Raw genomic sequence first — 103583 nt, 5'->3', positions numbered from 1 at the left:
TTTGAAACATGAGAGACTGGTTTAGAAAGATTTGGAGAGCCTGGATTGACGTCTGATCCCTCTTAGTCCCAAGAGCGAACAACCCCCAAAACAAAGAGTACAAACAGAGACTTCTCTCCACCAAGATCTGAAAGTATCTTGTCCCCTTATTGGTCCTCTGGTCAGGTGTCAGCCAGGTTTACTGAACTTCTTAACCCTTTACAGGTAAAAGAGACATTAACCCTTAACTATTTTGTGGAGAAGTTCTAGCAACCCTTTGTTTTAGAGCAAGGGCTTGAAATTTGGCAGGGAGAGTTGCTCTGGTGTCCTGGATATGCCTTTTCCCATCTCTATAAACATTCACTCAAACTCACCCAAGTTATAAGCCTCTGGAAAAGCACAGTTTGTGCATGCTCGGATGGGTTTGTTAGGGTTTGGGAGCTAAATTCTCTGAAGATTCCATCTACACTGAACATGCTCCAGCGCCAGGCTGCAGGGGCTGAGCAGGACTTTCCCTGCAATTACTTCTCCCAGCTGCTGGGAGCCACCGTAGCAATGGGTTCTGGCACCGAGAGGAGGGACACACTCTCTCTTGTGCTCTGAGGCTTGTACGTTGGCCAAATTTGGGCAAATTTTCATGGATACAGCTAAAGGCACATCCTTGATGTCACAGCAGCCCCTGCTGCCAAATTCCAAGGCTCTGCTCCAAAGCATGGAGTTGCCAGAGTTTCTCAATGAAACAGTTGTAAGAATTTTTAACGTGGGCAAAACTGTATTTTTCCCATTTCAGACTGATGTCCTGTGAAAACAGTAGCATGGGCTCATGTGATTAAAGACTGTATCATAATGTACACGCCCAAGAGGGGCAAATTAAGGTTGCACAGGCAACCTTAATACTGGCATTTCTTGTCTTTTGAGTGCTTGCCTTTTCAACCGTCATATTCTTTTAACATCTTTTTTGGGGGGGAATGTAATTATAATATATAATCAACCTGAGACTTGAACCCAGACCTCAAATCTGTGGAATTTCAGAGGGATAAGAACCAAGCCCTTTGATCCAAAACACGTTTCTGGGGTTTTGGTTCTGTGATCCACCTACTGCTTGACCTCTATAGTGAACCTGCAGATGTGGTCCCAGCAATGCTGATTAAAAAGTTCTCTGGACACCCGTCCATTAGGAGCAAGGTTGAAACCACGCAGCTCTGTCCAGCTGGCTGTGAGCTTTGGTTACTCCAGTTGTAAGTGAAAGTTTTCATTTCTTCCATGAACGTTTCCCCAGTTGCATGTCTGATATGCAGAGGCATTAACCTCTCATGCTGAGATACTCCATCTTTGCATGGCAAAGACACAGGTAGCATTAAAGTCGTCTGGGCTCTTGTAAAGCAAAGGTCACCACCTGAGTTGGGGAAAGACACAGAGAGGCAAGAGGTGAGGGCTGGGTGCTACATGTTTTCCTCTAGTCCCCTTTTAACTGAGTTGGAAGATTATGATGACACCCCATCCCACACACCCCCAGACACCCCTCCACCCTGTGGGCCCAAGCGTTTCTCCTCCTAATCTTCCTTGTCTCCACTGAATAATTGTTTAGATCTTCTTCACAGCAAAATGACAGAAAATGCAGCAGTTGTCCTGCTCTGGGCATGACCCAGAGCCTCTGGAAGCCTGTGGGAATCTTTCCTTTTGTGTCACTGGGCTTTGGGCCAGACCTGTGTTTCCTTCTTCTCCCACACGCTCGTTTTGCATTTCCATTTCCCACAACAGCTCCTCTGCCGACAGCCACCTGATCCCCTGGTCTCTTAGTCCCTGAGCCCCCTTGGCCTTCTTCGTTCAGTTCTGAGGGAACAGCCACAGCAGAGCCGGGCCACCTGGCCCTTGGTTGCTAGTCCGTGCTGCGTGGCAGCTACCAGCTGATTGAACTGTGCCCATGAATGCTTTACTGACCTGAGACCGGGTCTGTCTTTCATTGAGTTTCTTGCTCTCCATCCATTTTCTCCTGTGAATTTGACTAAGATTCAGTTCAAGGTCAAGTTGCTTGGCCTAGTTTCCAGGAAGAATCTTGGGTGCCCTCTTGATTCCCCACCTAGTCTTTCGTCATTAGACCCTTTGCTTCTAGGTGGTACCGAGATGTACATGTTGTCACAGCTCACTGCTATGGGCAGATACTCTTCAGCAAATAGCCCTGGGCATAGCCTGCGGTATCCAAGCTGACAGAAGTGTTTAATTTACCAAGTTCTCGCCATTCGGTTACAGGCATTGTCAGAAACACTGATACCATGCAGTGTCATCTTGCCCTTCTGCCAAGTAGGTGTATGCTACTGTTTCAACTGGGCGTTTGGCCACCGCATAGATTATAAGCCCAGGAGGGCCCACTGTGATCACTTAGTCTGTCCTCCTGTGTAACACAGGTGATAGGACTTCTCTGAAATCACGGGCAGATAAGGCCTTAATTCTCCAGTGTCCTTAACCATGATGCCCATCTACCATAGCTTTGGCTGCTGGAACCAAACCTATCAAACCTTTGGGAGTCCTGTGTGTCCCTAGCTAGAAGAATTGTAACTAACCAAGGTGAGGCAGGAGAAGTGTCCCTGCACCAAATCCCCGAGGCTTCTGCTGGGGATGGGATGGGAGGCACTGGGGCTTCCTCCAGCCGGTGGCTTCTGCCAGGGACAGGGTCAAGGCCCACTCAGGGGGATGGGCTCCCCTCGTCTTGTGGTTTCTGCTGGGAACAGGGACAGAGTTGGGGAGTATGGGTTCTTCACCCACCAGCGCTGCTGCCCGGGAGCAGGGTTGGAGGGCAGGGGCTTCTCCCGTCCCACTCGCCTGGTGGCTTCAGCCGATTTTTTCCGGGGCCCCTGGGCACAGGCCCTGTTGGCACCATGGCTAATCCACTGCTGCGTGTGACCACGGCCACCACCGTTGGGAAATCTGCCTGAAGAGATGAGCCTAGAACTCTGATCCTTTAGTTTCAATCACACCTGAGCTGAAGAAGATCTTCACTTAGCAGGCAGCAATCATAGGTCTGTGATCTCCTCTGCTCCTAGTCATTAGCGGCTAATATTAAAGATATACACACCAGGCAAAAACATTCAAACGTCACACCTCATGGTTGGGTTAAAAAATGTCTAAGTGCCACATGCATCCAGTTCCTCTTATTTGAGTCTCTTGGATTCAGGCCGCTGATTTGCCCTGGGAAGATCTGATGTTTCCTATCTACTCAGGGGCTGATTTTTTTTTTTTTAATGCCTCACAATAGTCCTAATAAGGACTGACGAAGTGGGTATTCACCCACGAAATCTCATGCTCCAAAATGTCTGTTAGTCTATAAGGTGCCACAGGACTCTCTGCTGCTTTTACAGATCCAGACTAACATGGCTCCCCCTCTGATACTTGAGTCCTAATAAGTACATTCATGCTTGAACTTCCTGAGGTGAATGGCACCAAAAGGGCTGTCAGTCACGGGGAGATCTTGCTTGTGACTGGGTGCTCAATATTGTACCCAAGCGGAAAGGCATGTTTTAGTCATGGGTATTTCTAGTAAAAGCCATGGACAGGTCACAGGCAATAATCAAAAATTCACGGGCCGGTGACCTGTCCATGACTTTTCCTGTATAGCCCTGACTACATCTTGGGTGTTCTAGGGATGCAGCTGGTGCTTGAGGGGGGCGCCCAAGGGCTCGGGGGAGTGGGAGGGATCCACCAGGGCACCTCCTGGTGCCCGGGGTGGGGGGCTCCGGTGCGCCTGCTGGTGCTCGGGGAGGGGGGTCCTAGAAGTGCCACTGCTGGCAGGAGCCACCAGAGACACCGCCACTGTCAGGAGGCAGCCTGGCACTGGTGCCGCTGGTCACTGCCAGCCCCAGGGCCGCCGGAGCCACTGGCAGGGGACATCCCCGTGATCACTGCTGTTGCTGGGGGGCGGGAAGAGGGGCTGGCCCTGGGGTCAAGCACACCTGCAGTCTGCAGAAGTCCCGGAAAGTCCCATAATCCTTGACCAACTCGCAGCCTTACCAGTCAGCAATGGTACTGTGCTAGTGGTAAGCTGGTTCATTGGCTAAAGCACCAGAGTTGATTCCTATCCAGCGCCCTGTGGGGAAGAAGAGGAATAAAACGAACTAGCTCAGAATCAACCGCAGAGGCAATTGTCTCCAGTTTGGAGGCTGAGATCTTGCGGGGGAAAACCAGATCAACCAAAAACAGAATGAATTCGAGCTTGTCTACATTGTCACTTTACAGCACTGCAACTTTCTCACTTGGGGGTGTGAAATAAAGAAAGAAAGAAAACCCAACAGTGACGCCAAAGGAAAAGAAAATTGCAGTTTTTCAGAAGGAAAACATGTGATGTCCTTAATGACCAAACAAAAGGGTTTTGATGTGAACATCCAGTTCCAGCTGTGAATAGAACTTTGCTTTCAGATCTTCCACACAGCTTGGGTTGGGCTGGCTCAGCTGTGCTGAAGCCAGGTCTGGCAGCAGCAGCTCCTCCCCTAGCCAAGGGCAGATGGAGCAGCCATGGTGTGGGGAGCTCCCGGCTCAGTTCTCCCCCCGGCATTCCGATTTTATTCTAGTAACCCAGAGCCATGGCCTCCCTCCTTCCTTCCTCAGTATCTCTTTCCTGCCCAGAAAAGGTGCAGCTTTGCAGCAAGGGATGTCTAGGGTGGTGTGTTTCTTTCCCTGGTCTGTAACGAGGGACTCTCGGTGATCAGTTCAACTGGGGGAGGGGTCTGAAATGCATGTGTAGCCTACCACCACAGCTGATGCATGCAAATAGAAAGCCAGCTGCATGGGGGCTGCAAAACAGGGCACTACCTTCCGTGGAAACTTACGAGGTAACACATTGCACCCTATCGTTACCTCCCCTGAAATAGAAACCGCTATAGGTGCATTCATCTTTGAGCAGCCTAGAATATTGTAATCTGTGTTCTAGGTAGAAATACGGGAATTTTATACTGGAGCAGACTCCAGTCTGGTATCCTGGCTCTGCAGTAGCTGGTAACATACTTTGGATGAAAATTATGTCATGCCCCCCCCCCCCACATAATGCACCGAGCTAATTGTGCAACACCAAACATGATGGAGGGGTGCTTCCTTCCTGACCCCAGTGGTGATTGGCTGATGCCCTGAAGTATGAGGTTAGATAACACTTCTCTTTGCTCTTGTAGCTACAAAGATTATTAATCACTATAAAATGATCCAGCCAAGTATTTGACTTGGTGACATTCAGTGGCAGTGAATCCTGCAGGTTGGCTGTATGCTGAGGGGCGGGGGGAATATTTTTTTTTATTCTTAGGAGGAAGACGTAAATGCCACATAACGATGCTAACTGTGCAACTCTATCCCACCCGGATGGGGAAGGATTTCTTCCTGATCCCACATGGCAATCAGCTTATCCCCCCCGGCAGCATGAGGATTGTGTTTCGGTCAATCACTTTTGTTCATATGTTTTCACTGAGTTTTGAAATATGTTTGTTCTAATTATTACTGTACTGGTGCCCGTGGAGGGTGCTGGGTTGCTAACCCTGGAGAACGAAGGCCTCCGTACAGCCCCATCAAAGGCAGCAGCAGTGCAAGCTGTCCCTCCACCACCCTGGCATTGTGCCTTGGGGGGAGGGCAGTTTGGTCTCCATGGCCCTGCCAGTCCTTGACCTCCCTGAGCAGACTGCTGAGAAAGAGGCCAGTGGGTGCCAATTGAACCGTGGATTTGTGTGACGTGGAACCCTTGGCCGCTTGGACTGAGGCCACCAAACTATATCCCGCCAGCTGCTGGAGGAGCTTTTGGTCTCCACCAGCCTAGGCTGATTCCAAACCATAAACCTGAGGAGAACATATAAGCTGCATGGCTCAGGGTCTAGATAAGGCAGGAACCGTTCAAGTCCAGAATACACCAAATACACAGTCTATGAAGCTCCAGCAAAATTACAACCACTGACACAAACTCTCCCAGCTGACATTTTTCTCATCTTGCTCTGACATATGATTTTCAAGGAATATAATTTCCAAGGTGTAAACTCCCCTCCTCTGATTGAATTTACCTGCTGGCTGTCAGCTAACAAGAGCGGCATTTGACAGGACTGATATTGCTGTTTGTATCATCAGATGATTACAAGTCTGTCTACGATTCATAATTTGACTAACAACTCAAGAAAATTATTATTACTGTTATTATTTCTCCCTGGCAAACAAATCCCATGGCTACTTTCTCCTGGCATCCGCTCCAATTTTCTCTGGAAAGCCAAATATCTTTTTTTCAACATTTCAGCCATACTCCCCCACATCTTGCTAACTTTACAGTCCCCCATGGCATCTGTGTGCAGTGAACTGAGCTGTTGAGACTAAATGTAATTTGCAATCAAGCTTCTGTTAACATACAAATGTACCGGCTGGTCTCTTGCAATATGGATTCTCATTCTGTCTAGCATATGGTAGCATTAAATCCAGTCCATGCGATGTCTCTTCTTACCATGTTGTCAGTCCTGATGGAGTGGAGAATCCTAAAACAAACACATGAGAAACATATTTTGGGATTCGGCTCCCCTGACAGAGCTTGACGGGAGCTGTCCAAAGAGATACCTTGTGCCTTGAAAGTAACTAGCTCTGTCAGCCGTCTAAAGCAGGGTCATGAAACCGATTCAAACACTGATGCAAAAGCTGTGTACTTCCTGAGCCAGGTACCACATAGGGAGAAGGGGCGAGGAGGGCTAGATGCAAGTGAGTTCATTATTGACAAGTTAAAAAGCTGGAAGCTGCTTCCCCTTCTGCCAGGCTTGATTCAGGAGTTCCTGGCCTAGTCTGGGACACAAAACCAATATTTACATAAAGACTTGCAATAAATGTAGGTGAAACAGGGAGAAATACATCTGATGAGGCAAAAAAGGCTTTTATCCACTAAGCAGATGATATGAATATCATTCCAGTTCTGACTTTTTGTAGGATGCTTACAAAAATCCCTTCTTTCCCATTGCCTTGTGAGCTGTTTTATATTTTATTTTGCATCATAGCGTTGTTAATAATTCAGCGTGTTTTCTCACTCTCTGCTCTGGTGGGCATTCTCCTCCATTCACTCTCTCTGGAGCTCGGAGGGGTTTTGCCTTAGCCAAAGAGATGTGAGCTGGAGCCTGTGAGATGAGCCCAAACTACGTGCTCCCCTTCTGTCCCATCCCAACCCCGCTCTGAAATGTGGGGAACATTGGCATCTGAAGCTGAACTTTGCAGTTCAGCCCCGGTCCTCAATGCTGCATGAAAAATCTTGGCTCCATTAATCTGTACTCCTGTTACGGAACTACAAGTTCTTCTTTGGCGACCTGAATCTTCCCCTTTGGAAAGCCTTGCAGTTAAAATCTTGGCCCAAGTGACAGTGAGATGTTTGTGTCTAGCGGCCTCCAAGTCAGGACAGCATCCTTTAGCATCAGCTTCAGTCTCAATGACATCAACAGGCTTTAAACATGAGCGTAAAGTTATGCATGTGTTTCATGAGTATATTGGCTGAACCATGTGCTTCAGTAATTTCCTCACTCGGAGCCTTAGCACACTTAATTGTGAACCACTGTAGCCTGTGGGTGGGTTTCTCCTTGCTCATAGGGGGTCACTTTGGGCTGTGTAGCATGAGGCTAGTCCTTGTTGGTCAGATTGAGGCTGGGTGATGTGACTGCAGAATGCAGTTCTTAGCCGTACAAATGTCTATGACACGCCCTTCTTTTTTGAGAGGTACTAAGTGATTTGCCTCAATAGCATTCAGACAGGCTCTGTCCCAGTTATTTGTTTCTCTGGTAATCATCCACATATTTATGTAAGAAGAAAAATGCATCAGAATAACTGTGGTTTTGCAAAGGAAATAACTGAAGAGAGAGCATCTGAAGAGGGAAGAGAAGGATTTTTTAAAAAGGCATTTTTTTTGTTATGAATCTCTATCTGCAGGTTGCGTGGTCTGAGATCTATATCTTTGCAGGACCCTGGCCCCCTGCCTCAGTTGGGTAGGATGGACAAAAGCAGCACCCCTGAGGTGCTTGCCATGGAAAATATCGGCCGGCCTCAGCCCCCACATGTTTGCTTGCTCTGCCTGGCACAGTCCAGTGTCGATGCCTTGGATTTCTGCCCAGACTACCCTCCCAGCCCTAAAAAGCCAGTGGCCTGTTTTTCAGAGGTGCTGAGTACTTGTAGTTCCCATGGACGTTGACTGCTGTCCTAACAGTTCTGCCCAGCTGTGGGTGCTTAGCATCTCAGGTTGCTTGTGTGCCTGTCCCCTGTGGCACTCATCTGAAAGAGCCCCTGGTTATGTCGTACCCTTGTTATTATAAGTGGGCACCTCTCAGAGTGGAGGTTCTAGGGCAGAGCTGCCGGTACATGGCCTGGTACTTCAACCTTGTGACGCTGGTTTTGGCTGGCCAGAGTCTGAACGGCCCAACAGAACCACTTTCCCTGATGAATTCTGGGTCCTGCCTCTGTTCTGGCCTCAGTGACCCACCATTGCCTGCTTCCAATTCAGCTGAGCACGCTCTGATTGAAACAGGAGGCTGGGCTGATCCGAACCCCGTCCATGGAAAGCCAAGCCCCCAGCCTTTCCTACGGCACAATGGGGTGTGTTCACTTATCATCTGTGCATGTCAGGACCAATCTTGGGCTAATCCCACAAGGTTTGGAGACTGAGATTGGATGAGCAGCCTGAGGTCCCTGATCCCTCTTCAAACGCTGAGCTGATGGCTTTTGAGTGTCCTGGGAAACATTTGCACGTGTCTGCCCAGTCCCTAGTGGACACTCAAATTCACCACTGGAGCTGCTACTAATTGGAACCTTTTAGTCTGCAGTCTCAGCAGGGAGGCCGAAAGGTGACTGAGATAGGACAAATAAACTCTCGTCTCACTTCTAGGAATGGTTGCTGCACGACAGCTACTTTGGTGGAACATTTCCACTGCTGCATTCCATGCTGTACCAGTCCTCTTGGGCAGAAAAGTTCATCGGTTTTTGGACTGCCAGTCCAGCTTTTTTCACTAGCACTAATTGCACTGAAAACCTCATAGAAAGAGAAGCACTGTGTAGACAATAGCAGAGGGGTAGCCTTGTTAGTCTGGATCTGTAAAAGCAGCAAAGAGTCCTGTGGCACCTTGTAGACTACCAGAAGTTTTGGAGCATGAGCTTTCATGGGTGAATACCCACTTCGTCAGATGCATATTTCTATGTAGACAATAGAAAGGGATTAAAATGCTGACATTCACCTGCTTGCATTAAAGCATGATGCAATGAAAAATGAAGACGCCTGTATAGAGGAAGTGGATTATGGGCCAGGAATTCCAGGAGTTTAAACTCAGGACTTTCTAAAGAGCCAGTGAATTTGGAAAGGGGAAGTTAGATGCAGACTCCTGGAGAAAGGGGAATCAGATAATAGATAATAACATTGCTAAGGAAGAACAGTATTGTTTATAGCAAAGGGCTGGTGCTTCTTCCCTATGTGATATCATCAAGGAAAACCACTTACGGTCCTGGTCCAAAGCCCACTGGAGTCGGTGAAAAGACCTCCACTAACATCAGTGGGCTTTGGTTCAGACCATAGGAGACTGTAGGATTACATCACCAATTCTCCCCATCCAACATGTATCAAAGCAATATATAATAATGCCTCAAAAACATGTTGGAGGGCACGTGGAGGAAGAGAATATGTACTTTCATGTCTGGTAGGACTCCCCTAAGGTGCAGTTATTCTTGAAATAAATATTTAAGATCACAGGAACTAAACAGCCAGTGGATACATTCATTCTCTTATGGGGACTTACAGGGTAAGTGCCTGTAAATGCCACTTTGACCTCCTATCTTTTGTGTCCACCAGATGCTCTACGGCTGGATTTTGGAAGAAGAAATCCCTTCACCCAGAAGTTTCTTCCTAGCTCTGTAGACTCCGAGGCACTAGGGATGGAGAATTATTGGACAGCCAAAGATCAAGATCTTCTGACTTATATACAACCTAGTGTCTGTTTGCAGAAGATGAAGGAAAGGACATCTCCACAGTAACCTGCAAAGCAGGCAAGGCTATATCTTCCATTGTGAGCTGATCTTCAATACACTGATATATCAATTAAAAAAAAAAAGTATTGTCTGGGTCTGTAACTTCTATTACAAACCTTAGGAAAGACATACAGACCTATGCTCTTAAGAGCTGGCTTGACTGAGAAAGAGAGGATTCCCTCTTTCTTCCCTTCATTCATTTTTCATGTTTGGAAAAGTGGTGAAAATCAGAAGCTAAAATGAAATCTGAACAGGCCTCAGTTGCCATCACCTCTAACTATCTGCATACATTTTAGTCTGCTTGTCCATTGTTTTATTAGGGCAGCAGAAGGGTAGAGTAGGTACCTGGAGGTGCTGGCTATGCTATGAGATTGTGTTCACTGCCTCAGTGAGCTTGAGTGACTCTGCCAGAGCTTGGCTGGCTGGAGTGAGAGTGGCCATGCTGGGAAATCATGCTCAAGCTACACGGTGTTTGGATTAGCAGAGTGATTGAATTAGCATCTGGTGAGTAATGCTAACTTGGGTTTGTAGTCTGCAGCTGCATCCCCCTTGCATTTCTCGTTTTAGCATTAGTAGAATTTGAGCTTCAACCCCCCCCCCCCCGCCCACCACCCCAAACGATCAGTTAGCTCAAATGTAGACCCCAGTTAATATGCTCTAGAGATTTTTGTGTATGGACAGGAATTGGCATAGAGGTGCCACTTCAGTTATACCTCGAGCTACCACCAGTGGCGTAGCCAGGTTTTCAGTGTAGGGGGACCAAACATAAAAAAGGCGCCCTCCCTTGGTTCCTCCTCTGGCCATGCCCCCCTTGGCTCCTCCCATCCCCCCCCCCCGATTAGCCCTGGGACCGACTCAGAACTCCTGCAGGCTTCCCGGGGGTGTGGATACCCCCCATCCCTCCGCGGTCCCGGGAGAGTCTCTCCTGCCCAGCACGCTCTGCAGGTATCCCCCGCTGCACTGTGTCGCCCGGACCCACCCACGGGGTCCCAGCCCCCCACTCCAGGCTCCTGCGCCGCACCAGAGCCCCCCCTGTCCACACAGCACAGTCTGCGCCCCTGGTCTGTGGGCCCAGCCCTAGAGAGCCCCTCACCCGGACCCCCCAGTGCAAGGCACTGAACCCCCACCCCCGGCTCACCTTCCATCCTGCGCTGCCGCCTGTCCCCAGCCTGCTCCCAGCGCTCGGCACGCTCCATGGGGGGCTCGCCAGCCAGGCGGCCTTAAAGGCGCAGGGGCCCTTTTGCCTCCCCCAGCCCACCGCATTAGCAAGGGGCGGGGGGAGGAGCAGGGAGTGCTTGGCTGCCAAGCCCTGAGCCGAGGAGCCGGCCCCCTCGTCCTCCAGCCGCTTCTGCTGCCCCCACATGGCGCCTCCGGCTGTGCTGATGGCAGCGCCGGCTGGCAGGAGCCGCTTCTGCGCCTGCCGCCCCACGGCTCCTCTGGCCACGCTGCTGGCAACGGTGGTCCGGCAGGCTCTGCTTCCACGCCTGCCACCCTGAGGGGAAGCGGCAACTTCCTTTTAACCCCGCTAGCTACGCTACTGGCTACCACTGCAAAGTATGCTGTTTTATATAGTGATATCCCAGTAGTACATGGCAGATGCATAGAATCATGGAAATTTAGGGCTGGAAGGGATCTCAAGAGGTCATCTAGTCCATCCCGCTGGCTGACACAGGGTTAAGCATCCCTGGGTATAGCTTGGAATATCACCAATGGGAATAACTGGACATTAAGTCAGATGATTGAGCTAAGTGACTGGGGTGCCAAGATAGAAGGGGCATTTGCATTCCTTCCGTATGAGAATCAAGTTTTGCTTAAAGCATTATGAGCAAACTAAACAGCAGTTTATTCTCAAGACACCATGCTTAGTACTTTGAACTTCAAAGGAGTTGGGATTTGTGCTGGGCAAACTTCAGCAGCTCTGGAGATGCAGTTCATACAAATACCCTAAAGTTCAGCTGCTTATTGGGATCTCTGCAAACCTGGGCTTGGAAATCTAGAGAGAGCACGTTTTCCTCACCAGATTTCTGGGGCTCTGCTCCTGGTTGGGTTGGAAACAGCCTAGTGCTTCTCCTTTGGCGCTTGACAACCTGGCAGATGGAGATGGAAATGAAAAATAACGTGGGAAATAAATTCAACTTTTTTTTTAAATATCAGAAAAAGTTTAACTCCAGCTTGGGCTGAGTTGAGGGGACAAGATTTGTGGGACATGTTAACCAAAAAGATTCCTTAATGCCAAGTTTTATTTTCACGTGTTTAGAAGGAGTGGAGAACCAAAGGAGAATTCGGTAATGTCTCTCAATCCATCCTTCTTTATGCATTTCCCACTCTGCGCCTGTTTTGCTGCATTCCCTCTTCCACTTGGAACAGCTGCATCAGTCTTTGCTCTCCCTTTGCCAGCAGTAATCCTGCAATAATCAATAATCCTCAAACTGCTGTCATCTGCTTTCTGGAGCAGGGCTGATTTTTAAACATCCAAACTCCTGTCAGAAAGGAGTGTGTCAGGATGCAGTGTGTGCAATGGAATGGTATGCTGGTGATGAAGCAATCAGACCTAGGTGTCCTGGAGTAGGTAAATGGGAATGTGATTAGGAAACACCTAATAATATCCCTGCCTGTTTGTCTTTAAAAAAAAAAAAAAAAAAGCACATTTCCTCAGGAGTATCAATCAGCTTTGTCTCTGGAACAAAATGTACTTCCGTTTTGACACGCACAGCATGGTGCTATCAGCTGCCATTTGCTGCCACCGGATGGCCAAATGAGTTATGGCAGCAAGAGGGTGCAGACGTTTACCTTCGCCTTGAATCCCACCTTGTGGAAGGAACAGAGATCATGCATATTTGGCAGCATCCATCTGATAGGTTGGAGAGCTCCAGATCACTTCCTGGTGGTTGCAGGGAGGGCAGAGGGTCTCTTTGGGTCTCCCACCTGCTGTGTATGCAATCCTGAGCTGGTGCTGTGAGCTCTCCTGCCAGTATTTTCCACAGTGACCTGTGTGCCTCGTTCCCTTCAATGTTGAGTGCTGTTTTCAGCTGCTTCGCCATCCTCACCACTCACCCAGGAGGCACAGAGCAGCGCAAGCAGCCCCACAGAGCCCTGCATTCTTGCTGCAGATGCTGCACTGGTAGCTCTCCCTGTAACTTGCCCCTTGATCTCCACTCCCAGCGCTGGCAGCAGGACTGGAGTGCGGGGCTCCGGGGCTCAAAGTGTAAGAACTACGCACTCCAGTGAGCTGTTCCTAGGGCCTGGTGACTGTGCCCTGCCTGGGGGCGGTGCCCCTGCTCCCTGTGCTGGCAGACCAGTGGCATCTCCTGCATGCCACTTGACTGCGTTTTGTTCTTCTATTTTGATCCCAGCATCCCGTTTCAGCTGCCCCCGAGTGGGCCTAAGGAACAATACATAGGGCCGGTCCCTATCTGGAGTCTGCTGTCATTAGAGTAGCACTTATAACCAATCTCACTTCCTCCCGTTTGTCCTTCATTCTCAACTGCAGCTTCCGTGCCATCCCTGCTGGGTAGAAAGTCAAGTTCAATGAAAGGCAAGGGGAGGCTGAGTGCCAGGGAAAGCCTCCTCTACAACAGCATCCAATCTAAAAATACACGAGAGAGGGTGCGTGAACAGGGAGTTAGCAGTGCCTTGCTTTGCTGGGCGAGTGATGTTCTAGTCCTCCTCCATCTGTGATGATTTGTTATTTCCACTGGGGCAGAGGCTAGGAACCTCATCCCAGGACCAGGTCCTGCTGTCTTGGGTACTGTACAGACATGTAATGAAGACATCAGTCCCTGTCCCAAAGAGCTCAGAATCTACATATCAGACAGGACGCGAGAAATGGATAAAACGGACAGAGGGGAGGCGGTTGGGTTAGGAGGAGATAACCATAAAGTGAACGGAGTTAAGCAGAAGTTGATCCTTCTTGCCTCTCCTGAGTCAGCCTTTGTTCCACTGCAGCGATGATCTTTCTTTGCCAGCTGCTCTGATGATCTGATTCCTCTCTCGCTGATGCCACCCTGCCTGCTGTAACTCACTCATACTCCTGTCCTTGTCCCTCAAGGCTCCTCACAAGGACTAGAGTATGAGTGAGTTACAGCAGGCAGGGCTCCTCCTCGGCCTATCTCTTGTATCTCATTATGCAATGTCTTCCTCTCCCTTCCCAATACCAGCAGCAATTCCAGTTGCAGTTCTACCCTCGTTCCCTTCTTCATGCTCCACCTTGTTGTCCCCCGCACCTGGGATGATCTGTTGGTGCCGATGTGCCACACCCTTTCAGATCCCTCCTAGGGACTCACCTCCTCTTCAGTGCCCACAAACACTGACCTGTTATAATTATTATTGCGTAATTATGGTGGTGCTCCCCAGGTGCTTTCCAAACACGTAAAGCGGGAAGGTCTCTGCATCTGTGCCTCTGCTCTTCACTGGATGGAATCGTGTGGACCTACCTACATTCATAGACTTTTAAGACTAGAAGAGACCATTATGATCATCTAGTCTGACTTCCTGCGTAACACAAACCATGTGACTTCCCTGTATTAATTCCTGCTTTCAGTTCAATTACTCTGTTTAAACTAGAGAAGCCTTTTAGCAAAACATCAAGGCTTGATTTCAAAATTGCCCATAATGGAAAAACACTACAGCGCTTGGTAAGTTGTTCCTGTAATTAATTACTCTTGCTATTAAAAATGTGCACCTTTTTTTCCAGGCTGAATGCGTCTAGCTTTAGCTTCCAGCCTTCTGATATTGTTAGACCTTGGTATAGGTGGAGCTGGATGAAATACAGGATGAATCTTTCATAAAAATGTTTGTGAAATGTCACTTGTTTTTAACTGAAATGCGCAATTTTGATAAGAAATTTTGAAACTTCAGAGTTTTCAACCAACCACAGAGCTGGTTTTTAAAAAAAATGAAATTTTGGTGAAAGTTTTGTGACAATTTTGACCTGTATTTTTTTTCATCAATATTTCTAAATGTTTCAACCAGCTCCACTCATCTGCCCATTCTCTCTCCCAGTGGAGCACCTGGCTGTCCGCAATCCCACCTTGTACCATCCTCCTCCCAGACCTGGGACCAGCTAAGTAGGCCTGGCATTTGAAGGTGGATGTGCAGACAGGGCTGCTTTATCGATGCATTTGTGACAGTTGACGCAACTGAGCCGGGGAGCAGAATTCTGCTTGGATAAAATTTCAGGACCTTTCCAGGTGTTTTGCTTTGTATGTTGTCCCCTCTCCATTCTGTATTTCCAAGGAAGAGCTTTGGGGCCTGGTAGGAAACACAGCCCTCTGGCTGAATTCCAAATCCTCTTACACTTTGGGGGTGTTTGGATCCAGGGTTTCCTTTCAGGCCTGTGCCTGTTCGAAATGCACCGTAAAATACCACAGCGGAAAATGCGCGAGGAAGGGTAACGTGTGTAGAAGTGACTAAATGAGCCTAGGGCCCATTTTCAGAAGGGACTTAGGCACTTTTTGAAATTGTTACCCCCTGAGCCCCATTGACTTTCAATGAGAGTTAGGTGCCCATGTGCCTAAAGCCACTGTGGAAATGGCACTTAAGTGCTGTGGCAAATGTTACCTGGGGAGTTTGCGATGGCTGCCGATCTCAGGAAGTGTGCTGTCCCTGTCCTGTCTGCTGTAATGTCAGCCTCTAGAACTAAAACCATGAGTCTCTCTCTGCTGCGTGGACTAAAGAGCCAGGCTGGGTAGCTGGGGCTGTAACAAACTCTTACCTTCTGTGGCTTGAGCACAGGGCAGGGTGACTAGCATATACTGACTCTAAGCCATGGGACACATGTCCTGTAGTCCCAGTATCTCCTCTGCTATGGGCTGGGTGTGTGCAGCAGTCACAAAGCGGCCACTCCTTCTAAGGCAAACAGAGGGAAATCAGCTGCACCCAAGTCCTACCCTGTCCATTTAGAAAACGTTTTCCCTTAGCAGCTGCGCAAGCAGACAAATCTCCAGAGCCCTAAAGGCAGAGTGAGAGAAGGACAAACACCCCTCACTGGCTTTGGGGTGTCTAATAGCACCGACCTGGTTCCTCTTAGTCAGCAGCAGCTGAACTTCCTGGTCAGTCTACCTGAAATCTGATCTGAATCCTTCCCTGACTGGCTGGCAGAGAGAGAGCGAGATTCCTGCAACAGCTCACCTGAGACAGGTAAGCCCCCACTGTGGAGTTCTCTGTGCTGCGAGCTTCCAGCAGCAGAGGTCAAGAGGTAGGAGAAGTGGGAGCAGGGTGTATATGACAGCTGGAAACCCAGGAAGTCTTTGCCTTTGATGCCACAGCTGCTATGTGACTGAGAAAGCCATCTTTATTGTTGCAGGGCCTTTCTGGTTAATCTTTCCTCTGCTGCACCTTACAGGGACAGTCACTTTATTTTTGAAAAACCCACGACACCATTCTAGCCTTAGTCTTGTTTTAAACTAGACAAACCACTTTGTCAGACTCGGTGAGATTCACAAGCAAGGCCTGTAGGCAGCATTTCAGTTAAGGAGGAAGAACTCAGTTCCTCAAATGCCAAGGAGACAAGGTATTTGAAGGGACTTAACTAAAGAAATCAGGTGAGGGAAAGAACAGGGGCTAAGGGGCTGGGGGGAGAGAGGGAACTTCCTCCTTTAGAACCTTCTGCAGACACTTTTTCATCTTTTTTTTTTCTGCCACAAATGCTTGTTTGTGCTGCTTGCCTGACCTTTTGCTCTTCTGAGAGTCTGTGCTGCCATCAAAGCCTTTCTCAGGCTATTCAGCAGAGAGAGGCTGGTAGTGATCTGCGTGGAGTTCTTTCTTTAGACACGAGCTTTTGTTTGAAAAATCTCCTTTTCTTGAGGAGTGCTTGGATTTACAAACACTATCCCCCTTCTATCTAGGGACATATCTGCCCTCTCCATCATTAATACGTTTATCCTCCCAACACCCTGTGAGGTAAGGAAACACGACTGGAGAAATGAGGCACAGAGAGGGGAAATGGTGTACCCAAGGTTACATGGGGAGTTTGCGGCAGAGCCAGAAGTTGAATTCAGGTCCTCCAGGCTACTGCTTTAATATCAGCCTTCTGAACACCACTGCAGTCCACATTGCCATTCTCAGGCCCAGGAAAGCCTGATTTAAAAGCAGATGGCATGTCCGTGGCTCGTGTGAAATGAGGTGTTGTGGTTTCAGACTAGTTCTTCATCATACTGATCTTTGTGCTGAAGGCCCCTGACTTAGTACAATATGCTGGGACAGTTGCCATGAGATTCTTTCACCACAAATCCCATCCAACTGGCAGGTTTCCAGGCTTGTGCTGAGTTTCAGAGACGCCTCAAAAGTCGACTGCCTGATTCCATGCCTCAGACAGGGGAGCAGAGCTGGATTTGGTAGCTGTGTCTAAGTCCTGCTGCCTCTGGAAGACCTTCTGTATTTTGGGGACGTTCCAAGTAAAATGATCCCCCGGGGAACTGAAACTGATGAACCTTGTCCCATGTATTTCTGTAACCCAAAACCTCCTTCGTTCACACTCTCATATGGAGAAGGTTGGGTGTGTGAAGTTACTATGTGACGATGATAAAATACTGGGTCATTATTCCCTGCTGGGTAAATTGTTTTGACAGGTTATTTTATCATCTTCATTCTACTGAAATGAACTGGCTAGTGTGTATTTGTATCACCACATTCTACTGGATAGTAGCAGAACTCTTTAATTGTGCATCCTAGGCCCTATACCAGACACTGCCTCTGACGATTCTCTTTTCGCTCAGGTGGCGAGGGCCTTGTGCTTTTAGAGCAGGAGAATTTGAGTTCTATCTCATCTGCTGCCATGAACTTCCAAGCAATCATGCTATGCAGCAAAGAGAGAAGCAGGTAGTCCTGTGGGATTGTCACCCTCTGTCGTACTCCCTAGAACCCTGGGGATAAGTTGTGCCTGGGTGAACAGCTGACCTGAACCTTCCCTTCTCAGCACACGCATTCAGGACTGAGAATGCACCTCATTCCCAAGTGCTCTCTGCCTGACAATTCATGTTCTCATTGACGTGCCCAGCATTGAGGTCTGGATCTTGACTCGCTTGAATGGACAATGTCCTCCTCCCCTGATGTGTATGGGCCACTAGTTGAAGCCATGTCAGATGGAGTCTCTGAGCGGCAGGAGGAGGGTTGTCTGTGGGTTTAACTGTAAATTAGTGGTGCTGAGCTAATCTGTGGCACATGCAAATGATGCAGTTCCAGGGCATGTTTGCATGCATACATGCTGCCTCCCCTACTCCCCCATTTCAACTTTCTGAATGCAAAATGAATTGCAAATCTGCAATGGCCAACAACAGCCACTAGGTGGAAATTTGTGTTGTATATCCCAGTGCTTCTCCAGTTCTGTCAGTCTGCGCCTGGTGTTGCCAATCTTGGTAATTTTTCTCCAGTAGTTTTGCTTTTGAAAAGCCTTGGTGACAAAAATTCTTGGTGACTTTTTGGGCTACCAATTACTTTCTTGTGGCCAAATCTGGGAGATTTTTATGTCGCTCTCTGCTGCTCCCCAGTCCCTGTCTATGCGCTGCTATCTGGTGGCTGTTCAAATGAGCAGCTGCTGAGATGCAAGTGCTGCTGGACCAACTCCACATCTCCCAGCCAGCAGAAGCCACATGGTAAATGCGCCCTAGGAACAGAGCCCTGCTGGCTGCAGGGAAGTGGAGCTTCCTGTTGGCCACAGGAGGTATCCAGTCAGATGAGGAGGCAGCCAAAGTGGAACCATCTTCATATCTGGGTTCACTCTGCAGACTTCCAGGCAGGGCTGCACAGATCACTGATAGTCCAAAGAACGTGGCTGGAGAACCACTGAGCTGGTGTATCTGCTCGAATGTCAGCCAGTAAATGTATGCCTCAGTTGCAAGACCACTTTTGTAGCAGACCTGTGATTCCCCCCCAGGCTGGTCATGCCTTGTTGGGCTCCCAGCATCAAGTACTGAACAACAACTGGACTTCCTTGGCGGTGCTGCAGGTTTTCAGTAGCCCTCTGGGCCTTTTATTCATAAAAAAAAGATAGTTTAGAGATGGGTCACTGGGCTTTAAGGACTTAATTGAAATAAGCAGGGGCTGCTTATGTATGAGGTTGGCTTATAGGCAGTGCCAGCTTCAATATGACTTTATAGGGCACATTGTGGGTGCAGTTTGATGCCCATGCTGGATGGGCATTGTCAGGCAGCAGCACCTCTGAGCTCTTAACTGCTTCGGGGAGTTTACGCAGAGTTGATTCCCATCTTGCTGGTGAAGTAATTGACAAAGGAGCTGGGAGACCTGAATGGTGCATCTGGTCTTTGCAATCGGGCACATTCTGCTCTCCAGAGCACGGTTCTTATTTTAGTGCCGCCTCTTCTTGGGATAAGATAACTGGGGCTATGGAGATGATGGCTGTGCTTGTCTGCAGACATTTGCACTGGGACTGACAGAGGTATTTCGGACTGTCTCCATCACCTTGAAGCATTAGAAGATATTGGTGAGGATGTGAGCGTCCCTGCTGCGGGTCAGATATAATAACCCATAGCACTGTGCTGGGATGATTAAATCCAGCCAGTTCTGCACACAAGTGGAATGTTGTTCTCTTGTATACACTTTCTCTTCCCATGTGAGGTTTCATGCTAATACTACCATCCTCCTGGGCCAAGCTTTCTTTAGAAAACTTTTGTTGAAAACAAACAAAAGGAAGTATTTTTTTCATATAACACACAGTCAACCCATGGAACTCCTTGCTAGAGGACGTTGTGAAGGCCAAGACTATAACAGGGTTAAAAAAAGAACTAGATAAGTTCATGGAGGATAGGTCCATCAATGGCTGTTAGCCAGGACAGGCAGGGATGGTGTCCCTAGCCTCTGTTTGCCAGAAGCTGGGAGATGGGGATGGATCACTTGGTGATTCCCTCTTCTGTTCATTCCCTCTGGGACACCTGGCATTGGCCACTGTCAGCAGGCAGGACACTGGGTTAGATGGACTTTTGGTCTGACCCAGTACGAGTGCTCTTATCTAAAGCTCTGTTAGGGCTCCAGCTTTAAGAGCCCTGAGGCTAATACTCTCTCCTCTTTGCCCCACCCACCAACTCCACAGCTGAGCAGGACCATCCTGGTGGTGCTACTGGCTCAGAAGGAATTGATGGTCTAAGTCCAGGAATCACACTCCATTAGTCCGCTGCTTGTAACTGCCAGCTGCTAAGTGCCCTGTTCTGAGCTGCTGGGAAGCACAGGATTCCTGGTTGTCGAGCACGCATGCTCTCTCCACCCAGGACTCATCAACTGCAGCGATCCTGCTCTCTATCATGCATCTTCTTGACAGTGGCTCAGCGCCTCAGCAGTCTGTGACTTCACTTGATTGTGTTTGCCCAGCTCCTCCTAGTCTGTGTCTCAGGCGGACCTTTTATTCATTGGCTTCTCCAAGTCTTCCCAGGGTATGGAAGATTCATCGCTTTTGAAGAACAGAAGAACCATTCTGATCAATCTCGCCTGACTTACTCCTGCATCAGGCCCAACAGCTTGGGACTGAACTGGAGCATGTCTAGACAGAATGCTGAATACCACAGTCCATTATGAAGTAATAGCATTCTATTCAAAAGTGGCCAAAACCCACTCCTGTTTTACGTGCTATTCCACTCTGTATCCCCACAGTGATCACCCTCATGAACCCCGTCTTTCAAGGAGGTGATGCTAGATTGCCACACTCTGGAACATCCGGTACCTTTTTGCATTAGCTAATGGGGGTGACATTCTTTTCCACTCTTAGGATCCTGAAGTGCCCCCCTTTGGGAGCTGGAGTCCTTCCCAGCATGCGGAGGCAGCCACAGGCAGAAGAGGTGAGCCTGACATTGTGGCAAACCCTCCCTGCAGTCAGCCACGCCAACGCTGGCTCCCTTTGTGAGGCTTGTTTATTGAAGGTGAACTCCTTGAGCATACAGAGGGGAGGGGGGCACGAAGGGAGGAAGGTGCTGCAGGAAGAAACATTGCAGGGCAAAACCAGGGTGTGTGCTGCAGGATGCTACGGGGCTGGGGCTGGAACCTCAAAGCTGTGCTAAGAACAAAACGTGGCCTCTGATGTCAGGGTTGGGGAAGGGGAGTGAGGTCTACAATAGAACAATCAATATGGTGGCTTTAGTCTCGTCACATAATGATACTTGCCTGCCGTGCTGTTGTAAAGCTGTATATGAGGGCATTGGCCCCTGCAAGGGCCAGGGGCAAAGGGGAACAGCCAGCCCGTTTCTGGTCTGGTGAAGATTCCCAGGTAGGGATGGTGAAGAAGAGCCCCAGCTCCACGAGGGAGCCTGGGACCAGGAGAGGACTGGGTGTGCACTATCCCCTGGCTGCAGCAGAAGCACACCCCGGGCTGAGGAAGCTCGAGCCATTCAGCCGGAGAGGCCCACCATCAAGCTTGGGAACAGGGTTATTTCTTTGCTGTTGTTACACATTACCCCCTTTTTTTTTATTTGCACTGAAGAATAAACAGGGCCCTGCAGGCAGGGCTATAGACTGAACTGGGTGTGGCCAATTGCCCCAGGCCGGTGATCAGGTCCACTAGCACTTTGAGAAAAGCACAGTAGACCAGTGAGGTGTCATTGTTACTTCCTGTGACACCTTCCATCTGAGGATCCCAAAGCACTAGGCACACGTTGATCTATCAGGCCATGCAGTGAGTTACTGGCAGAACCAATAGAACCCAGCTGTCCAGATCTCAAGTCTCTTTCACTGTTTACTCCAGATCTCTACATTCCTCTGAGCAGGCGGCAACTTCCCTCCTCTTCAACCAGTGATTTGGCTCAGTGGCCTCCGGGTAGGATTGTTGTCTGGGGTTTAGGGCAAAGGCCTGGATTTCTCTTCCTGGCTCTGTCACTTGACTTGGGTGAGCCAAAGCTGTGCTCTGCCTCAGTTCCCCAACTGCAAAATGGGGGATCATAATAGCTTGCCTGCCTCACAGGGGCATTTCAATTCTTTATGAGTATACAAAAAGGGCTCTGGAGTCACTTGATGAAAAGCATCATGGGAGTGCTAGTGAAGAGGACAAAGTCTCTATATTTGTGTACACTGTCCTCCCTCTGACTGCACTGAACTATGGTGCTTTACACCTGAAAGCTGTGAACTAATGCAGGGGTTGGTCTTTTGACCTGTCTCCCTGGAACAAAAGCCATAGGTAGGTCATGGTGTGAATGCATTGCTGCCAGCACACTAGGCCATTCCCAGTTCCTGGGATTCCAGGCGCCATTGCCCACGTGTTAAATTGTCAAACAAGCACCTTTGTCCTTTCCCCTGTGCTGCCCCTCATAACTGGGAGGTGCTCCCTGTAAACATCCCCGAAGCTCCCTCCTGAAAACTCACCTTTGCTGTGATGCCTACAAAAACACTTGGCAGCAGGGTGTTTGTGTGCTTAGATCACTGCTCATCGGTTGACCAATACCATCTCATTGTTTCCTGGTGCTCCCCCATCGGTCTGGCTGTCTCAATCTGCTGTCTTACACAGCAGTGCTGGAACAAGGGATGCTGGAGGGGCTGCCGCACCCCCTGTCTTGAAGTGGTTTCCATCATAGACAGGGTTTTCAGTTTGGTTCAGTGGCTCTCAGCACCTCCACTGTACAAATTGTTTCAGCACCGCTGGTCTTACGCTCCTTGGGTCAAAGACTGTCTCTTTGTTCTGTGTTTATACCAGACCAGGCACAATGGACTCTTTGGCACTACAGTAATCCAAGTAATAATACGAAATATCAGCACGGCGTGCTGCCGCTGTAACGTGCACTAGGAGACGGTGGGTCTCTCTCCCGCTCTAGTGGCGGGTCCGCAGACGTGATCAGTGAGTTTGTGACAGGTGACACTGTTACTCCGGGTTCTTTCAACCCAAAGTTCTCGGTAACTTTTACTCTGTGTGAGGTGGTGTCAGGAAATAAATCAGGGGAGACATGGCTGGCCGACCCATAGAGGGCTGGCACAAACAGGACAACACAAGAGTGCTTTCACTTAAAGCTAAACTTTACTTAGTCTCAAGTGCTCACACACGTCCGCAACAGGTTAGTAAAACACCCCCAACCCTTGATAAGTACTGAAGCTGAGTTCTCAAATGGCACAGCCGCAGCTCGTCTGCCAGTGGGGAACACAAGATGCATCCAGAGGGAGAATCCCCCATCCTGAAGAGTCCCACTACCTCAAACTTTTCCCCCTTATTTATACATTAGTAATAGAATGGCATGTCCCTTAAAGAAAACTTGTTAAGCAAGCAGTTCCAATGGTCAAGCAAGAGGCTTCCTTCTGATTATTGATTAACCAGGTGCAGGAGCGGCGCCAGGGTTTTTGGCGCCCTAGGCGGGGTCCTTCCATGCTCCCGGTTGTTGGCGGCAATTCTGCGGCAGGGGGGTCCTACAGCGCTCCTGGTCTTCGGGGCACTTCGGCGGCGGGTCCCAAAGCGAGTGAAGGACCCGCAGCAGAATTGCTGCCGACGACCCAGAGCGCGGAAGGACCCCTGCCGCCGAATTGCCGCTGAGGGTGGCAAAATGCCGCCCTCCCAAATCCTGGTGCCCTAGGTGACCGCCTAGGTCGCCTAAATGGAAGCACCGGCCCTGACCAGGTGTGGGGTTTTCCCAGAGTTTGCAGTCTTGAGACCCTGTTAGACTCATTCCTGAGGGCACATCCTGCTCTTCTAAGATGCATCTATCAGCAACTTCAACACCGTTCTTATCAGGAAGGACAAGGGGTCAAGCTGCTCTTTCTGTGGCACCCAAAACACCGTCCCTCCTGCCTTGGTGAAGCTGAGTTTGCTATATGGCCACTTTACGGCCTGCTGACTTGGCTGCTTTTAGGAATAATAACTCAGCCACTGGACTTGCTGGTGCCAGCCTGAGCTCGGTGTAGCTGGCTGTGTTAGCCTGGGGTAGCACCTTCTCTATCCCAGCCCTTGCGTGAATTCCAACCTCCGCCACCGGGGTTAGGCTCCCATTCTGGGCTCAGGCTCGTGGCTAACTCCGTGTGGATCAGAGCTGACCCACGCAGCGCTGGGGTGGCTTCCTGTGCCCACGGCCCGTTACAGGTTGCCATGGCAGTGGTGGCTTTCCTTGGGATTATTCCCATCATGCGGCTGAGTGAGAGCAGAATGTAGCTGGTGGCTCTCAGACCAATTTTAGCTCACGCACGTTGCACGGAGGTAGCTGTCACATGCTCTGAGAAACCTGTCACGTCGTCAGCTCTTTCATGTCTTCGTTTGATTCATGCTATGTGGTAGGTCTTCCCTGAGCCATACGCCTCCTTTACACAATTCAGCAATGCTGGGTGGGAATGACCTTACCAGTAAGGGAGTCCATAATTTAAATGCAAAGAGCTGTCTTGGAAAGATGTTGCTTAGATCTTTCACAATGCAAAAGGCCAGGCAACTGAAATATGCCGAAGAAGTCAATTTGTTCACATACCCAGAAATGCTGAAAGGAAGTGATTAATGTCAACCTCAGGTTAAATAGCAAACGTTCAAAGGACTTTAACTTAATTTCAAGGGTAGAAGTTCCCTGAAGTTGTGTGTAAAGAGAGGACAATGGCTGAGCTTCCTTTGAAATGAACCAAAGCAAACTATGTAGATTGCAAAGGAGTTATTGGAGAAGATGTAACCACCTCATGGGTCACTATATAGCGCAGCAGGAAAGCAGGGGTAATAATATAGTGTCTTTGCCCTAACTTCAGAGGAAGTCTCTTGTGGCTTGAGCTGATGCATATATCCCTAGTGCAGGTTCAAAACACACAACTTTTGCAAATTCTGATACTTTCCTATAGGCTGGGGGCCTAGAGCTGAGGGCTTCCACTGGGCACACGCCATCTTTCTGGAAGGCATCACATCCCAGATGTACTGTGGCTCTGCTGGTCTATTAGCAAATCCAACAGACACTACACTTCCTGGTAAATGCTGCGATGTTCTGTAAGGAAAGCCCAGGTTCTCAGATGCACCCGTGTGCTGGCTGGGGCTTCCTTTTCCGGATCTTTTGTCTAGCTTTCTGCTTAAACTGTCAGCTGTTCAAGGCCAGGAGTGTCTTACAGTGTGAAGGGGAGGTGGCGTCGCACCCAGAAGAATAGGGTTCTGATCTCAGCTGGGGCCTCTTGGCCCTACCTCGTACTGGAATAAAAATGAGATATCTGGGAGGGGGAACTCTGCAAACGAGCTTCCCAGTCCTACGGCCAGCAGAGACAGCTCAACCGTCAGCGGAATGTAGAACAGTTTGAGGTGGGAATGGCAGCTGGGGATTCGGATGGTGCTCCGGACATGCTCCTTTCCCCCTGGCCATGGCCCCACACCCAGTGCCACTAAGAGAGTGGTGCAGCAGCTGGCTTCATTAGCTTTCCCTCACCGAGGGATTCCACCAAACCAGGATAACCCTAGTTGGGTAGATCCATTGGCTTTATAGCTGTCTTCCAACACCAGCGCAGTAGGACTGCGTCCCAGTAAAGAATCAGGTTGAGGACTGCTTGAGGGCAGTTTTTAGCATCAGTTATGATGCACTGAAAAGGTAGCTTGTTTTCCGCGTTTCCTCTTGGTAATGTAAAAAGCCAGCGAGCCCTTCGTTTGCCTGGGGTCTGCACTGCAGCCTGATCGATAGCTCGGAGATGGCCAGTTGCTGAGAGTGCACATCGTCCCTGGGCGCAGCTGAGCACAAGCTAATTGCAAATGCAATGCCAAGGATCAGCCAAGTTCAGAATCTGGGGTGTAAGCTTAGCGTCTGCATCCAGGCTGCACAGAGAGTTGCAGAGGTTAAGCTCAGAGGGACCATCAGATCTTCTACTCTAACCTCCCACCCGATTTACCCCAGAACTTGGGGTCACGAATCTGTCAATTGTAGAGCACCCCCTCTAGGAGCCACATGTGGAGCTCATCCATGAGTCCAATTATTCCCCATCCTGGCAGGTGTTATGGGGCATCTTTCTAGTGGGCTGGCGCTCAACCTTCTGGCTGAGGCCTCTAGAGCCATGTCCCCTCTCGGGGTCCCAGGCAAAACCAAAAAGCTGCCCGCAGTTAGCAAATGGAGCTCAACCAAAAAGGAAAAGAAAAACATGTCAGCAGCTTCCTCCAGGATATGGGCCCATCTGATTCCAGAGTGCCCTGGGAGTGTCACTGTCTATGTTAGAATCCACTGGGGGACTCAACAGTCTGGTCCCTCCCCAGGGTTGCCCAGGTCTCCTAATAACGCTTTCTCCAGATTTGCAAGTGCAGAGAGGCAGGGCCATCCTGGCCCCATGCTGCTCCTTAACCCTTCCATGCTGGTGCGGAGGTGATGTATACCGCACACTTGGGTTCGACTAAAGCATCTCTTCCAGCAAGGCCGGCCAGGCTTGAGTTGAAGCCATCAATAGATGGAGAATCCACCACATCTCTTAGATATTTGTTCCAGTGGCTAACCACCCTCACTGTTACAAATGCCTAGCCTCAATTCTAGATTGCATTTGTCTGGTGTCAGCATCCAGCCACCGGTTGGTGTTCTGCCTTTCTCTGTTAGATTGAAGAGCCCGTTAGTACTTGCTATTCTCTCCCCAGGATGGTACTTAGACACCGTAATGCAGTCACCGCCCCAATCAGCTTTTTGCAGTTGAACCACATTCAGGACCCCTTGCTAACCCCTGTTGTCAGCACTGGGTGACTTTTACAGTGTAGTCCAGGAGTAAACTTCACAGGCAGAGATGCCATGAGCCACCACCCATAGTTACCAGCCTTCTATCCAGCAATAAACTAACCACACACAGAAGTTTTATTTAGGGTCCTACCCCTATCAGCTCTATTACTTTATTTGCTCCTGCCCTCATCCTTTAACTCTTTCTATCTGTGTCTCATTCAGCCTGCAAGCTCCCCCAGGGGACAGAGCTGTGTCAGTTCTGTGTTTTGCAAAGCACAATACAGTACTCGATCGAGACTTGGCCAATTTGTTTTGCCTAATTTTGAACAGGCTGAAACATGGCTTTGAACTCAAATGCTGACAGGGAGGGTTGGTGGGAAATAGTTTTTCTGTCTCAGGAAAAATTGTTGAGGTTTTCTGGACATTTTTCCCATTCTGCATGAGGCCAGTCGAAGCTTTTTAACAAACACCAGAGAGAGAAATCACACCCACCCCAAGAAAATCAGACTCAGTAGGCACTTGAGCCCAGATGTCCCACCTCTGAGGGGAGTGCTCAGGTGTGGAGGTGTACTCTCACTCTCTCTCTCTCTTGTTTTGAAGAATCAGCATTTTCCAACAAAAACACCATTTTGTTGAACGCCCTCCCAACTATCTCTGCTGTTAGATTTGTGTTCCGCTGGGGGAGATAGAAAAACAGGAGTTGGATGGCTGAGATCAGCATGCAAAGTGGATGAATAAGTGAGCAGAATAAAAAATGATAACAGTGAAATGCAGGGAAAAAAACAGAGAAAAGAGATGATGCTAATGGAAAAAATTAACATACTCTCTAAGCGTAGACCGGGCACCCATTCTTGCTCATCTAGCCTTCCTGTGTGGTGTTCTGTCCTTAATACTTGTCTGAGTCCTCCCTGTAGCAAGAAAGATTTTTCTTCTTAAATTGACTCGCCTTTGGGAGGAGCATTTGGTTTAGAGGCCGGAAAAACAAGTTTGCAAACTTCACTTTGTTTGGCAACCCAACCCTAAAAGGTCCCACAAGGGTCTCCTGTTCCTAGTCACACACCTGCTAAGTGAAATGAACACAGAACAGGTTTGGCATTGCCCAGAGCAAGATGCAGTGACTGCATTCTGATCCTCTGATCAGAGGAAGGTGCAGAGGAGCCCAAGACCCTGGGTTATAGGTCTGACAAGTGCTTGAAACGATGCCCCTTCAGTAAATCATTGGGGTAAACAAGTGTCCATGCTAAGGACTGCAGGAGATATCACAGAAATAAATGGGAACGAAATCTGAGTGCTCGTCCTGTGATTTTCCACGTATTGTGTGTTAATTGCTACCAACTGGTGCAAATTGCTGCTTGCCTTTTCTATGCCTGAGGTTGGCTTTCATGCAGCTATGCCATTTGCTGGACACTGACTGCTGAATGTAGCCTGCGTTCCTCATTTATTCCCTTGCAAATGCTGCCCCCTGGAACATACTCTCTAGAAAGGAAGACGATTGGGAAGTCCTGTATGTAGTCATCAAAAAAGGACCTAAGTAAATAAATAGATACAGCATAACACTGATTTTTGTGTGGTGGGAGAAACCGGTGATTTTGTTTTTGCAGAACTTCTCATATGGGCTTCGGGTTCATCAGGCTAACTGAGCTTCTGTTCTCAGCTTTTCCACAACGCTCCTGGGTGTCCTACGTCATCTTTCTGTGTTTGAAATAGAGATAACTTGTACTCTCCTCAAAGGGAGAGTTATGAGACCTGCCTCATATTTACAGAGCACTTTGAGATCTTTGGATGAATTCTGCTACAAATAAGTAAGGTGATATTATCATGTTAATGCCATTTACTAATGCAACAGAATGATATTTTGAAGGCCATAGATATGGAAAAGCATGAAGGGTTTAAGCATTCATTTGGTTTTGCCCAGTTGGCGTGCGCTTGAATTTCATTGAGCAGTAATACAAAGGATTTGATCAGATGTTCTGGTTGTTCTGTCTTGCTTGATTTTTAGGCAGCTGAAATGTCTAACAGAGAGCACAACCAAGAGTTCCAGATGGTGGAGCAAATGGAAGAGATGGGTGAAAGAAAAGCTGGCGATAGAAAAGCTCCAGAGTCCAACCCAAGTGGAGGCAAGGAGTCCCCATCTATGACTTCTGAGTTTACTCCTTCCGCAAATTCTTACGCCAACCAGCATGCCATGAGGAAATTCTTTGTTACAAGGGTAAGCAAACCCCATCCCCGTTTGTGTCCCGTAGTTAGTGGACTTCCCATGCAATGGCTTGGCTCCTGGGTTCTCCTCCTGGATATTCAGTCCCCAAATTGCCAAGAAGATCTGGAGTGATCTACCTTTATGTGGCTAGGTGTCGAGTCAGACCCCCTATGATTTAGGTTCATTGGGAAAAGACCTGCATGTGAGTCTAGTCTCCTCTGGGCATGCGTGATTTCCACCTGGAACTCCCAGACACCATAAGCTGTGCTCACTATCTTCCCTGCACATGGGCTTGGGGTATAGCTCGCACCAGAACTTCCTCAATGTTTGGAGAGTATAGTCTGGAACAGGGCCGACGAGAGTCGGGGGGAAGCTGGTACAAATTACCAGGGCTTGGTAGTCCGGAATGGGGCTTGGTGCCCGGCTTCCCTGGCTTTGTCAGCCCTGTTAGCCAGTCCACCCTTGCTGGGGGGCCCGAAAAAATTTTTTCACTTGGGCCCGAGCCCGCTCTCGGCAGCCCTGGTCTGGAATGCAATTTGATATAACCAACCATGTGACATCCCCAGGATAACTGAGAAGTAATAGCTTGTGAGAGGGCTTTATCCTCTATTCAAAGTCCTTGTCTAATGTGGGACTTTGCCTCAGTTCTATCAGTCAGCGGCTAGAACTGCTTACAGACAAACCCACAATTTGTACCAAGGTAGCTAGTCCCGTGTCTGAACCCTGAGTAACCGACATCAGTGCAAATTATGGCTTTGCTTTGCTATACGTGAGATTTGCATTGGTGAAGCTAGCCACCGATGGGCTGGAAAGGGAGTAAATTCTCAAAGGAGAGAAGGCCTCCATCGAATTTATTGTATTTATGGAGGGCCCATCACCCTTCAGTCTAGGAACCCACTAGGGCTCAGCGGAAATGTCGGAAAATAATCAATCACTGATGCAGGTGGCACCAACTAAAGCAACTGACGAGCCCTTTCCTTAACGTTAGTTGACACAAAGTCTGAGTGCGCATACACTCTGTGGAATATATTTCCTTGGCCATCTCTGACCCACTGTTTAGCGCATTTGCCTAAGCAGCTCCTGGAAGTGCTGAGTGCTTTAAGCTCCCACTGGGCTTAATTGAGCTCTTAATTCTTATACCTATTTAATACAGAGTCTTCCTGGATGGAAAAGTAGCACTCAGGGCTAATAACTTGAGGCATGCTGTGAGCAGAACCATTGTTTCGGCGGCGAAGACCGCTGATCCAAAGCAATGTCTTACAAAAGGAACAATACTTCATCTCCACTGACTATGTATTTATAAGCTCCCTTCAGATTGCTATCCATGAGCTATCGTACCCGAAAACTGGAAGGGGAGGGGAGAAATCCTCTCTAAATTTAAACTTGAGAATGTAAATTATAAGCAGATGAAAGGAGTTAAAACCATTTGATCATTTGCTATTTAATTAATGATTTCCTGTTGCCTTTTTATAACTTGCAGTCTATTGTAGGCAGCAGAATTCTAATGAGCAGGCTCTGGGCACCTCATTGTGTTCTGAGACGCAGTTGCCTGTATGACACTGGTTTGGCTCGTATCGACACTGAGCTTCCCTGCATGCTATCAACCCCCTCCCCTCCCCTCCCCTTATTGTTCTGAAGCAGGCACGGTGCTCTCTGTGGGAATGTCTCCCTGGTCAGAAATCAAGGTGGCTCATAGAGCGGGTTGGCTTTTCATGCTGCCATCTTGAGCCGGCCTTTATTTCAGAATGATTCTGATGCTCTAAGCCTCCCTAGGATGCAGATAGTCTAAGCCTCCCCGGTACTAAGGTCAGTGCTTAATATGTGCCAGAGCTTGGCAGGGCTGAGCCCCGGCACCTCTGGGGCTGGCGGTTCAGAGCCCCGGCACCTCTGGGCCTGGCAGTTCTGGGCCTGGCGGTTCAGAGCCCTGGCACCTTTGGGCCTGGCGGTTCAGAGCCCTGGCACCTCTGGGCCTGGCGTTCAGAGCCCTGGCATACTCAGTTGCATCAGACCCATAGATGCCGTCTTTATTAGTTGCCAGGGGCATGCTCAACCGCTGCTGGATCCCAGGCCCTTCTACCACTCCGCCCCCAGCCCCTGGAAGGCAGACAGAGGGCAGATGACTGAGTCATTTCCAAATAAAGACCATGTTCCAAATAGATCCCATAGTTCTGAGGCTTGAGATGTGATACTTTTCTTTGAAGGAGACACCTGTATGCACTTAGCGTTGCTCCAGTGACTTGGATTAGAATAAGAGGAGCGTGTGTGTTTGAGTTGTAATTTCTTTCCGTCATGTTTATCTTACTATTCTTTTCTGATGTTCTCCCTTTCTAGCCAGGAGCATTTGACCAAGCCATAGAAGATCTAAAAATCCATGTGATCAAGAATTCGGGGGAAACTGCTCAGAGCTTCTGGCTTTTGTCTGAGTGAGTAGTCATGATGTATGGGGCACTGGCTGAGGCGGTGGCTTTGTTACAGGGTGTCAGAAATAAAGCAACAATGGGAGAGAAGGGGTGTCTCGCAGTAACACTTGGTTAAACTCTCTGGGTTCTGCATAGATACATCAGCTAGTGGCATGACTTCCTGTTGAAAGGGAAACTGTAGGGAGAGGAATTCGAGGCACAGAACAAAGTGGACCCATGCCTCCAGTGTAGTGCTACAAAGAGCTGTGTAGAGTCTCTGAATATCGATGATCCCTTTGTTAGTGTTTTGTAAATCATATTGACGGTAAGTGCTGTGTAAGTGTTATTTTTTATATTGGCAAGAGTGTATAGAGCACTGGACTGGGACTCAAGAGACCTGCATTCAGTTCCTGGCACGGTCATGGGCTTGCTGGGTGACGTTGGGCACCTGGGACCTGTTCTGTGCCTCCGTTTCCCCATCTGTGAAGTGGGTCAAGTGCTTTGAGATCTGCTGATGAAAAGTGCTAGATAAGAGGTAGGTGGTGGTGGTGTCATTGTCATCACCATCAGACCAAAGAATAAACAGTGTAAATGTAACTGTTAATTCTGGGGTCATCTGCATCTCTATTGTCATTTTCTAAAAGCTAGTGCAAGGACTGGGAAACCAAATCATCACCAATCTTGCTTCGAAGGTCTCTGTGAGCAGTTTCTTTTAAGGAAAAGGAAAAGGTTGATGCCAGAGCACTTCTCTTTGCTGAAACTTGGAAATTGCCTCCTCTGCTGTGTTTATTTCTAGTTAAAAGGATCCCAGCAGTGGGCAAATGGCAACTCCTCAGTCTCACAGAGGACATGTTGTCATAAACAGATAGCTAAGGGTTAATGTTTCTTTCACCTGTAAAGGGAACAAAGGGAACCAAACACCTGACCAGAGGACCAATCAGGAAACCGGATTTTTTCAAAGTCAGGGAGGGAATTTTTGGCTCTAGTCTTTTGTCTGTCTCTACAGCTATGAAGCTTCTATTCTATCTTTCTCATCTTCTTGTTTCCAAATTTGTAAGTACAGGTAGAAAAAACAATATAGGGCTGTTATGTTGTTTTGGTTGTTTTAAATGTGTGTAGCTTGCTGGAATGTTTTCAAATTGGATATCTTTTTGAATCAGACTGTTTATTCATTTTTTCTTATAAGCAATAGCCCTGTATTTTCATCTTGATACAGAGGATATTTGATGTCTTTTTTCTTTCTTTCTTTTTATATAAAGTTTGTCTTTTAGACTTGTTTGGTTTTTCTCTCTGGGTAGGCTAAGGAGAAGGGAGGAATTCTCTTTGTGTTGATCTACGAGGGGTGAAACTCTGCAGCCAGGAATTGGTGGGAGGGAGGAGAGATAGAATCTTTTTCTGTGTTCCTTGTATGGGGTTTGTCTCTTTGTGGAATAGAGGAGACATGCTTCTTGGTATTGTGATGTAAAGAGATTGCATCAGGACTCCCAGGTTAGCCCAGAGAGGAAAGTCTGGGTGGGAGAGAGCGGGGGAAGGGAAGTGGGTTATTTCCCTTTGTTGTGAGACTCAGAGTCTCTGAGTCTTGGGGTCCCTCCAGGGAAAGTTTGGGGGACCAGAGCGAGGCAGGTGGTGTAATTCCTGTCTGGTGGCAGCGAGATAAGATCCAAGCTGGTAATTAAGCTTGGAGGTTCATGCTAGGCACCCACATTTTGGACGCTAAGGTCCAGATTTGGGAGTTAGGCTTATGATACATGTCATTCAAGCCCGGGAGTGGATATGTTCTGCAGTTAAGGATCTTTGCGGGTGCCACCCTGGGTTTAGCCGAGACGAGAACAGCATTTAATGTGGCTCCTGACATAGTTGAGCCATGTCGAAAGTACAGAGAAAGAGGCTGGTAAGGCCAGGATTACACAGCTGGATTTGACAGTGGGCTCCAGAACAGCACCAGACATCACAGCCTCTCCTGCTGAGACACAAACTATTTCCCAAGACTGGTGGTGTCGCCTCCTGGTGCTTTCTAGAAGTCCACTAGGACTGCCACTGGGAAAGGAGCAGAAAAGACATCATGCCAGACCCTCAGTGGGTGTGAATGGATTCAACTCCAGGGAACTCAGGTGAGTCACGTCCACAGACACCAGCCAGAGACCAGCTTGGCATCTCCCTGAGGGACATTGGAGTGGTTGACGCCCTTGACAGGTTGTGGACCGTAGGACAATTTATTCACTGTCTCCCACCTGCTGCACGATGTGTAACGTCCTTGAAACACCACTTCAGTGCGGGAGAGGAGTGGCATGAGGATTATTGTAATGCACCTGCTGTCAGGACTGGAAACAAGGCTGAGCTCCGCCGCTCCACTAGGCAGAAGTGAGTTTCACTCCCCGCTGGCTTGAGCTGGATTGGAACCAGCAACCTGGAGTGGTCCCTTTAGAACAGTGTCACGGCAGCTGGATAGGACAGTGGGGCGGATGGAGGGAAAGAGCAGCTGTTGGGGCTGTACTGGTCTGCCGCTAGATGGCGCCAGTCTCCCAGTTGTCAGCACCGTTCACTTGCCCCAAATGCCTGGAGAACGTTGACAAAAGCTCTCTCACCCTCCTGCCACCCGTCTCCTTCCCCCCATTAGTTCCCAGGTGAATGTGATGGTCGTCTATTATTTTTAGTAGGGCAAAACCTAGGGGCCCCAAACCAGGATCAGAGCCCTGTTGTGCTGGGTGCTCCACAGACACACAGTATGTGTTGGTCTCTTCCAGCCTAAATAGACATGACAAAGAGTGGCTGAAAAGGAGCAGTATTTATCCCCATTTTACAGACCAGGAACTGAGACGCAGGGCAGGTTGCATAGGGCGGTTACATGGGAATTCTGGGTCGGAGCCAGGACTTGCATTCCTGAGTCCCTTCAGCACAGGACCATCCTCCCTCTTCTCTCCTGTCCCTCCCTCCCTCCTCACACTCTGGGCAAAAAAAAAAAGGTTATAGGACAAAATGAACCAGCCCAAGAATCTGCATCTCAATAGCGGAAACGGACTGGTAGGTAGCAGCCCTGGGGCAATGTTCCATACTCTAAAACCTCTCGTGTATTGGCAACGATGGTGAAATGGCCTTTTAATGACGGGGTAAATATTGCTGTGGCAGAACATATACATGGCAAATGCAGCAGATTGCTTGGCAATCAGTGGTTAAGGGCATGCTTACTTGCACTAATGATGCCATGCTGTGGTCCTGTGACCTGATTGGCAAGTAGCTAGTCAAGTCTGCCTGTGCTCAGCTGTCGGGAGTTAGGGAACCCATTTAGCAGGGCTGCTGTTTGCTTTGGCCTCTCCAAGAGCTTGTGTATATTTGCTATGTTTTTAAAAGCTCCAGCCCTCCGTGGGAGGGTTCGCATAGACCAGCTGTGATGCGAGTTGTTCTTCTCTGTGTGAAGCCGGGCTCGGTCAGGGAGGATGTCAGAAGACAGGCTGACTCATCCTGTATGATGAGGCCTCTGGGAGGGGCAGCTGCTGTAGTCCAGGTACAGCATCTTTGTTGCTGATTGTGAAGATGTGTCAGGAAGTTTCTTTTAAGCTACTTCAGCAGTTCTGGGGCTGGCGGGTGTGCGAGATTTAAAGGCACCTCACACCATTCCTTCTAAAGACAGGCCAAAATATCCCAGCCCTCGGTGTCTCAATTTTTGCATGCTGGCACTGAAAGCTGCCTACTGCAAATGGATTCCCAGCATGCATTAAAGTGAGTGGCAACCGGGTACCACTAGAACAATTTCCCAAAGGTCGTGGTGGATCCTCCATCACTGGCAATGTTTAAATCAAGAGTGGATGTTTTTCTAAAGGATCTGCAGTAGGAATATTTTGGGGATGTCCTGTGTTACACATGAGGTCTGACTGGATGGTCCCTTCTGGATCTTTTAGGTGGCTGTGGAAATTCCATCCCTAGTTTTATGTTTAATCACCTGAATTTCTACAGGGCAGTTTATCCTGATGGGTCAAAGGCACTTTACAAGCATGGGACCTGATCTTGCATAAGGGTTTGCAGGGTTGGGGCCTTAGCACATTCAAAACCAAGCAATATGTTCTTTCTAGATTTTGTTTCCAGCTGTCCAAGATGAGACTCTGGGTAAAAATTTCAAGAGTCCAAGGAACAATCAGTTGCACACTTACACAACGGGAAATGACTGCCTAGGGAGGAGCACTGCGGAAAGGGATCTGGGGTCATAGTAGACCAAAAGCTAAATATGAGTGAACAGTGTAACACTGTTGCAAAAAAAGCAAACATCATTCTGGGATGTATTAGCAGATGTGTTGTAAGCAAGGCATGTGAAGTAATTCTTCTGCTCTTCTGTTTAGGCCTCAGCTGGAATATTGTGTCCAGTTCTGGGTACCACATTTCAGGAAAGATGTGGACAAATTGCAGAAAGTCCTGAGAAGAGCAACAAAAATGATTCAAAGTCTAGAAATATGACCTATGAGGGAAGGAGAAGAATTGTTCTTCTTAACCTCTGAAGACAGGACGAGAAGCAATGGGCTAAAATTGCAGCAAGGGCGGTTTAGGTTGGACATTAGGAAAAAATTCCTAACTGTCAGGATTATTAAGCACTGGAATAAATTGCCTAGGGAGGTTGTGGAATCTCCATCACTGGAGATTTTTAAGAGCAGGTTGGACAAACACCTGTCAGGGATGGTCTAGATCATGCAGTGCTTCTCAACCCAGGGTACACGTGTACCCATGGGGTATGGAGAGGTCTTCTGGGGGGTACATCAACTCATCTAGAGATTTGCCTAGTTTTACAACGGGCTCCATAAAAATCACTAGTGAAGTCAGAGCAAACTAAAATTTCATACAGACAATGACTTGTTTCTACTGCTCTATACACTATATGCTGAAATGTAAGTACAATATTTATATTGCAATTGATTTATTTTATAATTATGTGGTAAAAATAAGGAAGTCAGCAGTTTTTCAGTAACAGTGTGCTGGGACACTTGTATTTTTATGTCAGATTTCGTAATCAAGTCATTTTGAGGTGAGGTGATACCTGGGGGCAGGGGGAGGAGGGGGAGGATACAGAAGACAAATCAGACTCCTCAAAGGGGTGCAGTTATCTGGAAAGGTTGAGAGCCACTGTGCTAAACTATCTCTTCCACCTTTGTCATGACACTCTGGGTACCTTTTCCAGACCAGAAGCTGGATGTAAACTTGAAAGCTTGTCTCTCTCACCAACAGAAACTGGTCCAATACAAGATCTGAGCTCACCTACCTTGCCTTTCTAATGACCTGGGACTTTGTCATGTCAAGTCTGTTGAGCTGCTGTAGTTTGGAGCCCTTTGAGAGCCAGCTTAGCTTTTGGAGTTTAGTTCATGATCACAGTTCTGTAGCCTGCAGTATATTTTTGGGGGCTATCCAATATTAGCCACTGGCTTTTTATTTCTGACATGGCACTGGATCTCTTCAGCTCCCACACGTGATGGGGGTGTGTTATCCCTCTCCTTCCTGCCCACTGCTGCCAGGATTGCAAAAGGGGGTCACACCCTCCCATTTCTGAGACTGAGTGATACTCCTCTTACACCAATTTCCTCCAAGCACGGAGGTTCGTAGACTAGGCTGAACTGCTGCGCTGTCGCTTTCTCTGGTGCATTGTCTCGCTCTCCCTTTAATTTTGTGACAGCGTTCTGTTACAAATCTGCCTGAGGCGTCAGGTGATCAGGCTGAGGCCGCAGGATCCTTTGGGGAGGAGATGACAAAACACACCAACTGTCTAAGTTTTAAAGCTTTATTAATAAAATAACAGAGGAGAGTGCTGGCGGGGGGGTTCCCCTCCACATCACTCAGAGGAAGGAAGAAAGCGTTAGTGCCCCAAGCCCTAACCCATTTTCATACTCACACCCGCACTACCCGAGGCTGGCCAAACCTGCGTGTAACGTAAGAAGAAGAGGGGGAGGGGTGGATGGGAGTTCTTGTCCTGCCCCCAGGTCGTCTGGGGTCCGCTGTGATCTTCGAGGTGCTCCAGCTCTCAAGAGGGTTTCAAATCCTGGGTTCCCTTGGGGGTGTTTCATTCAGGGAGCTCTGCTCCTGATGCTCTTTGTTCTAGTCAAACCAATTTTCTGTGGTTTCCTCAACTTTCCCAAAACACACTGGCTAGACTTTGTTGTCCTCTTTGTTTTTCTCTGTGTGGCCTTTGCTTGTCTCGCTCGTTATGGGCTGCCTCTGCAGGTCTGTTCAGCTGCATCTTCCTTTCTCCCAGCTGGTGGTGGATTCCAGGCCCCCATCTTTCTTGACAGGCAGCCAAGCATTGGCTGTGAGCTGCAGCCTTGGGCTGGAGTCAGTGCCTTATCTTCTGACTGAGCAAGATGGAGTGTCGAGTTAACCCGTTCTCTGCTTTCTTCCTCCTTTCTTCCCGCTTTGGCCTCTGCAGCCTGCAAAGGAATCTTCCATTCCATACTCAAACCTTTAACCCTTCCCCAAAATGCCTTGCGATGCTTGCAACAGCGTTAGCAATATACAATGCTAATCTGCCTCTCCAGGGGATCTACAGGAGGGAGGGGGTTGTTGAGATGTGGCAATTTAGCTCCAAATGTTTCTTATGTCCAAGCCATGGCGGTTATGATTAATGGGTCTCTTCCCTTAGCCCTATGACCCCAGATTCTGCTGTGCACTCCCATCCAGACGCTTTCGCTTTCCCGCATCCCTTTGCAATATCACTGCACTCTCACCAGCCAGCTGTCTGTATTACCCTCCATACATCCAGCCACCCCTCACCTCCTCTTTCCTGCACCCTACAACTGGTAAGGGGCAGGGGGGCTGTTTTGTTGCTGCTTAGTTCCGTACTGCATGGACTGTGTTCTGCATTTTGACTTGTTTCAGTGTATATGTTTGCATGCACCCAGGGGAAGGCAATCAGTATCTCTCAGATACTCTTCCTCCTGGAGGAATGTTAGAGGAAGTGCCTCCTAGAGCTGGTGCTTTTGCCCACCTAACCCACTCTCCAATCCGGCCCATCATTAGTTAGAGAAGCACCACAAAGTGGCACTCCTAGGAACAAATCCGTGGCAGGTAGTGTGGATAGTGGCTACATAACAAAACAGCGGCCTCAGGCTTGGTCCCAGTCATACTTGGGCCGCAGAGGAATTGCTGTTCACTGTAGTAACGTTCAAGTTCCTGTTCCCTCTGTAGGCTGCAGCTGCTAGAGGATGATATGACCACAATCATGAGCAGGCCTGACGTTCCAGCCAGTAGCAGACAGCAGTGACATTCACACGCACCTGTGGGCAGACTGTGCCAGTTAGGGGCTGGCCTGTGGAGGGGTGACGGGGAGACACGCTCCCCATAACCACACACATACGCTGTCCTCCACACAAAAAAGGCAGCAAGTAGCTTGCAACACACCCCCACACCCCAGCCCCCGGCTCTTCTTCGTGTTTCAGAGAGATACCTCTTGCTTTTTTCCATCCATAAAATCAAGCCGTCAGATCCATGTGCTGTGCTTCCCATCTCCCTCTTCTGTCACTGCAGCGGGCAGGCGGTTTGCCAGGCAGTGGGTCATCTGTGCCCATTGTGCCTAACTAGACAGCTGTGCTGCACCTCCCTTTTCCTCCCCCAGCCTACCACGCTTACTGCTCCTGTGCCCAGAAAGCGCTGTCGGTCATGAGGAGTTGCTGACAGTGCCTGGGTGAAATGCCCCAAGTTCCCTGCTATCCGGAGCACCGGAGTTAAGCTGTGCCAAGGCTCTGGATTCCCAACCTGCCCACAGTGGGCTCACCACCTATCCCTACCTTGCTTCTGCAGTGGCTCCGTTTTGCTCAGGCCACAAAGTGTGCACAGAATAGCTCCCGGGCTGCTGCAGCTGCATCGTGCGCGTTGTCTGCTCTGGGCCTGTCCCTTCTTGCAGCAGCCAGGGGCCGTGTGGGTGCTGGATCTGAGATGGGGGGGATGCACCCCAGTGCGGGGAGACACTGCCACATGGATAGAGCTGGCATAGCACCTTGACACACACCCTCGCTGCCCCTGGGCTATCCTTATCTGTCTGGGATGTGGCCCAAAGCTGTGGGCTCCAGCAAACTCTGCCAGTCAACGTGGGCCTGGCAGAATGATGCTACGGTCCCTCCTCACCCCCTTCAGCTCAGCAGGGCCCAGCGCTGGCCTGGCAGAGGTGCTCGCTCAAGCTCGCTAAGTGCAGTCCACGAGGTGGCCTTATTATACTGGTCAGTATCCCCCTCCCCCTCCCCCTCCCCCTTCCCTTAACTACTGTGGAAATTGCAAACACTTCTGACCCTTCAGCAGAGACCATCTCAGGAAACCGGGCAGATGCAAACGGAGCTCTGCCCCGGCACCCGTGTCCCTGTGTTAGAGGCATTCACAGAGGGCAGCGGCCGCCTTTCCTTTGACAGCCATGGACTGACCCTTTCCAGGCCTCTGGAGTGTGCGTTTGGATGACTGAGCAGCATCTCTGTAATCGATCTATAGCCATCCCCATCTACAACTCCTCAGAGTCTGCATCCGGGTGTTAGCGCTGTTCTTTCTCCCCAAGGGTCAGTGTCTCTTTGTGTGGCTGTAAGAACCCTGTATCTGGGGGTGGGGGGCACATGAGTCCCCAGGTTTTCTCAGCTCCTAATCCTGCCTTGTGGGTGAATGACCTCTCTTTGGGGGTTCGTGGCACCTCACCCCCACACTTCAGTCCCCCACCTCGGTCACCTCCTCTATGGCCATTCCCAGGTCTCCTAGCCCAGGGACCAACACACTGGCCTGCTGGTGCCCTGGTTTCAGACATGATGTTAACGTCTGGTGGCTGGGCCATGACAGCGTCCAGGGAATACCTCCTGTGGCCAGAATGAATGTATAGCGGGTGCGTGGCTATGATAACAATTAATGCATCATTTTCCTATGAGCTCCCTATGATGGAAATGTGTGTTGAGCTAATGGCTACCTTGGTCTTTATTACATGGTTTCCCAGGGCAGATGAGCATGTAGAGAGATTATATACAGTAGTGACCTCGATGTTCACTTTCTAAGCTCGGAAGGGACCATTGTGATTATCTAGTCAGACCTCCTGTGTAATACAGGCCAGAGAACGTCACCCTTTGAATTCTTCATTGAGCCCAATAACTTGTGGTGGAGCTAGAGCAGGGGTCGGCAACGTTCCAGAAGTGCTGCATCGAGTCTTCATTTATACACTCTAATTTAAGGCTTCGCGTGCCAGTAATACATGTTAAAGTTTTTAGAAGGTCTCTTTCTATAAGTCTATAATATATCACTAAACTATTGTTGTATGTAAAGTAAATAGGTTTTTAAAATGTTTAAGAAGCTTCATTTAAAATTAAATTAAAATGCAGAGCCCCCTGGACCGGTGGCCAGGACCCGAGCACAGTGAGTGCCACTGAAAATCAGCTTGCATGCCACCTTCGGGATGCCTGCTCCTGAGCTAGAGTGTCTATTTTGGACAGACACCTAATTTTGATTTAACAATTCCAACTGGTGGAGAATTCATCACATCCCTAGGTAAATTGTGCCCATAGTTAATGACTGACAGCGTTAAAAATCAATCTCTGTCCATCTATTTTATCTAATCTTAATCTTATCCATCTACATCTCATTTCCTGTTTGAATTTGTCTAACTTTAGCTTCTAGCCACTGCAGTTATGCCTTTGACTGCTTGGTCATGGAGTCTTTCAACCTCCGGTACCGTCTCCCGCTAGAGGTATTTATAGACTGGGATCAAGTCACCTCATATACTTCTCTTCAGGAAGCTAAAGAGATTGAGATCCTTAAGTGTTGCACTGAAAGGCCTCCAGGCAAATGATGTGTTATATTGGACCAGTTGTCCATCAAGTGCAGTATTTGCCAACCATCAGTGGCCTCTGTCTGAAGCTTAAATACACATCTTTAAAAGTGGTTCTGGCCAGGGCTAGTTATTTAGTTGATAGACCAAAAGCATCTCTCAATTTATTCTGTCAGTCATAGGTGCTGACTTCCTCTCTGCCCAGTGGGTGCTCGATCCCCTACTGCCCCTGGCTCCACCCATGCCCCACCTCTTCCCGCCCCTGCATGGCCCTCACCCCACCCCCATTCCACCCCTTCCCCAAAGTCCCTGCCCTCTTGCTGCCTTTTCCCACCCCAGCCCTGCTCCTATCCTACCCCCATTCCACCCCCAAATCCCTGCCCCTGCCCTGCCTCTTCTCTTCCTCCTCCCCTGAGCGCGCCGTATCCCCGCTCCTCCCCCTCCCTCTGGGAAGGTCCTAAGTGCCGCCAAACAGCTGTTAGGTGGCAGGGGTGTGTGTGTGGGAAACACTAGGCGGGGGAGGCGCAGAAATGCAGTGTGCTGGGGGGGAAGAAGGAGATGAGCTGGGGGGAGCTTGGCTGCTGGTGGGTGCTGAGCACCTGCTAATTTTTCCTCGTGAGTGCTCCAGCCCTAATCCTAGTCGGCACCTATGCTGTCAATTAACCCTGATGAATCACGGGGGGAAGAAGGGTACCTGTCTGCTCCAGAGCTCCTGAGAGCTCAGGGAACAGATACTCTTGTGTGTAGTGTATGAATGGGTTTTTTTGCGTGTGCACATTTCCTCACCCTTAAGCTCTCAGATACCATGGTGATAATCGATACAGAGTATAATAGGTTGTATCCGAGTCTGTCTTAGCACCTTGACCCGGAGAGTCACCAGTGTTGCCCAGGATCAAAGCTCACTGGGACGCTCCTAGGTCTGGTTCAGTAATTGCAACTAGGTAAGTGCAGCGCTCCTAGGTCTGGTTCAGTAATTGCAACTAGATAAGTGCAGTAAGCTTCTTGCAGCAAACTTCTCTTTGCAAAGTTTTTTGTTGCTTACTGTGGCCAGTTGGTGGCAGCACAATGCAGTTTGGCTCAGCCTCCTTAAATTCTCCTCTGCTAATTTAAACCTGCCTCTGGTTATTATAATCCTGGGGGATCCGCAACCTGGAGTGGATGCACTTCAGTGACATCCCTTAATGGGATTTTTTTTAAAAGGTCATCTTTATTCTATACTAGAAAGAGAATTTGCTACAAAATCATCCAAACTAAAATCAACATAATCACTAACAAAATCGCAGGACTTGGTGGTGATGGGGGACTTCAGCTACGCAGACATCTGTTGGGAAGATAACACAACAGGCGCAGATTATCCAATATGTTCTTGGAATGTATTGGAGACAAGTTTTAATTCAGAAGGTGGAGCCAGCTACCAGGGAAGAGGCTGTTCTAGATTTGATTTTGACAAATAGGAAGGAACTGGTTGAGCATTTGAAAGTGGCTGGCAGCTTGGGTGAAAGTGATCATGAAATGGTAGAGTTCATGATTCTAAGGAATGGCAGGAGGGAGAACAGCACAATAAAGACAATGGATTTCAGGAAGGCAGCCTTTAGCAAACTAGGGAGTTGGTAGGTAAGATGCCACAGGAAGCAAGTCTAAGGGGGAAAACAAAAGACGACTGTTGGCAGTTTTTCAAAGAGACTAGTGGGGCAGCTTCCCCACTCTGGCATGGAAGGGGTTAGAGCAAGCCAGAGAGGCCGTTCAGAGCCCCAGCCAATCATGGAAGGCCTTATTGGGAGCCACTCAAGTGGAGGCTTGAAAGCAGCCAATCAGGGCCAGGCTGGGCCCTATAAGAAGGCTGCAGGGGACTGGGCTAGATGACCTCTGGAGGGCCCTTCCAGTTCTGTGATTAGCTCCCCAGCTGACAGACGTGTTTGAGTGGCAAGGCCTTTTCTCTGCCAGTCTGTAAAGTGGCTGACGTATGAAATTGAAGAGCACGGACGTAAAACAATTCACAGACAGTCCTTTGGGGGGTGGAACTCGAAACGGAATATTCCAAACGCCCAGAACTTCCTTCCAATCAGTCGTTCCTTTTTGTCGGACAAAACAAATGTTTTACTGAGTGATCGTGGCTAACTGGATTCTCAAGACACAGATCATTAAAGCTGGTTTACTAATTACACTTGTGGTTTTCCCCTGGTACAGATGTAGCAAGATCTTAATAAGCGGTGAAATGTTGTAGTCGCCTTTCCGAGAGGCTTTAAGCTGGGCAGGAGAGACTCTCTCTGCACTGCCACCTAGTGGACACAAAATGCATTCCTTCTGCCAAAGTTAGTGAACAGCGTGCTCAAGAGATGCAAACGTGCCCCAGACTGATCCCTGAGGCTTCCAAGCCAGGACGCAGACTGTTCTTCTTTTTATTTTAATTATTATTTCAAATTACAAAAAAACCAGCTTTCTATTTTCCCACATAGGAAAGTCCTACACAACTGATTAGGGTTTACACCACCAGGGGCCTATAGGAATTGCTCTGAAAGCCAGGGCCGGCTCCAGGCACCAGCACAGGAAGCAGGTGCTTGGGGCGGACAATGGTAAGGGGCGGCGCATCCAGGTCTTCGGCGGCAAGTCAGCGGCGGGTCCCTCGGTCCCTCTCAGTGGGAAGGACTGGCTGCCGAATTGCTGCGGAAGAATGAAGCAGCTCAGTAGAGCTGCTGCCGCAGTGCTGCCGATTGTGACTTTATCTTTTTCTTTTTCTTCGCCGCTAAAAAAGCTGGAGCCGGCCCTGCTGAAAGCCTAGGGACTTGTCCATCCTTAGGCACTGGTGTAGACATATCTGGGTCATTTCAAATTTCAGTGCTGGTTATTTATGCAAGCCAAGGTTGGATTCCTGCTCTGATCTTCAGTAATCAGCACAACCTGCTCGCCTCCCTCAGAGGCGTGGAGTGTCGCTGCCTGAACTCTCTGCTCTGTCCCCAGGATAGATCACTGGAACAACGAGAGGGAGCGTGTTGTAGTGATCACAGATGCCAACCTCCTGGTCTGCAAATATGATTTCATAATGCTCAGCTGCCTCCAGGTGCAACGGATCCCCCTGAACTACATCGACCGTATCTGCTGTGGCCAGTTCATCTTTCCTGAGAGGTCCCTGGACAAGTGAGTACCAACAGCAGCCAGAGGCAAGGCTTGGGGGGGAATTGAAGCCCCTTTGCTGAGCTGAAAGCTGTTGTCTCCCTGTCATTTCCTGTGTCCCCCTGATGTTCTGGGATCTCTCCAGGGCAGTGAGCTATGGAGATCCCTCCCGGCACAGCGTGTGGTGTGTGGGGTGAGCAAACGTTGCAGCAGTACGACTTGATGGAACGTTTGGGGTGATGCTGTTACCAAATGAGTGAAGGGGAGGGAGGGGAAGGAGGCAGGCAAGCTGATCCTGTGAACCCTCATCCTGGAAATATGGGGGGGCGAGGTCCAGCTCTCCGGTTGCTCCTGTTGCTCCTCGCTCCACACCCCAAAGACAGAAGTTGGGGAGAGGCTGAGAGAGAATGAACCCCAGGTGGTGGATGTTAGTCACATCACTTTGTGCATGACTGGAAGGGACTCAGATACTGCAGCGATAAGGGCAGTATCAGACCCTACACAGAACAAAGTAGCCAGACCCAGAGGCAGTGAACAACATGCCCAAGATTTTAGCTTATCCTGATAGCACAGGGAGGCCCCACAACCTAACTACCAGGAGGAGGCATGTCTGGTTCAGAGACTCACACAGCTGAGCCTGGCACTGCCCTCCACCAGTACAGAATTGGTGGAGCTACTGAGATGGACTGTGACTTAGAGGCAAGGTGTTCAGGTCCAGTATGCTGAAAGTCAAACTCTTGCGGAGATGGGCCTGAGCTGTGAAATTTGGATCCTCGTCTGAACTCTGCCAGAGCGTCGCCGGGCTCCCCTGCCGTTCCAGTGTGAACTCTGCCGGAGTGTCACCGGGCTCTCCCACCATTCCAGTGTGAACTCTGCCAGAGCGTCGCTGGGCTCCCCCACCATTCCAGTGTGAACTCTGCTGGAGTGTCGCTGGGCTCCCCCGCCATTCCAGTGTGAACTCTGCCGGAGCCTCACCGGGCTCCCCTGCCATTCCAGTCTGAACTCTGTCGGAGCCTCACCGGGCTCCCCCACCATTCCAGTGTGAACTCTGCCGGAGCCTTGCCGGGCTCCCCCGCCGTACCAGTGTGAACTCTGCTGGAGAGTCACCGGGCTCCCCCGTCGTTCCAGTGTGAACTCTGCCAGAGCATCACCGGGCTCCCCCACTGTTCCAGTGTGAACTCTGCTGGAGCATCACCGGACTCCCCCGCCGTTCCAGTGTGGACTCTGCCGGAGCCTTGCCGGGCTCCCCCGCCGTTCCAGTGTGAACTGTGCTGGAGTGTCACTGGGCTCCCCCGCCGTTCCACTTTCAGGTTGATCTCTCGTTTTTATCCCTGAGTTGTCACTCCAACATGGGTTGGCTGTGCTGAACTCAGATGGCCTGTAGGATAGTGCCAGCTGGGAGAGAGTTATGTGATGCTCCGAGCTTTTCTCCTTGAGCTTGGGGAAAAGGTCAGAGTCCTGCTGTGAACAATCCTGCCATAATCTCACATGAAATAAGCATTTGGCTCACTGTAAAACAAGTATAACTAACGATGGGAGAGCTTCCTGCAGCGTCCCAACGGAGCACCCCCTCCAGCACCTTCCCTGAGCTTTGTGAAGGTTATGGCCGGTATCCTCCCCTGTAATGATGTTCTGATGCTAGCGATATCACGTTCTGCTTCAATACAGCCTCTGCTGAAGGTAATTACCGTGCGTCTTATGAATGGCTGCATGTGAATGTCTGCTCACACTGCTGACAGCAGCAAGTCCCAACACATCGTGCATACCAGGCACTGAACAGCCTCTGTTTTATTTGTTCCAATGGCTCGTTACCTTGTGCCTCATTTTGCTTCCCTGGCTCTGTTGGGTGTTTGTTTTTGCAAAGGCCGGAGTTCAGGTCTTTGATGCAGAGTTTGGGCTGGGATGGTGGCTTTGATTCGCTCTGTTTCCATTGCTGTTGGGCAGATTAAAGGGAGCCCTTTCCAGCAATTACAGCACGGGACCATCTGTGATGCGGTGATGAGTTCCTGTTCTGAGATGAGAAAATGTGCCCGAGAGCCTCAGGTCACTACTGAGTCCAGTGCAGCCTTGCTGAGTTACACCAGGAGGGGGTTTTCCAGCACTATTGTTTTCCCAGTGTCCCCAGCCCATTGAAGAACCTGCGTTTGGGCACTGCGCATCCTAGCCCTGACCAGAAGTGCTCTGATCGCTGGACCACGGAGCTTTTCGGTGCTTCTCTGCAGCCAATCTCCAAACCCTCCATCGTTGTCCTATGGCAGCATCCACAGCTACCAGTCACTGCCTGTTTCCTGGCACCGGGGCCTACCTGTGGCTAACCACAGCATGCCACGCTGCCCTCCGATGATCCCTTACCGCTCCGTAGACCTGCTCTGCTCCTTTCTTTTGCAGGCGCTGTTGCTGATCTCCACCCAGCTGAGAGCAGCAAGGCCCTTGGCAGGCAGACACCCTCAAGGGGGTCCATAGCTCAGACTATTCTGCCTGTGTCCTGGCAGGGTAGCTAGAGGGGCCGCACTAAGGAGAAAGGGGAACAGCGCCTGATTCACTGCAAAGAGAGGGACTCTGTGTTCAACACCATTATCCATCCAGGCTGAGCTGGTGCCTGGCTCTGTGTGCAAGAGAGAGGAGGGAATGAAACTGCTTCCCTCACCACACCAATCCCGCTAGCGCTGCAGGCGATTCTGGCTTGTGTCCCTCGAGCATGTGATTCTGGGTTCGGTCCCAGCTGTTGCAGTGAAGTTCTGCATGGCTGTGACATGCCACCCAGGGGGACAGTGAAGTGGGGGAGGGGCTGGGTTTGTTGAACTACAGTTCCCCAGTGCTGGCTGCTCCCCCTCCCAGAGAGGCCAGTCATATCTGGCCTCTCCTCTCAGAAGACCGTGTTCCTCGCAACGTTTCCCCTCGAATGACGGTGCAGAGCTACAGTGTGATAACGGCCCCCTCCATTGTCTGGGCTCTGGTCTTCCATGTTCACGTGGCTATGCTACGCCGTGGTCACCCTCTGTGAGGACAGGAGCTTGCTGCTTGCTGACGGTGTTTTCTCCCGAGTCAAGTGGTGGAGGCCTGTGCTTAGGGTGCTGAAGTTCACTGCTTGGATCCTCTCTGTCGACTCATGTCTGCGGCCATGGTGCTGTGCACTGCTGCGGCCCAGAGGTGGCTGCATTTTGGTGTTGTGCAAAGTGCTTTCTATGTGTCTCTATGTATGTTACTGAAGTTTAGAAAGCACTTTGAGATCTGTGTGGATGAAAGGTGCTGCAATAAATACAAGCTAATGTTGTTATTAGAAATAACGTCACTGAGGCTCAATTAAAATAACCACCAGTCTTCGAATTTGCTCCCTTGGGGCCACAGAGGAAATGAATTTGGCTGACTTCCTGTAGCTCTGTTTCTTTTGGACTACTTTTAAAGCAGAGAGTGGGCTAGATCCTGAGCTGGTGCAAATTGGCACTGACGTCAGTGGAACCTGGCTAGTGTGCACCAGCTGAGGATATGGCCAAAAGAGGCTGCTAAACGTTAGTATATGGAGGAAGCAGAGTTAGCTGAGACCTCACTGCATCGGCTTTTAACGACATCTTCAATCTGAGGTGGGATCAGAAAGCCTGAGACCTAAGTAGTATGTGTTCCATCATTGCTCTCAGCTGGCAGCTCTTTACACAAGCACCTTTCCTCAAGTCGAAATCGGCTTTCATCTCGGGTGGATTCCACTGTGCTTGTGTCTGTCTGTGTTCTAATCACCACTCCAACTGTGCTGGTCTGAAATGCTTGCAAAACCCTTCTTCCGGCTGCTTCAGCAGTGGCGTCTCCCGTCCAGACACTCTAAGTACGAGAAGCAGGGAGCATACAGCAGAGTGCATGGACAACTCCAAGGAAAACAATGGGCTGGTTCCGTCCCTTCCCTCGTCCCCTGCCAAACTGGCTTTGCCAATATTTTAGCTGCTCTACCACTAAGATTAGCTGCTCTATGAAGATGTCCAGGTACCTCCTGAGCATTATTCATTTGAACTTTGTCAGAGCTCAGTCCATTGAAGTCAATGGCAAAACACTCTGGAAACGCAGCAGAAGGATTTATCTAACATAGAGGGGATCCAAATCAGGCCCTGTATATTTTGTCATGCAGTTTACACAAGTGTTTTTAAAGCTATTAATTTAGCAGGAGTCTCTCAAAGAAAACAATACACCTGAAATGCTGGAAGATGTTTACTGTCAGACTGTTGATCTGTGCAAGTCACTGCACCCAGGGGGATAAGGCAAGAGGAGAAATGTTAAAATGCAAAGAAGGAACAGAATAAAGGAGTAAAATATTCTCTCTCCTCCCTTCTTTAATGTGTCATCACTCCTATTTTCTTAGCTGTAATTTCTACCCAAGGATTGTCTCTGGAATTTAGCAGAGCATTTGGGGATTGGGATATTCTCTGCCACTACACCACTTCTGGGACTTCCATGGAGTTTATACAGCTCTGTAAAGTTGTGGTGGGTGAGAGAAGTCTGCTCTTTGGCTTTTGATTCCAAATCAACAGGACTTCAAGAAATATGTGTAACCCATTTCCCCCCCCCAGTTTTACAACATGCACCAATCACCCAGTGCCACTAGGTGGTGGAGCGGAGCAGATATGCTTTGGGTTAGTGAAAAACGTTACCTTTCTGCCATGGTTTCAGGTTTGATTGGTGAGATCACATTTGTATCTGGTGGTTTGCGAGGGTCCTAACCCTCCATCTTTCAGTTGTTTGAAGTTTGGCTGGACCAGAGGACATTTGTGCTGCAAGTTGAGGGCGAAAGAAAAACATCTAGAATAGGAGGATTTGAAAGAAGACTGCACAGCCGCCAGTCAGAATCCCCAATGTAGTGTTCTTTTATTTGCAGAAAATGGGCTGTAAATCTGCAGCTGCACATTTCAGAGGTCTGCTTTACATAGGAATGTTGCACCAGTTTAACTGAAATCCAATTTAAACCAATGCAACCCCCCTGTGTGGACATTCTTATTTCACTTTAATATAGCTTAATCCTGTTCCCGATCAATTTAAACTACACTCATATAGACCCTTCTGAAACTGAGATGAGTGTCCAAGCATGAGTTTGCAGCACTTGAACTAAATTTGCTTAAATTCATGCCTTAGGTTAAACCAGCCCAAATGTCCTATGTAGACAAGGCCTGAGTTTGAACAGGAAACCTTCAGAGAGCTAGGGTGAAATCCTGGCCCCATTGAAGCCAAAGGCAAAACTCCCTTCAAAGAAGCCAGAACTTCATCCTGAACAATGTGTGTACTGGTTTGACTTCAGAGAATTACAATCTGGTTCTTAGCTGAGATTCAGGCTGGAACTGTGGATACAATGAATGTCCCAAGAAGAGACCATTTCTCTCCTGAGCCTTCATAGACTTATATAGGAGATTAGAGTTGGAAGAGACCTCAAGAGGTTATCTAGCCCAATCCCCTGCTGAAAGCAGGACCAATTCCCAACAAAATCATCCCAGCCAGGGCCTTAGAAACCTCTAAGGATGGCGATTCCACTACCTCTGTGGGTAAGCTATTCCAGTGCTTCACTGCCCTCCTAGTGAAATAGTTTTTCCTAATATCCAACCTAGACCTCCCTCACTGCAACTTGAGACCATTGCTCCTTGTTCTGTCATGTGCCACAACTAAGAACAGCTGAGCTCCATCCTCCTTGGAACCCCCCTTTCAGATAGTTGAAGGCTGCTATCAAATCCCCACTCACTCTTCTTTTCTTCAGACTAAATAAACCCAGTTCCCTCAGCCTCTCCTCATAAGCCATGTGCCCCAACTCTCTAATAATTTTTGTTGTCCTCCGCTGCACTCTCTCCAATTTGTCCACATCCCTTCTGTAGTGGGGGGCCCAAAACTGGACACAGTACTCTAGATGAGGCCTCACCAATGTCAGATAGAGGGGAATGATCACGTCCCTCGATCTGCTGGCAATGCTCCTACTAATGCAGCCCAAAATGTCGTTGACCTTCTTGGCAATGAGGACACACTGTCGATTCATATCCAGTTTCTCATCCCCTGTAATCCCCGGGTCCTTTTCTGCACAAACTGCCACTTAGCCAGTCGGTCCCCAGCCTGTAGCAGTGCATGGAATCCTTCTGATTCTTTCAGTGCATTTGTCCTTGTTGAACCTCATCAGATTTCTTTTGCCCAATTCCAATTGTCTAAGTCACTCTGGACCCTATTCCTACCTTCCAGTGTATCTATCTCTCCCCCAAGCTTAGAGTCATCACAAACTTGCTGAGGGTACAATCATCCCATCATCCAGATCATGATTAAAGATGTTGAACAAAATAGGCCTGGGCGCAGGGGAGTCCCACTGTTATGTTCTATCCTCTAGGGTTGCCAGCTTGCCCAGGTTGGGGGCACTCTGCTTGATACCAGCTGCCAACTAGACATCGAGCCGTTGATCACTACCCATTGAGCCTGACAATCTAGCCAGCTTTCTATCCATCCTATTGTCCACTCATCCAATCCATACTTTTTTAACTTGCTGGTAAGAATACTGTGGGAGACCGTATCAAAAGCTTTGCTAAAGTAGAGCTGTCCTGGCCCAGTTTAGGGTGTCACATTGAAACGTGAGATGCTCTGTCTTGTGGTTTGAGTCTAAAGCAGGGGGCACATTTGGTGGTTAGCAGTGAATTCTGCATTGAGTTTCTTTGGGGTTACTTGAGACCCAGAATTCAAGGCTTGCAACATGAAACTGATTGAGACAATGAGGGGAAGAGGGCGGTAAGAGGTTCTCTCTGGGAACTGAAAACACCAAGTGTTGCTGAGCTCCAGACCAGGGCCGCTCTGCCGCTGCTCCATTGCATCACCACGAGTGGGCGCACCAACACCGCATTAGCACCAAGTTGTGCCCTGCCTGCGGCTTTCCCTCAGACCACTGCCAAGTCACCCACACAACAGGGTGTTCGGGCCATGCATTCCTAGATCCCCACATAGCTGGGCAACTGCTACAAGGTTGCACAGTTGTTAAACATGAAGCAGGAACAGGCAGGAAAAAAAAGCATCTGCTCAGCTGGCTGGTTTATTAACTCCTGAGGAGAAGAACCAGAGTGACAGACACCTGGGCGAGGACTAGACCTTAGCTGTGTTTGACATAAGAATGCAAAGCTCGGAGCGGGAGAGTATTGAAGATGCTGCTAAGGGGTCAGTGCTGGGGGAGCTGCTGCTCAGTGAAATGTGACAAGCAGCGAAGCTACTTCTTATTCTCTTGGCTACAATGAAATTAGGTCATGCTTCTTTCCCTTCCCAATAACCATGAGGCTATTTTATTTGGCCACAGGCCCTGGTGTCTTTTGGTGGTGCAAGGAATGTAGCTAACAGCCACTGAGTGCTGCGTTTTGCATTTGCAAAGGGGCAGTGCTGGAAAGGAGGAGTTGTTTCAGTGACAAAGGGGGGATGCGGTGAATTGGACGCCTCTGCCCTCCACTTTGCTTTTTGGCAGAAGGACAGGTGGACGGTGGCTAAGAGGAGGCTAGAGATCCCATAATGTTCTTGAGCATGTAGCACTTGTTATGAAGGCCAGGTCTACACTGCGACTTTAAATCGGTTTAATGGCCGATATACCGATTTAACGCTGTATCCGTTCACACGACGTCGTCATTAATATCGAGTTAAACGGCTCCTTAAATCGATTTCGGAACTCCTCCCAAACGAGAGGAGTAGCGCTAAATTCGATAGTGATAACTCGGATTAGGGTTCGTGTGGACGGAAATCGACGTTATTGGCCTCCGGGCGGCATCCCAGAGTGCAGCACTGACCGCTCTGGACAGCAATCTGAACTCGGATGCAGCGGGCAGGTAAACAGGAAAAGCCCCGCGAACTTTTGAATTACATTTCCTGCTTGCCCAGCGTGGAGCTCTGATCAGCCCGGCTGGCGATGCAGTCTGAAATCGAAAAAGAGCTCCAGCATAGACCGTACGGGAGATACTAGGTCTGATCGCTGTATGGGGAGACAAATCTGTTGTATCCAGCTCCGTTACAGAACACGAAATGCCAAAGCGTTTGAATAAAAAACTCCAGGATACACAGCGCTGCGTGACAAGCGTAACGGGAAGCCAGAGACTCAAATGGACGCTCATGAAGGGAGGGAGGGGGTACTGAGGACTCCAGCTATCCCACAGTCCACAGCAGTCTCTGAAAATTATTTGCATTCTTGGCTGAGCTCCCAATGTCTGTAGGTTCAAACACAGTGTCTGGCGTGGTTCAGGGAACAGCTCCTCAGTTTATTTCCCCCCACCACCACGTGAAAAAAAAAAGGGAAAGATTGCTGTGCTATGGCGTTTGCTCAATGCACTCCGGGAAAAAGGCGCCAAAGGGTTGTCTGCTGCCTTCACAAAGGGAGGGGTGAGGCTGTACCCAGCACCACCCGGGGCAGTGTTTTCTGCCCCATCAGGCACTGTGCTCTCAACACGGAAGTGGGAACTATGGGATAGCTGAGGAACAGCTACCCACAGTGCACCGCTCCTGAAATCGATGGTAGCTTTGGACCATGGACGCAAACAATCGATTTCGGGATCCCACTGTGGACGCGCTAAACCGATTTTATTAGATCTGTTTTGTAATATCGGTTTAAGCTAATTCGAAATAATCGTGCAGTGTAGACGTACCCGAAGACAAAAGGATAGTGGTTACCTAGCTACCACTCTTCATCCAAGTGCTTTGGAAAGGTGGGGAATACTAGGTATGGTCAGACTCCATCTGCTTATGGGGAAACTGAGGCACAACAGGACTCAGTGACTTGTTGCAAGTCACACAGAGTCAGGGACAGAACCCAAACCTTCAGAGCATTGTTCTGCTCTTACTCCTAGGCCATGCTCCTTCCATGGAGACTGGGAGTTGTGCAAATTTAACACCGACAGACCCTGGTCATTGGTGGGGGGGATCAAAGCAGGGACCTCTGGAGCTTAGTGCATGAGCCTCTACCACATGAGCTAAGAGCCACTGGCTGTTAGCTAAGGCTGTAGAGCAGACTCATTAATCTTCTCTTTCCCTCTCCCTCTGTCTCGGTGCCACTAGATGGGACAGAACACCACATCCAGGAGATGTGTGGGTTATACAAATTGCATAAGCGGAAGGCTATGGCTTCCCTGAATCCACTGGGTTTTGGCCAGTATTGTAGCAGGTGAGTGGGTTACCTAGGCTGTTGGCAGACTGTGGTGTGGCCGTTCCTGTACACTAGCAGGGTATCAAATAAGAAGTGTCATGTTCACTGTGGGACTCGCCCTGGCCTTCTCCGCTTTGGGGAGCTTTTCTCTGAATCGGAGCTGAGGGGTCCAGCAAGGCAGCAGGTCATCCCAGCTGACTGTACTGCTTGAGAGAGACAACTCATTGCTCCTGGGGATTATGCCCCCAGGTTGTGTCATGGAGGCAGGGCCCAAGCAGTTCCATGATGCGGTTCCCCCTTCCTTCGGGCCCACTGGAAGGATGCTGTGGAGCCAGGGCCTGTGTAGGGAGAGGGGCTAGGGATGGGGCAACACGCATCGGTGTGTCCCCCACATCCTGCCACAGTGATTCTCTAAAACCTGGGCCCGTGTTATCTTTCTCATTGGGCCCCCACCCCAGCGACAATCCCCATTCGTGGGGCTGAGGGAGTCACAGAGCCCAGGTGGAGATGTGGCATCTTTGTCTCCCCCATAGCTGTATGGTCTGAGGGGATCTGCAAACCCCTGAAAGAACAGTGTGTGTGGGGGGGTGCGTCATGAGCGAACTGTCTGTTCTGCTCCTGGTAGAGAGGGCAGAACCATTGCCCTGGTACCAGGACACCTTGTCAGCATTTGTGACCATCTCCTCATGGGTGGGAAGGGTCACTATCCCCACTTTGCAAAGAGGGAATTGAGGCCTGGAGAGGGGACGTGACCTGCCTGGCGTCACACAGGAGTGTTTGTGGCTGAGCTGGGAACAGACTCCATGTCACCTCAACCCAGCACCCCGGCCACCAGTGGGCAAAGCGTGCTGGCAGTGGTGAGGGGATCTCTGTTCCATCATTCCTATGCAGAACCGAGCTGGAGCAGGGCCTCCCAGCAGGCTCTGCAGTGTCTCTTCTATTCCTGGGAGTGCAGGATGCCAGGAGAGGGCCTGCTCCCATAGTTTGCCTGGCTGGAGCCCAGCGGTTCTTCTCATGAGGTTTTGACTGAGTCCCACCTGCGCAGCTTGACTCATGGCCACCCCGTGACTCCCTCTTGCATCTGGACCCTGCCAAGAAGGGCTCGTGCAATGATCAACCCTCACCGAGTTCAGCTCCTGCTCCGAAGGGGATCATGTTCCCCTGCATACCACGGCCAATAGGGCAGGAAAAGAATTCTTCATAGTTTCTGATGACCTTGCCTCGAGGGGCGACGTGCCAAGCATGCCCCATGTTTTCTCAGGGTGGAGTGCTGTCCACCACTGATGCCCAGCGAGGCGTGATGACAGGGCTGAATGCATGCCGGGATTGCCAGGCAGGGGCTGGCGGTCCTGAGGGGGGAGTATCCCAAATGCCACAATCCTGTTATTTCGGGCAAAGGAGGGAGACAGAGCCAAACCTGTCACAGCTTCATCCATTCTATGCCCTCCGCAGGAATATTTTGCTATCACTGGGGGTCTGCCCAGCTGGAACTTCACTAGTAACTTACCCGAGGGACCGAAATGTACCCAACATGGAGCCAATGGCAGATGCTGTCCTCCATCTGTGGGCCCCGGAGCTCTTGTCCCTAATACGTAAAGCTCCTGTATTGAAGTATCACATCCCAGAGCTCCAGGACTGGGTTTTGGCCACTTTTCGTCTCATGAAGCCTCCCCCTATGGACATACATAGGTCCCCTTTATACAGCCTCACCCAGCTCTTCCATTTTCAAAACATAAGGTGAATGCCACCTAAGCCTAGTAACCACGGCGATGGAGATACAGGTCAACAGGCTGTGTCTGCCTGTCGGTTTTCCACATTGCAGGCTAGCCAGCTCCTGCCTGTACATGGGCAGCCGCTCCCAGAGCAGATGGGAAATTAAAAAATGTATTGATAAGTAGCAATTATTTAGCTCTTTCCATTTGTACATCTCCAAGGGCTTCAAGAAGGAATGTGGTAAATACAGACAGGTAAACTGAGGCACGAGGAACTGGTGCAACTTGCCCCAAATCACATAGCGAGTCGGGGCAGAAATGGGCTTAAACCCACATTTCTTGATTCTTAGCGTATGTCTACATGGGAATTAAAAACCTAGGGCTGGCCTGTGCCAGGTGACTCGGGCTCGAGCTAAGGGGCTGTTGAATTGCGGTGTAGACGTTTGGGCTCAGTCTGCAGGCCGAGCTCTGGGAGCCTCCCACCTCGCAGTGTAGACACACCCCAAGTCTGTGCCTTAACCACAAGACCATCCTTCTCCCCTTAGGACTAGAGAGAGAGAGAGAGTGTGTGCGCATGTGCACATCACTGGGTACAAGGACTGCTCCCTAATTCCTCCCCTGGGGCACAAGGTCCCCCAAGTTGGTAGGGAGTAGGTGGAGGCTGCACTTTGTCATACACTGACCAACTGTATGGACGGGGATGGGTGACAAGTATGTTCAAGGGGTGTGGCTGTTTGTATGCTCTTCCGCTCCTGAGACAGCTCTGCCCTGCCTTGGAGGTGAGTGTCAGATGCCACAACGTGAGGTGTGAGGCAAGGGAACAATCAGCCTCCCCGCCTTGTAGGTTTTTTTTTTTAAAGTACCCAGCACTGAAGGTGAGAATTAAACTCTCAGGCCGTGGGTTTTCCACCTAACTCCAGCTCCTTTCGAGTGAGTCATTTGTCCTCTCCTCCCTTTTCAATCAGCAGCTCAGCCCAGCCCTGTCTCTGCTGTAATTGTCCTCCTGGATCAGACTGCCGCACCAGGTGCAATGATCGCAGTGGGAGCAGTTTGGCAGCTGGAACTGTAAGAGGGAATGAGATCTGTGTGCAGCATGCATCCAAGCGGCATCTTGCTTAACAGCTTTCCCTGGTGTCTCCAGCTCTTCCCAACCTCTCTAGGTCTCCTGGCTGAGCTGGGACAGAGCAGAACACGTGGTGTGCCCGCTGAATTGCCAGGCCCAGCCTGTGTAGGATGTAAACTCTGCCACATGGGAAGAGAAGGACGAGAACAGGCTTATCAGCATTTTCATCCCCATTCTCCTGGATCCTCTCCAAGTTGTCAGTGCCCTCTTCTGCAGTTAGATTCCAGTTACACCTAAGAACCCCGGTCATGGACCAGGGCTCCATTGCACATGTAACAAAGACAAAAGACCCTGTCCCATACCCAAGGAGCTTACAATCAACCTGCCACACGGGATGCATGAGGCAACCAGAGCAGGCAAATGGGATGGGGTGACCTGGGAGGATAAGTGGATAGTAAACCCAAGAATTTAGCAGCAAAGCAGGACTCACGGTGTTCGGTCTGTTTAACCAGTGCCAGACAGGAGCGATCCATAGGCGTCCCGGTGAAAGGAGGTTTTGAAGGAGAATTTAAGAGAGGATAAAGCGGTAGCTTTACAAATTTTGATGGGGAGTTTTTCCCTGCATGGATGCAAGCCTGGAGGTGTCTGAGGGGAAATAGACAAAAGCCTGAAACTCAAACTTTACCAACCCCATAAATGCAGCTACTTCTGGGGTGGAACGCTGCTGCAACCCTATATAATGCTTTGAAGAAGAATGCTGCATCCAACTGAAAGAGCAGGGGGGTAAGAGAATAGGCAAGATGTGTCCCTGTGTTGAGCTTTGGGCACCATGTTACACAGGGGTGCAGCTAGATGGAAAGCCCAGCACAATCTGAAGGATGCCAGCGCTGGTGCCAGTCCTAAATAATGCTCTAGGTTAAGTATCATTAGCTGTTTTCCAAGTAGCTGGAGCCCAGTTCTGCTGTGCCTCTGGGTCAGTAGTGATCACACTGCTGCGTAGTTATTCAGTGAGCTAATCTGCGTGAAATGAGTTGGTGGTTTCCCTTTGGCCAAGTATTCACAGTACCGATCCCCCTCTGTCACCAGCCAGCATCATGTTGTAAGTCTCAGCTGAGAAACCACGATCTGAATGAGCCATGGCGCCTGGATATCCTCTCATGCCTAGATGAGGCCCCTGCACAACAGGGTGGGAGACTCACTGAAGGGGGTCATATGGGGGCGAAATATAATTATTGCATGGATATGTTGCATGGATAAATGGAGAATCTAGGGTCTCCAGAGCTGTTGATCTTGCTTTGATTTCACTTGAAAGATTGTTTCCAACTCTTCGTCCACCTCTGAGAGAGAGAGAGAGAGAGAGAGAGAGAAGGAGGAGGGGCTTTTGTGTAACTGTTTCCATGGCTGGTCAATTCAGCACTTCCCTGAGCAAAGTTCGGCTGCTGATTTGATTACACTGGTTGTGCCTTAGCATAGGGAATATCATAAGTAGGTGGTATTCTCCAGGCATCTGAAGAAGTGGGTTTTTTACCCACGAAAGCTTTTGCCCAAATAAATCTGTTAGTCTTTAAGGTGCCACCAGACTCTTTGTTATTTTTGTGGATACAGACTAACACGGCTACCCTCTGATACACAAGGAGGTTGTTATCCCTTCCTGGGAAGATCAATGGTGAGCAAGGTGAAGGACGCCAACATCTCAAATGCAGACCACGTCAAAATATGGTCCACTATGAACCACATCTGCACATCACATAGCAGCTGCACCTACCTTCTCCAGAAATGAGGAATGAGATGCAGTGCTATTGGGACTGCAGAATGGACTTCAAACGGTAGAATACCTCGTCAATCAAAGATCCCAAACGAGCATATCTCTGCCATCCACTCTATGTCAACTGAAGCAACCAGTTGGGTTGTCAGCCTAGACTTGGACATCTAATGTGTTGTTTTGAAGCCATATGAAAAAAGAAAAAGATTTGTATGGAGGAGAGAGTGAGAGTGTGGTGTATAGTGTATGTGTGAAGGAGTATGTGTAACTGCTGATTTCATAAAAGACTATTCCCTTGAATTTCTCCTGGGCACCCCAAGGGAAACTCTTTCCAAAGTTTGTATTCAATTTTTCAGGGCAGGTACACACAGCTGGCCTTTTTCTTTCACACAACACAACAGTCCACTCAGCTAAAGGTTCCTTTCCTCTTGGTTCAGGGAGCTGCAGAATGAGGGACAGATCTGAGGATAATTAATATTTTCTGTGTCTGAAGGGTGAAAGTCCTATCTTGGTCGACCAGCCAAGCTCCAGCCAAAGCACTCGCCCGCTGTAGTTGTGAGTTTTACTATCAACTCCCTGCATGTCTAGGCTGGTTGCGGGGGCTGATGCTGTACGTGTGGAATTTTTGTGGCTGTTTGCTATTGTTCTAATGAAAAGAAGGAACCCAGCCATACAATAAAGAGGAAGCTTTATGTTTCTCATGCCCGCCTGGAGATGAATGCTTTGGGAATGAGTTTAATGAACACTTTACTTGGTCTTCACAGCCTTATTTGAAAGCATTACAGGTGAACGTGTTTTTTCGCTGAAGGATTCAAAGACCTGGAGGATCTGTAAAGGGAGATGGAACATTTTGGGTCTTGATCCAGATCTGATCTGAATTTAGCCCATGGCCTGTGGCAGAGCCAGGAACAAACCCCTGGTGTCCAGTCCAGGGGTCTATCCATTAGACCATGTGGCTGCCTCCATATTCCACCTATATGACCTGAAAAGTTATGGACTGACAGCCCCTGGGTGCAGAAGTTCCTGATTAGATACTGGGGGTGGTATAGGGCAGTTTGTCACATACCACTAACAAGCCCGAGAGATTGTCTCTAGTGAAGAAGCATGTGTGTTGTCCATTGGAAATCCACTCTGTGGCCTCTGCTGAGACTCATCTGTCAGTTAAGAGGGGGAGGACTCACAATTACCCACTGGGAAAGGATCTGAGAAAGCATCACCTTGTTTGACATGAGCCTCCAACAGAACTGGGAACAGCTTTCAGTGCCTACTAACTTGGTCATGGATTTGAACCTAGCTGTGGGGGGAAGATGCTCTGAAACTCTCTTGCTTTCATACACTTGATCTTCCAGACCGTAACCCCTAACACAGCACTTTCTATATCTGAGGGTGAGACTGCTCAGCATGGGCAGGCATTGAGTCATCCAGCAGGAGAGGGTGAAAGAGGTGCAGGTGAGGAGGAAGGATGGATGCAATCGGCAGAATAAGGCTGCTGCCTTCAATTAGCCCGCATGGAAGTCCCATTTGAAATAAAAGCGCAGCAAGTCTCTCAAGAATTCCCCCTTGGGTCTTGGTGAATTTATAAAGTGGGACCGCAGTGTAGCTTCTTTTCCTGAAATCTCAAGTGGGTCATAGTGGCTGCCTGCTCGGTTGGTGTTTTTCTTAGGAATTCTTTGCAGCAACTGGAGTACAGTGTGTTCCTATCAGCTCTTGATGGACACTTAATAAGAATGATCTGAAAGGCCAGGGAAACTTCAGTTCCTCAAGATGAACAGTGTCTGATCACACTCTCCTGGGTGGCTTGGTTTGTTTTAAACCCACAGCAAAAGAGAACATTAATCTAGGACCAGACCCTACAAGGTACCAGGAGTCCCATGGGACGCTCAAAGCCCTTGACTTCTGTCCACTTGGTGCTGGGGGGCGTTGAGGATGCAGACCATCTGGCAGGACCGAGCCCCCAATGGATCCTGGAAAATGGGAATCATGGAGAAGTTGTTCACTGACTGCAGCATCGCCATCTCTCAGGTGCACAATATGGGCTGTTTTCCTTGCAGCCCTAGCTCCCGGGGGCAGTGGATTATGGGAGAATCGCAGCTTCCAGAAACAAAAGGAAGTTTTAGCCCTTGTGGCTGAGGAGGAAAGCCTGAAGATGTGGCCCAAGGGCAACCTAAAGGCTCAGTGCAAATATTAACTAACTATACAGCTCAGGACAGGGAGATGGGCAAGTCAGAACCCTCTAGATTATTGACTCCACATGAAAGTTAAAGGTTTCCTTTCCTTTTTGCCATTTGTGATGTGTGTTTACCTTCTGAATTTCACTTAGCTTCCACTCTGAAACTGAGCTGCTCAGTTCTGCATTCTGCTTATCGCCCGTTTCCTTTCCAGCTTTCATTCACTTACACAAGACTGTTGTATTTGGGTTTCTAGCACTGCAGGTGGGAAAAGACCCAAAGTAATGTAGTTGAAATATGTCCTTTTCATGACAAAACTGTTTCTAGGTATGTTAGCTAATATAATTTCCACTCTCTAAATTTTGAATCTTAAACTGCTTCCCAGCACCCCTTAAAGAGTGTGTTCCTATCTGTGGCACAGATGATGCTGAGGCATAGCAATGCAGACAGATACGTTTTAAATTGAAAAAAAAAAAGGCCTGGTTTGAACTGGATCTGCAAGATACTGCAGCAGCCTTCTCCTTAGGGAGACAAGTAACTGCCCTGATCACAGTTACAAGCATCACAGAAAATACATGAGCAGATACCACACATCAGCTCAGCGCCCCTCCATCTTGGTGCATTATGGCAGTGTGGAACTCCATGGGAAATCATCTGACCATACTTTGGAGCCGTAAATACTATATACTGCAGTGAGATGCTGGAGTAAATTAAACTTTACAAGGGCAGTCTGACGCAGTGAAGAAATTAATTACTTAACTTTTAGTCTTCAGTCATCTATTTGTGTGTGTGTTGGAGGGTAGGTAGTTGTATTTCTAATCACATTTAATTTATGTAGCATGACATTCTAAAGAGTCATATTTGTTTTCTTAAAAAAAAAAAACAACACCAAAAATCCTCCCACCAAACAATTAGCAGCAAGGGCATTGCTTCTGCATTGCCTGGCACCTTGTGCAGTCATGTACACAAGTCAAAGTGAGTGCCAAGCAGGTGTAAGATAAAAGAATCAAGTCCTTGTTTTTCACAGTGCAATAAATGCATGGCTGTCTAGTCCTTCACAATTTTCACTAGGGCGGTTCAGAACATTTTTTAATTAAAGGGAAATCATTCATTAGCTGTTAGCAGTATAGGGCATATGACATGCAGGTCAGTAGTTTTGATTTTTACTTTGTATAGGGCAGAGGTGTGTAAGCTTGCACATGGACACACAATGCAGACTGGTCATTTCAACATTTTATTTTGCAGGTAATGCCTTCACCACCCCTTGTTCCTATACTTACCATTTTAAAGAGGATTCTCGGAACTGAAGAAAGTGAGGATTTCTGTGCTTCACTAATATTTATATATTTTTCTGGACTGGCACCACAGATAGTCTTTGTCCATGAACAACTTAGAAATGACTCCCCGTGGCACTAGTCAATGCTGTTTTGGGCTTTAGCCAACTGGGGCCCTTGAGAACGTCTCAAAGAACTCACTTGTCCTCTCCTAGCTGAAACGGCTGAGAGGTTTAGATAGTCCTACTCATACTGAGGTACCTTTCAGACACAGTATGAAGCAAAAGTTTAAAACTGATTTTAGCTGTTTAAACACTGCGCAAAGCATATGGCTATCTAACAACTAAAGGGCTAATTATCTTAGATTTGATGTACACGGTCAAAATGTGAATTGCTATTTTTTTTTTAGAAGGATCTCATAACAGAAAAATGTGACATATTGTTGCATCTAATGTTCTTGCCTGCACCTGTGTGTAGTTGGATGATAGAGCTGAGTCTTTAGAGAAACTGGAGATCTGCTTTAGGAGACCACTAAAAAGATTGATTAGATATCGTACTGTTTGGACTCTCTTCTTCTGTTTATAGAAGTTCTGCATTTTGTTAAGAAAGTGTGAGTATGGAATAATATCACAAAATGAGATTCATCTGAGAGAAAGCCAAGGTAATACTGCTAGGGAATTGTCAGCTAGAATGCTTGTATGATAGCCACCAAGAAGATGGTGAGTGTGTGTTACGCTCACACTTAATGGGAAAGGGAAGGGAAATCTGGGAAACAATAATGGTGAAACACCTAGGGGTGATGGTGGATAACAAATCAAATGGAAATTTGCAGAATTGTACATAGCAATAAAGACCAATGTAATTTTGAGCTGCATGAGTCATGCAAAGAGGTAACAGATGTTCTGCAGAGCTATGCAATGTGCCTGCACCTGGACCATTACACTAAAACCTGGATATCCTGCTACCACTAGAGATATTGACAATTGGAGGGAGTTTAACTTGTGGAAGGCATCTGATGGGTACATTTCAAAACCCCAAAACAATACATTTTATGAATATAAGAACAGCCACACTGGGTCAGACCAAAGGTTCATGTACCCAGCATCCTGTCTTCTGACAGTGGCCAATGCCAGGTGATTCAGAGGGAATGAACAGAACAGATAATCATCAAATGATTCATCCCCTGTTGCTCATTCTGAGCTTCTGATAATCAGACGCTAGGGACACCATCCCTGCCCATCCTGGCTACTAGCCATTCATGGACCTATCCTCTATGAACTTATCTCGTTCTTTTTTTAACCCTGTTATAGTCTTGGCCTTCACAACATCCTCTGGCAAGGAGTTCCACAGATTGACTGTGAAGAAATACTGCGTTATGTGAAGAAATACTTCCTTTTGTTTTCTTTTAAGCCTGCTGCCTATTAATTTCATTTGGTGACTCCTAGTTCTTGTGTTATGAGTAGGAGTAAATAACACTTCCTTATTTACTTTCTCCACACCAGTCATGATTTTATAGACCTCTATCATATCCCCCCTTAGTTGTCTCTTTTCCAAGCTGAAAAGACCCAGTATTATTAATCTTTCATATGGAAGCAGTTCCATACACTAATCAATTTTGTTGCCTTTTTCTGAACCCTTTCCAATTCCAATATATCTTTTTTTGAGATGAGGTGACCAGATCTGCACACAATATTCAAAATGTGAGTGCACCATGCATTTATTTAGTGACAATATGATATTTTCTGTTATTATCTATCCCTTTCCTAATGATTCCCAACATTCTGTTCACTTTTTTGACTGCCGCTGCACATTGAGTGGTTGTTTTCAGAGAACTATCTACAATGACTCCAAGATCTCTTCCTTGAGTGCTACCACTCAAGAGATTTTTCTCTTTAGTTTCAAGTTTCTGAATCTTTAGGTTACAATCAGGTCACATTTTAACACCTTTCTCCAACCATGAGGGCTAGAAACTTACTTCTTTAAAATGAAAGCCAAGATTATTGTGATATAACGTGACTCCCAGAGCAGGGGCTTTAAACAAAACACCCAATATCACGAGACTCATGATAAAATCGCACTGCATACTGTAGGAAATCATCCTGCCCAGGCCAGGAGGCAGACTAGCTAGGCTAACTACTACTTTCCTTCTCTGATTTCTATGCTTTGTGATTCTCAATGCATTATAGCATCTAGGGAGGCAGCATTAGCTAGTAGTTAGAGCAGGGACTTGGCTTCAGGTGTCCTGACTGCTTTTCTCTGCTTTGCAACTGAGTCATGGCCTGACTGAGGGCAAATCATGTCAATTCCATGTGCCTAAGTTTAATCATATCTGTGAAATGAGGCCAGTTACCTACAGGGCCTCCAATGGTGGCTGTGAAAACCTTGAGGTCTTCGGAGGGGTGATGCTATGTCACAACCTTTCCTTGGGATCAAGCCTTCAGTTGCGAACAGGAAAATATGGGAGAACATGTTTTGTTTTGATAAAGTCTAGAGGGTATGAAATATACCTTAACAAACCTCAAACGTAACACAATCTAGATAAACTAACTCCTGTGGCTTTAATGTCTGATATGAAGAAGAAACTATTTTCCTTAACCGATTTAGTGATGCTAATAGGTTCTGAAGTGAGGCTAGTAATTAACATGCTACACCGCATGCAGCAAGGCCAAGGTGCAGCATTGTTCAGGAAAGATGCCCTCTGTCTTGACAGCAAGAACTGCCTATGCAGGAGTTATTCAGTGGGTTAGGGTCAGGATAGGGTAGGGCTTTGTGCAGTGTCTGGTCTCCTTTCCATTGCTCTGCTTGGTAGGATGTTGCCCAATACCTTGGAGCCGTGAGTTCACTGCTGGCAGATTGCTGATTGACTGAGGCCATTCATCAATGAGTTTTGCGTATTTAAAATCTGAAAGGATTTTAAGCCAGCTTGTGTGAGGAGAACCGTACCACCCATCGTCTTCTGTTATTTAGAGTTTATGGAGGAGGCAGTAATGTCCCAGAACAGTCATAATGCCTAGGGCTGTGATCTCATAAGCTAAGCAGGGTTGGGCCTGGTTAGCTTTTGATCTGGGAACCTGCAAGGAAAATTCAGTTGCTACAGCAGATTTGACTGGCTGATTCAGTAGGTGGTGCTGTTCCCTTGGAATAAAGTTTCGAGTGTGGTCCCAGGTGGGTGTTAGGAGGTGCTGTGCTGCTGGGATCATTGCCTTTTGGAAGGCTACGTCTACACTACAGGATAAATTCGAATGAGCTTAAACCGATCTTATAAAACAGATATTATAAAGTCGATTGTGCGCGTCCACGCTAGGCACATTAATTCGGTGGTGTGTGTCCATGGTCCGAGGCTAGCATCGATTTCTGGAGCAGTGCACTGTGGGTAGCTACTGTAAAATAATGAGGCCAATAATGCCGATTTCCGTTCACACTAACACTATTCCGATATAGTAATATCGATTTTAGCATTACTCCTCTCGTTTTGTAGGAGTACAGAAATCGATTTAAAGAGCCCTTTAAATCGATATAAAGAGCAGTATAGTGTGGACGAGTGCAGCGTTAAATCGATTTAACGCTGTTAAAATCGGTTTAACAGCGTAGTGTAGACCAGGCCGAAGAGAGGCAAAACCAATGTCCTGACCACTTGACATTGATGCTCACGTGACTCAGAGTGTTAGCCCTGGCCAAATTCCATCAGCGATAATCGCGTTCTGTAGATTCAATCCCCACTGTTGTTTCAAATGGACACACAGAGTACATTGCGTCTTGTTTTCTAGTATTCTGTGCTTGCAGAAAAGCTGCTCTGCTCCACTCCAGAGGTGACAGCACTTCATTGACAGGTGATCTGGGTATGCATATGTGAAAGGTGTTATAGAAATGTAAGATATTTTGCTGCACATAGGACATTTCTGACAACATTTGTAGGGCAAAGCCTGAGGAATAATCACTTTATAAAGAATCCTGTGTATATGAATGGAAGCCCCATGCCGGTCGGCACGTTACATGCAGGCCTTGTTTCATCAGCGTATCGTGGTGCTCTCAAGGCAATACAACTGCCCCATCTCAACGAGGCATAAAGGGTTTCCATAACTATTTTTCTACATTTCTAAATGCACCTGTGTGGAAACCTGGCCAAAAATTTATTGGTGCAATGTGTGATTTACCAGTGCATGGGTGCAAAGTGACATAATTTATGTACTGAGTGGTTGGAAGCAGGGCTGGGTCCAGGCACCAGCGCAGCAAGCAAATGCCTGGGGTGGCCAATGTGAAGGGGCGGCACGTCCTGGTCTTTGGTGGCAATTTGGCAGCAGGTTCCTCGGTCCCTCTCAGAGGGAAGGACCCGCCACCGAAGAATGAAGCGGGAGTGCTAGAACCGATTGCGGCTTTTTTTTTTTTTTTTGCTTGGGGTGGCAAAAATGCTGGAGCCAGCCCTACTTGGAAGGCAGAATAGAAGCAGGAAATGCAACCAACAGGAGGGCATCGGGTGAAACATGGGGAAGGGTCACTGGAAGGAGACTAATCGCTTTCGCCTTGTCTATACACAGATTTGCTCCAGTGTATCTAAGTACTCTTGTGTGTGGATGCCCTTATTTCAGTTTAGCTTAAACCTGTTCCTAATCAACTTAGCCCATGTTAGAGGTTCCTTTCGGGAAGGAAGAGGACCAGGGCACCTCTGCCACATCAGCTGACCTGCATGAGCTTTCAAAGAGGGCTCCGGGGCCTACAGACGAAGAGAGACACGGTGAGGGGGAGCCTGGGTGGGTCAGGCTGAGGGCCAGCCAGGAAAGGGGCAGAGAGAGCAGATGTGGGGCTCTCACTGCCGGCTCCTTGGGAATAGGGAGACCTGGAAACCTAGGTGTCATAAATAGATAGCTAAGGGTTAATGTTTCTTTCACCTGTAAAGCGTTAACAAAGGGAACCAAACACCTGACCAGAGGACCAATCAGGAAACCGGAGTTTTCAAAACTGAGGGAGGGAATGTTGTGTCTGTGTCTTTTGTCTGGCTCTCAGCTATGCGAGGGATCTTTTCTATCTTCAAGCTTCTAATCTTCAGTTCAAAGTTGAAAGCTAAAGTAGAAAAAACAATAGGCTGTTATTGTTTTTTTGTATTTACATGTGTAGTTTGCTGGAACGTTTTAAATTGGATCTTTTTGATAAGGCTGGTTATCATATTTTTCTTTTAAGCAATAGCCTGTGTATTGTCACCTTAATGCAAGGATCATGTTTTTATGTCTTTTTCTTTCTTTTTATATAAAGCTTTCTTTTTAAAACCTGTGGATTTCTTTCCGTTTCCTTGTTTCCCAGGGAATTGGGATAACTCACTAGGACTGGTGGAGGGGAGACGGAGGGGGGGAGTAGAATCCTCCTCTGTTTCTGAATCGTTGTGCCTCTTGGGGAAGGGATTGAAGCAGGGAAATCTCCTAGTATACCCAGGGCGGGAAAATCTGGGAGGAAGTAAAGAGCAGGAAGGGAAATGGTTTATTTCTCCTTGTTTTAAGAATCCAAGGGATTTGGGTTCTTGGGGTCCCCAGGGAAGGTTTTGGGGGGACCAGAGTGTACCAGGCACTGGAATTCCTGGTTGGTAGCAGGCTATCAGATCTAAGCTGGTAATTAAGCTTAGAGGGTTTCATGCAGGCACCCAGATTTTTGGACGCTAAGGTCCAGATTTGGAAATTATGCTTATGATACTAGGGAATAGGGAGTCCTAGGGCTGTCAGAGGCAGCTGAAAGGACAAGGGGCAAATTCCCCAGGAACCGTAGCCCAGGGTGGGCTGTTGCAGGGGGCGATGGCAGGAACTGCAGGACTTCCTGCTCCACTGCTCGCAGGCAGCCAGATGACAGAAGCAGCAGGAGGTGCAGCTGCAGCTGTAGCCGTGACTGACCATGCTCGGGGAGCAGCAGCGGTAGCTCCTGGAGATCCCACACTGGGAAAGGACTGGTGGATGCAGGTATAAAGCAACAAAGAGGGGCTTGAGGACCATGAGTTGTGGTTGACTAGGGCATACAAAAGGCATTTGCCCCTGTGTGAATTGTGCTTTAAAGATTGTGCAGCGAATGCAGAAGAAAAGGAGTCGTCTCTGGTACTGTGGCCCAAAAAGGGGCAAGGACACGGGGGTTCTCTGGGGTTGTATGCTTTTGCTGTGGGGAGATGGGGCACATTAGAAGGTATTGCCCCACTAAGAACTCAGATGGTGGGAAACCTGGATGCTGAAGATTTGGGTGCCCAAGTGGTGGTGTGATTACTCGGAGGTTTGGACCGGACGGAGAGGAGTATTTATGGGCCTGAGTGTTTATGGGACGCATCAGGCAGTTCTGCCCATCAAAGAGGGAACTTGGAAAAAATGACATCTGTGAGTAGGGGAGAGTCCTGCAGAGTGAAGGAAATACCCCCTCAGATAAAGGCATCAAGGCAGAAAAGGGTACTGGGGAGCGGAAGCTCATGGCAAAGGCCAAACACCGTACAAAGGGGACACACACAGGACCTCATCAGCACACCGGGACTCCGATTAGAGCCCGAGGCAAAAGCAGGGTCTTTGTGGGACTCCGGTTTTATGGGTTCCGTCATGAGGACAGGGGACCTGCCACAGCAACAAGTGGCCACAGAACGCTCACTGCAGCTGACGTGGTGAGAAAAAGAGCATGTGGCCAGCAGACCTTCTGGCCAGTAAGCTTGAAGGAGAGGAAGATGCTGCTGGCAGAGACCTCGAAGCCCTGGAGAGGGAGCTGAAGGTTTATGGTCGGTGCCCTGGGAAGGGTATGGACAGTGAAGGTTTTGCCTAGGGGTGGGCATGGCTGTACAGGGGTTGGACTCACAAGGTGCCACTGGCCCCTTGATGGGGAGCAGGACCACTGCCCCTACTGTGCATCAGCTGACCCAAATGAGCTTTCAAAGAGAGCATCTAGGCCTACAGGCAAAGAGAGCCCTGGTGCGGGAAATCCTGGGTGGGTCAGGCTGAGAGCCCATCAGGAAAGGGGCAGAGAGAGTGGATGTGGGGCTCTCACTGAATAGGGAGACCTGGAGAGCTAGGACTGCCAGAGACTCCTGGGAGGGGAGGCAGTGGGCACCTGTGAGGACTGGGGAAATGCCCCAGGAACCATAGCCCAGAGTGGGCTGAGGAACTGTGCTGTGTTTGTTAAGTTTGGATAATAAAAGTGTCTAAAAGAGCTGTGGGTGTTGCAATGGGTCCTTTGGGAGCTGAGTGGAGGAGCCTTGTGACAGCCTGGTTGAAATGGCAGTAAGTGTTCATATGGCCTTTGCTACAGCACTGCTATTCTGCCTTGCACCCGTTCCCTGATGTGTAACATCTTTGTGAATCATGGATGTGAATTAACAAACCTCACTCAAAACAAGCAAACAAGTCCCTGACACTCCATCCCCTTGGGGAAAAGCACAGGGTGAACAGGGCCTATGCCCTGAATGGAAGCTGTGTCAGACCAGGAGAAGGCATGAATCCTTGAGTTGAAGGCCTTCCACCAATGATGGGAGATGCAGATCTAGGGTCTGTTCTCAGAAGCCCCCCTGCAGATCTCTGCTTTCTTGGCAGTGCACGCAGGGAGAGGATGTCTCCAAGGCTTAGCTCTGCCTTTTGTATATTCCTCCCCTTGCATGTTGGGTCACGACATGCGTACTATGCAAATCTGTGAGTGTGGGGGGAAAAGAGCTGGCATGTAACACCAAAAATGCATCTGAAGGCTAAATAGGTAGGATGGTTGGTGGGGATTTTTTTTTCAATTGAAAATAAAGCAACATATAAAATGATGATCTAGTTAAATATCCTCATTACATGTTCCAGGCAGCGTCTGAGTCATGGCATTTGCGCTGTGCCTTTTAGACCTGCAGGGCATGTAAACGTTCCCTCTATGAAATACCTTCTGGCCCACCCCAGTCAGATGTGCCAGGCACCAGTACCGGTGCAATCCAGGACTGTGTTATAGGCAGCATGTGTGTTAATTGTGTCTGTGAGTAAAACTCCTTCCTGTGCAGTGGGGACCAGCTGAAGGTCTATGTACCATTTGTGTCATATTTTGAGGAGTTAAGCTGTTTATTGCTCTTATAACTTGGGCCTGTCCTCCATCTCGGCAGACACTAGTCTGTTGTAAATGGACCCAAGTCCTGGGCCCTGCATTTTCCTAATGCCCCTGGATCTGTTCCTAGCCCTCCGTCTCTCATGTGCATTTCTAGATGCATGCCCCATGTCTGACACCTTTCTTGGGCAGCGGCAGCCTGCAGTTGAGCTGCGACTCATAAACCTGTGCCTCAGCCCTCTGGAGTTCCCCATGCTGATTTTTCCCCGTACTGTTACTCACACCTTCTTGTCAACTGTTGGAAATGGGCCATCCTGATTATCACTACAAATGTTTTTTGTCTCCTGCTGATAACAGCCCGCCTTAATTGATTGCTCTCTTTATAGTGTGTGTGGCAACACCCATTTTTTCATGTTCTCTGTGTATATATATCTTCCTACCGTATTTTCCACTGCATGCAGCCGATGAACAGTGGTGTAGCCAGGTGGAGGGGACAGCGGGAGCAATAAAAAAGAAGACGCCACCCACTACGGCACTTTTACTCACCTGGCAGCTCTCCGAGTCTTCGGTGGCAGCCCCTTCACTCACTCCAGGTATCTTCGGCGGCACTGAAGGTCCCGCCGCCGAAATGCCACTAAAGATCCGGAGTGCCGCCGGGTGAGTAAAATAAAAGCAGCGCAGCAGGTGGCGCCTTTTTTTTTCACACTTCCACGGGTGAGTACAAAGGTACCAGGAAATTGTCAAGGCACCACTTGTGCTCAGTGGGGGAGCAGCCACTCACCCTGCTCTTCCCCCAGGTACGCTACCACCGATAAAGTGGGTTTTAGCCCACGAAAACTTATGCCCAAATGAATGTGTTCGTCTCTAAGGTGCCACCAATACTCCTGTTCTTTTTGCTGATACAGACTAACATGGCTACCACTCTGAAACTGGAGTTCCTAATTGCTTAGATATATTCCCCCAGTGTCCACCTGGCTGTGGGAGCTTTGGTGTCTAGTGAAACCCTTCAGGGACAATATATCAGGAAAGTAAAGAGGTACCAGCTTAGTAAAGGAATTTCTGAACCACATACACTGTTACTCTTACAGCACTAGAAGGTTACAGCTCTTTCACCAACAACAAAATCCTCAATGCGCTCCCTCTGAGTCTGATCTCCCCCTCCTGTGTGTCTGAGGTCTGCTCAGATCCTTAGAGTATGCAGCCCTTCCGACCTTTTCTTAACTTGGTCTCATTTTCTGGCCTGTGGCGGTGGTCTGGCTGCTTTGCTCAGAGCAGCACCCACCTTTTAAGACAGTCTCTGTCCTGCTTTTTCCTCATGTGCTTCAGCTGGGGGAATTCCAGGCTCCAGCCCCCTTGTCAGCTTCCATGTAGAGTCATTCAGAGACAATAGCTTGGCCAGGAGAGAAGCCATTGTTCCAGCCGGGACGTTTATTCTCTCATTCATTGCCTTCTCTGAGGTTTTTAGATTAGACTGGCCTTGTCAAGAATAGACACTTTGACCGCAGCACATTCCTAATCTGCGACCAATACTTTGTCTCCACACAGAAGTGAATTTAACTTTATGTGATGACCCAGCAGTGCCTTTCTGGGTTAGTGGTGAAGGCAGAGGGTCCAGCATCCAGTGTGATGGTTTGGGGGATATGTCCACATTGATGTAAGAATTCCATTTTGGTTTGGTGAATGCCATCTCGTATTTCAGCCTCCATTATGAATGTCACCTTGAGCATGTCTCTAAGCATTCATGTTGTAGCAGGCACTGGACACCTAGTGGACTGACTATGTCTGGGAAGAGGTGATAGAGCAACCAAAGAATGGCTCTGCCTTAGTGAAGCAATGGGTTTGAGACCAGCAGGGCCATTGACTTGGAATGATTTTCTACCTAGACATTGGCAGGGGTTTGAAGCCTGGAAATTCCTCAGTAGAAGTACAGGGACGCAGGCTTTTTAAGAGGAACAGCTTCCTAGGACTTGTCTACACTAGAAAAGGTTTGCCAGTATAGCTATATCGGCAAAGCTTCCTAGTGAAGACATGGCTTATACTGACTAAAGAGTGCATTTGCCAGCCTAGCTTATACTAGTTCCCTGAATAAGCTATACCAGCAAAATTACTGTTTTGCTGATAGAACTGTCTTCCCTAGGGCTTTCACTGGCATAGGAGTAGGTTGGTTTTTTTTCATATTCTAACTGATGTAGCTATCCTAGTAAAACTTTTAAGTGTAGCCCGAATCAAAGGAATTCGACCACCAGAAGCAAGGCCATTCCACCACCAGAAGCAAGATGGCCAGCCAAGAGGGCCAGAAGGGTTGCCTGGCCTAAAGGAGTTGGACTGACCTCAGAATTCACATGCTGAGGATGTTGAGAGGGTTTAACTTCAGGCGCTTGTCATTTTGCACAGGTCTGTAACTGCCTTGTGCTTCTTAAAAGTTTGTGGGTAAGAAATTCCTTTGGTGAGGTTGTCTTTCCTTGCTTTACAGCCACACTGTCCTTGAAGGCTGTAACTAGAAAATCAGACACCCACACACACACACACGGAGCCAGGTGGATGCTGAGGAGCCCGGGGCTCAGGAGGGCTGTGACACTGGTTCTGGGTTCTAGGTGGCTGGACTTCAGGGTACTGCTGCCCAAGATAAGTGTCAGACCCAGGGTCTGCACCTGTGAGTGTGTATGAAACCCCAGAGCTAGGAACAATAATTAGTCACTCCCCAGATCCAAGGGGCCTAGAAGCATGTGGTTGGATCCACTTGCAATGGATTGGTAACCATCCAGAGTTGGACTGGGCCATTTGTAACATCCAGTGTCTAGAAATGAGCCAAAACAAAAATCCCTGGATCTGCACTTTGGAGATGATTGAATCTGAACTCAGATCCAAACTTGGCATCTGGTCCTTACAACTTTCTCCCTTACAGATCCATCTACTGGCTTCACCATTCCTGCCTCCAGTCAGTCCATGGTCCCAGCCTTCATTGCCGTTTTGTTCCAGTTCCAGACAGGCACTTCCATGCATTCTCTCATGCTGCTTGTCTCACTTAGAGGAGCTCCCCGCAGCCCTCAAGAAAACTACCTCATTGTCCTTCACATCCCTCCTTACAACTCCTTGGCTGTGGTGTCTATAAAAAACTTGAAAATGCTGGTGTGCAGAGACTACAGCCTACCTTGCTGACCAATACTGTCATGGTTTCCTTGTGCTCCCCCAACTGTCACTCTCCATTTGTTGTCTCTTGTCTTATATTTATATTATAAGCTGTTTGCGGCATGAACTATCTTTTTGTTCTGTGCCTGCACTGTGCCTAGTACAGTGAGCTCCTGATCCATGACTCAGACTCCGAGTAATACAAATGATGAATGATCATCATAATACAGTGGATCAAACCAAAAGTTCAAAGTTCTTTTGCTAAACTTTAAGATGCAAAAAACCAGAAAAAACACTCAACATTTGGAAGTCGGGATATTTTGCTAAAGCATTTAATAAAACAGAGGATGTGAAGTACCCTACTAAGACGTCCAGGAAACGTACAATTATCTGGGTGAAAATACCTTCCGTAGTGACTTTGCTTCTGACACAGTGAGAGTAATTAATGTACTATAAAGGACAGAGCTGCAAATCCTTGCAGGATTATGGCAGCAAGGCAGCAGCAAGGCATTGTCTAAAAAGATGTCCTTGGATTGCACAGCAGCAGCATTCTGTTGTGCAGGCATTACCCAGGGCATTCCTGTCCTGCCAGGAGTGGGCAGATTTCAGACACCAGGTACAGTCCCTGATAACTCAAGTGTTTCCTTCTGGCTTCATTCCCATGGCTCCAACTGATAGGAGCTCTTCATATCTGCAACCCCTTCCAAGAGGGGGCGTCCTGGTGCTGCAGCTAGATCTTGGGCTCTTTTTAAAATCACTCACTTATAGGCTGGCCAGGTGCCTGGTTTCTGATTGAAAAAGTGACCTGGCAGTGTCTGGATACCCGAAGTCCAGTTACTACAGGTGAGGGAAGCAGGGAGGCACTGGGTCATCACTCATGTCAGCTCCTATTCAGCTGGGGCCATTTCCTACCTGCGTCGGGCAGTTGTAGCTCCCAGCCCTGGCAATGCAGGTGAGTCTCTCCTGACCTGGGGGGTGAGGGGTGGGCTGGGAAAAGCAGTGAATGTCAAGGGAAGGGGGGAAGAGGAATGGACAGGATGGAGCCTTGGGGGGAAGAGGCAGGGCAGGGGAGGTTCCAGCACTCCTGCTAGAGTGTCCGGTTTTTCAGTTGGCAACCCTGCAAGTCAGTTATCACAGGTCAGGGCAATGGCACCTGTATTTCCCCTTAGTGGTCAGCGAGGGCACCCACTTTCAGGATCCTGGCTCCCTAGTGGTTGCCTTTCTTGCGTGTAGACTCATGTGCCTGTTCCTTCTGACCGGGGTGGGGTGGGAGGTGTATGTGTTTCCAGGTTGCAGTTCCCTGCCTTCACTGTGTTATTGCCAGCCGGAGGCCTCCTTGCTTTCTCTTCAGTTCAGAGAGTAACAGAGCGATGGCCAGCAGTTTTACGTTACCACACGACGCTTCCTGGGCAAGTCTACTTTATTCCTAAAGTAAAAGCACTACAGAGGAAACATTAAAACAATAAAAGGACCTACATGCCTGCTATAAGATTACCGGACATCCCCCCACCCCAAACTATCTCCAACAGACGTTCTGGCAGGTGTGTCCTTCAAACCCCTAAAGGGGTTTCTTTTGTGGTCACAACTGCATAACGGCCTCAGCTCACAATCTTATGGGGTAGGCCCTGTCCTTTCAATCCTTCTCTAAGGATTGGGGCCCTCTATGAAGCAGGAGTCCTTTGCATTTGCTGGATCGGGAAGAAGGGCCTGAGGCTGTGTAAAACCAGGCTATTGATCCAAAAATCCTTTCTTTGTGGGTCCCTGGAGAAGCCAGTTTGAACTAGTATGTGCAAACGTCTCCAGGGCATAGCTTGAAAGGACTGATAACCAGGGGAATTACATTAGCATCCCCCTCCTCCTAAATTGCATACAATCTCACAATAAAATATAAACAGTTGCATTTTCGATACAATGAACTCCACATGTATTAAACTCAATTCAATAAGGTTTGTCTGGGATATTGCAATATTGTTATATCTGTCACAGAAAGTGTACGGGAGGGGGAGAGAGACTTCATTGAGAAAATTGTCTTCTGCATCCATTCTCCACTCACTTGAAGGAGTTTCTTGCTATAGTTGTATTGTGGTTACATCTACCACAGGAGCTGGAGCAGGCTCCCATGAGAAGCTCAGTGAGGAATCCAGCTAGAAACTAAACAAGCCCCTATCCTCCAACAACAACCGATTCTCACTGAATTCAGTGAGATTAAGGCACCTAACTTGCTTAAGACCTTATGAACATCCCACTAGGCACCTATCTGTATCTTTAGGAGCCTAAATGCCTTTGAAAACCTGGCCCATGGTGCATTATGGGATGGACTTTTACTGCCTAAATTGCCTGGGGCAGGATACCACACTGTGCTCTGTGACTGGGCTCTGTTTCCATCTGTCTGTTCTTTTCGAAATGCGGGGCTATTACAGCGTACAGGGGAAATGAGTCACCAGACTAACCAGAGACATAATGAACCAAGATCAATGTGAATTTTTATATCTGATGAGACAAGATGGAAGCACAATATAAAACTATGGGAAGGAGTTGTGGCTGAATTGTTCTAGGAAGAAGGTTAAAGTCCTCCATTGTCTTTGGTCCAGACAACAAAGCAGCTTTACTTTACTTATTTTTTTTTTTAATCATGAGAGAAAAAAACAAATGAAACATTCATTTTTGCTTCCTTATGGAAAGGGTGCTAGGCAAAAAATTCAGATCGGGTCCTTTGGCTTAAGTGGGGTGAGGAAACCTTGACATATGAGAGACTGGAATCTATGGTGTTGAGAGCAAGGGCTTATCTAGCTGCAGAATTGCGTTGGTTCAATTTAAGGTGTGATTTTAAACCGCTTTAGTTAAAACTGTTAGTGCAAAAGGCTGGATGGTCGCTTTTATCACTAGCCTCACCCACCTTGTTTCTGAAATATCTTTTATTGGAGCAACTTCTTTGCTGAGAGAGACAAGCTTTTGAGTTTACATAGAGCTCTCCTTCAGCTCTGTGTAAACTTGTCTCTTCAAGAGGTGCAAGTTTCTGTATAGACAGAGTTTTGGTGTGTAGAGAACTAACTGCATATTAAGGGTGAAAATTCCCTTAAGGATTGGCCTGGCCATGAACATAACAGATTTTAGACTCCCGGGCAGCTGTGGGGAAGTCTGCCAATGATGTGATATTCCCAAGCATGCTGGGAGGCCTGTTATAGACATCTAGAGGAACTTGTGCCTGCTCTTTCATTATATGTGCACTGACATTGCGCTTGGTATAATATGAGATTCATCCTAAGGAGCTTACAATTCTAAATGCCAGGGAGACAGAGCTAAATGCACTGAGAGACCAGGAGAAGGTTCTGTCTTAGTTCCTTCTCATTCAATACAATGAGCAGGGGATAGTATTTTAAATGACCTGGGGGTATTTGCAGTCAGCAGGAGTGAGTATGGAGGAGGGACGTGAAGGAAGAGAGGACTGGCACTCAGGGCGGAGGGAATTCCAGGCATCGGGGGCGGCAGGGAGAAGGCCATGGGGAGAAGGAGATGAAGGGGGAGAGGAGATGGGATTCCATGCTAGGAAATGAGACTGGATGGTGTGCAGGCCAGGACAGAGTCACAGGTGACACTGTGTTTCACTCAGGATTTAATGCGTTCTGTCAGGCTGGGCAGAGGGGGCAGAGCAAAGAGGGAATTGGGAAGAGGGAGACGGAGGCGGAGTCGAGGCGGAGTCCAGAACTGGTGAGTGAGCTCCAGGATGATAGGCAGGGCCGCCGTTGCGATGCGCAGTTGCTTTTGAGTCCCCTTAAATCTATCTTTACTTCCTCTGCAACCAAGCCTTCTGAAAGCATGACAAACCCCTCACTGGGTTGTTGGTAAAGCCCCTTCTTTATACCCTGCTGTTAATTCACGCTTCCTAGGCTGTGGTAGTAGCCTTGTAAATAGTGCTGTTAAGTGTGTAATTATCATTCTTCCACGTTGTGTGGTATAAAGGGCGTAACCTCTCACAGCATCTCTTGGAGGCATATTACCCAAGAGAGAGGAGCCAGTGCATTATAGGCCCAATTAAACTGAGCAAAGAAAAGAGGGTTTGAACCACAGATATTCCAGCTCCTAAAGAAACTATTTTCTCAAAGCTGGGCCATGGAGACTCCACCGCAGTCCCTAAGAGGATCAGGATGAGGCATAGGGGGAATACTAAATGGATGTGGCATAAGGAACCTGTTAAATGTACCCACCTCTGCTTATGATACATGATTCTGTTACTCTTAGCTGTTTTCTCTAGTGCATCCCTTTGACCACTGATCTCATCATCTGACCTGGTGATTGCCCCCAAGTTTAGCTTTGGGTGGAGTTTGTCGGAGTTTGTCAGAGCTTCCAGGGGTCAGCCCAGAGAATGTAACCTAGTGATTCCTGCCAACAGCCCAATAATGTGTGGCTGAGTGTATCTTTTAGACACACATACATTCTCGATCCTAGGACTCCAAGTGGTAAAGAATCCGCCACATCCCTTGGTGAGCTGTGCCAATGGTTAATTACCCACTGTTGAACATGTGCACCTTGTCTCCAGTTTGAATTTGTCTCCCTTCAGCTCCCAGCCGCTGGCTCTTAGGCTGCTAATTTAAAGAGCTCTCTGCTAGTCAATGTATTCATGTTATATGCCTCTGGAGACATGACAGCCTGGTGTTGCCATCTCTCCCCCTGGGGTTATAAATGTCCCTGATGTTCCTTGCCCCTCTGACTGCCAGAGTCAGCAAATAGTTAACCTGTCTGAGCCCAAAGCCTCCGAATGGTCTGGTTAGGAGCCAGGTGAGCAAAGAGCAGATAAAGGCAGCACCTGCCTATGGGTTTGGAACAGCCTGGGGCCATAGATAGAATGTAAACACACTCTGAAAATCTTACTGTCTGACTCGGTGCCAGCGTCTTCTGGGCTCGTGTAATGGAAAATATTGTGTCTGAGGTCATTCAGTGAGTAGAAAACCAGCATTGAATACCCATAATATTAGGTGCCAACTCGTTTCTTCCTTTGTGTCGATAAATAAACAAAGTGGGGTAGCATTTTGCATTGCCAGTACCTTTGTTTTAATGGGGAGGGTTTAAGTTTTTCTTCTTCCACCCCCCCCCTCTTAAATGCATGGACTCTGTGAATTTCTGCTCTGCTCCTTTTGGCCACACGCACACACCCAACCTTCTGAGCAAGAACAAATGTCTGTGCTTCCTTGTAAATCTGTGCATGCCGCCCCAGGCTATGTTAGTAATGCCCTTGCTGAGCTTTGAGATGAGCAGGGGAGAGGTGCGGCTGGCTGAGATAAGGGAAGCTGCCATTTCCCTCCCTTAGTCAATTAGGCTACTTCAGTTGGCTTCAACTAATTATTAAAAATTTCCATTGGAGTTGGATTTGCCCTTGCATGGCAGATCGAGGGGTGTGGGACTGAGAGATCTGAGGAGGGGAGTAAGGTGGGCTAGTCACTACTTGTACCCCGGGGATAGAGAAACAGCATGGCTTTAGAACAGAATTCAAAGCAATTGACCCTCTGATCAGTGCAGTTTGTTCCCTTTGGTATATTGCTGCTGCTTTTGTCCAGTCTCAAGCCTGATAATTCTAGCAGTCGGCCTTCCACCAGTTCCCCTGGGGAAACTTGTCCACTCTCTCCAGAACTACAGCTAAGGCATGGCAGATGTAGAGCGCTTTGAGTTAAACCAGCCTTCAGAGAGCGCAGCAAGGAAAGCACTGCAGTCTGTCCTCACAGACAGCTGCAAGCGCACTGACATGGCCACATTTGTGGCCCTTGCAGTGGCATTGGGAGTGGTGCATTATGGGCAGCTATCCTAGCATGCAAGTGACTGCTACATGCTTTTCAAATGGGGGGTGCGGAGTGTGATAGGGAGTGTGTTGTGTGTATGTGGGGGGAGAGAGTGGGTTTTTGGGGGCTGAGAGCATGTCAGCATGGTGTCCTGTAAATTTAGACAGCAGCAGACCTCTCCCTCCCCTCCGCCTCTCTCTCACACACAGGCTTCCACAGTAACGGCTTGCATGCCCGGCTGTCAGAAACGGAGCTTTGAAAGGGCATTTCTGCATTTCTACAGTGAGTTCAAAACAATGACAAGAGTGGACACTTGACTTAAGGGGATTATGGGACGTTTCTGGAGGCTGATCAGAGCGCAGTAATGCAACACCCCATTCACACTGACACTCGGGCGTTGTAGCCAAGGCGTAGCAAATGTTATTCCTCTTGTGGAGGTGGAGTACCAGCAGCGCTGTCGCCGCGGAGTCAGCTCGCTCTACATGCCTTGCCAGTGTAGACAGGTAGTGAGCTAGGGTGCCCGGGGCTGCTTCCTTGCACTGTAACTCACAAGTGTAGCCAAACCCTCAGTGAGGGGGAAGAGGCGCTTGCAGACAGAAGAACTCTAGGAGTAGATGAGAGCATCATCAGCGATAGAATTAATAGCATGTCAGGTCTCTCCAGGTCCTTCTTCCACAGACATCTGCATAGTGTCTGAGTACCTTATGCACATGGCCAGTGTTCAGTAGTTTTAAAGCACAGTTCCTCTGTAAATCATCATATACATTTGCAGTGCAGTGAACAATAATGTGAAACCATGGACAGAATTTGACGTTTAAAACCAAGCTCTACATTTGGAGCCAGAAAGTGGCAAATTCTGTGCCACACCTACCATTGTTGTGACAATTTGTTAGCCAGGACTCTGCCATCAGTAGCAGTTTACTCCTCCACTGCTAGAGTGTGGACTTCAAGGCTCATGTTTTCAAAGCTGCCTACAGGATTTGGATCCCCAATTCCCATTAAAATTAACTTTAAAAGTCTCAGCCTAACTGTTTCATTTTTCCTCCTGCTTTCATTTCTGATGTGGCTGCTTATCCCATGTACATCTCAGCTAGGGTGACCAGATGTCCCGATTTTATAGGGACAGTCCTGATATTTGGGGCTTTGTCTAATATGGGTGCCTGTTACCCTCCACCTCCATCCTTATTTTTCACACTTGCTGTCTGGTCACCCTAACCTCTGCAGCAGAAAAGATTGACACTGCTCCACATCAGGGCTGAGACATGCATGCAGACCTCAACATTTAGAAGAAACAGAGGTTTAGCTCAGCTCCATGATCTGTATGTTACCATAATTATGAAACTGACAGTGTGCTGTAGGTGAGGGTCCTTGGGACCCTGCTTATGAACCTGACTCTGGAGCTGACCTGGCAAGAGGAATTGGCAAATGTGCATCCCTTTTGGATGGAATGAAATCTGCACGCAAATTGACATGTGAAGCAGCTAATATTCCATTGTGCAAGACCTCTGAATGGACTGAAGCCTGAATGCTCCATTAACTGCACACATATAAAATATTCACTGAGCTTGGGTTTTGTTGCCAGGCTGGGGAGTGGGGAAAAGTGCTGCATATAGAGAGAAAAATGTCAGTGTTGAAGGTACATATTGAAATCTTTTCCTTTAAAAAAAAATTTTTTTTAGAGAAAGATCTCTAATCTTCAGAAACAAAAAAGGATTAGATGCAAAAATTATTGAGTTTCAAATTTCCAATATAATTGTCCAAAGTCTGAAAGTACCTCTGCTAATTGTGCCAAGATCCTTACTATGTTTTGCAGTGTGTGCACTCTATAAATAAACCCTGGATCAGTCTTTTTTTTTTCCATAGTAGTAAGTGCAGAAACCACAATAATATCCCCAAAGGGGTTATACTCCTAAGCAGAGGGCTAGGGTTCCTAAACACAGGAAACTCTGTAGCACTGCGGTGGCAGAGGAGGTAGGTACTAGCTTTTCTTTCCTGAAAGCCTAGGTTTTAATTTATAGCTGAATAGAAATACCTTCTCCTGTTCTGGGCTGGTTTCAGAGGTTTAGAACAATAAACCTTCCGGTTCCATTACCTACATATTGTATAGCTAGCGAACACTTAGAAGGGATTTGGTTAAAAAGGATTGGCTGAATTGCTGGCCGCCATTTGAATTAAGAACCACGAATGAAACCATAACTCACATTTCAGAATGGTCTGGCCTGGTGAACTTCTCATTGTATTTCTCACCTTGGTGTCTGCTCACAGTCACTCTCCATCCAGGAGACTGTGATATTGTCCTGGGAACACGCGATTACCTGGGCACATTATTGTTCCTGTGCCATGGTACCTACAAACCAAGGACCTGATTGTGTGAGGTCATGGCTGCCCTCAACTTCCACTGGCATACTTGTAAGGGGGGCAGACCAAAACTTGAGCCTGCAAAGCTGCTACTCACCACCACAGGTTTCCTTTTATATATGTCCATAACAGGCCGGCTCGCCCCTTAAGGGCTGCAGGGTTTGGGGCTAGCCAACTCTGATTATCACCGAGGCACAGCTGGACTGGATCTGGTAATTCCCTTTGAAGGGCAGCAGGTGGCTGCAGTGAAGGAGGAAGCTCAGATCACTGCAGGAAGTAAGAAAGACCCTGATACCTGGGGGCTGGAAACATGAGGCTCTAGCAGGCAAGCCCAGGCGGGAAGGTCTGGGAGTAGGGTGAATTGGAGAGTGTTGGGAGTGAGCAGACTCCAGCCGAATGACCTGGGATGATTATTTTCCCTAGTGAGATTACAGGCTTGGGACCCAACATGAGAGTAAAACCAGTGGACAGTGTCTAGGGACTTAAGATTTAATCTTGGAGCTTTATTTATGTGAATAAACTTGGACCCCGGAGAAGGGCTGGGGAATGGGGAAGAAAAGCCTGTGTGGAGTTTGCCACGGAAGCCTGTTGAGGGAGAAATCATTAGCAGGGCACGGCAGAGGCACTGCTGGCCATGAGGGGGCACATTACAGGCTAAAATGTACATAACTCTGTATCCCTAGAAACCCTGATTCAGCAACGCATTTAAGCACATTATTAACTTTAAGTACGTGCTTTAACCTCAGGCAAGTGCTTAAATGCTTTGACATTTAAAAATAGATCTATAGTTAATCACAGGCCTGATTCTCCACTGGACTGCTCTAGTTTTATGCTGGTGGAACTCCAGTGACTTCAGCTTGGATGTAGGATTTGGTTTTAGGAGCTTTTGGTTTTGCAAAGCAAGGTATTTCATATCCTGGAATTGGAGGGAGTTTGTGTGACTGCTTCTGTTTTGGGACCATAGTTTTTAAGGGAAGTTCTTCTTTAACTCCCCTGATAAGTGACCAATTTGCCCAAGACGAGGTCTGTAACTACCAGCACCCATGTTCTGAAAGCTAATCACCGACCCTATCCAGTGGTTTATAGCTGGGGTGCCCTTACGCCGTGAACAGAGACAATACGGGAGAAGAAAAGGGGGAGACAACTTTTAACTGCACTGAAATGTAGTGAAGTTGGAGAGCTTTTTGGAGGAATGCAGCAGAAACCACTAATTTTCTTGTTTGAAAGATGGGACTGTCCATCCCAGCTATGGTCATGATTGCCTCTCAGCAGGGATTAGAGCCCAGGGTTCTCTGACTTCCAGTCCTGGTCCCTACAAAAATTTAGCATCTAACTTTGCATTTAGGGCTCTGTAACTCTATCAAGTTTGAAAGTAAAGGCAAACCAGAGGGATCAGTACTTGGTGATTTTTAAAACTTTTTGGAGAATCAGATTGTTCACACATGAACTTTCTACTCAAATTGCACTTGCAGTCTGCTGCCCGAGAATACGATTCACAGATTCAGAGATTCCAAGGCCAGAGGGGACCACTGTGATCATCTAGTCTGACCTCCGGTAGAACACAGGCCGGAGAACTTCCCATAATAATTCCTAGAGCAGAGCTTTTAGGAAAACATCCTGTTTTAATTTAAAAATGGTCAATGGAGAATCCTCTCGAGGTCCCTTCCAGTCCTAGAATCTATGAAGCTATGAATAACCCTTGGCAAATTGTTCCACTGGTTAATTGTTCTCGCTATCAAAAAGGTATGCTTTGTTTTCAGTCTAAATTGGTCTAGCTTCAACTTCCAGCCATAAGGTCATGTTAGAGCTTTCTCAGGCTACAGTGAAGAGCCCATTCTAAAATATTTATTCCGCATGTAGATACCTAGAGACTGTGATCAAATCACCCCTTTTCCAAAAAAGCTAACTGTTCAGGATGATTGTTAACCTTTCTGTTACGAGTTGCCTGATGTAATACACCTTTCTTTGTCTGAATTGCTCATTCTCCAGGAGGGAGGGAGAAGGCCTGAGAATCTACTGGGATAATCTGAAAGAGCCATCTGCCCTGTCCCGTTGGAATCCATGGGCCACGGATATCCCTTATGCAACTTTCACAGAACATCCCGTGAAGAACAGCAGTGAAAGATTCAGTGCCATCTGCCAGGTATGGAGGACGGGTTCTCTGGATAGGAGGTGAAATGCATAGTTGTGGAATGCCCGGAAGGTGAAAGCATGTTTGTTTGGGGTCCAAATTTCTTAATTGTCCCCGCAATACACTGAGATAACTGGTGCTGGGCAGAACTGTATTTAGCAGTACCCCAGGATCGATGTGGCTTGGTCATCACTCCTTGCTGATAGTGGGGAGGGATCTCTGCCCACTGCCAGGGGGTGCCAGGGGCTCATCTGGAGATTGGTGCTGCTGATGGATCACTCGGTGCTGAGGGGAGCCCGTGGAGGTGTTGGAGTGTGGAGAAGTCCCCAGCAAGTGGTGCAAAGGCACTCAGGGCAAGCGTGGCAGCTACTGTCACTGGGGGTGCATGGGGCTCCGCGCAGGCAGGAGAAGCTGTCCTGGTTCGCGTTACCTTCATTCAGGAGTGACAGTACCAGAAGGGCGTTTCGACACATCTTGGTTTAGGACTGCAGCACTGGGTGGGGTGGACGTGTTTGGACACTAGGTATTGGTTCAGCTGATGATGAGGATAGGGCACATCTGTCAATTTCCCTGCCCCCATATACACAAATGCGGGAGGGAGGGTGGAGAAGGGGGAAGGCAGGGTTCAGATCCAGGGCTTGGGTCAGGCTGACCTCTGCAGCAGCTGGAAGTTGCTGTCTGTGTGAGAAGGGTTCAGTGAGGGGGCTATCTGAGTCCAGTTGCTTCCCAAGAGGTGTCCATTTAAGAAAATCCACTGCTCCGATTGTCGCTAACTGGGAGTCTGAACAGAGCAAGCAATGGCCTTGAGGCCTGACCTCCCCTCCCCTCCCAGTCAGCGATGAAGCAGAGGGGTGGAGGTGCGTTGTTCTGACACATCCCAGGATGTACCAGTCCTGTGGAGAAACAGCACATCAGTCTCCAGCGTCATCGGCCTGGAACGTCTCACCAGCCCTGCATTTGCTTAAAAAGAGAAATGGGCCTGAAACAGAAGCCCAGATCAGAACCTGGATCTGGATCCGAGCTCGTTGCTTGAACCTGTTGCTGTGGATCTAATCTGAGCACTGAATCCAAATGCTCTTCCAACTTTGGGATCCGGAGCCCAAGCCCCAAATCTGGGGATGTTTGGATCCTGGGTTTTGGTTCTGCCCCTTCTAGAGACACAAGCTCCCAGCCTGTGGTTCTCATCCTGGGTCCCCTTTGAAATCTTTCCCCCCTTCTTTGTAGTTTCTCCCCACTTTACTATTTGCCCTCTTCATTCCTAAATCATAGTCTCTCCAAATCGAGACAACGCTGTGCCTCACTCGGCTCACTGGCATTCTTGTCGCTCTGGCTATGAGGCAAGGAGCCTTCTCTCTCTTTCTGTTATACCACGGATGTTTCGCTTGGAGGATTCTCAGCTCACTTTTACACAAATCTACTTTCTTCACAAGCTCCTTCCTGGCAGCTCTGACTGTGATTAATGAGCCCATACTCCCAATATTCAGTTCCATTCACACTGGACAAACTTTCTCCCTCTTCCTTGTCTCTGTTGTCACCACTTTCTCACCTATTTTGGCTTCCCGTGTCAGCTTTCCACACAGTCTGTCTGTCTGTCTTGTTTTTTATGCACCTTGCTTGGCTTCTTCAAATTCTCTGGATGGCTTTAAGGGCTGGAGGTCACCTCCTGATCTCTCTGGTCCTTGATCCTCTACAAAAAGTCCCTGCCTTGCATGCGTAGGAGGTGGCTCCCTAGAGCTTAGAGAGACAAGGTGGGGGGGGAGGTATTATCTGTTATGGGACCGACTTCTATTGGTGAGAGAGACAAACTTCCGAGCTTCCACAGAGCTCTTCTGCAGGTCTGGGCAGCCCAGAGACCCAGACATTGGTATTAAAATCTTTAACCCTTGGGCCTCTGCCATTTTTCCACTGGGGTGGACAGAGGAATGTTATATGGGGGCGGAGGAGGGAGGGGGTGCTTGTATATGTGCATCCATAGCAAACTGAGGAGGATTCAGTTACACGGGTTATTTACTGCAGACAGTTGAGTGCTCACTGCATGGACGAGACAGGTTGTTTTCCTTTCAGCTTAGAGAAAGGAAGCCAAACACAACATGCAGCTCATTCCTTAGAACGTCACATAATTCTCACTCTTGTCATCTCCTCCTTCCTTCCATAGCTGTCTGAGTTCACTGCTCAGTTGATCCGGGCCGTTCAGACCGCCCAGAACAAGAACCCGGCACCAGGCAAAACCAGCGGAGTTGTGGTCCTGAATCAACCCCTCCTGATCGACACCTACATGGGTTTTATGTCTTTCATCGGGAACCGAAACAAACTTGGTTATTCCCTTGCCCGTGGGAGTGTTGGCTTTTGAATCTCTGCATGGTGGGGCGTGCTTTTTGTTTGTTGATGTCACTGTCCTTTAAATTCTGCATATAGCCCCATTTCTTTTAGAAGTTAAAAAGATGCAAAGGTTAAGTGATGCATAAGTCTTGTGCTGGCCCTCTGCCCAGGGGCAAATTTCCCGCCCTTTGCAAAGTTTTCCTTGGGGCCTTTCAGCCCCTACTGTGTATGAATATGGATGTGTTATAAACTCTTTATGCTGTGTGCATTAGAAATAAATCAAAACCAGGACTCCGGACCTGAACCCTGACAAACTTTGGGGGAAGTTCTGATCTGAATTTGGCCCATCTCTTGCGTAAAAACTCTATCCCAAACTAACCTGTCTAGTCCAACCTCCCCATTGCTAATGTCAATGCAGCGGCTGCACTGCTTGTGTCTACAAAAACACTCCCTGAGTGACAAAAGTTTTAGCGCTGAAAAGTGCCACTACAGACAGTCCTCCTGGCGATAAAGCTACCACCGCTTGTTCGGGGTGGTTATTTTTTGTCCCTGGGAGAGCTCTTCCCCGGCAATAAAGCGTGACTATGCTGCCCATGTCATAGTGCAGCTGCAGCCGCGCTGTAAGGTGGGCTGTGTGGATATGCCCTAAGTGCCCCTGGAAATCTGCGGTGCAAGACCTGCAGCTACCCATTGCCTCTTCAATGACCATGTTGTTCTGAAGTCTGTTTCCCATCTCAGGGTTCTAGGAACATTGCAGCCCAGTAAGTAGGTGTTTGTTTCAAATGTCAGGGCTAACATTCACACGGCAGAGAAATAGTTCCTTAACTGATCTCCGGAGGTTTACTAACATGGCCCGGAATTGATACGAGCATTTAGCTATCTGCACTCTCTCCCATGCCGGATATATTGTTTGATGCTTGCATCTATATCTGCCGATCCGTGCCTGGAAATGACATCCTAAACTATGCTCAGTGTTGCCTTTTAAGATCTCTTGTTTTTTTAAAAAGCTGCCGTGTTTGAAATTCTGTTTGGCACACTTGGAGAGTCTCTGGAGCAACTCAGTGCCACGTTTGGAAGGAATTTTCTCTGTTTCTCTGGTCACATGACACCTGTCCAAAGCCCTTCAGAGTCATTGGAAAGACTCACATTGCTCTGAACTCTCTTCAGATCAAACCCATGGCAAAAGACAGCAATGATTTCTTGAAACAAATCTTAAAGGATAAAAAAATATGTTTACTCATAAACTTTTCATATTCTGCATAAGATGTTGGAATGGGGGGAAATCCAACAAAACCAGACACATTGTTTTCTGGACTTTTCAGACTATTTTAGCTAAATAGATAAGTGGATGGCATAATTAGATCTCAGAAGTTGTTTGTTTTTAAGGATCAGAATCACACTATATTGTCATTTGAGATGTTAATAAAATAATCTCCACCGAGGTTGTGTTTCGTTTAGGTTCCAGATGTCAGATGAGTGAGTGGACGATGTTATTTTGTTTGGGGGGGGGGGGAAGGATGTCTCCAAGGCTCTCCCATTTTCCTCACCTACAGGCCTTGCAACATGTTGCTTTTCTTCTCTACGCCCTGGCTCTGTATTCCAGTGAAATCTTCCAGCGCCAAACAGTTCCGTCATCTAGAGAGGGTCATTCGAGACTGATGGGATGTTCTCCATCTTACTCAGTATCTGATGTCTTTGCAGCATCAGAGAGTTCAAGGCCAGAAAGGCTGCTGGAGTGGTGAAGAAGGACATAAGAACCGGATGTAAAATCTGATTTCCTGTAGTCTTCACTGATAGCCTACACCATGGGCATGTCCTCAGTAGTTGCATTTAATACCCTGCATTGATTAATATCACCCATCGTTTAAAGGCTGTTCATCAAAAGCCCATGGAATATCTAATGCAAACCACAGACATACCCTATAAGTTGCTTGCAGCATCCTGTTTGCTTGGCATGCCACCAAAACCAGAAAGTGGGCGAGACCACTGGTCACACCAGAAGGGTTGCCAGCACACAGGACTCTACAGATTCTTGAATTCTTTTATTCTGTGTTACCCTTAATGGATCCATTTCAACCCAAAATATAACCAAAAATTTTCAAATCTAACCACCTTCTCTGACTCCAGCCTAGGCAGCAGTTGAAGTTCCAAGCCAGGAATGAAGCAAATGTATTTTATTTTTCTTCTTGGCATCCGTTACAGATTCCTCTCCCCCTTTAATTTGTTATGTCAGTTAGCATTGCCCTCCTCAAGGCAAGTCCTTTCTATTCAGCTTGCAAGAGGAAATGTTGCAATGTTGGAAGAGGTGGGATGAGAAATCTTTGGCAGCTGTTCTTAGGAAGGCATCATTGGCAACTTAGCACAATAATTTTTCACAAGAAAAAAAACAGAACACCTTGCCTAGGAAACTCGGATCTTGCTGAGACGGTGTTAGGAAAATAAAGATCTGCTTTTATTTCATGCTGTTCCCTATTGGGATTTAACATTCTGCTTGTGTATCTCTTTCATACCAAGCTAACTTTCAAAGTAACCCCCCGCCATTCCATTGCAAAGGTGATTTTAAAGACACAAGCCCAGCTTTATTGCTAAACTCCCATCTCTTCGAGAATATTTTGAACTTGTTTTTGTTTCTGATTCAGACAGAGTTATTGGGCTTCAGAGCCTCCAAAGTGTAGGTGGCTTGCTTGAATCCTCCCCAGGATTATTATTATTAACACTGGGTTTCTTGAGGACCTGTGTGAGGCAGGGCCTACGGTTACCTGAGACAGGTGTTTGCATAGCAAAAGTATACCCACCACAATTGCTACTGACTTTCACCCATTTGCAACCTAAAGACTTAACAGTGCTTGGAGACTCCCTGGAGGGGATCCCACCAGATCAGGGTGCAGAGACTTTTTGAAGGGGCATTCTTGGGAAGTTTGTACTGCAGCTACACTTGCTTATTATATGTAGATTTTGGCTCACTGACGTCCATCTTCGGAGCACGTTACACTAAAATGCCGAGGGATAGGGCTGAAAGATTAAGGAGAGTGTTTCATAATCTAGTGAAATGGAAAAACACAGAGTTATCACCAGTGGGACTGTTTTGGCCACAGTTGAAGTTGATGGTAAACGTCCATTCACTTCAATGGGGCCTAGACTATTCCAAGCTGTGACATTCAGATCCTGTTCTGATTTTACCCGCCCCCGAGGGAGTTCAGATCTGGGATGTTGGCTCGACTTTTTACCAGGTCCGAGGGGAGAGAGGGGATGGGGAGACAGTTACAAAGTCTGGGCTTTGGTTTCCTATTTGTCCTTTGGATATTGTAACACCACTTGGGAAGCCATCCATGGCTCTGTACATTTCACTGTCAGGAAGCTTTTTCCTGATGTTCATCTCCTTTCTTATTGACGTCAGAGTGCTGATAGAGATGCCTCATGCACTGATCTAAATGCTGTACTTCATGATTTCAGCGCAAGAACTGGATTAGTCTCAACTCGTTTCTGGAAACGTGCCTTTTATGTGGTTTGTGCATTACACACAAACCTTAGATCTCTTTCATGAGTTCAACAATTCAACTTTAATGGGTTCAAGGGAACTGCAAAAAATTATTTTTGTCAAGCTTTTTGTTTTCAAGTCCACTTTGGTTTCTAATGTCTGATTAGAATATTAATAACCACCTTAGGGGGAAAAGGGTAAGTAGCTTGCATACTGGGGGGGGGGGGGGGAAGCAGATTAATTACACCTCCTCAGCACGCAGCGTCATTAGGAATGAGCCGTAACAGCACAGTTGCAAACTGCTGTGTCCTAGTGAAAATGGCCACAGGAGTTTCCTTCAGGACTCCTTTGTTTCTGATGCAGATTTGATCCTGGAATTTTAGCTGCTGCCTCAGGCACCTATTAAATAAATGGGCACAAGTGCCTAGCACGATGTGGGTATAAATTAATGAGAGAGCGATGTTTAGCAATTAGAGATGGGGCTCTTGGGTTTTCTTCCTGTCTTGCTATGTGAACCTGGGCAAAATGCTTAGGGCCAGATTTTCAGAAGGGGCTTATAAATACTGAGGTCTCTACGCTCTGACAGGAGACAGTGGGAACCGCAGGGGCTCAGTACAGTTGCAAACCAGGCCTTGGGAATCTACAGATGAACACCCAAAAACAGAGGCACCACTTTCTGCCTCGCTGTCGCCAGCTCTAAAAGAGGGGTCACAGTGAGTACCTCCTGCACCTCACAGGGTGTGGTATGGGTTTACCAAACAGAGTCCCTCTTCTGGTGAGATGCGCTTCTATTCTGCAGCCCTTGCTGCCTGCATGTCCTTCAGCCATTGACTGGGCAGGCTTGATTTGGCATTTTCAGAATGATGTGTAGATCATGTGACTCTCTAACGCCACTAGGTTGCCCTTCTTAGGCCCTGATATTATGCCAGACTCCCAGAGCCCAACTCCTCCTTTGCTGTGGCCGTGCAGCACCTCAATGAGTATTCAACACTGGAGATTCGGTTCTGCTAAAGAGGAAAACATTTTTTGAATCTCACTAGCAGTCCAACAAAACCCTACCTGAGTTTGCAGGTTGTTTGTGACATTTGGCTCAGGACTCTGAATTGGGGGATGTTATGGCTTCTGCCATCTGACGGGTTTAGCTGCTCCCAGATGTGAAGCTTCAAAGGCAAGATCTGTATCCAAAGCACTGCAGGGCTCTAGAATGGGGAATTGTTTCAGCTTGATATGCCAGATGCATGAGATAAAATGCTCCTCTTTTGCTGCCATATTGCCTTGGTGTGTTCCCAGAAAAGCACTGTCATTCTGATGCCATCGCGCAGAGGCCGATCGGCGTCCCCATGTGTGAGATTGCTTTTGCTTTGGTTTCCAGGCAGCAGAATGTGTGCGTCAGGGTACAGAATGTCCTTGCCACATTCCCAGCCTGCTAGCCTCAGGAAATGGAAGAGCCAGGGATAAAGGCTGAAGGGATGGTTCTCATTCAAAATAATGGGTGTAGCCCAAACAGCTACTTTACCTCCCCACTGTGCAGTCAGCTGATCATTCACTAAGGAAGAGGCGGGGGACCCACTCCTTCCCTCTTTCTCTTACAGGAATGATCTCCGTGTGAGTCACTCCCAGCACCCTGAGGACCTTGCCTCGCTGGAAACGGGGCCTTGCCCCAGCAGCTGCAGGGCTCAGCTCAGCTCTGACTCAGCTTCCGGAGTAGGGCAGGGCACCTACAGACGAATGCATTCCGGGGCAAGGCTTGATGGCATTGCAGTTGCACATGTGGCTGTTGACTTACTGCAGGAAGCGCTAAACGCAGAAGCAGAGGGAAGGTGGGACTGCAATGGGTCCGTTTCCCTCTTTCTAGATCTCTGTCCACCACCCTGCCTGGGTACCGCCTAGGTCCGATGTGTCAGGCTTGAGGGAGTGATCAACTTGCTGCTTGGGGATGCTCACAGTTTACTCTAGCACAAGGACAGCTGTTGGTCCAAGATCTTGGATTATTGATCAACATGCTGATGGTTAGGATGGCTGGGGATTACTTGTGAAATTTCCACTCAAGAGGCAGCCTTTGTGCTGTGAAAAACTGCCCCATTCTTGATTCCTCCTGTCTGATTTTTGATCTCACGTATAGCCCGACATTCCCAAAGACCTTACACATTGACACCTCCTTTCCCTCACTCCCTTCCACCTGGGCCTGCTCATGCCACCCGTCCCTCTCCGACCTCCGGAACACACTCCCCTAAAGCCCTTCGCTTCAGCTGAGTGACACGTTGGGCGGTTAATGAACGGACACAGCTGTGTCGAAGCATCCAAACAATGAACACATTCCAAAATAGAATGCGCTCGTGGGGAACAGGCAAACCTTAATGTGCCAGAGACAAAATCCAGAGAATGCTGGGCTGGATCACTGGCTTTTCACGCCTCCCGCTAATTAAACCCCATGTCTGTAGTAGCTCGCTTGCCCATTCCAGCCAGAGTCGGTGGCTTCCTACCAGCTTAATGGAGGCATTTCCACTGGGACCTCTTCCAGTAATGACTGAAGTCCTCCCATATCACCTTTAATACAGACATACATAATTAAGTCCTTTCATTTGGGCAGGTTGATTTGCTAAAGGCCTATGGTCCACCATCGAGTTAAAGGGGCAGTTTGTCCAGCTTTTAACCTCGGCTGAGATTCTATTACACTTAATCCTCCCTTGATGGCCTTTGCACCATGTTCTGAGTAATTTAAATGGTGTGACTTAAATCTATTTAAAAAAGAAGGGGTGGAGTGCTCATCCTAGTCATTCCAGCTGGGAAACAAACCCAGGCCAGCCAAAATGCTTCGTTTAAGGATGGGTGAGACTCAGAGCACGCCGAGATTTGGTTTACTTACGAATCCAATTTTGGAGACTGAAATCCTGTTGTGGATTTGTCATTCTGCTAGCCATCTGCTGTCTATGAGCGAAGGGGGAAGAGTCACTTTTGCAATGTTGCCAGCGCTCACCATTATATCATGAATCTGACCATGTTTGGTATTTTTCAGAGATCCCCGTTGTCACAGGGTGACTGGCCCCTTTAAGAGAGAGCGGGCTTCCGTGCACCTGTGTCTGATTACCTGCTGCACAACTGGCCTTAAGGAAAGGCTCCTTGACCCTATAAAGGGACAGCAGCAGGGGGAAGGCTGCGACCTAGGGATCTCTCACTTAGCCCAGGGAGGTGAGGGAAAGAGCTGTAGGGTTCTTAAAAGAAGCGCCTGGGGAAGCTGCTGAGAGCCCAGAAACACAGGCCCAAGAAAGAGGGTTGTGCAGCCCCCAGGACCCAAGTGGAGATACTGCAGGCCCGGGAGACTTTATTCTGAGTGAAAGTGGAAGGGTGGAATTTATTTCAAATTTTTCTGGACTTAATAAAGTAGAAAGGCTGGGGAAATTTTGTCTCATACCTTATGCCCTGAGAGAAGAGGAAACTGAGGCAGGGCACTGCAGCGGGTGTGACAGAGCAGCCATACACTTTTACACCCTACTCCTGGACTCTGTGAGTATGTGAGCCTTTCACCTCTCATATATGTAAAAGGAGCAAGTTTCTAGTCCTCACTGTTACAAACAAAAGCTTGAAAATGGGACTCACGTTCCCCCCCAAGAGGCTCCAAAACCAAAAGGCAAGTAAAAGGATTCTGAGTTAATTACTGCTTAAAAATCTCAGAGTTGTCAAGCCAATCTCATGATTGTCGAAGGCCTGACTCATGACTTTGGAATAAGAAGTTCTGCTTTGAATGATCCGTAGATGACCTGAAGCAAAAGATCTCATGACTCTTGACTAAGCTTGCATGACTCCAGATTATGTCAATAATACAATGATCCCAGGTGGCAGGGCTGTAACTAAGGCTTGATCCAAAGACCACTAAAAGAAAATACTGGACTCGGTCTCGAGAGATCTGGGTTCAACGCATATTTGGAAAGAACTGCTTGTCTAGAAATTCCACAGTTATCTGAGCTTAACGCCGGGTGGAAATCACCCCTGGGCACAGAGCCAGCACAGCACCTATGGGCTGATGCAGGACTTCAGTGGTGTCTAGGGCCTTGTCTACACTGGCAAGTTTCTGCGCAGTAAAGCAGCTTTCTGCATTGTAACTCCCGAGGTTACACACTGCCAAGCCACATAGTGCGCAGAAATTGCACAGTTGCAACGCTGTAAAAAAAACACCCTGACGAGAGGTGTAGAGCTTTCTGCGCCGGGCGTACAGCACCGCAGTGCCAGTGTAGACACCTTGGCAATTACAGTGCCGTGATTGGTCTCCGGAAGGTGTCCCACAATGCCTGTTCTCGCCTCTCTGGTCATTGGTTTGAACTCTACTGCCCTGCCCTCAGATGACCAATCATCATCCCCACCCCTCAAATTCCTTGGGAATGTTAAAAGTCCCCTTTCTGTTTGCTCAGTGACGCGTGCAGTGGTCTCAGTGCATCTTTCCAGGTGACCACGCCTGCTCCACGCACCAGGCGATCCCCCTTTTGGAGCAATGCTGAGCTGCTGGATCTCATCAGCATTTGGGGAGAGGAGGTTGTCCAGTCCCAGCTGTGCTCCAGCTGTTATGATACCTACGGACAGATTTCACGATGCATGACAGAAAGGGGCTATGACCGGGACACACAGCAGTGCGGGGTCAAATGGAAGGAGCTACAGAATGCCTACCACAAGGTGTGGGAGGCAAACCGCTGCTCCGGTGCTGCGCCCACGAGCTGCCAGTTCTACACAAAGCTGGACACAATAGTCGGCAGTGACCCCACCTCCACTGCGACGGCCACTGTGGATACTTTGGTGGCTCATGTGCCAGTCAAGAGTGGACAAGCCAGGAAGAGGAAATCTTGGATGAAGAGGGGGAGGGGGACCCAGAGGCAGAGGACGACTCGGAGGTCAGAGATGCATGCAGCTGGGAGCTCTTCTCTACCCCAGAGGAGGCTAGCCAGTCACAGCCCTCGGATCTTGGCGAAGCACAAACGAGAGGAGGCCCCTGATAAGTGGCTTTGATTTTGAGAATCGCTGGCGGGTTGCAGAAAGCAGGCTTGTGTCTGTATGATGCGTGTATCACCCCAGGCCTAGTCTGAGCTGTGGAACAGGCAGTTGATTGACTCCCTCATTTCACAGGAATCTGCCTCAGAGATCCCTGGGAAATTCTCTTGGGAGACTGGGCAATCTGCTGCCACAGGTTCTTTAGCAGAGCTGCTTTGTTTCTTGCCCCATTAAGGGTAACTTCCCCATGACACTCTGCCATCACTGTGGGGGAGAGAGGGGGAGACCATTGCTGCACACAGGCGAGCTCGTAAGGGCCAGGGCGAAAGCCGCAGTCTTGGAGAAGACCCTCCCTTGATTCCCTGCTCACTTTCAGCGGTGAGGTATCTTCCACAATGAACACAGCCTGTGGAAAATGTGGGGACAATAATGATGATAAGGCCCCACCCCACCCACAGTGCTGGCTGTCCCCAAGAGAGCCCAGTGTACAGTACGGTCCTGGAACACTGATTTCCCCTGTCCCTATGGTTACTCGCCATTTTGGGGGTCTTGTGGCTCATGTGTGCTTGCCTGGGGACAGCCAGTTAGCAACATGTGTGTGAGTACTGGCTGTGTTTTAAATCACTGAATGAGTGGTCTGTGTGTTGCAAACAATACTGCTTTTGTAAAACCTAACATTACAAACACTGCACTCTCGAGCATAGCAACAAATATTAGTGGCTTTCAGCTTCAAATTGCTGCCTCAAGACATCCCTGGTCCTTATGGCCCTGTGCTGTGCCCCTCTAATAGCCCTGGTCTCTGGTTGCTCAAACTCAGCCTCCAGGCGCTGAGCTCAGCAGTCCAACCCTGAGTGAAGCTTTCACCCTTCCCTTCACAAATATTAAGGCACATACAGCACGCGGCTATAAGCGTAGGAATATTGTCATCGGCCAGGTCCAGCCTCCCATATAGGCAGCACCAGCGAGCCTTTAAATGACCAAAAACACACTCAACAGTCATTCTGCACTTGCTCAGCCTGTTGTTGAACTGCTCCTTGCTGCTGTCAAGGTGCCCCATGTATGGCTTCATAAGGCATGGCACTAAGGGGTAGGCAGTGTCTCCCGGAATCACAGTGAGCATTTTGACTTCCCCTACGCTGATCTTCTGGTCCGGGAAGAAAAGTCCCTGCTTGCAGCTTCCTGAACAGGCCAGTGTTCCAAAAGATGCGTGTGTCATGCACCTTTCCGGAGCAGGCTGAGTTAATGTCTGTGAAATGCCCATGGTGATCCACAAGCGCCTGGAGAACCATAGAGAAATACCCCTTCCGATTAATGTACTCGGTGGCTAAGTGGTCTTGTGCCAGAATTGGAATATGCATGCCATCCATTGCCCTTCTGCAGTTAGGGAAGCCCATTTGTGCAAAGCTATCCACAACGTCACGCACATTGCCCAGGGTCATGGTCTTTCGGAGCAGGATGCGATTAATGGCCTTGCACACTTCTGTCAACACAAGTCCAACTTTCCCACTCCAAACTGGTTAGCAACCGATCGGTAGCAGTCTGGAGTAGCCAGCTTCCACAGTGCAATCACCATGCGCTTGTCTAATGGCAGGGCAGCTCTCAATCTCATGTGCTTGCACCAGAGGGCTGGGGCAAGCTCATCACACAGTCCCATGAATGTGGCTTTCCTCATCCAAAAGTTCTGCAGCCACTGCTTGTCATCTCAGACGTGCATGACAATGTGATCCCACCATTCAAGTGCTTGTTTCCTGAGCCCAAAAGCAGCATTCTCCTGTGGTCAGCACCTTCATGAATGCCACAAGCAATCTTGTGTCATAGCTACTACATGTGGCGAGATTAATGTCGAATTCCTCTTGCCTTTGCAGTTTAAGGAATAACTCCACTGCCACTCATGATGTGTTGGTGGGCGCGAACAGCACATTGCTCAACAGTGCGGGATCTATTCCTGCAGACCGAAGAGGCAGAGCACGCAGTACACAAACTGTTGAAAGATGGTGCCAAATGCAGATGGAAGCCCAGGGGTTGCTGGGATGCAAAGCAATGCATCATGGGACATCAGGACAGGACCCAGGATGCCCCACGACCCCTTCCGCCTTCTCACAACTCTTAGCGGCAGAAGAGGCAGAGATGCTCTGTGGGATAGCTGCCCATAGTGCACCACTCCAAATACCGCTGCAAGTGCCACAAGTGTGAACATGCTATTGCACAGGCAGCTGAGAGTGTGAACACACAACAGCGGTTTCCCTTCAGCACTCTCTGAGTGGTGCTGTAACTGCCAGCGCTGTAACTCTGCCAGTGTAGACATACCTTAGGTATTGCAGTGCATAAGAGATGCATAAACCTTAGGCTGGCTTTCTTCACAAAAGTAAATTTCATCCTTAAAATTGGTTGGCTTGTAAACTGAATCTGGGCCTAGTTTCTGTTTAGCTGCCATATGCAATATTCATTAACATCCCAGGAGTTAAACTTTGCATTTTTTTAAAAACATAGGTGGTAAAAGATGGAAGGAGATTGGACTACATTGGATAATTTATATTTTTAACTGGCTAAGGGCTGTACATTTTAGGCTTCATCATAAAATATAATAATAGATTTCTGAGTAATTACATCAGGGGAGGGAAAGAGGGGGGGAAATATCTCATCCAAGTTTCATAAGATGTTCTGCATCCAAATCTGTGGTTTTAGAAAAATTTAATTGTCCAGGATTTAGAAAATACCACAAGCTTTTGCTTGGTGTCAGAAAGGTTTGAGGTATCTCGATGAACTTCTCTCTGGTGTTTCTTTTCTCACACCACAGGATACTAGTGACTACCCCTGCAATCAGTGTCTGTTGCTCGTACCTCGTGTAGGAAAATACGTCCTTGGGGAGAGCAGAAGGCTGACTGAGTCTTTGACTTAAGCAATAGAAGACAAGGAGTGTGATTTTCATAGTCTGTCCATAATCCACCCTTACATTTTCTGGTTCTGTGCAATAAGATTTCTGTTAGTGCATGCTGGATTTACAGTAGGAACACTCCAGCTATAATTACCTCTATTATCCAAAACAGAGACGCGTGCCAGTCTGAAAAAGTAAAGACGTTGCCTCAAGGAAAGAGAGAAATGCATCTCGCTCATATACCACTACCTACCTACTTACCTATTGTCATGAGAATCTGTATTGCATCCCCACAGCATATGAATACCAAGACTCCTGCTGCTAAGAAACAGAAAAAGAAAATTGCTTTAATTGTAGCAATTCAAGTGATTATTCCTGATAGGCTCTCAGCAAAGGGAGTGCAGCAACTTAAAGCCTTTCACCAGCAATGAGAATAAAATAAGACTCTCAGTGAGGCTTCACAGGGGCTGGAGAAAGTGCTATGCTAAAAGAAGGGGGTATGTGCGATATTAGGCATTAGCAGCAGAGAATCCTGTGGCACCTTATGACTAACAGACGTTTTGAGCGTGAGCTTTCGTGGGTGAATACCCCTTCGTCAGACGCAGGTAGTGGAAATTTCAGGGACAGGTTTATATGCTAGCAAGCAAGCTAAGATAACGAGGTTAGTTCATCAGGGAGGATGAGGCCTGTTTAGTATATATATACGCATAATATGCAGAAATGCCCTCTGCTATGTACATCGGCCAAACTGGACAGTCACTACGGAAAAGGATAAATGGACACAATCAGATATTAGGAATGGCATTATACAAAAACCTGTAGGAGAGCACTTCAACCTCCCTGGTCACACTATAGCAGACCTTAAGGTGGCCATCCTGCAGAAAAAACTTCAGGACCAGACTTCAAAGAGAAACTGCTGAGCTTCAGTTCATCTGCAAATTTGCACACCATCGCTCTGACTAACAAAGACTGTGTATGGCTTGCCAATTACAGAACCAGTTTCTCTCCTTGGTTTTCAACCTCTACTGCCTTAGAACAGGGCCTCACCCTCCCTGACTGAACTAACCTCGTTATCTCTAGCTTGCTTGCTAGCATATATATACCTGCCCCTGGAAATTTCCACTACCTGCGTCTGACTAAGTGGGTATTCACCCATGAAAGCTCATGCTCCAAAATGTCTGTTAGTCTGTAAGGTGCCACAGGATTCTCTGCTGCTTTTACAGATCCAGAGTAACACAGCTACCCCTCTGATACTTGTGGAGCATTAGCACAGGGTTCTTTGAAGTGTCCATTCTGTAGAGTGCTTTGTAAGACATCAACTCCAGCCTGCATTCAGTTCCCCTCCAATACTACAATCCCCTATTTCATTCTGGACGCCACCATCAAGAGTTCCCTGGGCCACAGAGGGTCTATTGACCATAGTTTGGGAACCAGTGGATTAGCTAACGCAGGAATGCTGCGAAATTGATGAGACGAGTTCAGACTGAAGGGAGATTTCAGAGTGAATTTCCCACAGTGTGACAGGACAACCCTTCATATGAAATCCTTTGCCTTGTAGGTGCTGATGCATGTGGGGCATGTCGACAGTTTGCTCTGGGCCCCAATCCTTCTCCCACTGAAGCCACCAAGAGTTTTACCATTGCTGCAAAGGGAGCAGGATTGGACACCCCATCTCCCTTCCGATTAGGAAACATTAAGCAATATTAACGGAACTATTCACTTGTCAGTGCTTGGCTCAAACCCAAGGACTCTGCCCCCTAAAAGATGGACATAAGAAATTCCTGGTCCTGTTCTGTAAGAAGGCATCTTTTGGACTGGAAATTGGGTAGCTGACAAAACAGGTAAGAAGCAGGATGGTATCTAGGGCTGCACTTTGGATTTAAATTGCATATTTTCTTTACCCACCTACCCCCCCTTTTTTTTTAGAGCAAATACAGTCACGCCAACAATATGCATATAATAGAGTGGTCTTGTACAAGGGGATAATGAACTATATCTACATATATGATGTGTGCGTGCGCATGTGTGCATTTGTGTGCCATATGTGAATGTGTATGGTTGTTCTTAAAAGTTGCTGTGAAGGGTTATGCATGTTATACCAGCATGGTATCTCACTGAGCCAGACACCAAGGGAAATACATATTGCGGTTTTCAACTAAGGGCACACAGTTACCTGATTGTTTCATACAAACATACGGGAGTTTCCCTGGAGACCACAGCAATCATGATGATGACTCTTGCCTGTTGGGATGGAGGTGCTGGGTGTTGCTTGAAGATTCCTTTGTCATGCTGATTAATTCTCAGGTGCAGGGGGAATGGCTGCAGTCCCTACCAAAGCTCCTTTCTCTCTCCAGATACCCAGAAGGGACAAGCAGATTGGCCAGGAAAAGCGGGGTGGGGGCCCCATTGGTTAGCATGAGATCTTGAAGACACAGATTCAATTTCCTGCACCTGTGTGACCTTGGGCAATTCACTTTGCCTCTCAGTGCCTCAGTTCTCCATCTGTACAATGGATCTGCAGCCTGCCCTGCCGCACAGGGGCACTGCAAGGATAAATGCATTAAGAGAGTGGAAGGTACTCAGATACCACTGTGATGGAGGTCACATAAATATTTATGGCAGATTAAAAGCACCTGCGTTCAGCACTCTTTTCTTCACTCCCTGGTTTCGGTAGTCCCTGGGGGCGAGGTGGGAGCTGCATGTATTTAGTAAGTGTTTGCAGTGGATCTTCATAAGTTTTCTGTTTTTACAGATGCTCTCATTGAGCCACACAGATACCAGCCAGTCTGTAGAAGAACCTACATGCTCCAGGTGGGAAGAACCTACATGCTCCTGCAAGGTGTCCCCGAGCAGTAAATGTAGCCAGCCAGATGCAGACGTGAGCAATATGCCCATCTTTAAACCCACAGTCCACAATGGTAGTTTTATCACTGTGCAGTTACACACACATACTCCATGCATGACAACACTCACAGTACTAAACTTTACTCTGCATTCCCCTGGCTTTGCGGTGCACTTCTTTGCTCAATCTCTGTTGTTTAGACGGTAAGCTTTTCAGGACATCTACCACACATTTGGTTCTCTATAAATAGACTCAAAAGAATATTGTGGGCGATAATCTGCAGGAATAATTTATATAGAACTTCTTTTCTCCAAGGATCTCAGAGTTTGGGAACATGAATGCATCACACCTCCTAAGGCAGCTTGGATATCAGTGCAGGAACAAGGGGTAAGCTGTGGACCAGACAAGATAAGGCACCTATTCAGCAAGGCACTGAAGCAGGTGGATTCTTGGTTTGCTGAATCAGGCTCACAGGTGTTTAGGGGAGTAACTCCATTGAAATCAATGGGCGTTGAGTGCCTGAATACCTTTGTGGATCTGGTCCGAAACGACTTTTCAGTAGCAGAGCTCTGGTCCTGAGTTCTCACGGCTCCTTGCCCAGAACCTAGAAAAAAAACAGGCTAACAGTAAATACATGTTACCACTAGAAAATGGCCAGAAGAAATGGGGCTATGTTTGTATCCCCTTATAATTTAGCCACTCTTATTTCAGGTTGTACTTTAACAGGCTTCTTGATTGCAACTAGCAAAACTATCTCTCTCTCTCTCCCCATCCACCTCATCTATCTATCTATCTATCTATCCCCATCCACCTCATCCATCTATCTATCTATCTATCTATCCCCATCCACCTCATCCATCTATCTATCTGTCTATCCCCATCCACCTCATCTATCTATCTATCTATCTCTAGCCTGTATATATTTATTAGAGAGGTGGGGAGGAATACCTTGAATTCCAAAAAATCCTGTTCTCCTCTTTAAAATAAGTTTTATAAGCAAGAGGACAATTTCTCTTGCAGAGTTTTTCATGTTTCACAATCCACTCATTGGAAACAAGTAGCCAATTTAAAATCATCCTGGCAGAATGGTTTGGACATGGAGAGGAAGGTGATAGAATCTTAAAACAGTCGAGCCTGTTCAGTGACGTGAATCTTGGAATCAGAAGCTAAAAGGGAAATAAAGTTCGGGGCATTCTTGTTACCTCAAGAGAATCCACTCTGGCTCAGCTCATCTGGCATCTCAGCAAGGGAATGAAGTTCACTGCTGTACAGTAACATTGGCTGCTGCTTGAATGCATAAGGGTCACTGTGACCCAGTGATGGGGTTATTCAAGGGCTCGTGTTCCAGAGCCCTCTTTGTCTGGGTTCCAGACAGGCCTTCCTGTTAAGAAACACTATTTCTTAAGACTCTTAGACAAACAACATTCCAGCAGTTACCCTAGAGGGATGCTGGAGAGATTTCGCTATTTCATGTTTCTGCTGCCATTTGATGGTTCTGTGAGTTACCTTCAGCTGCAGCACAAATCTGCCTCTCTTACAGCCATGTCATAATAAATACGTCGTATTTATTATGACAGTATTGACTCTTGCAAAGTCTGAGCCGAAGAGGCCCAGTGCTGCAGGGGTGTTTACACAGGAAAGGGCTGACAAGCTGCCATTGTTGGTCTGTATCTATATTGCAGTAGTGCCCTGGTCAGAGAGCAGGACCCTGCTTTCCTAGGTGTGGTAGATGATGAAAAGAAGGATGCTTGGGAGTTTCAGTCCAGGTTTCCCTGTCATCTGGGGCCCAGCATAAATTGCAGGATGGACTGGGAGGATGTGGAGTTACCTAGAATCATGTCCTGGCACCACATGGATGCTAATGGCTAAAGCAATAAGCCTCATTTTAAAAAACACACATCAGAGTCATCTCTTTGTAATGAAAATTAGAAATATAGCAAGGGTCCTCCTGCAAAGCAACTTGTAATCACAGCAACACACGAAAATGACCGCTCTATTCTGCACACCAGTGATGGATTAGATTATAGAAACAGGACCACATTCCATACTGGGTGTGTCATGGGGCGCAGACCACAGAAGGGGGTGCAAAAGTGGCGTTGTGCCACCAACGTACTTGTTACATTCTGGCCTGCTCTAGGGACCAGTGCTGCCCCCTAGTGCTGCTTTAACTTACAGCATCCTCACCGCAACTGCTTTTGGGTTGCTCGCCAGCCGTGAAATACCACAGCACAGAGGACTCTGGCTAGTCCCCCTGCCAACCCCACTGAGGATGGAAGTGAAAGGCTGCGTATGATGTTCTTCACTGCATTTGTGTTGGGAGATCTCTCCCAGGGAGGGCCACTTCTGCCCCATTATGGTCCCTCAGCCCCACTGGAGTGGGGCAAAGGGGCCAGAATCTGGGTCATAGTGCACATGTGCGTGGGTATCTCTACAATCTATATATGATTATTTATATAGTATCTACTGGTATTATACATATGCATGAGATAATTTTATAATATGTAAATGCTATTGTCTGCATGTGTGTGTCTCTATATATAGAGAGCGACACACACACAATCATACATGGATCTATATGCCACCTCATACATGTAATCTGTAATATTAGCATGATGGTGTGGTGTGATGTGGTATAAAGGTTTTCTCAGGTTCTGTGTAATTTGGTCTACCTGGTTCCGTACCACTCCTCAGTAACCCAGCCATGCCCCACTTACAGCACACACCCCTAACCTGTTCATTTTATTCCATGTAAATGTAGAACCTAGGTGTCTGGGTGGGTGAGTTCAGCTGTTCCAGTGAGATATCTGCCACTTTTCAGCCCCATTCAGACTAGGACTGCCCCGTAACCAGAGTGTGAGGTCACAGCCATCTCAGTCATAGGACATGTGGGGCCTTTTTCATGCATGTGCTGACTGACCACCTTTTAATAGGGGTTCAGGTTTCTTTGTGTTTCAGTTCACTAGGACTGAGCCATTTAGATGCCCCATGTGAGTGACTTCTCCCCCCTAAGAAGGCTGAGAGGCTATTTCTCCAGCTTCCTTTGACTCTGGTCTTAATTGCATACATCACAGGCTCTTTGGACCCTTTTTATGCCTTGCCTGAGAGGACACTCTGTCATCATTGTTTCCTTGTGCTCCCCTGTCTTAGAATCATAGAATATCAAGGTTGGAAGGGACCTCAGGAGGTCATCTAGTCCCACCCCCTGCTCAAAGCAGGACCAATCTCCAGTAAATCATCCCAGCCAGGGCTTTGTCAAGCCTGACCTTAAAAACCTCTAAGGATGGAGATTCCAGCACCTCCCTAGGTAACCCATTCCAGTGCTTCATCATCCTCCTAGTGAAATAGTGTTTCCTAATATCCAACCTAGACCTCCCCCACTGTCTGTATTCAGCTCTTGTCTTGTGTCATAGATTATCAGCTCTCTGGGGCAGGGTGTTTCTGTACATGAGCTAGGTGCTCTGGTTATACAAATAATAAATAATAACAGAACTGGGAAAATGGCCTTTTTTGGCATTAGGTAAGACTCAGAACCAAAACCAGAGGCGGATTTAGATTCAGCTATTTCAATTCAATCCTGTATCCCTGAAGTGGTTTGTGTTCAAGGTTGTGGTTCTGGCCCATCTCTAGTTTAAATGCATTTGTTTTTAACTGGCTTTATTTGAAAGATGCAGCTAGAAATGTTTGTTCCCAATGCCATTCTCTTTCCTTCCCTTAAGTTCTTGGACCTGCAGATTCACTGAGCTGGCAGGTGATGGCTGGTTGTGAGTACGGAATGTCTTGTAAGAGTGCAGGCTGTGACATGCAGGAGTAATGGGGCATGGTGCATGCAGCCCAGGAAATTCAAAACAATGGGATGGATTAATATGCACCACTAGTTCCTTCCATTAAATTCCCCCAGATCTGTGTCGTTTAACCCTTAGGTAGTGACATTTGTATCCACATTTCCAAGCACAAAGAAATTCCTAAAGAGGATGCCCCTGGCTGTTGGGTGATGGATATTTTGGGTGTTTCATATGCCATCGGGCTGAAATTTGAGAATTATAGAGCAAGACAATACTAGAACTATTGGCCAATCCTTAGTAGCTACTGAGCAGCAGCTATTTCTGCCGACTGCAGCAAGAAGGATGATGTTTTCCTTTCCATCCCCTGCTTCCGCTACGGTGGGGAGTGCCGAGCATCACTAAACACTTCCCCTCTGCTGATTAAGGAGTTGCACTGACAACTCCAAAGGTTGTCCCATTTCCTTTGGCCAGAAGGGTGATAGCAGTGATATGGGAACTCAACAGTGAGGAGCACAGTGAGTGAGTGTAGTGGGGAATGGGATGAAAATAGGGATAGAAACCTATTCTACTGGGCTAATTTAGCTGCAACTAAACAGGAAAGAGATCTTGGAGTCATTGTGGATAGTTGTCTGAAGACATCCACGCCGTGTGCAGCGGCAGTCAAAAAAGCAAACAGGATGTTAGGAATCATTAAAAAGGGGATAGAGAACAAGACCGAGAATATCTTATTGCCCTTATATAAATCCATGGTACGCCCACATCCTGAATACTGTGTACAGGTGTGGTCTCCTCATCTCAAAAAAGATATACTGGCATTAGAAAAAGTTCAGAAAAGGA

The 103583-nt window shown here is 48.1% G+C and overlaps 1 protein-coding gene across 1 annotated transcript; it reads left to right on the top strand.

Moving 5' to 3' along the window:
• The first annotated feature begins 15885 nt into the window (after window positions 1-15885).
• TPRG1 (tumor protein p63 regulated 1) lies at window positions 15886-85549 on the top strand. Its single transcript, XM_032777368.2, has 6 exons — window positions 15886-16104; window positions 28516-28725; window positions 31045-31136; window positions 43828-44004; window positions 82332-82485; window positions 84629-85549. Exons 2-6 carry the CDS (start codon window positions 28525-28527, stop codon window positions 84821-84823), a joined length of 819 nt encoding a protein of 272 aa, XP_032633259.1. The 5' UTR covers window positions 15886-16104; window positions 28516-28524; the 3' UTR covers window positions 84824-85549.
• Window positions 85550-103583: the final 18034 nt, after the last annotated feature.

This window comes from Chelonoidis abingdonii, chromosome 8 (genome assembly GCF_003597395.2).
Source record: "Chelonoidis abingdonii isolate Lonesome George chromosome 8, CheloAbing_2.0, whole genome shotgun sequence".
Lineage (NCBI taxonomy): Eukaryota > Metazoa > Chordata > Testudines > Testudinidae > Chelonoidis > Chelonoidis abingdonii.
This window is presented reverse-complemented; position numbering and strand designations above follow the sequence as displayed.

Excerpts from the sequence above, each read along its gene's own strand:
- TPRG1 (XM_032777368.2), top strand. The coding sequence starts at position 28,525 with ATGTCTAACAGAGAGCACAACCAAGAGTTCCAGATGGTGGAGCAAATG. Across the intron at positions 28,726-31,044 it reads GGAAATTCTTTGTTACAAGG|CCAGGAGCATTTGACCAAGC; the intron begins GTAAGCAAACCC and ends CTCCCTTTCTAG. Across the intron at positions 82,486-84,628 it reads GATTCAGTGCCATCTGCCAG|CTGTCTGAGTTCACTGCTCA; the intron begins GTATGGAGGACG and ends TTCCTTCCATAG.